The following is a 140,578-nucleotide window of genomic DNA, read 5'->3' on the forward strand; positions in this document are numbered from 1 at the left end:
CCTCTCGGTCCTCGAGGATCTGGGTAGGGCATTCCTCGCTCTGCCTGCTCCTGGGAAACTGGCAGCCCAGACTTCAGGGGCGGGGACTAGTAGGAAGTCAGCTCCGCCCACAGTCCGGGAGGGGCGAGATTGTGAAAGACCCCTCTGGCTTCCAGCCTAGCCCAGCCACCCTCTCCTTCCACCTCCCAGCAGGAGGGAGAGCTGGCAGGAGGGCATCAGGGAGGGACCCAGGACTCTGACCAAGGTGGTTCCTGGAACTCGACCTTGCAGAGGCAAAGGAATTTGCCCTGGGATGGCTCCCCATCCTCCAGGCAGATTCTTTTTTCCCTGGGCAGGAGGAGAACCAGGCTTCGGGGTGCTGTGGATGCCCAGCAGTAGGGGAAGAGGAAACCACACAGCCACTCTCAGGGTGTCATCGTATCCCTCAGTTTGGCTCTGGTTAGGTGGTCCTTGGGAGAAGGCTATGGCACCCCACTCCAGTACTCTTGCCTGGAGAATCCCAGGGACGGGGGAGCCTGGTGGGTTGCCGTCTATGGGGCCGCACAGAGTTGGACACGACTAAAGCGACTTAGCAGCAGCAGCAGCAGGTGGTCCTTGGGGTGCCCTGAGATACTGGGACCCTCCTCTCACCCCACTAATCTCCTGTGCTCTGAATCTAGCTCTCTTGGGCCTCCCCTTGGGTTCCCGGGCCTGGAGCAGGTGCTGGGTTGGGCAGGTGGTGGGTGTGGGGAGTCCCAGCGGCCCTCAGGAGGGGCTGTGTTGGCCTCCTCTCTCCCCGCCCCTTGCTTTAATTTCTCTTTCTCCCAAGACTCCACTGCGGCAGTGGCAGCTCCAGGCCACTGTCCTGCCCTGTGTGGGTGGGTGGGCACAGGATGAGGGGAGGGGTCTGTCTGGGGCTGAGCCAGAGCCCCCACCCCAGGTCTGGCCCTCCCCTCAGAATGCAAGATTGAGCACTGCGAGGCCTGCTTCAGCCACAACTTCTGCACCAAGTGTCAGGAGAGCCTGTACCTGCACAAAGGCCGCTGCTACCCTGCCTGTCCCGAGGGCTCTGCGCCTGCAGACGGCACCATGGAGTGCAGCAGCCCGGGTAAGCCGGCAGGGTCAGGGCCGGAGAAGGGGCGGGCCGCGTGGGTGGGTGCAGGCTCCCACGGAGAGCGTGGGCTGGGCTCCGTGCAGAGAAAGCTCATGACGACCACCCCCTGAGTTTCTCTGGGGACTTTTATGCTCTCTGGACTTTAAGGATGCCTCTGGCCCGGGGCTGAGGCCGAGACCAGGGGGGAGAGGCTCCCTGGGGGGCACCTGGGGCCAGGTGAGGAGCCGTGACCCCTTCCTCCCCTTGCTTTCCTCCCCTCCCACCAGCACAATGTGAAATGAGTGAGTGGTCTCTGTGGGGGCCTTGCTCCAAGAAGAAGAAGCTCTGTGGCTTCCGGAGGGGCTTGGAGGAGCGGACGCGGAGGGTGCTCCATGCCCCGGGAGGAGACCACGCCGTCTGCTCAGACACCAAGGAGACGCGGAGGTGCACAGTGCGGAGGACACCCTGCCCCGAGGGTGAGCTGCGGCCTGGGGGTCAGCGGTCAGCGCAGCTGAGGGAGGTCTGATGACCTCTGTTTCCTACCTGTGACCCAGAAGAGGGCTCAGGCCAGGGCCAGATGGGGCACCCTCCACTCAGGACCCCATGCTGTGCAAACCCGTGCCAGGCAGACAGTGATCCACGCAGCTGCGTGGGATGGCGGGAAGCTTCTGTGGTCCTATCCCTCCCCATTGCTTCTGATTCAGGGGATGCTGGCACTGGGGTCCCTTAGAAGGGGAGCTTGGAAGGGGGGTGCGAAGGCCCAGAGAGGGGCAGTGATTTGGCCAAGGTCACACAGCCCGCAGGTGGCAATGATGTGGCAGTGGTGTGGGATGGAGGAGTGGGGAGCCGTCCTGCCTGTCCCCAGAGCTGCAGTGCCCTGCTGGGAGATGCCCTCGGGCCACTGGGATCCAAGGTCTGAGGAAACGTGAGGAAAGAGGAGGCGGTTTGGTTCAGGTGGAGAGTGAAAAGGCTCATGGGACCCCCTCTCAGTGCCCGTGTTGCAGAGCCCTGTCCGAGGAGGCCTGGAGGGCACCTGGGCCACCTCTGGGCCTCCTCCCCACCCCCGCCCAGCTTCCTGACCACATCCCTCCTCCTGCTCTTGGCCATGCCCAGGGCCTCCTGCTGTGCCAGGACGCCCTTTGTTGACTCTTCCTGCTGTTGGGGTTCCAGGGCAGAAGAGGAGGAAGGGCAGCCAGGGCAGGCGGGAGAACGCCAACAGGAACCCCAGCCGCAAGGAGAGCAAGGAGGCGGGCACCGGCGCTCGGAGACGCAAGGGCCAGCAGCAGCAACAGCAAGGGACAGTGGGGCCGGTCACCTCCGCGGGGCCCACCTAGGGACCCTGTTCAGCCTCCCGGTCCATGCAGAAGGAGCCCAGTGCTGCTCTGTGTGATGAGAGCTTTACTGAACTTGAGCACTGGGGGCAATGCGTACACACCCTCTCCATACATACAGGAACACACAGACACGTGCACACAGACCCCCATGTCCAAACAGGTAACTGACATACGTGCAAACATGTGTGCATGCATGCGCGCATGCACACACACACATCGAAGCTACTGGAAGACACTTCTGTCCCTTGGACATCACTGTGTGAGCAGGGTGGGGAAGCAGAGGGGTCGTCTCTGCCCCTCAGAGGGCCAAGAGGCACACACTTGGTTTGTGATGCAACCAGTGGACACGTCAGAGAGAATGTTGACCAGCGTCCAAGCCCAGACTCTGCAGAGTGGAACCTTCTGGAGGAGTTCATAGGACCAGCCTGCGTGCAGACAGCAGCCAAAGCTTGAGAACTGTTCAGCATCTCCAGCTGTGTGACTTTATCCTTGGAGAGTACTGTTACACATTCATATCAGGGCTTTCCTGACTCTGAAAACTGCTTAAAGGTTTATTTCAAATTAAAAATGAAAACCCACTGACAACAGTAGCCACAGGTACTATGCTTCTTTTCAGGGTACAGGGTTTGGTGGAGTACGCAGGAGAGCAGGAAGAACAGGGCTGAATTTTAAGAGACCCCTGCTGGCCTCCTCTATGGGGCGGGGGTGGGATGGAGGGGTAATATGCGGGGAGGGAACCAGATTCTCTACATCTTTGTTATTCAGAGGGTGGCCTGTGGACCAGCACCAACGTTATAAGCAGGCAGCTTGTTAGAAATGAGAATTTACAGGTTCCATCCCAGACCTGATGAACCAGAGCCTGCATTTTAACAAGGTTCCAGGTGACTGGCATGTACATTCAAGCCTGAGAAGCACTGCTCTCATTCCCTCGAAGGATGGAATAGAGGTCTTGGCCAGCTTGCAGCAGGAAGGATCCTGGTCAGCTCTCAAGGAAGACTTCGCATCTGGGAGAGGTAGAATCTATATCCTGAAGGGTTATCATGGCACTTTAGGGGGAAGGAGTGTCCAGGACCCTGAGATGGCTGGGGACCACTGAACCCCAGTGGTGGGGTAGATGGCAGAAGAGTGGGTGGAATCCTTTCTTGTCATTCTGAAGTGTCCACTGGCAGCCATCTGGTCACCAAGCTCTGGAAGGATGTTTGGTTTCCAGCGGGGAGCCAGACAGGGGCCTTGCTCTCATGGAGCTTAGGGGTTGGTCGGGGGACAGGCATGAATCAAGTAATCCTTCCAATAAATGTGTAATTATAGATGGGTGTAGTTAAAGGCAGACAACCACTGATACACACACATAGCTATGAAAGTAAATAAAAATAAAAGCTATCTCAGGGAAGTTTTTCAGAGGAGGTAACATTTGAGCTAAGCTCTGAAGGATAAAGAGGAATTAACACAAAGACAAGGAAGGGTGTTTAGACCAGTGCTGTCTGATAGAAATACAATGTGAGCCACTTATCTAATTTAATACTTTTCTAGTAGCCACATTTAAAGAGTAAAAAGAAACAGGTGCAGTTCATTTTATCTTATATCTAACCAAATGTATGCAAGCTGTTGTCTTTTTAACATGTAATCAATATAAAAAAATTATTAGTGAGCTCTTTTACGTTCTTTTTTTTTAAACTGTCTTCAACATTCTATGTATATACTTACCCTTTATAGCATATCAATTCAGACACTAAATTTTCTCCAGAAATACTTGATATGTATTTAGGTTTAATAAAAATTCAAATTAAAGAGTAGATTCAGGACTTCCCTGGTTGTCCAGTGGTTGAGAATCTGCCTGCCAAAGCAGGGGATATGGTTTCAATCCCTGCTCCGGGAAGATCCCACGTGCCATGAGGCAACTGAGCCCATGCAACTCCTGAAGCCCTCACACCCTCCACAACAAGAGAAGCCACCATGATGAGAAGCCTGAGCACAGCAACGAAGACCCAACACAGCTGAAATAAAACATTTTTAAACAGATTCACCTACCACGTACCCAAGTTGTTTAAAGAGTAGATTAACATTTTCTGGTAGCTGAATTGAATACATGTAAAATTTTTAATTTAATTGAAATGAACGTACATTATCAATTCCATTCTTCAGTTGTGCTGGCCATGTTTCAAGTGCTCACTAGCCGTATGTTGCTAGTGGCTACTGTATTGGACAGCATAGTCCTATATTGAGGACCCAGAACATGCAAATGCGCTGTGGCAGAAAGGAGCTTGGTGTTCAATGAAATGAAAGAAAACCAATGCAGCTGGGAGGCCTGGAGGGCAAGGGAAGTGAGTTGTTTGCAGAAAGGTCCACCTAGAGTTGGGACTTTATTTTCAGAGCCAAAGGAGGCTGCTGAAGAGTTAAGCAGCAAGCCAGCATGATTAGATGAGAAGCTTTGGAAATTTTAAAAGACTGAGCATGTTGGTTGTAGTATAGAAGACAGATTATCAAGAAGCTGTTTAGGAGTCTGTCGCTGTCATCCAGGGGACACGTGTTGGTGGAAGTGACAGTGGTAATAGAGGAGGACAAAGTCAGAGGTGTTTGGAGAACAAAGTTGGCAGAGTTTGGTGATAAACTGGACATGGATGAGGAGAGAAAGGAGAAGGAGGTGTCAAGGGCAAAGTCCCCATTTCTGGCTCAAACATCCAGACAGAGGATGATGCTGTGTTCTGAGATGGGGAATCCACGAGGAAGACCAGTTCGGGAAGAGAAAAAAGAACAAAACCTTGGTTTTGATCAAGTTGCATTTGACAAACCAATACGATGTCCTGGTGACGGTGGTGGGTAAACACTCAGTTCAATTCAGTTCAGTCACTCAGTCGTGTCCGACTCTTTGTGACCCCATGGACTGCAGCACACCAGGCCTCCCTGTCCATCACCAACTCCCAGAGTTTACTCAGACTCACGTCCATTGATGCCATCCAACCATCTCATCCTCTGTCGTCCCCTTCTCCTCCTGCCTTCAATCTTTCCCAGCGAGGAAATGTCAAGGTAGACATTGCCTTGACACAAAAGCAGGCCTAGAGCCCACAGGGGACATCTGAGCTGGAATGCCAGCTGGTATAGAGAAGATCCTTGGGGCTGTGGGTTGGGAAGCGCCCTGGGTAAAGAGAAGTCTCAGGACCCAGCTCTGCAGCCCTCCGAGGATAAAGGTCAGATAACAGAAGATCAGTAGGCCAAGGAGCCAGAGAAGGAGCAGGCAAAGGGAAACCCAGGGGAGTGGCCTATCCCAAAAGCCAGCAAGCAGGAGGAGAGATCAAGAGGACCAAAAGCTGCTGGAGACAGATGAATGGGGCCTGGAAACTGACCCCTGGACTTGCAACACATACACCAACTGTGGCCTCCTCCAGAGCTTTTTGCAGAAGGTAATGGAGGCAGAATTCAGCACAAATTCTTTCTGGAAGTTTAGCTCAGAAACAGAGAGAAATAAGACAGAGGCTAGAAAGAGATTTTGTGTCGAGAAAGAGTGTTTTGTTTTGTTTTAGATGGGGAAGACTTGACAATGTTTAAAACCTGCTGGGAAGGGTGCAGTTAAAAGGTAGAGGTTGAACACGCAGGAGAGAGAAGGGGGAAATCAGTAGTGGAAGGCTCTGAGTGGGGGATAGTTCCACAGGAGCAAGGAGATGGCAGTGCAGTGTGGGAAGGCTGGAAGGCTTGGAAGATGAGGGTCTCAGATCTGTGCACCTGACTCACTGTGGGGTTCGACCCACTCATTTCTCTGAGCCCCTCTGCTGCTTGTCAGGAGCCTGGGTGACAGTGGCTGGCTCCAGCCTCTACCCAATGCCATTACTTTGCCTTTTCTCTCTGCCCCACCTCTGTCAGTCTCTCTGGCCGTATGCCTCATCCACCTCTCATTTGGTTTCTCTGCTTTTGCCCTTCCCTGTTTCTCTGACTCTGTCCTTTCTCTGTCCTACTTTTTGTTGCCGTGTCTTTTTCTGTTCCCAGCCTCTAGCTCTACGTGTGCGTACCATTGTTTTTCTGTTTTTCTGTCTCTGGGCCTCAGGCTCGTCTTGGCCATCTCTGGCACTGATTTGTCCTTATCTCTTAGAACCTAGGTCCTCGCTACTCAAAGGGTGGCCATGTATCAGCAACATCAGCCTCATCTGGGAGCTCGCTAAAAATGCAGACTCTCAAGCCCCTTCCAGACATAGAAATCAGAGTCTGGCTCGAAACAGATCCCCCAGGTAATTCACACACACGTTAAACACTTCAGAAGCATTGCCTTCAGCTTTCCTCTAAAACATCAAAACCAAAACCCAATTCAAAGAAGGAGCTGGATCCTCCCATATCTCCTGCATCACCTGGGTGATGCTGAGGCATTCTGCTCCTCTTCATCTCTTCTCAAGCCACTCCTGGTGCTCTCGGCAGTTAAAGGAGGGGACTTAATCGGGGCTCCTGGTGGTTCTGAGCTGCCACATCTGTAGAATTACCCATAGGAGCAAATTCTGAGGCCGGTGTGTCCAGGTGCAATTCCAGTGCGTCCTTACCCTGGTCTGTCTCACTCTGTCCTTTCAAGACTAACAATGTGTTTTGAGCTGGAGATAAGGTATGGGTTTCAAGGTGGGGAGTGGTTACCTGCTCACAGCCTTGGAAGCAGCCCACCTGAGGCTGGAGACCGTTAGGATGGATGGGAAGTCACACTTTGTGATTTTCAGAGTGAGGGGGTGCTGGAGAGAGGAGTCAGGTCCAGATTGCTGACCCTACTCCCAGGTTTAGGCAACAACAGCATGGGATGTGTATACGGGTGTTATCTGGTTATGGTGTCATTTGGAAAATGTTAGCTCCTTCCTCTACAGGGTCCCAGACTCTCTCAGACTAACACATTTCTGTCCACCTTACCCAATGCCAGCTCTGGTGTGTTTCAGACCAATTCTCCAGGGAAAGCATTTGTCTTCCATTTCAATATTTTGGGTGATGGGATTGTGCATGCTGAATTTGTTTTTGTTTTTTTAAGTAGGTTTCCCCCCCACCTGCTTCCCTGGTTTGTTTGGTTTGGTTCAGAAGGACAGAGAGAATTTAGGGAAAGGGTCAGCTTCCTGGGCCCCAATTCAAGTCCCTGACACAGGGCCAGGAATCCAGGTGCGGGCATTTTTTTTTTGCTCCTGACTCCTCCAGCTGTGGTCTAGATTAGACTGAAACAGACAACAGGTAGAAAGCCTGGTGAAGGGTGGTAAGAAAGGAGAAAAACCAGCAGAGAGAACAGATTCCATTTTGAAGGATTAGATGGATTTATTGCAAAGGGGCTGGAGTGCTGCCTGGCTAGTAAAAGTGAGCCGGAACAAAAGCCTGGTTACAGGGGACTGGGGAAGATCTGGAGATTAGGTGCCCCAGGTCTGAGACCAGCAGACCTGAGCTGGGCGCACCTGCTTTGGTGCGCCTCCTGGCTCTCCCGAGGGAAAGAGCCAACACAAGGTGAGGGATAAACAGGTTTTGTCTGCAGCCTCGCTTGGCTTCAGCATCAAATAGGCCATGGATCAGCAGCCCTGATGGGGGAGGGTGGAAGGGTTGCTCAACATGGATCCACACCTGTCTCTCCTACCTCTAGCCTACGACATTGGTGGTGAGGAGGAGGAGAGACCCGGCCAGTGGCTGGAGAAGGTGGCTTGGGTCCTACCCTAGAGCCTTCCAGAACTTAAGTAGGAAATTGCGAAACAGGGTTACATTTTGAAAGAGAAAGTATGTGAAATATGGTTCCTCCCTCGCCTGTTCGCTCTCCCGGAGCTTGGTGCAGGGTGGTGGGTGAGATGGATTCCTGGCTGGACTCAGTCCTGTGCAGGGAAGAGGGCAGAGCGAAGCCCACAAGGGCCCCTCAAGCCAGGCCACAGCAGCTGCCAGCCTTTGGTTATTGATTATTGTTATTGGGAGGCACTTTTTCCATCTGCGGAGCATCAGCCTGGCCCATGGAGAAGGCCGGCTCCTTCCTCTGGCTGAGTTTCATCTCCTGAAAGGGCTGGCTTCTGAGGGCTCCCTCTGCAACCCAATATGTACCATGGGCTGCTGATTAAATACTTGGAATGTCTTCAGGTCGATCCAGGCCCGTCCATAAAAATGGGAGGCATTTTGGCAGTTCCAAGGCCCCTGGCACCCCGTCTTGGCACTGGCCCTGCTGTCTTCTTCTAGGAGCTGGGGTGGGCCTCCAGCCAGCATGCTTCCCTGGGAAACATCGAAGTGAGTTAAAGTCAACAATGAGTTCATCTCCAAAAGGAATAAGCCGGCAGCCTTCAGGGCAGGGGAACGGGAGAAGGGGGAACAAGGATTCGGGGGCAGTGGAGGGGGTTAAGTGATGCTGGAACAGCCAGACCAGATCCAAGCCTGTCAAACAAGCTGGCAGCTCAAGGAACAAAGAAAAGTGCTTTCCCAGGCCAGCCCTGGATGGCTCCTTGGCAATGGTGGTGACAATGAGGGTGTCACAATTTCAGGGATCATGAGAAGAGTCCTCTCAAGAGAGCTGGAGCAAGACACTGACTTTGAAAGAGGCTGGGGCAGTTGAGACGGTGGCCCCAAGAGCCCTGGCTCTGCTGGCCCCAGGACTGCCAGGAGGGCGCCTGCAGATGGCCGTGTAGGTCGTCAGACCCACTGTCTCATCTCGGAGGATTCCAAGGGGGAGGACTCAGGTGAAGAGGCCCAGTGAAGAGCAGGCTCGTGATTGCAGAACTCAGCATTTTCACCTGAACATCTCTATCGTTAGAGTAATCTTTGAGGGCTTTGCATTTGGATAAAGGTTTCTGGTTTGGGCCAGTGTCCCTCTTCTGTGCTCTTCACTGCCTCGGGCATGAGGAAACCACATCCTGTAGGGCATGGACTGCACTCTACTCATTTGATCTGATGCGCCATGGGGCTGGGGAGTCGAAGGCAGAGTAAAGTCCAAAGTAAGCCTTACTCTGGGACAGGCCTGAAGGTGGAACCACCAAGTGGAATCCTGGCCTCTTGGGCCACCTTCCAAGGGCTGAGCTCCACATAGAAGGAGGGGAGCAGATAGAAAAGCCTCACGGTGGCCCATTAGCTGCTTGTGCCAGTTGAGATTCGCAGAAAACCCATCCGGTTCAGACTTCGGATCTGCCCCAGGGGCCGGCAGACTGACAGCAACTGCCTTGAATGTATACTTGGCCTGTCTCCCAAGGGTGGAACCACTGCTGAAGACTGTGCTTGATTTCTCTCCTGCCTCACATCCATTCTCACAAGGTATTTTGTTGTATGAGGCATTTGCCGACCATGCATATTTACAATAGTTTCCCTGCCACCAAACCAACAAAATGTCCACAGACATTGCATCTCAGTTTCTCACAAACACATTCTCTTTGCATTCCCATGGTTTCCCCCTCCCTATTTCCCTCATTTTCTGAAAAACCTTCCTCCCTCTTTTGGTCCTTCTGATTCCTCTCCATTGACCAACTGTGACATTTCTGTTCCCCCCAAAGCTCTTCCAGCCCACTCCCACCCCCATCCTGCGTCTTTCTTTCCCTTCTTTGTGGTGCCCCACATTCTTCACACCCAGCCCTTGCTCAGTCCATATGTCCCATGTATTTTCCACCAATTGCATGCGTTTTTTGTTATTGCATGCTAGATGTTTGTGGAATGAATGAAAAAAAAAAGTGAGTGAATGAAAAGGTCTCATTTGAATGTCTTTAGTCTCATGATATTACTGGAGATGGTAGTTATCAATAGGGCTTTCTCCTTTTTCCTTCTGGGAGGAAAAATAAGACCAGCATCAAAGTTCATTAGGGCACTGGATTAAAGACACCAGACCTTGATCTCTTTGTCTTTGGCCACCACTGGTGTGACAACCTAGTTTTCCAGAGTCACCTCCCTTCACTCCCCTCCCCCATCCCATCTTCTCTTCTACCCAGAACTATTTAGTGGTACCGAGTTCAAATGAATTTTCCAAAATGTAAGTGCCTTTGTCCATGCTGTTCCCTCCCCCTAAAATGTGATCCCTGTGCTGTCCTCCGTGGATCTACTCATACGTCATCTTTAATTTGCTTGTGAAGTTGCTCCCCGCCCTCTGTGTTTCCCTATGGACTGTCTATAAACCTTTATGACATCTGAGTGTCCCCAGCCCAATGTCAGCTCCTGAGAGCAGAGACTGTGGGATTCGTTCTTGCGTTCCCCCAAGTCTCACAAAGCTGCGGGTACAGTTGGAGACATACTCAAGATAACAATGGCTAACATTTGTATAGCACTTAGACTATCTTAAGTCCTTTGCTTGCATTGCCTTACTTCATCCTCAGCACAGCCCTGTAACTTGGGTATCTTTATTGTGCCCATTTTACAGATGAGAAAACTGAGCATGAAGAGGTCAAGGGAAGTGAGCAGGGGCACACCGCTAATAGTGGAGCCAAACCCTGAACTCAAGGAGTTTCAGTGCACTGCTGCTGAGCTGTGTGAAAACTCACACCCAGCCCTCACATTTTGCATTTTTGTGCTCCATCCCCCAGCCTGTTCCACGTGTTTATGGAGGAGGGGGATCCAGGGCACAGATTCTATATGCTCACAAGCAATACCACAGGGTCCTCACAGGCATCCACCAGGCCCTGCCTCTCCCAGCCATACCCTCAGCAGTCATTGCTATGCAGCTGCTCAGGGCAGCTTTAAACCACATGACTGGCAGCATGTGCACCAGCCTTGGGCCCCAGGGGGGCTTCCTCAGAATGCTCCTGAAACTGCCCACCCTAGCTGCAGACCTTGAAGACCCCAAAGTACCTAAATCTCGCTGGACAAAGCAGAGATTCTCGCTTCTCTACCTGTGTGGTGGTTGCCTCAAGATCGCTGAAACCAATCTCATAAAGACTCTGGACAAAGGGGCTCTTTGGATCTGTGCCTGAAGCTGCTTTTCCTTTAGACTGACAGACGGCCAGCATCGGCCAGCATCACTCTTCCCAGACTCTGGTTTCACCTCCAAGCAGGCTCCCTCTGCCCCCTCCCCTTGAAATGTAAACCTCTGCAGAGAGCCCCCTGCTGGCCCACTAAAGCATCAGCTACACTCAGATGTGTAGGGAACCCCATCGTTTGAATTCCCAGGGCAGAAAAAAAAGAACTATCTCCATGTTGAGACAGGCAACTTTCACTCTCGGAGGGTAATGGAAACTAACAGTCAGCTCTAGTCAGTTGCATACTTGTTCAATGCACAGAACACACACCAGAGACCAGGACAGAGACGTGGGCAAGCTTTTTCTGTAAAGACCCAGGTGGTAAATATTTTAGGCTTTGCAGGACGGCTCTTCATCTTTGCTGATGTAGTGCTAAAGCAGTTGTAGACGATTAAAAAAAATTTTTTTTTTTGCCATACCGTGTAGCACCCAAGTTCCCTGACCGGGGATCAAACCTTCAGCCCCTGCCGTGGAAGCACAGAATCCCAGCCGCTGGACCACTGGGGAAGTCCCCAGACCATTTTTTTAAAAATGGGGTGGCTGTGTTCCAATAAACCCTTATTAATGAACTCTGAAATTTGCATTTCTTAACAGCTTCACGTGTCACAACATATTATTATTTTTTATTTTTTTCAATCACTGAAAAATATGAAGACCATTCTTAGCTTGTGAGCCCTATGAAAACAGGCATTTGGTGGATTTGACAGGAGATCCCTGCCCTCAGACATAAGCTACTTGGTTTATGCCTAGTGCACTGGTGAGGCGAGGGACGGCTGAGCACAGTAGAAATCTGAGTCCCTAGGTGCTGGGCACAGTAGCCAAGCATCTGAGGGATTTGTCCATCCCTGGCTGGAAGTGAAACTTACATTTCTAAATTCTCTCTAATAGACATGGAAAGCATCTAGAAGACTCCTCCAACCTTGATACAGTGAGTTGGAAGGATCGATTTTTCCTGAAATGAGGAAGTTGGCAGATCTGTCTTTTTCTAATCAAGGTTCTAAAAAATTACATAAATCAAGGTTTTGACCACTTCTTCCTTCGCTGCTTGAGAAAGTATTTGTCCTAACTTTCTTCCATATCTCAGTCTGTGTCTCTCCTTTGGAAGTCAGATTTTGTTCCCAGTCTAGACTAGACAAAGGAGCAAGAGGGATGCAGAATGCCAAGGAAAACCTCAGTGTCTTGCTGAGCAGAACCTTCCCCCAGGGCAAGGCTGACCTGACCGACAGAGGTTCCCCTGACACATCAGCTTCAGAAGTAGATTTCAGATGCTTCAAAGTGACATTATTCTTCTGGAAACAATCTAAGGTACCTGGTTAACATTTTTTAAAACGTGTTTTTCTAAGGAAAAGGGGGGAGGTGGGCAGGAGAGGGGGGGAAGAATTACACAAAGATTTAGTCTAACAGCTTAAAAATCAAAAGGATCATTGGACAGATAGATATCAAGTGTAATAGGAAACACACTGATCCTGGGGAGATGACTTAATATGGGCCCTCCAGCCTCCTTGGAGCTTAAATAATTATCTACAATTTGGAATTATCCTTCAGATTCCCACATCAGTGTGTGTTCTGGATCCACTTCTCAGGATGCAGCCAGCAATCTTGAGTTATCTAAACCCGGCTGCAAACTAGAGGCCATTAATAGCATCTCAAAAAATTGCTTCTCGGATTTTCTTCAGTGGAATATGCTGAGGACCACAGGGACTCACTGATAGGAAGGAGCAAAGTGCTGCTAGTTATTTTTCCAAAGCTTAATCTAGGGATCTTTTTGAAGAGCTCCTTACCGAGTAATGAGATGAATGCCAAGAACAATATAGACTCTGTTTTTCCCACTTAGAAGTGGTGACCAGATACATCACCCATGAAGAGAATTTTCTTGGGGTTCCCAGGGGTGAATCTCTCAGCTTTTAATAGCTTTCCATAGCCACCCAGCTCATCAGCTGGCTATATGCTTATCTAGAACCTCCCTGGAACTCAAGACTGAAAGTGGGGTAAGGGGGCAGTTTGGTCCATAAAGCTCCAGCTGAACACACTTTATTTTTCTTATATTCCCTTGTAAACTGTTGAGGGTGTCTGAAGAAAGACTCTCCCTTTTTGCTTTCAGCAAATGTAACAAAACCCTAAAAATGTAGAGTGCTTCTCTGTTCTTCCAGGGTCCCAGAAACTCTGCGTGGGGTGGGGGGCTGGTAACTCTTTCAGAGTGAGGAGCAGCCACTTCAAGAGCCCAACTCTTGGCCCCACGTGGCCGGAGTCACTTCATCAGGACTTGCCAGAGAGACACGGGAGGCTGAATAGAGAAGCCTCTGCTCTCAGTTCAGCTGGGAAGCCTACACCAGCAAGCTGGCACTAATTAAGAGCTAATGGCCTTAAAATGGAGCATTGCCAGAGGATACCGACCCTCTGGCTGCAGCATAAATATCAAGGCATTTGGGGCAGAGCCAAGACATATATTTTCAGAGTGCAGGAGACATTGCTGCAGCCTTTCTCACCCTGCTCTGCTGAGAAAAAAGGCAGGATTTAAGATAGGTGGGAAAGGAACTAGGTCTTACTTGGACTGGTCTTACCAGTTCCGGTCAGTTCATCAGAAAACCCCAGGGGGACTTTGGGGAAAGACTGCTTTTCAGATCTCAAACTTTTATGTACACAGGGATCATTACAGAAGTTTTTTAAGATATATGTTTCCTGGACTCCGCCTCCAGAGGGTCTGGTTTCAGTAGCTCTTGGGTAAAACTCAAGAGTCTGCGTATTTTAGAGTTGCCATATGATTCAGCAATTCCACTCCTGGGCTTCTATCTGGAGAAAACTATTATTCAAAAAGATATTTGTACTCCTATGTTCATAGCACCACTATTCACAATAGCCAAGACATGAAAACAACTTAAATGTCCATCAGCAAGTGAATGGATAAAAGAAATGTGGTGTAATACACACACACACACACACACACAATGGAATATTACTGAGCCTTAAAAAGAATGAAACAATGGCATTTGCAGCAAGAAATGCGTAGAGATGATCATACTAAGTGAAGTAAATCAGAAAGACAAATACCATATGATATCACTTATATGTGGAATCTGAAATATGACACAAATGAGCTTACATACGAAACAGAAACGGACTCACAGACATAGAGAGCAGATGTGTTGTTACCAAGGGGTTGGTGGGGGGAGGAGTGGGAGTTTGGGTTAGCAGATGCAGACTACTACATGTAGGATGGATAAACAACCAGGTCCTACTGTATAGCACAGGGAACTATATTCAATATCCTGTGATAAGCCAAAATGGGCTTCCAGACGGCTCAGTGGTAGAGAATCCGCATCCCAATGCAGGGGACTCAGGTTCAATCCCAGGGTCAGGAGGATCCCCTGGAGGAGGAAATGGCAACCCCTCCAGCATTCTTGCCTGGATAATCCCATGGACAGAGGAGCCTGGAGGGCTGTAGTCCATGGGGTCCCAAAGAGTCAGACTTGCCTGAGCGACTGGCATATGCACACATGATAAACTATAATGGAAAAGAATATTTTATAAGAACGTGTGTGTGTGTGTGTGTGTGTGTGTGTGTGTATAACCAGATCAGTTATCTGTAGAGTGAAAACTAACACAACATTGTAAATCAACTGTACTTCAATTAAAAAAAAAAGAGTCTGGGGACTGCCCTGGTGGTCCAGTGGCCAAAACTCCATGCTCTCAGTGCAGGGGGGCCTAGGTTCGATCCCTGATCAGGGAACTCGATCCAACATGCCATAGCTAAGAGCTTGCTTGCCTTAACTAAAGATCCCTCATGCTACAACTAAGACCCAGACCAGCCAAATAAATAAGTCAATAAACTTTTTAAAAGTCTGCATTTTTCATCAACTGCAAGTGTTTCTGATGCTGGTGGTCCTCAGATCACGCTTTGAAAAAAACACCTCTTGCAAAGCTGCTGCTACTTGTCCATTAGATCCCAATGGAAAAGTTTTTACAGAATGAAGAAGGAAGTGAGGTTGAGATTCTCTGCTTCCCTGCTGTATATAGCACAGGGAGCTAAGATCGGTGCTCTCTGATGACGGAGAGGGGTGGTATGGGGGGAAGGCTCAAGGGGGGGGGGATTTGTATACATATGCTGATCCACGTTGTTGTACAGCAGAAACTAACACAAAATTGTAAAGCAATTAAACTCCAATAAAAAAAATTAAATGACAAAAGCCAAAAAAGATTCTCTGCTTCCCATGAAAACACCAGTCCATTTCTTCCTGTCAGCACTTGGCACAAAGCTTGATTTTGAACCACCTTCCTACTCAGGTAAACCTGTGCTTACTCGGAGCAAGACTCCAGGGAGGGAGGTGCTCACCGTGGGTCCGGAGGGAAAGAGAAAGCCTCCATCTACACGGCATGTGCTGGGTACAGAATGCTTTCATGTGTTATAATTCATATGATCACACTGCAGTCTTGCTGGGTAGTTAAATGAACATGTCAGTTTTAAAGCTGAGAAATTATAGGCCTGGAGATATGCCTTGCCTCGTCTGGTCACCATGACATCAGGAAGGATGCATGTGAAAAATGCATTACACATGCAGGGAGCAAAGCAGGCACACCAAACCCACAGCTTTAGCCTGACCTTCCTTGGTGAGGCTTTTTATCTGCTGGTAGAACTGCAGTTGGTTGTCAGGATCAGCAAATACTGCTGTAAAAGAATTGATGGATCACATGATAAAAATAGATGGAAAGTTCATATGTTAAACGCAAGCAGAGTATGAGAACAGGAGAGAAACAACCCACCATATCATCTGGGAAAATGAAACTCCTTGGCAAGACTTCACAACAGCCTGATTCAAAATTTCATAATGAAATTATGTCTCTGATCAAAGCCTGAATGAGCTCATGGGCTGATTTTTGCCATTCGTGTTTATTCTGGTTTGAACCAAATTGAGGCATCAGAAACACATTATCCTAGTCTTGTCTCCGGAAGTGGGCTCTTGCCTCTCTGTTTGAGGGACCAAAGGGACAGGGTGAGGCAGATGGGGACACCTTTGGGTCTTCACTGGTGTCAAGTTGCTTCTGACCAGCTTTGAGAGACTTTCTTCAAACACCATGGCAGAGGTAGGAATGTTCTAGTAAAGTTGTGTTTAAGCTCATGATACTTGCCCTGGGGGCAATAAAAGTGAGTCTCAAGGGAGGAGATATTTCCCACTCTTGTCTAGGACATGGCCTGGTTTTCCTCTGGAAAGAATAGTTTGGGGTTTGTTTGTTTCAGACTCAGAGAAATAAAGACTCAATCATCCATCCCACAATGACAGAACCTCGCTTTATACCAAGTTGTTTGTTTTTACAGAAGGAGCTACCCCACAGCCCAGGATCCACTTTCTTCCTGCCTAACCACCTCTTCACAGGTAATCCTCCTGGAAAGGCAGAGTGACGGACACTTCCTGACAACTTGTGGTGCCAAAAAGAGAGGGAGGCTTCTTGGTCACAGCACAGACATCTAGACACTTCCTGACAACTTGTGGTGCCAAAAAGAGAGGGAGGCTTCTTGGTCACAGCACAGACATCTAGAGACTTTATTTTGACTAGTAAAAACAGAAACTGCTGGGTCTTATTGCCCTCATTCTCCCCCAGGAATGAAGAAACATTTCCATCTGCTATTGACTAAATGTTTGTGTCCTCCTAAAACTCACGTCACTGAGATTCTAATCCCCAATGTGATGGTATTTGGAGGAGGAGGGGATGATTATGTCTAGATGAGGTCGTGAGGATGGAGCCCCCATGATGGAATCAGTGCCCTTATAAGAAGAGAAAGATGGGGATCAAGTGGCTAAGACTCCACACTCCCAACGCAGGGGCCCCCAGGTTCCATCCCTGGTCAGCGAACTAGATCCCACATGCCGCAACTAAGGGGTTTGCATGCCACAACTAAGTTCACATGCAGGAGCTAAAGAATGAAGATCCTGCATGCCTCAATTAAGACTTCACGCAGTCAGATAAATAAATAAATATTTTAAAAAAATAAGAAGAGAAAGACACCAGAGCCCTCCTCCTTTCCCCAGCATGTAAGGACACAGTGAGAAGACAGCCGTCTATAAGCCAGGAAGAGAGTTCTCACTCGGAAGGCAACCATATTGTAGCACTCTGACCTTAGGCTTCCCAGCTTCCAGAATTGTGAGAAATGAATGTTTGTGGTTTAAGTCACTCAGTCCATGGTATTTTGCTATAGCAGCCCCAGCTAAGATGCCACTTATTCATTCCTTACTTCAGTGAATATTTATCTAGTCCTTGCTATGTTTCAAATGCCTTTCAAAGTCTTAAAGATACAATGGTGAGCAAATTTTCAAGGTCCCTGCCCTCAAGACGCTTACATTCTAGTTTTGGGGAAGCAACTGATAAACTTGTAAATAAAATAATTTCAGCTAGTAATAAATGCCATGAAGTAAACAAAACAGAATGCCATAATGGAATAACTGCAGAAGAGTGAGAGATTGTGATTTAGACAGATTAGACTGGAAACTTACCTTAGGAGGAAGAGTTGCTGGATAAAATACAGGATACCCAATCATTCGCCATCACCTCATGGCAAATAGATGGGGAAACAATGGAAACAGTGACAGACTTTATTTTCTTGGGCTCCAAAATCAGATGGTAGATGGTAACTGCAGCCATGAAATTAAAAGATGCTTGCTCCTTGGAAGAAAAGCTATGACAAACCCAGACAGCATATTAAAAAGCAGAAACATTACTTTGCTGAAAAAGGTCTGTCTAGTCAAAGCTCTGGTTTTTCCAGTAGTCATATATGGATGTGAGAGTGGGACCACAAAGAAAGCTAAACAACTTCAGTGCTTTTGAAGTGTGGTGTGGAAGAAGACTCTTGAGAGTCCCTTGGACTGCAAGGAGATCAAACCAGTCAATCCGAAAAAAAGTCAATCCTGAAGATTCACTGGGGGGATTGATGTTGAAGCTGAAGCTCCAATATTTCGGCCACCTGATGCAAAGAGCCAGCTCATTGGAAAAGTCCCTGATGCTGGGAAAGATTGAAGGCAGGAGGAGAAGGGGACAACAGAGGATGAGTTGGTTGGATGGCATCACTGACTCAATGAACACGAATTTGAGCACGCTCTGGAAGATGGTGAAAGACAGGGAAGCCTGGCGTGCTGTAGTCCACGGGATCACGAAGAGTCGGACATGACTGAGCAACTAAACAACAACAACCCTATCATATTTTTTAATTAAATCATGCAATGTTTTTTAAAATGTAATTAATTTATTTATTTTTGGTTGCCCTGGGTCTTCATTGCTGCATGTGGGCTTTCTCTAGTTGCTGAGAGGAGGCTTCTCATTGCGGTGGCTTGTTTTGGAGCGTGGGCTGTAGAGTGCAGGCTCAGTAGTTGTGGTATATGGGCTTAGTTGCTCCATAGCATGTGGAATCTTCCCAGACCAGGGCTTGAACCTGTGTCCCCGACATTGGCAGGCGAATTCTTAACCACTGGGACCACCAAGGAAGTCTTCCCAATCACATCTGAATTTCACATAAAGAATGAATTTTTTTAGTACAAGTATGTCCCAAATATTACATGGGACAGATTTATACTAAAATGTATTACTGCATTGCGTGTCTGAAATTCAAATTTAACTAAGCATCCTGTATTTTTATTTGCTAAATCTTGCAACCTTACCTGTACGTGACATTTGAGCTGAGACCTGAATGACCAGAAGGAAGTAGCCATGCAAAGGTTTAGGGAAATAATGATTCAGGCAGAAGGAACATTCAGCGAAAATGACCAGAGGGAGGAAGGTACAAATGAGGTTAAATAAGTAGGCAGGGACAAGATCATTCAAAATTCCGTAGGGATAACAAAGAGTTTGAGTTTCTCTTTCTCTCCTTTAACCCTGAGAGTGATGATACGCTAGTGGAGTTTTCGGAGGGATGACAAGATCTGATTGGTATTTGGCTGTTGGGTAGTCGGCCACTTTTGGAAGGGCTTAGAGGACAAATTCCACTCCAGTACTCTTGCCTGGAAAATCCCAGGGACGGAGGAGCCTGGTGGGCTGCTGTCTATGGGGTCGCACAGAGTCGGACACGACTGAAGCGACTTAGCAGCAGCAGCAGCAGAGGACAAATTCAGAAGATAATTAAACTTAAGCTTGCGTCATTGGTTTAGGAAAGGGCATCTACGTTTTCAGGCAGAACTCCTAAGTTCTGGGCCGCAAGTCTAGGGTAACTGGGTGGTTGCTACGGAGGGCAGCTTGGCGGTTGCTATGGAGTGAGAGGGGCGGGGCTCGACGCTGGGAAATGTCTAAGAGGCGGGGTGGGGCGGAGCTAAGAGTGCGGCGGCGCGCTCCTCGCGATCGCAGGAAGTCGCGCGGGGCAAAGAAGGGGTGCGAGCGGAAGTGACGTCGTCCCGCACACGCGTCCAGCGTGGTTCGCGCGGGTTTCCTCGGTCCGGTTCGGGAAGTTACAAGCTTTTGTACTCCACGGAGGCCGGGCCCAGCGGTCTGGTACCAGTCCTGTCGGCAAGATGGTGAAGCCCAAGTACAAAGGACGGAGCACCATCAACCCCTCTAATGCCAGCACAAATCCCGGTACGGGCGGCTGGGGTTGCGGAGGGTGGGGGCTTTGAGGAAGCTTGGGGTTAGGGACTCCGAGTGGCCTTGCTTGGAGTGACTTCAAGCGCTGTGGCCTTTGGGTATGAGAAGGGAGAAGGTGATTGCTTGTTCAGAGGCACTGAGGAGGGCTGTCTTGCGCGCCTGTTAAGGTTAGATGCCGGGAACCAGGTCTAAAGCCGGGAATCCAGGTGTAAAGCCGGGAAAGGGAACTCTCAGGCCTGGCAGCCTTGGGGAGTCTCCAAGGTGAGACTGGGAAGCTCAGAGTTGGAAGGGGCACTTAAATTTGACCTTCTTGTTTTCCTGTGTGTCGGGTGTTGAAGCCCCTCCCCCAATATAGGTCAGTCTTGTATCAGTCCAGCTCAAGGAATTGCTAAAAGTAAGTTAGATAAAGTCAGATAAAAGTGATGTAGACCGACCCAACTGGCCTTTTATACTTGGCCACAGTTGCCTGCCACCTTAGCTTTGGCCGTTTAAATGAGAAAAGGACTGTAGATTTGGCTCTTGGAGTCGTCCAAGTTCATAGAAAACGTTACAAATAAATAAATATGGTTGTGTCAGTAAAGATGTTTTTGGAGATGTGTATGAATTTTGAGGTTCCACCATGGAGTGAACAAGATAGCCCTTGTGAGAGTCCTTTTCATTTGGGTTTAGTTAATAAAACATATTAAAATATGGCTTAAAGGTTTTGGTTTTAATTCATGTTGAATGTTTCCCCTGGACTGCTGCTAAATTATTCAGTTTGTGCAGACTGGCATCTTACAGTATTAAGCCTGAAAAGGCCCTTAGAGATCAGGATGTTATAGGTGAAGAGACTGAGCCAAAATAGGGGAAGTGGCTTCTCACAGTTGACACCTTAGTGAGCAGTAGAGCCGCCAGTCCTGTGGTTTCAGCCTGTTTTCTCCTGCATGACTTCAGGAGTAGACAGGCGACCTGATGCACAGTTGATAGTCCCGTCCGACTCTGCAACCCTGTGGACTGTAGCCCACCAGGAAAGGCATCCCCAAATGTGAAGCTAGTATTACTATGCTAATTTGTCCTTCTCTTTCTGCCTGAAATGTAAGGCAAAAATTACTGTCTATTTTTCTGTTGAATAAACTAAGATCAAGCATTAGGAAATTAAGAACCTGGTACATTGAGAACACTTGGGTATCAGAATTGTACAGAACCTTTTCCTGGAGCAGGTACTCAGTATTTGTTCAACTGAGACCCAGAGGTAGAGGTAGGCATCTTAGTGGTTAAGAGTAGAGATGGTGATCCAGTGTTTTTGTTCAAATTCTGTCTGTGCCATCTTTGTCTTTGTACAGGATGGCTGCCCACTGTGCCTCAGTTTCTTAACCTGCACGATGGGGATAATGTGTCCCTCTTTATAGGATTATTGTATGGATTACAAGACGATGCCTCTAATATGGATAGCACAGTGCCATAACTAGTACTCAGAAACATTACCTGTTATCATTTTCAAAACAATCCTATGGAGGATTCGAGATTCGGTCAGCTTTGTCATACCATGTAGCTTCCAGGAATGATTCTGTTGGAGCAACACGTGGAGAAAGTGGAGATTTTGTGCTGAGTTGGCAGCTTGCCTACTTTCAATGAACTGGTTGGTGTGCTTAAAGCAATGGCTATAGTTAGACCTGTTGGTTATCAAATAGTGTGCAGACTACTTTTGTGTTTCCTAGATCGAGTGCAGGGAGCAGGAGGCCACAACATGAGGGACCGGGCCACAATTCGACGCCTGAATATGTACAGACAGAAAGAGCGCAGGTGAGCCTGGACGCTGTTATCCCCTCCCCCTTCCCTTCCTGCTCTGGACTTGTAGCTGCACCTGTGAAGCCCTTGATCCTCCCACCCCTACTTTCCCCAGGTAGGCATCCCCAAATGTGACACCAAGCCAGCATTGCTATCCTAATTTGTCCTTCTCTTTCTCTCTGAGATGTAAAGCAAGAATTATTGTCTATTCTGCTGTTGATTAAACTAAGATCAAACATTAAGAGATTAAGAAACTGGTACGTTAGGAACAGTTATGTGTCAGAATCATACAGAACTTTCCTGATGCTTTGCCTGGAGCAGGCACTCAACATTTGTTCAACTGAGCGTGTTTTCAAATACCGTTTATATGATCAACTGTGGATTTTGAGTTAGAGACATGGGTAGTGAGTGGTGAAATAGTGATCGTGTCATAGTCCTTACCCTACAATAGCCCTGTTCCTCACAGCCTTGGCCTCCACGAATCGTGTGTTACATCTCAGTAAATGTCCATCAGATAGAAATCTGCTTTTCTTGAACAAAGCATATAGGGCAGTGTCATGAAAGCAGCAAAAAAAGTTTTTTAAGGCCAGACTTTAGATCACCACACTGTGGCACTTGGACACTCATCACAACTCTGAGTTTTGCTGAGGCAGCTTCGACCACAGGGACTTGCTGAGTATGACATTTTGTGTGAGCTGGTCTTAATTTGTTTGGTAATTGGATTCTTCATCCGTTCTAAAAGATGTGTCTAAAACACAAACGTCAATGAACTTAATCTGCTTTAGTCACCTACTCTGCAGTTTGTTTTAGTATTTTGAGTTCCAGCATTAATCACCCTCTACTTAAAATTCATTTAAACCAGGCTTTAAATAATGATCCCAAAAAGGCTCAAGTATGTGATTTTTTATTTAAAAGCAAACAAACAGTAAACAGATTTTTAAACCCGGGCATTAGTTGTTATTCATCGAGCAAAAATCATTACGTGCTCTGTTGCAAGAGGTTAAATGGCTTGGGGCAATCTGTTTTGAATGTCAAAGGACTTTTTGTTTACCAAAATCTGTATTTCATGATCACTTAAAACCGGGAAAGAGGAGGAAAAAAAAGAGAGGTCCTTTTGATGGAAAGGGTATTCTGTAAACTGAAATTTGCCCTGTCTTTCTTCTGTCCTCAACCCAAATCTTATTATTTCCTTCATTTAGGAACAGCCGTGGTAAAGTGATTAAGCCTCTGCAGTATCAGTCAACGGTGGCTCCTGGCACAGTGGCAAGAGTGGAGCCGAACATTAAGTGGTTTGGTGAGTATGAGCCTCTGCTACTTTTGCCCTAGGAAATGTGCACTGTGTGGGAAAGGGCAGAATGTTCAGGTGTCTAAAAGGTGTTGAGGTTTTGGGAAACTGTCAAGGACAATGTGAGAAAGGAATGAGATAAGAAGCCCCTGCCATGGGAAAAATGCAGAGAAAAGTGGTACGGGTGGCTTTCATAAATGACTTCCTCTTTTGAAAAGAGCTCATCATTGTTCACTGGGAGTGAACCTCTTAGACGAGATCATCCTTAATGACTAGCACTCACAGACCTCGGAGGGCTCCTGTGTTCCTCTTCTAATTTCTGATCGCCTGGAGAGATGACTGTTTGAACGGTGCCTTGAGGCGTGTTCCTGCCTTCAGCCTGAAGTTCCTCTGAAGCCCTGTATCTCAGTGCAGCTGTATTTGGACTGAGTGGCAATGAAAGGACCTCTCGTTAGTCCTTCCCTAGAGCGAGTAGCTGTCTCCAGAGGCAGTGAGGAGGCAGGATTTCTTCCTTTGGAAACCCCACGTTCATCTCCGTTGGGGCTCTCAGCCTTTCCCTCAGCACTGCCAGCTGTGTGGACACGTCAGGTGGCCGGACCCCATTGTTTGCCTGCTGTTTGAACTGTCCTTGAACATCTCGTAACATCTCTGGGTGGGACGGGTATCCTCTAGAAAAGTGCGGTACAGGAAAGTGTCCAAGAGAACTTCTTCAAGAGGCCTTTAGCACGGTGGCAAGGTCCTGTGACTCTAGATCCAGACCTCCTGGGTGTGAGTCCTCATTCTTCCCTGTCTGGGACCATGAGCAAGTTCTTAAGGGTGCTCGTCAGTTTTCCATCTGCAAAATGAAGACAGAAATAGCACCTGTCTGTAGGTCTGCTGTGGTAATTGAATGAGTTAATAGGTGATGTATAAGAGTCTAGAATAGTGTCCAGTAAGTCGTACAGTGGAAGCATTAACTACTGCCACTGTGACCTTCCCCTGGAGTTTGGCATGTGTGCCGCAACGTACCTGTTAGTGAACAGTCTCTCACTTCCAAGGTGTACTCCAGGAGGTGTTACATGGTTTCATTTTGTTTCCTTGCAGGGCTTGGTTGGTTAATGTAACAGTCCCTTCAAGCTTTCCTAATCCTCAAAACAGGAGCTGTGACTCTTAGGAGGTGCTGTGCTTCGGGATTCTCTGCGTACACTACCTGATCAGCTGTGATTGGCTGCAAATTTCTTTGCCATGTCTAGCTGGAAGAGGGGCATCTGTCAAATCTCAGTTCCATTCAGTGATGTTTATTTTTCAGTTTTGTCCAGTCAGGAAATTGGACTTGGAAAACTACTGAAACCCTCTGTGTATCTGGGTTGGTGATTTAGTCCGTTGTGTATGAGTGCAGGAGAGGCAGTTTTTGTGTTTTTTGGCTTTTTCCTTTTAAGTTTGAAAATGGCTTTAGGGTAGATGTGTCAGGCGTTTGGGTAAGTGAGGGCAATTTAAAAATCTTGCCGTTCACTGTGTCACTGGGAAGATGGAGGCGAAAGCAATAAGGAGCAATTTATTAAATGGCAACATTCTTTTGTAAAACAGGAAATACACGTGTGATCAAGCAGTCATCATTACAAAAATTTCAAGAGGAAATGGACACAGTCTTGAAGGATCCATACAAAGTTGTCATGAAGCAAAGCAAGTTACCCATGTCTCTTCTCCATGATCGAATCCGGCCTCATGTAAGACAGAGGGTGTCCCTGGCAGACCACACAGATCCCTCTCTACCATATTTAGCTCTTGTTTTTTCTGTAGAGAATAGTGCTTAATGCAGTACTGATGAGCTTTCTGAGACTTCTTTCGCCGTTATTAAGGATCTCGCCTTTTGCATGAACCGAATTCTGTCAGAGAGGTTCAATAGCATGGTGGACCAGAGTACAGGCCCTACTTTTAACCTTTTTGCTGTGGCCCTTTCTGCGGCCTTAGGTGTCTCTGAGCTTTCACTTTCCTGGGTAATGGGATGCAGATGAAACATCTATTAAGGCTCTTGGCACAAAGCAAGCACTCAGGCCACCACTTAATTACAGCTAAATAGATCATGGCTATCACCAATACCATTTTTAAAAGTTTTTGCAGGCAAACTTGTTTAAGCGGTAATTGCATCAAACTTTGGGGAAACGTAGAATTAGAACTGGGTTGGTAGGAAAGGAGACTTTGGTGTTGAGTACTTTCAGCTTCAGTGAGTTCCTTGAAGAGTCTTGTCCCCTGAAGGAAGGGGTACCTGCCAGATTGGTTGTTAAAACCAATGAAGTTCAAAGTGCAGTAAGGACTGAATCTGGCTTGAGTGGAGTGAGTTTCACAGGGAACCAGAGAAGCGGCCCAAAGCTTGCCGCACTTTTTTACATGAACTGAATAATAATTTCCTCAACTATCCATCAGTTAAAGCACAGAGCTTCGGTTCCAGCATCAGGAGGGGAAGAAAACATTGACATACATACAAGAATTAAAGAGTTCAAGGAGAAGTGTTTACTTGCAGAACAGAATAAAACCCAGGGCCTGGTTATTGCCTCAGGTTTTGTCAATTATGCTTTGTTTTATGATGGACTCGAAGAATGGCACCTGTTAGTGGAGTGACTGTTTTCTGTCAGGGAAGCACATGAGTGTGATTCGTGAAACGCAGACAAGGTGCTCATTTCTCTTGTTCTCTCTGTCTGTTCTCCCTAAAGCCATCTTTTAACACGCTGTTGAATCCTGTTCATGAGAAAAACAGAGAAGCAGCTCTGTTGTGGGTTTATTGCTTTGCTGCACATGCCAGTTGCTCAGTGCTTTTAAAATGCGGTGCTTAAATGTCTGCTAGCGTGGATCGGAGGGCCCACGACTGCAGCGGCCAGCTTGTATTTTGGTGCAGGTACTCAGGGTAACTGGCGAGTTTCCTGCTTTGGCCTTGAAAACCCTTGTGTGTGTGTGTGTGTGTGTGCTCAGTTGCTCAGTCTTGTCTGACTCTCTGGGACCCCATGGACTCTAGCCCTCCAGGCGCCTCTGTCCATGGTGTTTCCCAGGCAAGAATACTGGAGTGGGTTACCATTTCCTTCTCCAGGGAGGGGATCTTCCCACCCCAGGGATCAAACTCAAGTCTTTTGCATCTCCTGCATTGGCAAGTGGATTCTTTGCCCCTGTGCTACTGCTCATTGTAAAATCTGATTCTGAGATGTGCTGCGCGGTGTAGCCAAGTCCCGTGGGCAGAGGAGCCTGGTGGACTAGAGTCCCTGGGGTTGCAGACTGAGCTCATACATGCACGCACACACGTAGTCAAATCAGGTACACTTTTAACTTTTGCACATTCACCTGTATGTGCATAATAATTACTGTGTTTCTATAGCAATGCAACAGTCAAAATACTGTAACTTACTTTGTGTATTTTATTGTACCCTGCATATTACTACGTTGTACTTCCTGAGGTATAGGTTTACAGACACAGATCCAGGTATACTGTATTTTATAGGCTAAGAGATTTTCAAGGATAATCTTGGTCATAATTTTCCCAGTGACTTTAGAACCTAGTTTTCATGTGCAATGTGACTGTTTTGTGTGGGGATGTTCCCCTGTTGGAGTGTAGTGAGTAAAAGTAAACTAAAAGATGGGTTAGAGACTCTGAGAAAATGATAATGTCTTAAGGATCTCTAGGAGTTGGAGGGGATTCTGTTTAGAAGCCATGGGGTTATTCTGTCTTCTGAATTTAGTAGCTGGTGCTTACAGGGGAGCCTGTACTGAGGGCAGAAGGTGATTTTTTTTTTTTTTAACCGAGGATATTCTCTGCTGGCTATTAACAACATACTGTTACGTGATAGATCCTAACTCAGACTGTGACTTTCATCCTGCTTCAAAAATTCCTCTGCTCGTAACTCCTTTATAGGCACATCAAATTCTAGTTAGGATCAGGTTCCTTTTATCACATCTAAACTATTATTTTGGAGTTTTGCTAGATGTTTTTCATCTGAAGACTTTCCATGTGCATTTAATAAAAAACGTTACCTAAATTAGGGAAAATGTTATCTGAAACTAAAATGCATCTTACAAAACAAGCAATTCCTTTTAGCCATGAAAGAAATTAACTTCCAAGAAAAAGTTGGCATTTACAGTTGGTTTAAAAAAAAAACACAAATATGAGTATGATTGTCCTTGACAAAATCTGTGAATTTGGCGAATTTTATGCACTTCTTTGAAAACTTTTAAGAAGAAAAGGGGGTTAGAAAAGAGAAGCTAATTTTCAGTATTGTAGCCTTAATTACATTTGACTAAAAGCTTATGATAAATGAAATAAAGCTGAGTTTTGGCAAGTCTTACACACAGCTATTCATATTTGCTTTGATTATTGGTATTTTGTATTTCTCCAAGGAAGCTTACAGAACTTGAAGAAGAGGGGAACAAGTGTGTCTGCTATTTAAATAAGCATTTCTGATGAGAAGTCAGGCTGTATTCATGTTGCATATTTTGGTATGGGTTGAGCTTTGTAAAAATGAGAGCAGAAAGCCTTTCCTGGGTAGGTTTTGAACTTTCTGCTTTTTCTCTGTGCATTGTTTAGTGTTACCTATAATTCTCCTTTCTCTTTAGAATGCAAAGGTGCACATCCTTGATACTGAAAGCTTCGAAACAACATTTGGCCCCAAAGCGCAGAGGAAGCGGCCAAATTTATTTGCAAGTGATATGCAGTCACTTATAGAAAATGCAGAAACATCCACTGAGAGCTATGACCAGGGCAAGGATCGTGACTTGGTAGCTGAAGACACTGGTGTGAGGTACTGTTTCAAAGTTCATGCACATGTCATCCTTTGATGTTTTGTAAAACAAACATCTTCTGTACAGTTATTTACCTGCAAGAACCTCAATGATTTATCTCGTAGATGGAGTTAGCCTCTTCCTTTATACTAGAAAAATTAGTGAAATTGGTTGGGGCCAGATGGAAGATAATTTAAGGTAGATGATTTACTATTGGCCTCTTAATCCCCCCAAATAAAAATAAGTGACACTTTCTCCATAATAATAGCAGTACATTCTGTCACAGGCAGTTTTTAAAAATACAGTTAAATTGGAAATGCAGTAGAAAGAAAAGAAGAAGACTATCAGGATTTCCTTAACCAGAGTCTCCAGATCACTGAGAGGGGTTCGTGGATGGCCTTTGAGGTTTCTGTGACCCTCTGAAGATAATATGGAAAACTTGTGCATACATAAAAGTAGTGAGGTTTTGTTTTTAGGGAAGAGGAGGGAGAGGAAAAGGATCCATAACTTTCATCATACTTTCATAGGGATTCATACCCAAAAGGAGATCAAGAATCATTCAAGGGTATATGTATATATATGTGTGTGTGTGTGTATATATATGATACACACACCTGCATGCTAAGTTGTGTCTCTGTCCATGGGGATTCTCCAGGCAAGAATACTGGATTGGGTTGCCATGCCCTCCTCCAGGGGCTCTTCCCAGTTCAGGAATTGAACCCATATCTCTTATGTCTCCAGCACTGGCAGTCAGGTTGTTTACCACCAGTGCCACCTGGGAAGCGCGCGTGCGCGCGCACACACACACACACACAATTCTAGATGTTTCTAACGTGGAGTTTTTATTTATAAATGCAATACTTTAAGACTGTATTTTAACTTGCTTTTACTTTAATGTATTTTTCTCAATTATTAAGAATATATTTCCATGTCAGCACTTAGTCAACAGCAGTACAGTGTTTCACGTCAGAGTAGGTTTATGTCGTGGCCAGCTCCACGTTTGGACATTCATACTGTTGAGAGTTTTCCCCTGTGGTAGATGATTGTAGGGTAAAATGTCAGTGTGACTCATTTTTTCTCATCCTGAATTGCTCCCCAAGGATAAATTCTTAGGGGAAAGGACAGTGTCCAAGAGTAGGCAGGCTTTTGATCGGTGGCTGCCCCATTGCCCTCCAGAAAGGGTCTTCCGGTCTGGTGCTCCCGGTCCCCCATCCCGTGTCCCTCAGGCGCCCTGGTGGAAACGTGCTGTCCCTGCATCAGCGCCACTGCCTCGGTGCTGTCCTCAGCCCACCACTAACCCTGGGACTCCTAGAGGTAAAATCGAGCCACTTGAGGCCAAGCAGGAAGAGGCAGCGAGTTCATTTTTTCCTAGAGCTGTTTGAACTTTGTATGTTTCTGCTGATTTGAATTTTTTCCACCTCGAAAAGGTACAGTCAGCAGTGGTGTTAGTTCTGTCATATCTGACTCTTTGCAGCCCCATGGACTGTAGCCCACCAGGCTCCTCTGTCCATGGAATTCTCTAGGCAAAAATACTGGAGTGGATGGCCATTCCCTTCTCCAGGGGGGTCTTCCCCACCCAGGAATTGAACCCGGGTCTCCAGCATTGCAGGCAGATTCTTTACTATCTGAGCCACCAGGGAAGCCCTCAGTCAGCAATAGGGGAGACATAAAACTAGTTTTTTGAGTCAGAGACATTGGGTAGATATCTTTGAGGCTAGTAAACAAATTCTCAACCTTACCAGCAAAGTGTCACTCTCTTTTGGAGCTTTGGCATGCGAATTACATTTCAGGTCCTGCTGATTTCCTTTTCATAAATCTCTGTGACAGACTGCCTAAATTATAGCTGCCTCATAAATTTCATATATATATACTTATTATTCATTTTTGCTGCACTGGGTCTTTGTTGCGGCGCTTGGCCTTTCTCTCGTGTGGCGAGCGGAGGCTTCTCTCTCGTTGCGGAGCGGTGGCTTCTCTTACCGTGGAGAGTGGCCTCTAGGGCATGCCAGCTCCGGGAGCTGCAGCTCACGGGCTCAGTGACCGTGTCACCTGGGCTTAGGTGCCCCACAGCATGTGGGATCTTAGTTCCCCGACCAGGGGTTAAACTCCCATCCCGTGCTTTGCAGGGCAGATGCCTAACCACTGGGCCACCAGGGAAGTCCCACCGCAGAGCTTTGAGTCGAGCTCCCCGTGCTGTGTAGTGGGTCCTCGTGTAGTTACCTGTACTATGCGTAGCGGCACGGATATGTCTGTCCCAGTCTCCCAGTCCACCCCCGCCTTTCCCCACTTGGTAACTGTACGTTTGTTTTCTGCTTCTGTGACTGTCTCTGCTTTGCAAGTAAACTCATCTGTACCGTTTTTCTGGACTCTACACACAAGCAATATGATGCAGGATTGATCTCTTTCTGCCTCACTTCAGTCTGTATGACAGTCTCTGGGTGCACCCACATCTCTGCCTGTGGCGCTGTTTGGCCCCTTCTTCTGGCTGAGGAGTAGGCCGCTGTATACATGTACCACCGCCTCTTTACCTGTTCCTCTGTCAGTGGACGTTTAGGTTGCTTCCACATCCTGGCTCTTGTGGCTGGTGCTGCATTGAGCACTGAGGTTCATCCATCCTTTTGAATTGCGATTCTCTCCAGGTATATGCCTGGGAATGGGATTGCTGGGTCCTGTGGTGGCTCCGTTTTTAATTTTCCACGGAATCCACACACTGTTCTCCATAGTGGCTGTAGCAATTTACATTTCCATGAACAGTGTTGGAGAGGTCCGTTTTCTCAAAACCCTCTCCAGCATTTATTTTTTGGAAACTTGTTGATAATGGCCATTCTGACTGGTGTGAGATATACCTCATTGTAGTTACGATTTACATTTCGCTAATCATTAGCAATGTTGATAACAACTAGTTTTGATACCCTTTTCCCTGAGCACATGATTGATTTTTCCTTAAAATATCCTTTTAATTGTTACAGCGCATCAGTTGCTCACTTTGGTTGCTTTCTTATTTAGAAATGAAGCCCAAGAAGAGATATTTAAAAAAGGACAGTCTAAAAGAATATGGGGTGAGCTGTACAAGGTAGGACTTTAAATTTTCTTTCATTGAGTGGTTCCTTTGGCCTTCATGATCTTATGGGAGACAACAGACTTGGAGCTACTGATGCTCTGTCCATCCATCTGTCTTCTCTCCATGGAGAAAGCAGGATGGATATGGCTTTGCACATACTACTGTTGTTCTAGATGACTGCATTTTTCTTTATTACTCACATGATAGTAACAGCCAAATTACATGGATTCATATATTCTCTGTTTATATTGATATTTCTTTGGATTGCCTGCTAAAATGATATTCCTACTGAGATTTATTACACATGTTAGAGCTGCATGAAAATTTTTGAGTTCCTTAGTCCAGCCCTCTTGTTTTACAGACGAGAATGCAGGTCTAGAAAGCTTGAGTCCCTTCCCCAGCTCACCCAGGTAGTTAGTGCAGGAGCCTTTGTGTCTCCTGAGTCCTGGTCCAGTGCTATTCAGCTGGCTGAGTTGAATTTGAGTAATGTTCTCAGTAACAAAATCTTTCAAGTATAGTCACGTAATTAAACGGTAACATAATAGGAGACTAGTATCATGAAGGCAAACTAAATTTTTTACTTTTTTGGTAAAATACACAACACTTATAACATGGAAACTTAGAGGTTTAAGAAGTAAATGATTCTACTCACTATTGCATGGCAGTCATGAAATAGACTGGTTTCGTCCAAGCCAGTTCTGTTTGAAATTTTGACAAGTTTCAGATACCCACCGGGTGAAGAACACTTTTTAGAATACTGACTGCTGGGTTTTAAGATTGGCTACAACCTGCCCTCCTCATAACACTGTTGAGAGGTTATCCCTGTTATTGCTTTATTTTTCCCAGGTTCCCTTAAATGCCTTCTCTCTCATTTTGCCCTTGTACTACTGTAGCAAATCACTTTTGCCTCTTTGAATTTGCAGGTGATAGATTCGTCAGATGTTGTGGTTCAAGTTCTTGATGCTAGAGATCCAATGGGTACACGTTCCCCTCACATTGAGACTTACTTGAAAAAAGAGAAACCCTGGAAACATCTCATTTTTGTTCTTAACAAATGTGACCTTGTTCCAACCTGGGCAACGGTAAGTACAGCTGCTAATGCAAAACAGATAACCAAGGCCATGAGGCTCGTTATCCATGAATAAGTAGGTGTCGTGATTACTAGTATTTGGGGCAGCAGATAAAGTGTTGCACTGTTGAGGTTGTAGTCACTGAGGTGTCTATACTGAAAGCAAAACCAAAATGGGCTTCAGTGATGATGGGCAGTTACCTTTGATCCCTGATGGTTGGCAGTGGTAGAGCTGCAGTGCCCACAGGAGGACTGGGGTGGGCCCTTTAGAAGGGGCGGCAGCTGCAGCCCCTGGCCCGCTTCACATCATGTTAGGTTAATTGCATTTAGTAACAGTGAAGGCATTTTGGGAATACTGTTTTGTGTTTATAAGGCAAAAAACAGCATCAACCGTCATACTTGAAAAAAATATTTCAAAGAAATGCAGCTAACATTTTCCTTGGACAGCTGTGTATGTGAAGTACTGTCCTGTCATTCACTCTCTGGTTCTTCCTGTGGTGTAAATAAACAACTTCCAATTTACCAGCTTCTTTCTTGTTTCCCTTTAGAAACGATGGGTTGCCATCCTCTCCCAGGATTACCCGACACTTGCTTTCCACGCGAGTCTTACTAACCCCTTTGGCAAAGGAGCGTTTATTCAGCTTCTGCGGCAGTTTGGAAAGGTATCGAAACCTGGCCTGCCCCTCCTGGAGTTGGAAGGCTGTGGGTTGGTGTGAGAATTTCTCTTCCCAGAGTGTGTCTCACCTCCCACATCTTCTCGGTAGTGAGAACGGTGTGTTCCAGAGATGTAAACACTCACGGAGCCTCAGGATTACAGGGGATCCTCAGATGCTCTCTAGCTCAGCCTGTACCCCCTTCCCCGATGAACGTCACTTTGCTTTCTGCCATGTCCCTGGCATCGAATGGTCCACCCTCTGCTCGGGTTGATGACCTGCCCCCTCCCAACACTCTCTCCACTCTGGGCTCCTGGGCCATGCATTCTCTCCCCTCTGCCTAGAAGGGACCCCGCTGGACTCCAGCCTCTGATCCCTGGTCAGACACTAGTTCTCGGGGGGACTCTGAAAGCAGACCTTCTCGAAATTTCCTGTTCTGCACCCGTGACTCTGTATTCGTGAGTTCAGTTCATCTTACCTGGCTTCTATCAAAGGATGCATGACCTCTGTCCTACCCTTCCCTGCTTCCCAGAAGAAATTCATGGCTGTTACTTCTGGCATTTTCTCCCATATTTTTGTACACGCTTATGAGTTTGGTTTTCATTCCCCACCCTGCTCAGTTTTACGTATTTGTTAAGTTCCTGCTGTGGAAAGTGAGAGTTAGATTTCTTACCCCGTCCTCTCGCTCCACTTCCTGTGTCCTTGCATGGCATTTGGTTAAACTACTGTTTGTTCAGTGTTTACCGTATTATGACCAAATCGTCAGTCCCCGCTGACCCACAATGCTGTGATTATAGCTCCTTTCTAACAGGACCTTCAGTTTTATCTGGTGTTAAGTAGCTCCGCTTTCTTTGTCACTGACGTGTCACCAAATCCTCGATAGTGCGGGAACTTTGAGAGTGTCCAGCACCTCCCGTCCAGGTGGGGCCACGTCCCAGACTGCTGCCGGGTCTTCCTGGGGTCTCCTTTCACCATCATCTGAGAATTCATATGGCTGTTCCCTGTGTTGGCTCCCTTGTTCACTGAATCTCTTTCCTTTCTTGGTTTTCTCCTTCCTTTTGATGGAATGTGTTTTCCAAAAGCTTTCTGAAGAAGAGTACTTCGGGGGAACATTTTTTTGAGACCTTGCCTTTGCAAATTTCTTCATTCTACCCTCACACCATTTGTTCTTAGAATGTTGAAGGTACCACATTGAACCTTCTTTGTTTTTAATTTTGCCCTTGCCACGTGGCTTGTGGGGTTTTAGTTCCCCGACCAGGGCGTGAACCCATGTCCCGGGCAGTGGATGCGCAGAGTTCTAGCCTCTGGACTGCCAGGGAAGTCCCAGTTGTTGAATTTTCTTTGCTTCAGTACATTTATGACATTTTGTCCAATTTTCTGGGCAGTTACCTTGATTCGGTCATTTAGCTGTTCTATCACGAAATGTTTTGCCTCTCACTTTTAATGTTTAACTTCCGAAAGCTCTTGTTTAACTCCGAGTCGCCCTACCCCCTTTAACAGCCTGTTTTGTTTCACAGATACACTAGCTTCTGTGTCTGAGGACGATGAGGGTAGTGGTATTTGGGAATTGTCCTCCACATTTTCCTGCATTGACACTGCCTCCAAGTTGCTGTTTTCCTGTCTTTTCTACTAGAGTCACACTTCCAATGTCTGGTTATTCTTGGTTCTCCATTCATTTTTAAGAGTGAGCCACACACACACAAAAGGCTACAGAAACTTTATGCAGGGGGTAGGCTTGTTGAGAGGCTTTACTGTAGGGTGACTGGGAAGAACCCAGAATTTCGTTGGGGGACATTCTAGATGTCGCTGTCTGTAGGTCTGTTCTTATTCTCATTATTTTAGCTTCCCCATGCAGCATGCAGAATCTTAGTTCCCTGACGAGGGATCAGACCTGTGCCCCTGCAGTGGAAGTGCTGAGCCCTAACCACTGACTCATCAGGGAAGGCCCCGTCTGTAGGTCTTACTCCTGGACCTGTGAGTTTCCCTAGAAGGGAGTCTTCCCGTCTCGAGCTCGGGGGTGTGTGGACCTGGTTGCCAGGATCCTAAGAGTGCAGTGGGAGTAGGGGCCTGGAGTTGCCTTATTCAGTATTTAGACGTTGAACACTTGCTTTCAGCAACTGTTATGTCTAAATCTAGGGTCCTTGTCAGGCCTGAAACTTAGGAATATTTTCAGACATACAGGGTTCCAAAACAGTTATTGTCTCCTAAGCCTCCAGGGCAGAGAAGTTGGGATGCCCGTGCTGGGCAGGGGAAGGAGAGGTGTGACTATTTGCAGACAGTCCACTGGTCAGTCCTCTGGATTTCAGTCCCAGCCTTAGAGAGGACTGTACTGCCTATTCCCAAGGCCTGTATTCACTGCGTGTTGCAGTGTATTTGCTGCGTTTTTAGTTTTTCTACCTTTGCAGCCAGGTAGCTTTCATATTTTGTAGTGGGTCAAGTTAGATACTACTTTTTTTTTTTTAGATACTACTTTTTAACTGTAATATTCTGTTAACATCTCACATCAGTTTGTGTTATCTCATCTCTAGCTCATGCTTCCGTTTTATGTGTGTGGCTCTCTGGGGACCAGGCGTGGGGGTGGAGGGGATGTGCATTCACACTGCTGTTGGCTCTGTGGGTGGGGGGGTGTGAATTCTCACTGTTGTGGATCCAGGGGGTTTGTGGAGGGAGGCAGTCGTGGATGTTCAGTCCTCTTCCTCTAGACAGAAGCCCCCATTGATTTGTAGACTCTGCTTGAGCTCTGCCTCCTTGAGACTCTCACCCAGCTATCTAGCTTTTGAGACTGACTTTCTTGTCTTTTGTCGTTGGCAATGAAAATGCAAAATGTGGTGTTCAGAGAAGAGGAGGTGTGGGTCATGGGATTGGTACATCTGCTAAGGTTCTCCCTGAAGACATTGTATCAGTGGACAGCATTCTTCTAAACTGGTGACTAACGAGCTGTTTCTTTCTTTCTTTCTCAACCTACATACTTTCAACCTTAAAACATTCAAGAATAATTTCACATGAGTGACTGAGGCGCTGACTCACCTCTGATTTATTCATGAGGATGTGTATGCAGGCCACTCAGACTAGGCCGGTGATGCGTGTCTGGGCTTTAAATCAAGTCGTAGTGGTAGTTTTGTACTGTATTCTTTATGGCAGCAAAGTAACACAACCTGTTTGTCCCAGGATACTCACTCCAGGTGTGTGTGGTGTGTATTCTTTTTTTTGCACAGTTGCACACTGACAAGAAACAGATCAGCGTGGGGTTCATTGGCTATCCGAATGTTGGCAAGAGCTCTGTGATAAACACACTGCGCTCCAAGAAGGTTTGCAATGTGGCCCCCATCGCAGGTGAAACAAAGGTACGTCTGGCTCGAGGGCTCTTCTCCACTCTGACTTATTTCCCGCGGAGCGCACTAATTCAGGACACGGGGATGGCTGTCTGCCTCCCTTGGATAAAGATTCCCGTTGGGAGCTTAGTCTCCTTGTCGCAGGTGGCAACGTCCTGGAGCTGTTTCTGCCCTTTTGATAAGACTAAGAGTACTTTGTGTGCCACTGCCTGCTTGTGGCATGGTCTGCTGTGTGCCACTTGAGTCTTGTTTTCATGTCAGTCCAACCTTTTGCGTTGATAAAACTAGAGAAAATTTGGTGTCTGGCTTAAGAAAGAAAATTCAAGTTTAAGATAGATTGTGTTGGTTAGGGGGCCTGCCATGGAGCATGGAGTGTGGGGTGCAGCATGGTTCTGCTGAAAGGAACTGGGGCCAAGCAGTATTAAGCTTCCAGAAGCACTTGCAGAGAAGTCAGAGAAAGCTTTACTGGACATGATTGCACAATCCTAGATGAAGAGCCTGCCTCTGCATTATTTTTAGACTCTTAGCTGATGGAAACTATAGTTTATGCCTCATGGAAGTGCCTCGTGCATGGCATATAGAGGAGGGGCTTTGGAGCTTCATTACCTAGCAGGCTGCACCCCTATGACCCCCTCCATACCCGACCCCCAGCCCCAGCTCCCTCTCTCGTTAGGTGAGCATCGGGGCTTTGTGAAACCCCTCTCCGGGACTGACCCGGAGCAGTCAGAAACGGAAGTCTCTGCTTTTAGGTCTGGCAGTACATTACCTTGATGCGTCGGATCTTCCTCATCGACTGTCCGGGTGTGGTTTACCCCTCCGAGGACTCGGAGACGGACATTGTGCTGAAAGGAGTCGTGAGTATTTTGGTCCCGGGAGGCTCTTTGCCTTCGAGGGGAGCGTGCTGTGGGGAGCTCTGGAGACCTCTGCTTTTTACTCGTTCAGCAGGCACTTTGGGGTCAGCCTGTCTGGCCAGGCTGGAGGAACATGACACTGAACAGGGCGGCCTGTCTGTTCCACTTCAGCCTGTTGGAGGAGGCTGAAGGGCATATCTGGTCAACGTCATCCCACAAAAGCGTTTGTCGTTTACGCACGGGATCCTGAGGGAAGCAGGGCCTGTTTATGTTTAACAGTAATTCATCTTCGTGGGTTTATGGGTTGAGTCATTTTGGAACTCGGTCATTTCCTCACTTGTTTCTGAAGACAACCGAGAGCTTTAAATGATTCCACTTAACCTTCACCAGTGTTTCTGGCTATGTGCATCCTGGGCGGTTCCTCCCCACCTTCCTTAAACCATTTATTCCCTTCTCTTTGTGTCCTGGAATCGGCAGACTTTTAACCATTTCTGCAAGTCAGTAGCACAAAGCATTCCAAGTTAAAGGTGCTTGCGGAAGCCGTGCCATCCATTTGTGGTGAGCCGGATTAGAGCCAGATTAGAGCAGGGTTCTGGGTTCCCAGCTGCGGTTGGCTTTCCATGGCGCTCCTTCCAGCCGACCATGTCTCATCACCTCCAGGCCCGCTTGCTTTCAGGCGTTGAAATCTATTTTCAGACATGATTACAAAGAACACTTGGAGCTTCACTGCTTCCATAGTCAAGTTTGTAAGCAGGAGCTTTCCTATCAATATTTAGGTTCAAGTTGAAAAAATTAAGACTCCTGAAGACCACGTTGGTGCTGTACTTGAACGAGCAAAACCAGAATATATCAGCAAGACGTACAAGATTGATTCTTGGGATAATGCTGAGGACTTTCTGGAGAAGCTAGCTTTCCGGACAGGGAAATTATTAAAGGTGAGCCAAGGTTTGTGAGAATTCAGGCTGGGATCTGCTTCAGGCCTGTGTGCGCGGTGTGTGGTGTGGACCTTTTTTGGGGGGACGTGTGTGAGCGGTGTGAAGTATGAACCTTGGCAGGGTGGTGACAGACGGCTGGGACAGCGATGTGCCACCAAAGCGGGGGGCGGCTTTGTTGTTTGAATCGGGCATCTTTCTGCAACGTTTCAGGGTGGAGAGCCCGACCTGCGGACTGTGGGGAAGATGGTCCTCAATGACTGGCAGAGGGGCCGGATTCCTTTCTTTGTCAAGCCACCCAATGCAGAACCCCCAGCAGCCCCTGAGGTAAGACAAGGGTGGACCCACCTCTCTGGAAGTGGGGTTACTGACCCGCATGTCTTTGGACTGCAGTCATCTTCCTTTGGGGTATAACTTTCAGCTGCGGTGTCTCCCATCCCAGGTGCCACTGGCTGTGACCTTGTGGGGGGTGACCTGGAAGTAGAGGTGTGATAGGAGACTGAGTGTAAATGCCAGTCTCCAGGGCTTTGGAAATGGAGAGCTCATTACATGCGAGTGCTCACTTACAGTTTCAGTGTCTTGTCTTCTGCTTGAAGAACAGAGGCATTTCCAAGGTTTGTTTTGTTTCAAACCCAACCAGGTGCTGGGCACTGGGAGCACAGGATTGGATAGTATGGTCCTTGCCCTCAGGAAGCTCGTGATCAGGCGGGAAAGGAGAGTGGTACAGTGGATGCTCAGGGCAAGTCTTAGGTCTGGGGGCTCTGAGCTACCCTGAGAAGCTTCCCAACCGTTGGATGTCTCTCCTGGCAGTGGACTGCACAAGACTCCAACTTGGGCACTTGGCTTTTCTATTTCTAGGGTCTTCTTCAGAGCTCAGCCAAGTCTCTTGAAGAGATGGCTTTAAGTTTTGCTTCATGCTAGTCGTTTCGGTCCATATTTCTCTGATATCCTCTCACCTGGCTCCAGTCCCAGAGTTTCCATTGTCAGCTAGAAATTTCCATTTGAATATTTTCTCCAGCATTTCAAAATCAACATACCTGAAACTGATGTTACTCACCCTTTTCTCCTCTTCCCCTAAAACCACCAGACAACTGGTACTGCAGGACAAGGCCCTGCCCTCCTGTGCATGCACACACACACCCATGTCCATGTGCCAGTGGAGGAGTACCTGGTGTTTTCGGATCTCAGATAAGCTTCATGTTTCTGTACCTGTTACGCAGGCTCCAGACACCCGCTGGGTAACTGCCAGAGTTAGTGCAGACCCCACAGGTCAAGACTGCCCCCACTTCACGTGCCAGAATAGATGGCGTTCTCAGGCTACCCACACATCTGCCCAGCTGACTACGAATTCAGGGCTTCCCATGTGTGATCATTTGCCAAAAGGACTTGCAGAACTCAGGAAAGTGATTTGCTTGTGATTACTGGTTTGTTATAAAAGATATAAGTCAGTAATAGCCAAATGTCAGGGGCATAGGGCACCTATGGGGCGGAAGCTGGCATGGAGTGTCCACACCCTCTCCAGGCAGGCCACCCTCTCAGCATGTCATGGTGCTCACCAGCCTGGAGGCTTCTTTACACAGGTGCAGCTGACAGGCTCATTAGCCGTCAGTGATTGAACTCAATTTCCAGCCTTCTCAGCAGTTGCCTGGGCTCTCAGTGGCCAGCTCCTAATCTGAAGCTGGGTCCCCAGCACAGTCATCTCACTAGCATAAACTGATTTGGGGCAGAGGGACTTACTAAGAATAACAAGAGACACCAAAGGTTTTAGGAGCTCTTGTGCCAGCAACTGGGTGTCAGAGGCCAATTGCATATTTTTATTACACTATTGGAAGACACGTAGTACACAGATAAATATGTGATGTCAGGATGTAGTGATTGCCATGAGGGAAACTAAACCAGGTTGAGGGTTTGTGGGAGACAGGAGTGCTTTGTAAATGAGGTGGTTAGGGACGGCCTCTGGGGAAGTGGCCTTTTAGGGGAGACCTTGGTAACCTGAAGCAGGAGCTCCATGGATGTCACAGGAGAGGTTCCAGGTGTCGGGAGCGGTACCCCCTAACACCTGAGGCAACGGGAGCCTGATGTGCCATGGTTCTGGAGGGAGGCCATGGGGTAGGCAGCACTGTGGCTGGTGGGGCCGAGGCCTCTGGCCCAAGGAGCTGTCTCTGCCCCCATGTGACCCTGTGGGGAAACGGCGGGGTTTTCTCTTAACTCTTTCTCCATGTCTAGCTGTTAAGTTGAGACAGTTTCTCCCGCTCTGTGACTCGCCCTTCCCTCTCTTTGGTGGTGGCAGAAACTCCCTTGAGAATCTCAAAGCTAAAAAACTACCTTAACAGAAAAATGTATGAAAACATATGTAGGAATTTTTTACACTGTTTCCTGAATTTCATGGATTCCTGATGTATTTAGTGCTTTGTTCAGCCACCTCACCTTTGGAAAATTCCGTGGGTTCTTCCAGCCTCAGCTCTGAGTGCCCAGTGGCACTATGTGAGGCCTCACACTGCCAGCCCACGTTTCCCTATGCCCCTTCTCCAGAACGTGCCTGGCATCAGGGCTGGTTCTGAATCTTCCATTTCCTCCCACTCTTCTTGCGCGGCGCTTCCTCGGTGCCTCTCCTCCACCCTCAGCGCTTTCTAAACCAGCACCTCCTTGGCCCTCAGCATTCTGCTGGGCCTCCATCCTTCCCCCAGGGTGTGTGGTCCCTGGGGACGTGCTTTCTCAGCAGCCCCTGTTCTCAGTCCTCAGGGATGGTGCAGGCAGCCTCCTGTGTCTACAGTGTCTGGTGGTTTTGGTTTTGGTGGCTGAGTACTCTGAGTTGGCGCCCCCTTTTGGATCGTAGCTGTATTCCTCTAATCCTTCCACGCTGGGTTCAGGGCTTAATGCACATTGACTAAACGATACGTTAACAACATGACTGAGGTGTGCATGTTTTTGACACTTTCCCTTAGTCCTGAGAATAGGACTGCTTTGTTTGAGAGCATGATGTGTAAGTTCAGAAATTCAGCAGGGACTTCTGCGCAGTATTATAAATTGGGGGAAATGTTTGTAAAAGAAGAGAGACAAGTATATGTGTAACTTAATTACTCAGCTCTACACTTGAAACTAACACAACACCGTTAATCCACTATACGCCAATGTAACAAAATAAAAAAAGAAATTCAGTTTTCATTTTCTGATTCCGTTTCTCTCCCCACCGCCACCCTTCTCTCCCGACTAGCTTCCATCCTCCTCATCTTTGGAGGTTGCTGCAGAAACAACCCAGAACAACCCAGGAGAGAAAGTCGCAGAAACAGTAGGTGAGGAGTCGGAATCCATCCTCGAGAAGGAAAAAGAGGAGCCCCAGCATTGTGGCATCGATTCAGAAATGCAGCAGATTCTGGCGCGGGTCCGGCAGAACTTTGGCAAGATCAACGTTGTGCCTCAGTTTTCTGGGGATGACCTGGTTCCTCTGGAGATGTCCGATATCGATGACGAGCTGGAGAGCCTTTCTGCAGAGAGGGAGGAGGAGGAACAGGAGCACCTAGGAGATGATGAGGACGAGTCTTACACAGAGTCCCAGGAGGAACATACGGGACACACCACTAAGGCCGTTATTCAAGCCCTGGATGAAAAGATCGCCAAGTACCAGAGATTTTTAAACAAAGCCAAAGCTAAGAAGTTTTCAGCAATCAGGTAGTGTCCTCTTGATCTCACAGATTGCTGTGTGCTTATTCGTTTTGCCAGAAACTCGCCATAAGGAGTTTTTTACAGGGTAGGGGAAGGTGTTGCTGTACATTTTTAAAATGTACAGCTGTCTGAACCTTGAGAAGCGTAGTAGTTGGGTCTTTCACAGATATCCAGGGGCTGCAGAGATGGTGTTGCTTCTGCCAGTGGCGTTAACCACGTGAAGAGGAGTAGGTTTCTTTCACCTGGGAGTTTGTCACCGTCCTCACGTTTGTGTGGGCTGTGGTCAGTGGAGGGAAATGTCAGATGGTTTCATTAACCGACTCTTCCCTTTCAGGATATCCAAGGGACTGAGTGAAATGGTTTTTGCAAAATCCGAAGGACAAAAAAAAAGAAAATCTGAAGAAGATGTAGATGATACAGGTACAGTTAAATTCCTGAAATCAGGTAGATGCGATATGCATCTTCAAAACTTTGGGAAATTTAAGTTTCATCTCGGGAATTACCTCTTGTACTGTCATCCTGATATTTATTACATCTGGCATATTACCCTGGTTCCACTTATTATTTATCACACAAATCGTGTTATCTTTTTTTTTAAAAAAAATCTATTTATTTATGGCTGCTCTGGGTCTTCGTTGCTGCTCTTAGGCTTTCTCTAGTTGTGGCGAGCAGTGGCTCCTCTTCATTGCGATGCACAGGTTCTCATTTTGGTGGTTTCTCTTATTGCAGAGCTCCAGCTCAGTAGCTGTGGTGCAAGGCTTAATTGCCCTGTGGCCTGTGGGATCCTCCCATATCAGGGATTGAACCCTTCAACCCAGTCATGTCCAACTCTGTGAACCCATGGACTATTACCATCCATGGAATTCTCCAGGACAGAATACTGGAGAGGGTAGCCTTTCCCTTCTCCAGGGGATCTTCCCAACCCAGGGATCGAACTCAGGTCTCCCGCATTGCAGGCAGATTCTTTACCAGCTGAGCCACAAGGGAAGCCCAGCAGTACTGGAGTGGGTAGCTTATCCCTTCTTCAGAGGATCTTCCTGACCTAGGAATCCAACGGGTCTGGTGTATTGCAGGCGGATTCTTTACCAACTGAGCTCTCAGGGGAGTCCTTATTGTGTTTTTATTCTGCACATTTCTTGGGGTTAAATTGGTAATTGAAGAAAATTCCTCTAAAAAGAATACATTATTAAACTTGGAATCTAAGTGTGGATCCAAAGACAAATTTTTTCAGGCGGGCAGATGGTTCATATATTTATTCTTTATGCAGTCATTCTAATTTCTGCATCCAGTTTTCAAGATAAACTGGAGGCCTGGGAGCACACCCCCACCCCTACCCCTACCCCCAATCTGGCAGCCTCCTGGCCTTGTCCTGATTTTATCTGTGTCTCACACCACACTGTATTCACACTGGCCTTCTGCCTTCCTCCTCTAGCATATCAAGCTCATTCCTACCTTAGGATTCACAGGTACATTTTAAATAAAATTTCCCATTTCTTTTCTGTGTGTGTTCGTGTTTCGTTTCCAGCACCTCCCAAAAAGGGAAAGAAGAGGAAGGCACAGAGGGAAGAGGAGCAGCCAGACAAAACTCGCAGGACGCTTACATCTAAGGAGGCACGTGTTTTGGTCCTCAGCATCACCCAGTTTAGAGTAGAGAGGGGAAGTCCATTTCTTACAACTCACACTTTATGAAATTAATGCTCTAGTGTTTAAGTCAAGGAACCCCAGTCCTAAGTGACCTGGTTGAGGTCAGTGAAATAGGATCAAGAGTTGACCTTGACTGCATGAAGGTCAGCTGAGTGTATGTCTTGTTTCAAGAATGCCAGTTGCTGTCCTCAAACTCGCGGAGTACTGTTGGAAAGAGTGCTGGTTGTATGTGGCCTCAGGGAAATGACACATGACGAGCTGAGCTGTGTAGGCAGACAGATGGCTGCCGTCTGTGAGGCTCAGCTCTGTAACGAGGCTCTCGAGAGCTGGAGGGGTCCCCTTTAGGAGGTGGAGAGCTTATAATGAGTGTCCAGCCTTAGACCAGAGGACCACTCGGCAGGAGTGCAGAGAAAAGGTTCAGGCATTGGCTGAGGGTTGGGCCACGTCGCAGCCTGTCACTTGGACTTGTCACAAGCTGCAGTGGAAGCGCAGGCTTGAGTCTGGTAAAGCCTCTCATCGTGAGTGCTGCCGCCAGTACTTGAGGGAGCCACGTGGGAATGGAGCACAGAGAAACAGAGGGGCCTCTTTATGACTTTAAGCGTTGGTTTGATTGGTTTTTTCCCTCTTGGTGTGTGTGCCATTTTTTACAGAGGAGGCGAGAAGCACGGCAGCAGCGATCTAGAAAAGTTGGCGTACGCTACTATGAAACACACAACGTGAAAAATAGGAACAGAAACAAAAAGAAGACCACCGACTCAGAAGGGCAGAAACACAGACACAAGAAGGCCAAACATAAGCAGTAGCGTGTTAAAAGCTGTCTATTAAATTATACAAAAATAGGCAACTAGAAACTGTTCATTTTCTTCATGCCCAGTTGGCATTTCAAAGGCCATGATGCATCTGTTCTGAGATTGGACAGTTGAAACCACCCACCAGTACTAGTGAAAGTAAAGAGTGCTCCTCACCCCCAAGGATTTCAGTGATGCAGTCCACTCGAACTCTTGACAAATGAGTCAGTCCTCTGAGTTCCTAAGAGTATAACCCTGGCATGAAAGTGTCTGACCGAAACAGGGCTGAGGTCTAGAAAATACGGAGTGTGGTATTTCTTTTGTACTAGCAATGAGCGGTTTAGTTTGGAATAGAACTGTTTTTGTTTTAATACTATGGATGTTGTGTACAGAGCCTAGGCTTTAAAATCAGCTTGCGATGTTCCTCACTGGGTCTGTTGCGAGAACCCGGTTAGGGCATGACTGCTTTACAGTCGAGGAGTTGTGGATCTAGCACTTCTCTGACCACAGCTCTTTCCCAGGAAGATGACAGAGCACAGACTGGCTGTTTTAGTGGAATCTGGGGGCTGATGCCTTGGGACACCTGGATGAGGGTGAAAGCTGTGACTTCAGATTGGAGATGAAAGTATAGAGGGCTTGTTGGATTCAGTGGAACACAACTCTTGGCCTGCAGTTCTCTGAAGGAGCCTGGAAGCCCTCGCCAGACAGGCGTCAGGTCCGAGCACCTCTTCATGGAAGCACTGAGCATCTAACGCCTTCCAGCGAGGGAAGATGTTAGTGCCTTCTTAGTTATGCTACTTGGGAAGTTTGAATGATGGAACTTAGGCATTTTGCTAGTCTGCCCTGAATCAGATTTATGTTGCTAATTTAGTCATCTGGGTCTGTGAAACCAGAAGAGTTCTGAGCCTCCAAACTTTGAGTCTAGCTTATGAGGAAGAGTAAAATGCAGTTGTCCCCTCGCCATGGCCCGGTCACTAATAATGAGAACTGCATGTGAGGTGTGGGCTAGTCAGAGGGCTGTAGGGCTGAGGTTTGATTTTCTGCAGAGTAAGGTGAAAAGATCCAATCAGTGGGGGAGGAGCAAGGTCCAGGCAGCTCACTGTGGACACCTCGACCTGTATTTCTTTCCAGCAGACACTTTTTTTTGAAACTCGTGGGTTTGACTCCCTGCCATTGCCTCTTACCCAGCAGTACGCAGTGGCAGGGAGGAAAGGGCCCAGTGACTTGGTGAGCAGGGATAAGATGAAACGGTATCAACTGAAAACTCCAAAATGAGGTGTTAGAACTTCACTGGAGTAGGAACGATGAAAAGACATCATCAAATAAGGACAAGACAGTCCAGAGGAACCCAGGGCAAGGTTAAGGGACAAGGTGAGCTATTGACCAGAAATGGGGCAGAGAACCAGCTTCCTATGACTGGAAATAAGTGATAGGGTGGAGAGACAATGAGAAAGCAGCCGCTCCACCTGAGACGGTCACAGCCAAGAGGGGTGAGTTCTAAGCCTCACTGTCGGAGTTGGCAAGTGCCGAGGCTGGCCACGTGCAGAGACTGTCTGGGCTGCACTGCCTTCTGTTGTCCAGCCTGGAGCCTGGCTGTCAGACCTGAGGTGCTGCACACACTTGGGGGCAGTGGTGTGACTTCTGACAGGTAGGTGGTGCTGAGGGGCGGGGGTATGGCTTCTTCACTCAAGAAACTAGCTTTTTATTACAAAGGGCTTATGATGGGGTCGTTAGTGCTTGCTGAGACCCACATGGAAATTATCACTTCTTTGGCGCAATAATGCCTTCCAGTTGGGCCTGAAAAACAGAAACAAACTCCCTTAGTATTTGAAACATGCAGCCTTACACAAATAGCCAAGGTGACAAAAGTCTCCTGGAAGAATGATCCAAATGCTGCCACTCCAATTATTTTTTTCCTTCATTCCCAACTCCATGTTTTCTAGATTAGCTGGTTTCTGGCTTGGCATTCAGTCTTGCTGCATTAGGAGAAATCAGAGCTGGCCTGCTTTCCATACAATAGCTGCTCAGTGTATAATATAAGGCATTGAAAAGGAAATTGAATAAAAGTTGTTGAAATAGTGGTTTTTACATGGTTCACATTTCAGGCCTGAATACTTCTGCTAAGTTAAACATTTGGCTCTCTCGTTTGAGAGCCTGGGAGCTCTGTGCTGGGACAAGAGGTTTGGGAAACAGCAGATTTTCAGCCACTGAGACAACTTGACACCCAATTAGAGAAAATTGCTACCGGTGAGTAGGGAGCTGTCCATCTTGTATGTAAAGCTTCAGACACTTGGGAGTTACTTACTCTGCTCCTGTGGCAGCCAGTAAAATAATTCACTATCATGGTGTGTGGACAGACCTTTAAGTACATCTATCCTGGGGACTGCAAACAATGCTTTATTTGGAGTGCAGCTTTGAGCCAATAAAAATAACTCAGTTCTAAAGAGTCCTTCGCCCCGGGGATAACAAGGTTGCTTGTTAGAAAGATGCCAAGGTATTCTGCTTTGCTCTTGCCGCCAGTACCATAGGAGGCACTGGGGAACTTGGGCTTATGATGAAAGAATATGGCAGATAAGGGAGGCAGCCTCAGAGACTGCTAAGTAAACAGATTCACATCTGGCTGCGAAAGTTTGTTTTGTTCAACTTGCCAAGGAGAAAATCTGTCATCCTCCACTAGCAATTAACACAAGCCCTTTATCTCAAAGGCTTGGCCTTCTTGGCTTGTAGCACCCACAAGCCTGCCAATCGCAAGAATGTAAGCTTCTGTGAAACTAGGGAGGAGAGGGAGATAGATCCAGGGGCTCCTCCGAGCCAGGGCCACGGGAGACGGACATTGTACACCAATAGCCATATGTCTACAGCAGTGGTTCTCAAACTTCAGCAAGGATCAGAATCACCTGGAGACCCAGTTAGACTGGCTTGCTGGCCCCCAACCCCAAAGTTTCTGATTGGGCAGCTCTGGACCGGGCCCAGCGATTTGTATTTCTAAAAGCTGTGGTGATGAGGATGATGCTGTCTGGAGCCCAACTTCTGAGAACCTCTGGACCAGACAGACAGCCTGGAGTTTCAGAGGCCTGGCCCCCTGCCCAGCCCTTTTCACTAGTCCCCCTCCCTCCCCATCAGCTCAGTCAGATTAAAGTATACTGTCAGCAAAAGGCTTTGATGAAAAACACCTACAGCTGAGTTCCTCTGATCATGCACCAGGAGAAGTTTCCTGACTTGAACTGGTTCTTCCCTCTCAAAGGGCCTTCCCTTACCCCCCACCCCCACAAATGCAGTGCCTCTTTCTAGGCAACTGCAATAGGAAAGTACACCCCCGAAAGCCCACTGGAGAGACGCAGCCCCCTCTGAGGAGGCTCCAAAATGCCAGCTGCCACAGGACAGAAGTCCCAGAAGATAGGCAACTTTTACCCGAAGGGGAACAAAAATCCACTGGAGAGCCAGGCTGAGGAGTCACGGGGGTTCACAGTTGAGAACAGAACCTGTCTCCAAAACCAGAAGGACAGAGAATCTGCATTCTGATCCCTCACCTCTCCCCAAGAGTCAGCTTCCTTGACTCCTTGGCAGTATTGAAAATCAGTGTAGGACACAGTGCTTGGGCTGCTCTGCTTGGCTGGCAGGGCCTGCAGCTGGGGCTGGGGCTCCTGAGCCGGCGCAACGATTACCTTCAGCTGCTGATTCGTCCGCTTCAGGAACTGTATCTCCTCGTTGTGCTTCTTCTCCTCCACCTGTTTCCTCTCGCTCTCCCGCTTCTCAACGGCCTCGCATTTTGCCTTCTGCTCGTTCACTTGCCTCTCCAGATCTCGCTTTTCCGTTTCTAACTCTGCAATCTGCGGACAGAAACCCCAGTCATCCTGCGACGTCGCCAAGCGGATGGGGCGGTGTGAGTCCCTGGATGGAGGGGACTCGGGACACAGCTGCCCGACCCAAGGCATTGCCAGAGTCTGTGCTGCCACCCAGTGGGAGGCCGGTGCCTGGCAGGGCTTGTCCAAGGGGAGCCAGTTCCGTCACCTCAGGACTGGCCATGACACTGAGGTGACGGGCGAGCACCCTCGGAGGCCGGAGTTGGATGCTGGCGTGACAGGCTGTGGCCCTAAGGTGGACAGGAGAGGCTCGGAGGCTCCTGGTGAACCCACTCACTTTCCTCTCCATGTCTGACTTCCCCTGCTCGGCCTGCAGTGCCTTCCTCATGCCAAAAGCCACACTGCTCTCGTACAGGGTCTGGTAGGCGGCGATGGTCATGCGGATCTCGTCCCGCACCCGCAGCAGCAGCAGCCCTCGCTCCGCACAGTTGATGGTGACCTCGCGGATCAGCTCATCTGCCAAGGTGCACACAGCGAGGTCGGAGAAAGCAGGAGGGAGGGGAAATGCCAACCGTCCTACTACAAACCGCCTTCCTACTGGGAAGGGCAGGAGGGTGTGTCCTCCTCACTTGGAGACAGGCAAGTCTCGGGGGCCCTGTCAGGACTTCTCTTCGGCACTTGGGAGTACAGGCCATCAGCAAGCCTGGCTTGGCCAGGGCAAACGGAGACAAGAGCTTGGTGTGTCTACAGCCTGGGGGCTCTTCTGGTCCACTGTTAGGCAGAAACTGGGTGCTATTCAAAGCAATCTGACTTTTTCAATATAAAGATGGTGGCTGTTTTAAAGCAGCCGGGAAATCCTCTGTGCCCCCGTGGCTGGACTGGTTTGGGGCTGGAAACATCTCCTCTGTAAATGGTGACAGAGAGCACAAGCCAGAATTGCCCTCAAGCTGAAGGGACCCTGCCAGCCCCTGGACAGCAGCTGCCACAGGGTTTGGATGCGTTTGCACCTGCGTCCATGTGGGCCAGTGAGACTAGACTGAGGGCCAGTCGTCTGACACCAGCACCCAAGGAGGGAGATCTCAAGTCCCTGGGTCTGGGGACTTCCCTGGTGGTCCAGTGGTTAAGACTCCATGCTCCCAACGCAGAGAGCCTGGGTTCGATCCTTGGTTGGGGAACTAAGATCCCACATGCCAAATGGTATGGGCTATAAGAAACAAAACAAAAAGGCCCTGTGTCTGTTGAGTCACAACAAATCACCCTGAAATACTTTTCTGGACCAAGGCCTGATGTTGATAGATGGATAGAAATATAGAACATGACATTTTTCTGATTGAAAAATTAATCTATGTTTATTATAGAAACCTTTGAAAAGAACCAAATGGAAGGGGTCCCATGGAGGTGGGAAGTTCTCATCTTACTCTAAGCAGCTGCTGAGGGGTGAGGAAGCAAGTCATCAGGAACACGGTGACTGACAAAGTGGGGACCGGTAGGAGAGATGGGCAGGAGGGGGAAGACGGTGCAGTTAGCAGTTCCTGGATGGGGTAGGTGCGGGGAGACAGACATTCCAGTATGGGATGGGCTCAGCTCGGGGGGACTCAGGGCCTGGGTCTCTACTGAAGGGAAGGGGATGGAGGCAGTAGATGGTGGAGAAGCCTCCCTCTCGGACCACTCACCAAAACACTGTGAGTACAGCTCCCGGCGCACTGGGCAGATGCCGGTCTCCCGGGCCTGCCGCTGCTGCAGCTTCAGGTCCAGCTGCTCCTGGAGGTGCACCACGTCCATCCTGGTGCTGGGTGTGCTGGACACCTGCTGGATCCATAGCTGCGTGTCCTCCACCCACTCCCTGTGGGACACACACAGCCAGGCCTAGCCAGCCCCTCCACCACACAAGGTCCTCAGGACCTGAGCAGAGGTGGCCCTTGGCACTCTCTGCGTGAGAGGAGGGAGGAGCGGCTCTGTCCCCGACCCACCAGAATCCCCCATCTCTCTCTTCCTGGAAGAGGGTGTGGCTCCAAAGCCACACCCACGGTGCCACCTCCATAGGGCCCCTTCCTTGAGGCTGGGCAGTCTTCATTCTCCCACGGTCCTCTGTGAAGTCATCACCCACGTTCCAGAGCTCCCACTCCTAACATGCTGAGCACAGATTTATGGTGGATGTTGCTTGATCTGAATGGGAGGCCCAGTGACAATACCCACTGACTTGGGGGGTAGGAGACACAGGAGACGTAAGCCTTGTGCCAACAAAAAGAGGTGAAGATATGTACTGGCGGGGGGAGTGTCCCTATATGGACGCCCATAGTGAACCTCATGTCAGAGACACAGCCAGGTTCTGGAATTACAAGGGGCAGTCTGAGGGCAGAGCCACCTTGACAGAGAGGATTCCATGCGTCGTTGAGAGGGAAGCAAGTGAAAATCACCCTCAAAACTTCTATCACCTTATTACATAAAAATAGTTGAAAAGGATGTTAGTGATCAACGTGGCTGTGGAACAAGGCAGCAGGGTAAGAAGAAGGGAGCTCTCCTTTTATAAAGGAGTCTGCAGAAGGTTTCCTTGAGGAGAGGACATTTGAGCAAGATTTGACTGCGGTGTTGGAGAATATTCTTAAGAGTCCCTTTGACTGCAAGGAGATCCAACCAGTCTGTCCTAAACGAGATCAGTCCTGGGTGTTCATTGGAAGGTCTGATGTTGAAGCTGAAACTCCAATACTTTGGCCACCTGATGTGAAGAGCTGACTCATTTGAAAAGACCCTGATGCTGGGAAAGACGGAAGGCAGGAGGAGAAGGGGATGACAGAGGATGAGATGGTTGGATGGCATCACCGACTCAATGGACATGAGTTTGGGTGGGCTCCGGGAGTTGGTGATGGCTCCTGGCGTGCTGCAGCTCATGGGGTCGCAAAGAGTCAGACATGACTGAGCGACTGAACTGAACTGAGTGAAGGAACAAGGGAATCGGGAGGATATCAGGGGAAGAGGATCCCTGGTGGTGAGAAGGTCCTATGGTGGGCAAGTCATTGATGTGTTTCAGAAACGGCAAGCAGAGGCCCTCGTGGCAGTAGCCCCGTGAACTAGGAAGAGAATAACCAGAGAGAAGATTCCGGATACCTCAGGGGCCAGGTCCTGCCAGGTCTTCTGGGCTGTTGTAAGGACTTGAATTTTAGTCTGAGCGAGATGGGATGCCATTAGAGTTTCTATAAGAAGAGCTGCACGATCTGACGTGTGATTTGGGGGCTGTGTGGGAAATAGACTGTAGGGGCACAGAGTGGAAGCAGAGTTTTCAGGTGGAAGGCCATCACAGTAGTGCAGGTGACAGTGACTAGGAATAAGACGGTGGAAGCAGCGTGAAGAGCAGTCAGACTTGGAAAGTAATTTTGAAGGCAGAGGCAAAAGGAGAAAGGGGTGGCAGAAGATAAGATGGTTAGATAGCATCACTGACTCAATGGACATGAATCTGAGCAAACTCTGGGAGATAGTGGAGGACAGAGGAGCCTGGCATGCTATAGTCCATGAGGTTACAAAGAATCAGATACGACTTAGTAATGAAAAAAAAGAACAATGGAAACAAGAGAATGTGAGCATTCCCAGACATGTGACGGGAGAGATCAAAGGGAATGAAAAGTGGCCTGAGCCCCTAGTGGAAAGGAGAAGACTGAGAATGAGCTGGTTAGGAGAAGAAAGACATTGTGATTTAATTTGAATTAAATTAAATGTGAATTGTGAGATGTTCCTTGGACATCTTCATGAAGGTAATGATTAAGTGGTAGAATATATACGTTTGGAGTTTAGAGGAGAGGACAGGGCTGCAAAAAGACCCATGGGAACCATCAGTATACAGATGATATTTAAAGCCACGAACGAGCCTGGGTGAGAGCACTCAGGAAATGATGGCAAATAGAGAAGAGGTCTCCCTGGACCCTCCCAGGATCTAGCCATCTGCAAGTTCTAGAAACTCTGGGATGCTGGGAAGAAATCTCAGTCAGAGAGTCAGGGTGCCTCCTCTCACATTCCCAAGTTCCAGGAAGCAAAAACCTGAGCCTCCTCCTAGCCACTGCTTGTTTACCTTGGGGGCAGGATGGCATTCAAGATTTCTTCTGCTTGCTTTGTAGGATCTGGGACACAGGAAGTTGAGGGGAGCTTGGTCTTGGGTGGCTGTGGGACAGGACCCGAGGGTCCAGGCTGCTGGGGGCTGACTTTCAGTGGCCGAGCCTGAGAAGGAGGGACAAGTTGGGGCAGGAGGTGACTCAGACACTCAGCTCCACACTCCCTGGGCCCCTGGATTGCTCTAGGTTTCCTGCACATCCCTCCCCTATCCCAGCTCACTTTTCCCATCTGTCCTCTCAGCAGAAGTTATGTTTCAGAGCTGAAGGAGGCCATGTAGCATCTCTGGTTCCACCCCAACCCAATGCTTGCATCTCCTTGAACAGATGTTTCTGGCCCAGCTGCTCAGGCCTCTACTCTAGTGATGGGGCATCACTATCAGATCTATTCTGGGACCCTGCGACCCTAAAAAGACTTGTCCCATCGCCCTGTTACTTTCTTCCCCATGCTAATCTGCCCTTTGGGATCACCCAGCATTTGGTTTTCTTCTGCCTTTCTCCTCAGGTCCCAGTTCCCATTACTCCCAGTGACTGCAGCCTCTGTCCCTCGGGACTCCCGACCTTCAGGGCAGCCCCTGTCTTGCCCCAACGGAGCTTCGTGCTCCCCCACGCTCTGAGACTCGTCCTTACTTTGGGGCTCCGTTTCTCAGTGTTCCGGCTCACCAACACCGGGGTGTCATACTTAAGCAGAGAGTCCGCTGGGGGAATCATGGTGGCGGCGGGAGAAGCAGCCCAGCAGCCGCCCTCCAGTCAGGGCCTTGTTTGCCGTCGCCATGGAAACCTCTGCTCCGCCCTCATGGCCTGGGCGGGGCTTCGGGGTGGGGCCAACAGCGCGCGAGTTCAAACTCAGCTTTCTCAGAAAGTTTTCCAGTGCTTATCAGACCACCGGCTCAACAGGTCGCCTCGGTACTCTTGGAAGCAGGGAGAAAAACATCAGTTCTGAATCCCTGTGCTGCGTCTAGCTCGCAATTTGAATTAGATGCTTACCGCCTTCGTTGACCCTCCATTTTGTCATCTGCAAAATAGGGAGTCGTCTGACTTCTTAGCGAAGGGTTGGGAAAGATTCCCAGTGGAAGGCATCTAAAGTTCCCACGTTTTAAAAGGTATTTGTTTTTAATTAAATGGAGAAATGACAACATATCAGACAGTGGAGGAACAGAGGGGAAATGCTAATGATTTGCCCACGGGCTGCCTTTTCTTCCTCTTTCCTTGGTGTCTCCAAACGTAAATGTAATCACAATCTGTACAATTTCGTTTAACAAGTCAGGTTTTTTTTTTTCCCATTTGTCATATAATTTGTAAATAGCAAAAAAAAATTCAAATGGGCTTCCCTGGTGGCGGCGGTAAAGAAGCTTCCTGCCGTGTCGGACATTTTCACTTTTCTTGTAAATAGCATCGCGAATGGCGACAGAACATCCCTAAACATCCTTGAAAGTGAGTGAAGTGAAAGTCGCTGAGTCGTGTATCCGGGTCAGGCTCCTCTGTCCATGGAATTCTCCAGGATACTGGCTGGAGTATACAGAATACTGGAGTGGGTAGCCGTTCCCTTCTCCAGAGGACCTTCCCAACCCAGGCATCGAACCCAGGCCTTCCGCATTGCAGGCGGATTCTTTACCATCTGAGCCACCAGGGAGGCAGTCCTTGAAAGTAGCTTTCCCTAAGTTTGCTTTTGAAACTTGAATCTCCCGCCTCTCGAGTCGGGTCACTAAGGCCCCGCCCACTCCGGAATCTTGTCGCGTTATCTCCGCTGCAAGGGCTTCTGGGAGAGCGCGTAGCCGGAAGCGGAAGTCCTGGAGGCAAGTTCGTCATTTCCTTTGGGACAGGAGGGCAACGGACCTATTTTTCTTGGCTCCGCAGATCTCTCGGCATGAAGGAGGTGAAGAGCGAGCGGGAGCGGGGGAGCCGGCGAAGGCATCGGGAAGGGGACATGGTGGGGATCGCGCCGGCGGTAGTGGTGAAGCAGGAGCGGCTCAGCCCGGAGTCCGCGCCTCCCGTCCACCGCCGTCCGGATTCCTCCGGCGGTAGCCCGTCCCCACCGGCCGGCGAGTCGGGCCGCCCAAGTCACCGCGGGAACCGAGCCCGAGGAGGTAGCCGGTAAGTGGGAAGCATCCCGGGGTGGGTCTTAGATAGGGCTCGTTGAGAAGAGAGGACAGGGCTAGCGCCAGAAACACATCTTGAACGAGGAACGCGGCAGTTTGGACTTAAAACTAAAGCGATAGAAGTGACCAGTTGTGCTTATGTGGAAGAATGTTTACTCCGGTACCTAACACTTGGATTGCAGCTGGATGTTAAGCGCTCAATGCCTGCTGCGCAGTCTCTTGCCCCTTCATTTCTGTGTACCCAACATTTCACCGAATATAGTTCGGTTGATAGCAGTGATAATTTAAGTTGAAAGATTTTCCCCATCTGCTTGCAAATGGAGTGCAGGCGTTATCTTTTCAATTATCTGTCCCAAGAAGTTTACATATCGAGGGCCTAGGCAATCTACCTGATACTCTTGCGGGGAGAGAATGTCTCTTGATAGACACCTTCATTTATTCATTCATTCGACGTAGTTTTCAGTGCAGTCGCTCAGTCGTGTCCAGCTGTTTGCGACCCCGTGAACCGCAGCACGCCAGGCCTCCCTGTCCATCACCAACTCCTGGAGTCCACCCAAACCCATGTCCATCGAGTCGATGATGTCATCCAACCATCTCATCCTCTGTCATCCCCTTCTCCCGCCTTCAATCTTTCCCAGCATCAGGGTCTTTTCCAATGAGTCAATTCTTCGCATGAGGTGGCCAAAGTATTGGAGTTTCAGCCTCAGCATCAGTCTTTCCAATGAACACCCAGGACTGATCTCCTTTAGGATGGACAGGTTGGATTTCCCTGCAGTCGAAGGGACTCTCAAGAGTCTTCTCCAACACCGCAGTTCAAAAGCATCAATTCTTTGGCACTCAGCTTTCTTTATAGTCCAACTCTCATATCCATACATGACCACTGGAAAAACCATAGCCTTGACTAGACAGACCTTTGTTGGTAAAGTAATGTCTCTGCTTTTGAATATGCTATCTAGGTTGGGCATAACTTTCCTTCCAAGGAGTAAGCGTCTTTTAATTTCATTGCTGCAATTGCCATCTGCAGTGATTTTGGACTGAGTACCTATTATGTGCTAAAGACCATTCTAGGTTATAAAATAATGTGGGAAAATATGCAACGTTAAAAAAATACAAACAAATGTATATGTGGAATTTGACTTAAAATAGTGTAGAATTATATGCAGATAAAATTGAAAATGGTGGAGGGTTGGGGAAGAAGAGCATCCTAGGTTCTGGGGCTGCAAGGGTGAACTTAGATGGTCTGCCTCTAGATGGTGCTCCAGCCCTGAGACAAAATAACAAGCAAATTTGGAAAAGTAGTCTCAGTTAGTAACAAGTATTTGAGGGTAGGTTAATGTGATAGTGAGAGAGTTGAGGGAGGTGGTTTTCCCTGAGCTGCTGTCTGAAATGTCTACTATTTGACCTAAGACCTGAATGATAGGAATAATCTGCCTTGTTGAAGATCTAGGCAGAGGGAACAATCCATACACAGAACCTGAAGTGAAATTAATTGTGTTCTTCTAGAAATGGGGGTGAGAAGGGAAGTCCAGTATAGTAATCAAGGAGAGTGGTAAGAATGACATTGGAGAGCGAGGAGATAGAGCCAGAGACTTTGCTGATAGATCGTGATTGTGTGGGGAAGGAGCATGGAGGGCTGTTGGTCGAGGGGAGAAAAAGAATCAGGGTGACTTCTAGGTTTTTTGCCTGAGGAACAGGGTGGATGGTGGCACTAGTTATCCAGCTGGCAGAAAACAGAGGAAAGTGTCTTGGGTGGTTGGGAATCTAGAGTTGTTATCTAAGTGAGAAGTTCTAGTAGGCAGTTACGTATGTGGAAGACATAGGACCAGAAAAGTGAAGTTCCTGATTCTTTTAGTGTGATCAGCAAAGACATAGTGTTTGTGTTAGTTGGGTATGCCTGATGCTTGGAGCTGTTTTGTATGAGGGAATGAAAGTTGAGATAAATGTGTGTACCATTTTCTGAACAGGTCCCCAGCCAAAAAGAAAAACAAATCCTCAGGGCGAAGAAGCAAGTCCCCCCGGAGTAAGAGAAGCCGAAGTCCTCACCACTCAGCAATCAAAGTAAAGCAGGTAAGTGGACTGAGATGTTTTCGTACTGGCTCCAAACCTAGAGCCTCTCCATCATAGCTAAAGTGGTGTGTGTGTGTTTTCCTGTACCTGCAGTGGGCTTCTCCAAAAACTGGGCTTTTTTTTTCTTTTTTCTTCTTTCTTTGTTAAACTTTTTATTTTGAGAAAATTGTTGATTCACATGCAGTTGTAAAAGGTAATACAAAAGCCACAGTTTGTCCCAATAGTACCATCTTGCAGAATTATAGAACAATATCCCAACCAAAATGTTGACATCAGTTCTGTCAAGATACAAAACATTTCCATCACCACAGGATTCCTCAAGTAGTTCTTTTATATCACACCCAGTTCCCGCCTACCCTTACCCCTCCAACTCCTGGCAGCTTCTAGTCACTTCTCCATTTCTGTTATTTTGTTTCCTCAAGAATGCTATGTAAATAGAATCACACAGTATGTAGCCTTTCTGGATTGGCTTTTTCCACTCAGCTAAGTTCTTTTGGAATTCATTTATATTGTTGCTTTTGTCTGTAGTTCCTTCATTTTTATTGCTGAACGGTATTCAATGATATGGATTTAGCCATTTGTCCATTAAAGTATATCTGAGTTGTTAGCAGTTTTTGGCTATTAGACATAAGACTGCTGTGTATACATTTCTGTACAGGTTTTTGTGTGAACATAGGTTTTCGTTTCTCTGGGATAGATGCCCAGGAGTGCAGTTTGTAGATGGTATGGTAGTTGCTTTTTTTTTTCCTAAGAAATTACTGAATTGTTTTCCAGAGTGCTGTGTTAGTTTGCCAGGTCTTCCATAACAAAATACCATAGACTGGTTGCCTTAAACAATGGAAACTAAGAGGCTAGAAGTCAGAGATCAAAGTTTCAGCGGTTTGGTTTCTCCTGAGGCCTTTCTCCTTGGCTTGCCTTCTTTGTTGGGTCCTCATAGTCTTTCCCTCTGTGCGCTCCCATCTCTGACTCACATCTTCTTTAACCACATCAGCCATATTGGATTAGGGGCTTACTCATTTTAACTCAGTCAGTTCTTCAGAGACCTTACCTGCAAAAAATCTGGTTACAGTCTGAGGTGTGGGGGTTGAGACTTCAGTATGTAAATTTGGAGGGGGCACAATTCAGTCCTTACAGTGGCTGTCCCTTTTTATAATGTGAGTGATCCAGCATTTGGTATTGTGACCATTTTGACCATTCTGATAAGTGATAGTGATACTGTGATTTTAATTTGCATGTCCCTGGTGGCTAACGATGTTGGGCATCTTTTCATGTGTTTATTTGCCATCTGTGTTTCCTCTTAGGTAAAATGTCTCTTCAGATCTTTTGCCTATTTTCTAGTTGGATTGTTTTGGGTTTTTTTACTACTGAATTTTAAGAGGTTTTTTTTTTTTGGTAATATATTCTTAGATACCAGGCGTTTTTGGAGTGAGAGGTTTTCCAGTATTTTCTTTCCATCTGTATCTTGTCTGTTCATTCTCTTAAAAGAGTTTTCCTCAGAGCAAAAGTTTTTGATTTGTTTGGAGTCCAGCTTGTCTGTTTTTCCTTTTACAGATTATGCTTTTGGTGTTATGTCTAAGAACTTCCCTGACCCTAGAACCTGAAGATATGTTTTTCTTTAATATTCATTTAAGTCCCTGATCTGTTTTGAGTTTGTTTTAATCTAAGGAAGGAGCCTTAAATCAAATTTCCTTTTTTGCCCGTGGATATCCATTTACTCCAGCACTAGGTGTGGAAAGACGATTTTTCCTCCCTTTAATTGCTTTTGCTTTGTCAGAAATCAAAAGTGTGTGTGTGCCTTTATTTCTGGGTCCTCTGTTCTGTGCCATTGATCTGTCATTCTGCCAGTACCACAGTCTTGATTACTGGAGCTATATATATCAGTCTTAAAATTGAACAGACTGGTTCTTTCACTTTCTTCTTTTTAAAAATTGCTGGGACTTCCCTGGTAGGCCAGTGGTTAAGACTCTGAGGCATAGGTTTGGTCCCTGGCTGGGCGGAACTAAGGAGGCACATGCCACAGGACACGGCCAAATAAATAAATAATTGTTTTAGGAATTCTCGTGCCTTTATCTTTCCACATACATTTTAGAACAATCTTGTTTATATCTATTAAAAAAACTTGCTAGGATTTTGATTGAAATTGTGTTAAACTTGTACTTTTTGAGAATTTTTTAAAAAATTATGTAGCGTCTTCCAGTCTTTGAATATAGGTGTATCTCTGTTTATTTAGATCTTTGATTTCTTTTATCAGTGTTTCAGTGTACAAGTCCTGTATGTGTTTTGTTAGATTTGCACTTAAGTAATTTTTTTTAAGTTATCATTAAATGATGGCTCTAGTCCATGGGGTCGCTAAGAGTCGGACACAACTGAGCAACTTCACTTTCACTTTCATGCATTGGAGAAGGAAATGGCAACCCACTCCAGTGTTCTTGCCTGGAGAATCCCAGGGACGAGGGAGCCTGGTGGGCTGCCGTCTATGGGGTTGCACAGAGTCGGGCACGACTGAAGTGACTTAGCAGCAACAGCAAGTGATATTTTGAATTTCAGTATTTATTTGTTCATTGCTAGTACATAGAAATATGATCCATTTTTGTATGTTTATCTTACATCCTGTGGCCTTACTGAACTCATTTATTTTGTCTAAGTAAATCCCAACCTAAAACTTGGGATTTTCTACATAGATAGTCGTGTCTGCACAGGGCAGTTCTGTCTGTCTTCCTTTCCAGTGCATGTTCATTTTATTGCCCCTTGCTGCATGGCTGGGACTCTTGCACTGAGTGGAGCAAGAGCAGTCAGAGCAGGCTCTCCTGCCCTGTCCTCAGTCCTGAGGGACAGGCGTTCAGTCATCGTCTTGTGCTCTTTCCTCTAAGTTTTATTTAATTTTTGACAGTGCTGGGTCTTTGTTGCTGTTGTGGACTGGAGAATCCCAGGGACGCAGGAGCCTGGTGGGCTGCTGTCTATGGGGTCACACAGAGTCGGACACGACTGAAGCAACTCAGCAGCATCAGCAGTGGACTTTGTCTAGTTGCAGTGAGCAGAGGCTACACTCTTGTGGTATGCAGGCTTAGTTGCCCTTGTGGCATGTGGAATCTTCCCGGACCAGGGATCAAACCCATGTTCCCTACATTGCCAGGCAGACTCTTAACCACTGGACCACCAGGGAAGTCCTCAGTCCTCTTTTTAAAGAGCCTCTGGGTTACAACGTGCAAATAGAGACACTGGCATTAAGGAAATGGATTTTCCTATGAATTTGAGCCAACTTCTGCTACCTAAAAAGATTCAAAGCCAGTCCTAATGATCTTTTGTATGAGTTGGTCAGCCATCACCTTCATTATCTCAGAATTCAGCCACTGGAACCACAATACCCAGATCAGACCTCTCAAACCACTTGTAGCTTTGTGTGTGTGTTTGTACAACTTGCCACGGTTATGATTTAATAATTTTGGCATGTTAACATTTTGCAGATTTAAAAGGTACAGTATACATAGCCTGTTATTTGGATGCATTCATATATTGTGATACGACTGCCATGGAAGCGGCATTTGCCAAGTCACATCATTATAGAGTAGTGTCACTGTCTGTATGCATTTGTCTGGGCATTAAATCTCTATCTATGGCTTATTTACTATTTATTACTGTTGGTACCCTTAAATACCATCAGTCTTACCCTCCCACCTCCCATCTCCCAGTGACTACTGTTTTACTCCCTGATTGTTTATATATATATAGGAGAGATAGATAAAGGAGCTTCCCTGGTGGCTCAGACAGCAAAACTTTGCCTGCAGTGTAGGAGACCTAGGTTTTATCCCTGGGTCAGGAAGATCCCCTGGAGAAAGGTGCGTGTGTTACACTCTTTTTTTCAGCTTGCAGTTTTTTACCTCTGGTTTCTAAATCAGCAACTTATAGTAAATCCTGGGGCCTATCACATGGAACTGTTTTGTAATTATTGTTACTTTGAAGAGTCTTAGTTTGCTTATCTATGTTAACTTCCCTTCTGACCTCAAATCTCTTAAAAGGCTGATTTTCTTTGTATCAGCTAGAAACTTGGAAATGGTTCTCATGCAGAGGGGATTGAGGACTTGATAGGCAGTTGAAAATCACTGACTTTCACCTGGATTATAAGAGTACACACAGCCTCTGACTTGTACTTAGAGATATTCTTTTCTGCACTACTCAGCCACCATTAAAAAAAAAAAGTTCAACACAGAGTTATATTCAACATAATTTAATAACCTAATATGGAAAAAAAATTGAAAAAGAATGTGTCTTTGTGTATAACGGAATTCCTTTGTATATGCCTGAAATGAATACAACATTGTAAATCAACTATATTTTGATTTTTTTTTTTTTTTTTTTGTTAAAGGGAGTGGGGGACAGGATTGTGGAAACCTGAGGAAAAAATTTGTCAATTGTTTATTTATCATCATAACACAGAAGTCTGTAAAATAAAAAGTGAGAGTATGGTTTATTTCTGTCATTAGCCCCAGAATCATAGCCCTCCCCATGAACAAAAAAAACCACCTCAATCCCCAGAGGTCACCATTTTAATAGTTTGGTATTTATACTTCAGCATTCTATAATGCTTATGTTCTCCTCTTTTCCTTTATATTTTGGTGTGTGTGTATTCTGTGCAAAGATGCTAATTAACAAAAAGAATCATATTATATCTGTTATCCTACTTGACTTATCAATAGTTGAGAGTGTATGTTGAAATGTTATTTTGTGTTGTCTGGTTATGTAATTTGTCATATTCTCTCCAGAGCTTCTACTGATTTTGCCAAGTATACATACATGTACTAGAAACGAAGACAGAATTGCCCATTGGATTTAGCAACATGTAGGTCATTGGTGACCTTGACCAGCAATTTTAGTGGAGTAGTAAGGGTGAAGCCTAATTGGAGAATTCAAAAAAGATGGAAAAAGAATTGGGGACTGATTAACACCAGACTCTTTTAAGGAATTTTACTCAGAGAGTGAAGAAATAGAGTGGAAGCCAACATGGGAAAGGGGCTTTGGAAAACAGCAGATGACTGTGCTGACAGGAATGGTTCAGTGCAGATCAGGGAAGTAGATTGTGTGCAAGAGAGGCAGGGATCACTGCAGAGATATTCCAGATGAGAGGGAAGCTGCCAGGTGTGGAAACTGGCTTTGGATAGAAGCACAGATAGTTTCCTTACGGGCATCGGAAGGGATAACAGTAAATGGGTGTAGATGCTGGCAGGTGGGCAGACATGGAAAACCCCTTCTGAGTAAGTAAGAGGTGGAGAGGGCTGTGTAGGAAGAGAGGGAAGGGGTGAAACAGCCATCTTGGAGGAGCAATAGATCAAGAAAATGTAGGATGGTTGCTGGCATCATTAAGGAGGCTTGGGTCATGCTCCTAAGGTGGGACCAAGGTGGGACCCGTCCAAATGGCTTATGCTTTTCTCTTGCCACTCGATGTGCTTGATGCTGGTTGTGGTTTTGCCAGGACAGTGCAACATGAATGGCATGGGACAGGGGATTGAGGGAGTGATCACACTGCTTGACCCTGGAATTTCAGTAGAGGGGAAGGGAAGAGAGTGCATCAAGAGAGTGAGGGAAAGGATCGAAGGCATGGATGCGTCTTACTGGGATGATTGTTAGAGTTGGGTAAAATATGAGCTGCAAAGATGGTCAGAAAGAGGACTGCTTGAAAGTGAAATTATGGAGGGGCTGCAGTTATTAGAAGTGAAAAGGTCTGTATAACCATGAGGTGAGTGGCTGAGGAGAAATGAGGTGACATAAGACAATGGGAAGAGAGAAACACAAAGAGTGGAGAGGTCAGCATGGTATTGAAATCAGCAAGGGTACTGCTGGCGAGAATGATGAGCTAGAAGTAAAACTGGTATGAAGTGAAGGGATGTGATTTAGGGTTAGTAAATGACAGCAACGGTGAGAGTAATGGGTCTTACATGAGATTCGCTGCTGCATCTTTTCAGGGAAAAAGAAAAAGATGGGGAATGTTTTAGGATTGGCAGTGAGAAGAAAGGGCAATGCCTGCCATATGTGCAGGCCTGAAGATGGTGGGAGTTGAGGGGAGGTCAGAAGGAGAAAACCAGCTTCTTTGAGAGAGCTATGGGGGAACAGTGTGCTCAGGCAAAGTGAACTTGAGACAGGAACTATCTGAAAAGACCTGGAGGATGTAGGTTGGTTTTGCCAAGCTTTCCATTTCCAGAGGAAATAGAAAGTACAGTGGCTTTAGGAGTTGAAAAAGGGTGGAATTTGGGGGCAGAATCCATCATATACAGAGACTTATGGGAATTAGACTACCAAGGGAGGTGGAGGTGATGGCCCGGAGTCTGTGACTTCTTACAGTGACTCATTTAATCAGAGATAAAGGGGGTAATTCCATGAATCAAGGCAGGTTGGAAGTGGTCAAACAGGAGATGGCAAGAGTGAACGTTGACATTCTAGGAATCTGAACTAAAATGGACTGGAATGGGTGGATTTAACTCAGATGACCATTATATCTACTACTGTGGGCAGGAATCCCTTAGAAGAAATGGAGTAGCCATCATGGTCAACAAGAGTCCAAAATGCAGTACTTAAAAACGGCAAAATGATCTCTGTTCGTTTTCAAGGCAAACCATTCAATATCAGAGTAATCCAAGCCTATGCCCCAACCAGTAACACTGAAGAAGCTGAAGTTGAAAGGTTCTATGAAGACCTACAAGACCTTTTAGAACACCCAAAAAAGATGTCCTTTTCATTATAGGGGACTGGAATGCAAAAGTAGGAAGTCAAGAAACACCTGGGGTAACAGACAAATTTAGCCTTGGAATACAGAATGGAGCAGGGCAAAGGCTAGTAGAGTTTTGCCAAGAGAACGCACTGGTCATAGCAGACACCCTCTTCCAACAACACAAGAGAAGACTCTACACATGGACATCACTAGATGGTCAACACTGAAATCAGATTGATTATATTCTTTGCAGCCAAAGATGGAGTTCTATATAGTCAGCAAAAAACAAGACCGGGAGCTGACTGTGGCTCAGACCATGAATCCTTATTGTCAAATTCAGACTCAAATTGAAGAAAGTAGGGAAACCACCAGGCTATTCAGGTATGACCTAAGTCAGATCCCTTATGATTATACAGTGGAAGTGAGAAATAGATTTAAGGGACTAGATATGATAGAGTGCCTGATGAACTATGGACTGAGGTTCATGACATTGTACAGGAGACAGGGATCAAGACCATCCCCATGGAAAAAAAAATGCAAAAAAGCAAAATGGCTGTCTGGGGAGGCCTTACAAATAGCTGTGAAAAGAAGAGAGGTGAAAAGCAAAGGAGAAAAGGAAAGATATAAGCATCTGAATGCAGAGTTCCAAAGAATAGCAAGAAGAGATAAGAAAGCCTTCCTCCGAGATAAATGCAAAGAAATAGAGGATAACAACAGAATGGGAAAGACTAGAGATCTCTTCAAGAAAATTAAGAGATACTAAGGGAACATTTCATGCAAAGATGGGCTCGATAAAGGACAGAAATGGTATGGACCTAACAGAAGCAGAAGATATTAAGAGGGAGGGCAGGAATACACAGAAGAACTGTACAAAAAAGATCTTCATGACCAAGATAATCACGATGGTGTGATCATTCACCTAGAGCCAGACATCCTGGAATGTGAAGCCAAGTGGGCCTTAGAAAGCATCACTACAAACAAAGCTAGTGGAGGTGATGGAATTCCAGTTGAGCTATTTCAAACCCTAAAAGATGATGCTGTGAAAGTGCTGCACTCAATATGCCAGCAAATTTGGACAACTCAGCAGTGGCCACAGGACTGGAAAAGGTCAGTTTTCGTTCCAATCACAAAGAAAGGCAATGCCAAAGAATGCTCAAACTACCGCACAGTTGCACTCATCTCACACGCTAGTAAAGTGATGCTTAAAATTCTCCAAGCCAGGCTTCAGCAATATGTGAACTGTGAACTTCCAGATGTTCAAGCTGGTTTTAGAAAAGGCAGAGGAACCAGAGATCAAATTGCCAACATCCGCTGAATCATGGAAAAAGCAAGAGAGTTCCAGAAAAACATCTACTTCTGCTTTATTCACTATGCCAAAGCCTTTGACTGTGTGGGTCACAATCAACTGTGGAAAATTCTGAAAGAGATGGGAATACCAGACCACCTGACCTGCCTCTTGAGAAACCTATATGCAGGTCAGGAAGCAACAGTTAGAACTGGACATGGAACAACAGACTGGTTCCAAATAGGAAAAGGAGTATGTCAAGGCTGTATATTGTCACCCTGCTTATTTAACTTCTATGCAGAGTACATCATGAGAAACGCTGGGCTGGAAGATGCACAAGCTGGAATCAAGATTGCCAGGAGGAATATCAATAACCTCACATATGCAGATGACACCACCCTTATGGCAGAAAGTGAAGAGGAACGAAAAGCTTCTTGATGAAAGTGAAAGAGGAGAGTGAAAAAGTTGGCTTAAAGCTCAACATTCAGAAAACAAAGATCATGGCATCTGGTCCCATCACTTCATGGGAAATAGATGGGGAAACAGTGGAAACAGTGTCAGACTTTATTTTTGGGGGCTCCAAAATCACTGCAGATGGTGATTGCAGCCATGGAATTAAAAGACGCTTACTCCTTGGAAGGAAAATTATGACTAGCCTAGACAGCATATTAAAAAGCAGAGACATTACTTTGCCAACAAAGGTCTGTCTAGTCAAGGCTGTGGTTTTTCCAGTGATCATGTATGGATGTGAGTTGGACTGTGAAGAAAGCTGAGCACCGAGGAATTGATGGTTTTGAACTGTGGTGTTGGAGAAGACTCTTGAGAGTCCCTTGGACTGCAAGAAGATCCAACCAGTCCATTCTAAAGGAGATCAGTCCTGGCTGTTCATTGGAAGGACTGATGCTGAAGCTGAAACTCCAATACTTCGGCCACCTCCTGTGAAATGTTGACTCATTGGAAAAGACCCTGATGCTGGGAGGGATTGCGGGCAGGAGAAGGGGACGACAGAGGATGAGATGACTGGATGGCATCACCGGCTCGATGGCATCACCGACTCGATGGACATGAGTTTGAGTAAATTCTGGGAGTTGATTATGGACAGGGAGGCCTGGCGTGCTGCAATTCATGGGGTTGCAAAGAGTCGGACCTGACTGAGCGACTGAACTGAAGTGAACTGAAAGGGGATAATGATATTAGTTCTGGTGAAGTCAAGGCAGATGATGGTGGCAAGCTTGTGAATGTCTTGCGGTAGGAGGGATGGGTGTCTGAGGCTCCCTCCCTCTTGGTACTTGTCTTTGGAGGTTAGGAAGTCTAGGAAAACTGGATCTGGCTCTGAGCAAGCAGACCCCTACTTGACCTCTATGGATGGTAGGGAGAAGGCCTTGAGGCAAGGGCTAGGGATGAGGGTTGGCAAGGAAGTGGGGACAAGGTCCCAGTCCTGATGCTTGGGATTTCCTCTCTACCCCTTCCCAGGAGGGGAGCCTCACTTCATAGTGGCAGGTCCCCCTCTTGAACTCTGATACTTTAGCTATAAGATTAGTAAGGATAAACCTATCTTCATGTGTTCATTAGGTATTTATTAATACTTCTTTTGAAAATTTCTTATTACTATCCTTTGCCCATTATCCTCGGAGAAGGCAATGGCAACCCACTCCAGTACTCTTGCCTGGAAAATCCCATGGACGGAGGAGCCTGGAAGGCTGCAGTCCATGAGGTTGCTAAGAGTTGGACACGACTGAGTGACTTCACTTTCACTTTTCACTTTCATGCATTGAAGAAGGAAATGGCAACCCACTCCAGTGTTCTTGCCTTGAGAATCCCAGAGACGGGGGAGCCTGGTGGGCTGCCGTCTTTGGGGTCGCACAGAGTCGGACACGACTGAAGCGACTTAGCAGTAGCAGCCCATTATCCTACTAGGCTGATTTTCAGTACTGTTTTTAAAGAAGCCTTGGTATGTTTCTTCATTTCTTCAAATCTTTAAAAAATATATCTGTTACAGTTGACCCTTGGACAACATGGGTTTGAGTTGCACTGGTCCACGTATACGCAGATTGTTTTCAATAGTAGAGGCTGTAGTACTCCGTGTCCTGAGTTGGTTGAATTTGCAGGTGCAGACCCTCAAATACAGAGGGACCACGTGTATAGAGAAACCGCCTATACAGAGGGGCGACTACAGCTGCCTGGAGGGTTGGTTCCCCTGTGCCCCAGCCCCCTCATTGTTCAAGGGTCAGCTGCAGTAAATTTTTATAGGTTTCTTCTTATATAATTCTTAATTTTATTCCTAGGTATTGAGTAATCTTTGTTATTGTTGAAATAAGATCTTTCAAAATTACTATTAATACATTTTCATTTTTGGCATAAGAGAAAGGTAGCTTTTTTCTTTATGTAATTATTTTGGACTGCAAGGAAATCCAACCGGTCCATCCTAAAGGAAATCAGTCCTGAATGTTCATTGGAAGGACTGATGTTGAAGCTGAAACTCCAATCCTTTGACCACCTGATGCGAAGAGTGGACTCATTTGAAAAGACCCTGATGCTGGGAAAGATTGAGGGCAGGAGGAGAAGGGGACGACAGAGGATGAGATGGCTGGATGGCATCACTGACTCAATGGACATGAGTTTGAGTAAACTCCGGGAGTTGGTGATGGACAGGGAGGCCTGGCATGCTGCAGTCCAAGGGGTCGCAAAGAGTTGGACATGACTGAGCAACCGAACTGAGCTGAATTATCTTGTATGTGACTACTTAATTCTCTCTGGGAGTTGTGTTTTCCCTGAGTTTGCCTGTAGGTATTGTTTCTCAGGCTCTGAACCTGGGCGTGTACAGTTAGAGCTATATTTGGGCAGCAGCCTGGGATACCTTGGAGAAGGAGATGGCACCCCACTCCAGTATTGTTGGCTGGGAAATTTCATGGACAGAGGAACCTGGCAGGCTACAGTCTGTGGGGTCGCAAAGAGTGGGACACGACTGAGCGGCTAACACTTTCACTGGGTGGTAGCCTTGCAAGCGAACATGACCACCACTGGTAACCTTATTTCTGTGGGACATTTTGCTCTGAACGCCAAATCACAAATGACTTCTCGAATGCAGCTCTCTTTAGAGACCATGAACTGGCTTTACTTTTCCTGAATCTGTTTGAATTTCAGGAACGTGAGGACCATCCTCGGAGAGGCCGGGAAGATCGGCCACACCGAGAACCCTCAGGACAGGAACACAAGCGAGCTCGGAACAGTGACCGAGACAGGCACCGCGGCCATTCCCACCAGAGGAGAAGCTCAGGCGAGAGGCCTGGCAGCGGGCAGCCTCAGGGATGTGATCGAGATGCTCAGAACCTGCAGGCTCAGGAAGCCGAGCGGGAGTTCCACAACACCCGGCGCCGCGAGCACCGCCAGAAGAACGACGTTAGCGCTGGCAGTAACGCGTCTCAGGATGCGCAGCCTCGGCCTGGACCTGGAGGCAACAACAAGGACAGAGTGGTGCCTGTTAAAGAGAAGCCAAGCTTCGAACTTTCTGGGGCACTTCTTGAGGACACTAACACCTTCCGGGGTGTAGTTATTAAATACAGTGAGCCCCCGGAAGCACGTATCCCCAAAAAACGGTGGCGTCTCTACCCCTTTAAAAATGATGAAGTGCTTCCAGTGATGTACATCCACCGGCAGAGCGCTTATCTCCTGGGCCGGCACCGCCGCATCGCAGACATTCCCATCGATCACCCCTCCTGTTCAAAGCAGCACGCCGTCTTTCAGTACCGGTAAGTGTCCATCTGTGGAGGAAACCAAGGTGTCAGCAGAAGCCCGACGTCTCAGCTGGTTAGGATTACTGAGATCTTGTGTGTGCACAAGAGAAGCCCATATCCCTCATAGCTAAGAGTATTTTTTTTTTTTTGGCTGAACCTGCATGGTTTATGGGATTTTTAGTTCCCCATCCCAGGATCGAACCCAAGTCCTTGTCAGTGAGAGCGTGGAGTCCTAACCCCTGGACCATCAGGGAATTCCTTCTAATTTAAGGAGTATTATTCCTCTAATGTATAATCACTTTATATATATAATTGCCAACACTTGTGTAAGAGGATGGACGTTGGTGTCCGAAATCCAGATTTTGAGTCCTGCCAGTGCCACTTACCTGGGGCCGGCTGCTCTTCTGGGCCTCAGTTTCTACGTCCCTCGCAGGGCTGTTACGATAGGTAAATGGAAGTAAAGCCGAGAATGAAAATAAAGCTGAGAATGCCTGGTATATCTTGTATCTTGGCAATTTCTGTAGTACCTCTGTTACTGTTGGATGCTCACAACAATCCTGTGGGGAGGCGAGGACTAGTCTTAATACCCCATTTAACAGATGAGCCCATGAAGCTCAGCAAAGCCAGGTGGCCTGCCTAATAAATAATCACTGAGGTAGCATGCTGGCTCAAATTAGTTTTGATTTGAATAATTTTGATCATCTTACCTGTTCCCTTGACTCCGAAGTCCAAATATACTGGTTTATTCCTATTGGAACAGAAGCTAAAATATGTTGAAATATAGGTAAAAAGCATTATGTTGATTATTAACAATACAAAAAATGTAAATTTTTTTAAAAATACCCCCAAAAAATGTATTTCTTAACCATGGCAAGAGGCCTTGCTTTCTGCATTTTAAGCTATGATCTACCATGAACCCCTCTTTCCCAGTGACCAGTTCTCATCGATTTAACTTGCTCCCGATTTCGAAATCCATAACTGTGCCTTCCCATTGATTTCTACAGTTTGCACTTGAACTGAGTCTGAGCCAGGTATTTACATGGTCCAGACTGTTAGCACAGAGCTGGAGGCTCTGGGGCTGGATTCGGCTCACAGCTTTCTCTCCTTTGCCTCCGCTAGGCTTGTGGAGCACACCCGCGCTGATGGGACAGTTGGCCGCAGGGTGAAGCCCTACATCATTGACCTTGGCTCAGGCAACGGAACATTCCTGAACAACAAGCGAATTGAGCCACAGAGATACTATGAACTGAAGGAAAAGGATGTCCTTAAGTTTGGGTTCAGCAGCAGAGAGTATGTTCTGCTCCACGAGTCCTCTGACACCTCTGAAGTAGACAGGAAAGAAGACGAGGACGACGAGGAAGAGGAGGAGGTGTCTGACAGCTAGCAGACTGAAGACAGCCCAGGCTCTCGAGAGACCTTTTCTTTGTGCGAAGGCTTTGGGACTGACTCACGGGGCACCACTGTGCTCTCTGTAATGCCTCTTACTGCCTTAAGTCTTTCTTCTGTTGCTGACCAGCTTATGTTTCAGTGTAAAAAAAAATGACTCATGTTTGGTTGAACTTCTTTCTGTGACACGTTGGCCACATGCCTGTGGGCATTTATTTTCTGAACAGTCCCACCGACACATCGTGTTTTAGTAGAAGCATCATGGCTTGAGTTGGTGCTTTCAGAACTGCTGCCTAGGAAACTATCAACCCTTGGTTAACGGGGAATTGTGGCTTGTTTTCTTTGTACAGTTACCCTATTTATATAGTTGTTAAGCTTTGTGGACCGGGTTTGTTTTTATCTCGGGGGCAAACCCCTGAACAGAGAATCTTACTAAGCTTTGGTTATCACCAAAATAGCCTCCAGAATATACCAAAGCTTTGACCTGGTTGAGCTCTTGAGTCATAGAAATTGATTTTGCACTTGGTTGGTTTGGGTGGGTGGGTGGGTGGGATTTACCACATGACCTCATTATTGACTGTTGGACTCAAACAGATGCTCTATGGAGCCTGCTTCAGCTCACGACTGTACAGGAGGACCATGGCTGGTGCCAGCGGGTGCTGGCTGCATGTCACAGGAGGCCGGAATGGGTTGTGGATCTGTTTCCTGGAAGAGAACTCTGATTCCTCCACGGAACAGGAACAGTTTTGACTGTAGCTGTTCTTCAACTTCACATTTTTATTTAGAGGTTATCTCCATTCTTTCTTCCTTGAGAGAAACAGTCATTTATGTAGCAGGGTCTTTGCTTTATCCTAACAACATATACATGTCAAAAGACGGTTGTGTGGTTTACATGTTTCATCTTTTTAAAACAACATTCAGAGAGGTTGTATTTACCTTCCCAAGGCTGGAATGGGAATTGCCCAATTTTCTAATTTTCCACCAGAGGACTATGTGTAAGTAGAAAAGTCACAACTGCTTACATCTGTTGTGTGTATGTATATATGTACATATTTAAAAAATTGTGTGTGAAAGAGCCGCATACTGATTTTCCTATGAGAATGTTTTGTGACGTAAATGTAATACAATATTATAGGCAAAGGCCTCCCTGCGTTTGAGGAGCAGGTTTTCATTTATATGTATTTTTGGAATAAAAAATAATAAAATTGTAAATATAGCCCCCTTTCAAAATGTACTTCTTTGCTAGCACAGAAGACCTTGTGTTCACAGGTATATTTTGGTGCTAAGGAAATCTTTGAATCAGTATTGTGGGAGTAGAAGTCGACAGTTGTGGAGGGCGTCGAGGGAATGGGAGTGATAGGGCCCACACCTGCCCTGGAATCCAGATGTTCACATCTCAGTGACTTGAGTGGCGGTCCTGATGAAGCGGCAGTGCTTTCTGAGTTGGCAGTGGAGGGGCTTTTCTTCCCAGAAGAGTCAGAGTTGGGGCAGGTTATCCGTTGTGGGCCTCATACCTGTCCCTGCTTCCTCACCCTCAGGTGGTGATGAGGGTGTGAGATGGAAAGGAGAGATGATGCAAGTCAGTCAGTGCTGCTGCTAGCTGGTCCCCTTGGGTGGAAACCAATGATATTATTGGGCTTCTCTGGTGGCTCAGTGGTAAAAGAATCTACCTGCCAATGCAGGAAACTCGGATTCCATCTCTGGGTTGAGAAGATCACCTGTAGACGGACATGGCAACCCACTCAAGTATTCTTGCCTAGAAAATCCCATGGACAGAGGAGCCTGGCAGGCTATAGAGTCCATGGGGTTGCAAAAGAAAGAGTCAGGACACAAGTGACTTAGTGACTAGACAACATTAACGTTAGCTGATCTTGCTTACCATTGTATTTCCATTGAGGTCTCATACCTGTATGTACTCAGCATGAAATGTTGACTAGTACCTAGTGTGAGGAGGAGCAGCTGACTAATTTTATTCAAAAGAAATGAAAAGATGCCCTCTGGGGACTTCCCTGGCAGTCCAGTGGTTAGGACTCTCCTGTCCACTACAGGGAGTATCCCTGGTGGGGGAACTAAGATCCCGCATTGTCGTTCAGTCACCATGTCGTGTCCAATTATTTGCAACCCCATGGACTGCAGCACTGCAGGCCTCCCTGTCCCTCAATATCTCCCGGCGTTTGCCCAAGTTCATGCCCATTGAATTGGTGATGCCGTCCAATCATTTTATCCTCTGTCTCCGTCGTCTTCTGCCTTCAGTCTTTCTCAGCATCAGGGTCTTTTCCAATGAGTCAGCTCTACACATCAGGTAGATGAAGTATCGGAGCTTCAGCCTCCGCCATCAGTCCCTCCAGTTAATATTCAGGATTGACTTTCTTTCGGATTGACTGGTTTGATCTCCTTGTAGCCCAAGGGACTCTCAAAGAGTTCTCCAGCACCGCAGTTCAAAAGCATCAATTCTTTGGCACTCTGCCTTCTTTATGGTTCAACTTTCACATCTGTACATGACTACTGGAAAGACCATAGCCTTGACTATATGGACCTTTGTCAGCAAAGTGATGTCTTTGCTTTTAAAATACGCTGTCTAGGTTTGTTATAACTTTTCTTCTGAGAAGCAATCATCTTCTAATTTCATGGCTGCAATCACCATCGGCAGTGATTTTAGAGCTCAAGAAAAAATCTGTCACTGCTTCCACCTTTTCCCCTTTTAATTGCCATGAAGTCATGGGATTGAATGCTGTGATCTTAGTTTTTCTAATATTGAGCTTTAAGCCCGCTTTTTCACTCTTCTCTTTCACCCTCATCAAGAGGCTCTTTAGTTCCTCTTCGCTTTCTGCCATTAAAGTGTATCTGCATATCTGAGGTTGTTGATATTTCTCCCAGAAACTTTGATTCTAGCTTGTAACTCATCCAGCCTGGCATTTTGCATGACACACTCTGCATATAAGTTAAATAAACAGGGTGACAAATAAACCTTGTCCTTCTTTCTCAATTTTGAAACAGTTGGTTGTTCCATATAAGGTTCTAACTGTTGCTTCCTGACCCGCATACAGGTTTCTCAGGAGACAGGTAAGATGATCTGGTATTCTCATCTTTTAAGAGTTTTCCACAGTTTGTTATGATCCACACAGTCAAAGACGTTAGTGTAGTCAATGAAACGGATGTTTTTCTGGAATTCCCTTGCTTTCTGTATGATCCAGTGAATGTTGGCAACTTGATCTCTGGTTTCTTTGCCTTTTCTAAAACCGGCTTGGACGTCTAGAAGTTCTCGGTTCACATAGTGCTAAAACCTAGCTTGAAGGATTTTGAGCATCACCTTACTAGAATGGGAAGTGAGTGCAACTAACTGTCCAGTAGTTTGAACATTCTTTAGTACCGCCCTTCTTGGGAATTGGGATGAAGATTGATCTTTTCCTGTGGCCACTGCAATCTCCAAATTTCCAGTCCAAATTTGCTGACCTTGAGTGCAGCACTTTAACAGAATCATCTTTGAGGATTTTAAATAGCTCTGCTGGAATTTCATTGCCTCCATTAGCTTTATTGGCAGCAGTCCTTCCTAAGGCCCACTTGACTTCACACTCCTGGATGTGACTAGGTGAGTGACCACACCACTGTGGTTATCAGGGTCATTAAGATCTTTTTTGTACAGTTCCTCTGTGTATTTTGCTATCTCTTCTTGATCTCTTCTGCTTCTGTTAGATTTTCACCCTTTCTGTCCTTTATTGTGCCCATCTTTGCATGAAATGTTGCTTTGAGTGCAAAGCAACATTTCATGCAAAGATGGGCACAATAAAGATCTCACATGCCTTGAGGCAAAAACTAAAAAAAAAAGAAAAAAGATCCCCTTTGAAGAGTGAATACTTAAGGGTTAATTGGGTAGAAGCTTACCTGAGGGAAGAAACAATGTAAGAGCAATTAGCATCCTCACCCAAAGTGCTCTAATTTGGCCCGTGGAGGTGCATAGTATATACGTGCACGTCTAAAAGGTTACATTTGGATGAGTTTTTCTCTTGATCCAGATGAATGGTTTTCTCTTCCTGGAATGAGGTACTTACCTGGCATCTCATGCCAGGGCCTCCTTGTTTAGTTTGTGCAGCTACTCCTGCTCCCTGGCAGCTTTTGGCTTGACTTCATGCACCATCCTGGTGGACACTGATAGATGACCACTTTGCCTATGTTTTTCTATTAGAGGTGCCAGTTGTATAGTTAAGTTTTGGTTCCTGGATTAAGAGATTTTTCGTGCCAAATGTATGGGATGGTGTTTCCCGCCCACACTCACATTTTTTTAAGAGAGTCAAAGACAAAAACTACTCATCTCTGAGGCCAGGCCAGGTATCACCAAGTAGACTTCTCACCTGAAGTTGATGAGTTAATCCTAAAGGTTTCTTTAAAAAAAGAAAAAAACACACAACTTGGTTTTGGCTGGGTCTTAGTTTTGGCACATGGGATTTTCATTGCAGTGCCAGGCTTCTAGTGTGAGCTCAGTAACTGAGGTGTAGCATTGTGGGATCTTAGTTCCCTGACCAGGGATGGAACCCGTCACCCCTGCATTGGAGGATGGACCACCAGGGAGGTCCCAATTCTGAAGCTTTCGTCTTGAATTAATTCATTGCTTAGAAACTCATGTTCATTTTAGCTGTTTACAGTTGCTTTACTCCCCACCCTTTCTCCACCCTGGCTGACTTGTCTGCAAGTCATAGCTGTCAAAATCGAGCCATCTGCAGAACAGCTCTGTGCTTCTGAGCCCCTCCCTCAAGTCCTCTGTGGTCCATAGTTCTGTCGAGGTATGGGACAGAATCTTCCGATTTCCCCCATAAGCCTCCTTCCAGTCATCTTCTAGTTTCCTCTTTCTGAGGCTGATAAAGGATAGCTCATTAAGTGTAACCAGTGATGTAACTTTTCCCCCACCGTGCAGCACAGCATGGGGGATCTTAGTTCCCTGACCAGAGAGAGAACCTGTGCCCTCTGCATTGGAAGGGCAGAGTCCTAACCACTGGACTGCTAGGGAATTCTCTTATTGTATTTTTAAGTACTCTTTTACTTATTTAAAAGTTTAAAAGTATTTAAATTTTAAATACTCTTATTGTATCCTGATAAGGGAAAGCAGAGTAATCAATTCAGATAACTGGGGAAAATTTTTTTAACTTTTTACTTTATTTTGGAGTATAGATGGTTAACAATGTTGTGATCATTTCAGGTGTACAGCAAAGTGATTCAGTGACACATATGCGTGTATCTAAAAAATTAAAGAAATTTTTTTGTATTATTGTATTGAGGTGCCACACTATAGCTTGGTTTTTAAAGGCTTAGAAGTTATATATATATTCTTATATATAATTATGATTTTATATGGCACACACATGGTTATATTTTTTTAGTATTTTATTTATTTACTTTTAATTAATTTATTTTAATTGGAGGCTAATTACTTTATAATATTGTGGTGGGTTTTGCCATACATTGACATGAATCAGCCATGGGTGTACGTGTGTCCCCCATCCTGAACCCCCCTCCCACCTCCCTCTGCATCGCATCCGTCAGGGTCATCCCAGCGCACCAGCCCTGAGCACCCTGTCTCATGCATTGAACCTGGACTGGCGATCTGTTTCACATATGATAATATACATGTTTCAGTGCTATTCTCTCAAATCATCCCACCCTTGCCTTCTCCCACAGAGTCCAAAAGTCTGTCCTTTACATCTGTGTCTCTTTTGCTGTCTCGCATATAGGGTCATCATTACCATCTTTCTAAATCCCATGTATATGCGTTAGTATACTGTATTGGTGTTTTTCTATCTGACTTACTTCACTCTGTATAATAGGCTCCAGTTTCATCCACCTCATTATAACTGATTCAAATGTATTCTTTTTAATGGCTGAGTAATACTCCATTGTGTATATGTACCAAAGCTTTCTTATCTGCTCATCTGCTGATGAACATCTAGGTTGCTTCCATGTCCTGGCTATTATAAACAGTGCTCCGATGAACATTGGGGTACACGTGTCTCTTTCAATTATGGTTTCCTCGGTGTGTATGCCCAGCAGTGGGATTGCTGGGTCATAAGGCAGTTTTCTATTTCCAGTTTTTTAAGGAATCTCCACCCTGTTCTCCATAGGGGCCGTACTAGTTTGCATTCCCACCAACAGTGTAAGAAGGTTCCCTTTTCTCCACACCCTCTCCAGCATTTATTGCTTGTAGACTTTTGGATCGCAGCCATTCTGACTGGCGTGAGATGGTACCTCATTGTGGTTTTGATTTGCATTTCTCTCATAATCAGTGATGTTGAGCATCTTTTCATGTGTTTGCTAGCCATCTGTATATCTTCTTTGGAGAAATGTCTGTTTAGTTCTTTGGCCCATTTTTTGATTGGGTTGTTTATTTTTCTGGAATTGAACTGCAGGAGCTGCTTGTATATTTTTGAGATTAATTGTCAGTTGCTTCATTTGCTATTTTCTCCCATTCTGAAGGCTGTCTTTTCACCTTGCTTATAATTTCCTTCATTGTGCAAAAGCTTTTAAACTTAATTAGGTCCCATTTGTTTATTTTTGCTTTTATTTCCATTACTCTGGGAAGTGGGTCATAGAGGATCCTGCTGTGATTTATGTCAGAGAGTGTTTTGCCTATGTTTTCCTCTAGGAGTTTTATAGTTTCTGGTCTTACGTTTAGATCTTTAATCCATTTTGAGTTTATTTTAGTATACACACATGGTTATATTTGTTAACACCCTTCCATTTGTGGAAATTAGTAGTTGATGAGAGGAATAAAATGATGCTACATTAATCAGAGTCTAAGTGTGACATAAACATAACATGCCAGTAATGCCTACTTGTGAGAGAATGTTCTGGACCCTCAAGGTTCCTGGATGTGTGTTTGTATCAGGTAAAAGGGCTACTTGATTTAAATCAAAGGTTTGGAATTTAAAGCTTCATTCAATCTCCTGGGTCAGCTTTCTAGTATATTTATCAAATGGGAGACAGTTTTAAAAGACAGTTGATTTGTTTATATTACTCTAAAGTTGCGGCTTCCCTGGTGGCTGCAGTGCAGGAAACGTGGGTTTGATTCCTGGATTGGGAAAATCCCATGGAGAAGGCAATGGCTACCCACTACAGTATTCTTGTCTGGAGAATTGCATGCATAGAGGAGCCTGGTGGGCTACAGTCTATGGGGTCACAAAGAGTTGGACACTACTAAGTGAGAGTGATGTGATTCATGGGGTCTCAAAGAGTCGGACACGACTGAGTAACTGAACTGAACTGAACTGAACTGAAGTGACTAACACTTTCACATTTATACACTAAAGTTAAAGTAAATTAATCCAATCAATGATTGTATAAAATTACTATGCTAGTAATTGGTGTACAGCTGTGTTAGAAACGGAGCAGTAATTTGGGGGTGCCTTGCAGCTTGTACAAGAGATGGTATTTGTTTTTAGTTTTTATTTGGTTGAAGTGTATTTGATTTACAATGTTAGTTTCAGGTGTACAGCACAGTGATTCACTTGTACACACACATATAAAATAGGTAATCAGCAGGGACCTGCTGTACAGCATAGGTAACTATACTCCAATATTTTCTAATAACTTATAAGGGAAAATAATCTGAAAAGATGATATATATATGTGTGTGTATATGTATATATTTGTGTGTGTTGTTGCTGTTCAGCCTCTCAGTTGTGTCTCAGTCGCTACCCCATGGACTGCAGCATGCCAAGCTTCCCTGTCCTTCACAATCTCCTGCTGCTGCTACTGCTAAGTCGCTTCAGTCGTGTCCGACTCTGTGCGACCCCATAGATGGCAGCCCACCAGGCTCCCCCACCCCTGGGATTCTCCAGGCAAGAATACTGGAGTGGGTTGCCATTTCCTTCTCCAATGCATGAACATGAAAAGTGAAAGTGAAGTCACTCAGTCGTGTCCGACTCTTAGCGACCCCATGGACTACAGCCTACCAGGCTCCTTCGTCCATGGGAGTTTCCAGGCAAGAGTACTGGAGTGGGTTGCCATTGCCTTTTCCATCACAATCTCCTGGAGTTTGTTCAGATTCATGTCCATTGAGCCGATGATGCCATCCAACCACCTTATCCTCTGTTGCTGCCTTCTCCTGCCTTCAATCTATCCCAGCATCAGGGTCTTTTCCAATGAGCTGGCTCTTTGCATCAGGTGGCCAAAGTATTGAAGCTTCAGCTTCAGCATCAGTCCCTCCAATGAATATTCAGGGTTGATTTCCTTTCGGATTGACTGGTTTGATCTCTTTGCAGTCCAAGGGATTCTCAAGATTCTTCTCCAACACCACAGTTCGAAAGCATCAGTTCTTTGGTGCCTTCTTTATAGTCCAGCTCTCACATCTATACATGACTACTGGAAAAACCAAAGCTTTGACTAGATGGAGCATTTAACATGTGAACAACAAGCACATACATTAACTCATTTCATCCACATAACCTTATCAGTGGCGCTTCTATTATTATATTTTGCAGATGCCAAAACAGGAAAATAATTTCTAGACTTGATGTGAAAATCTGACTCATTGGAAAAGACTCTGATGGGAAAGACTGAAGGCAGGAGGCGAAGGGGGCAACAGAGGATGAGATGGTTGGATGGCATCACTGACTAAATGGACACGAGTTTGAGCAAACTCTAGGAGATAGTGAAGCCTGGCATGCTGCAGTGCATGGGGATGGAAAGTGTCGGACATGACTGAACACCTCCAGCAATTTCTAGACAGAGACTAGCACTCAGAAACGCCTAAGGTGTTCAGTGAGGCTTTGGAAGCACATGAAGTTCAGTAGGGGAAAGAAGGTGACTGAGACTTTTGGCTTCTATTAATGACTGCCAAAGAATTGATGCTTTTGAACTGTGGTGTTGGAGAAGACTCTTGAGAGTACCTTGGACTGCAGGGAGATCCAACCAGTCCATCCTAAAGGAGATCAGTCCTGGGTGTTCATTGGAAGGACTGATGTTAAAGCTGAAACTCCAGTATTTTGGCCACCTGATGAGAAGAGCTGACTCATTTGAAGAGACCCTGATGCTGGGAAAGATTGAGGGCAGGAGGAGAAGGGGACGACAGAGGATGAGATGGTTGGATGGCATCACCAACTCAATGGACATGAGTTTGGGTGGACTCTGGGAGTTGGTGATGGACAGGGAGTCCTGGCATGCTGTGGTTCATGGGGTCACAAAGAGTTGGACACGACTGAGCAACTGGACTGAACTGAAGTTATTTTTATGAATCTTCCTGCTGAAAACAGCTAAAATTTCTGAATAAAAGATAAATTTTTAAAATCTCTTGGGCTTCCCTTGTAGTCTAGCAGTTAGGAATCCGCCAGCCAATGCAGGGGATGGGAAGATCCAACATACCAAGGGGCAACTACGCCCAAGGACATAACTACTGAGTCAGTGCTCTAGAGCGGAGAAGCCACCACACTTACAAGCCCACGCACTGCAAGTAGAGAGTATGCCCTGCTCACAGCTAGAGAAATCCTGTGCACAGCCACAAAGACCCAGTGCAGCCAAAAACTCAAAAAACTTAAAAAATAATAAAAAAAATTTAAAATGAATAAATAATAATAAAACTCTAAGGCATCCAGGAACTGACAAGTAGAGTTTTCAAGCCCAAAGTGAAGATAATAATCCAGAGAGAAATGGAGCACAGATACCTGGAAACCAGTTTCATTATAAAGGCAAACCATATTCCATTCTAGCATATCGAATATGCTGGATTGAATGGGACAAAAACCAAAACCCAGAGCACACATACGATGAGTCTAATAGAACATCTTTCCAACAAAAAGCTTGGCACACCAAAGGGCTATATCTTTCAGAATAAAAGAGTGGGTCAGAAATTGAATCCTCCCAGGGATTTTCAGGCTGGGAGCTCAGAAAACCTCAAGTCTTGAACTTGGCTTAAGATGACCCTGTGCTAAATAGAAAGGGAAAAAAGAAGAAAAGAAAACGACCCTGTACTATTCGTGCCTCCAGATGTCTGATATAAATAAATAAATTAGTCTTTGGAGGAAGAAATATTTTATCTCCCCTCCAGTTATTTCCACATCCTATTCTGCAAAGAACAAATTATTTTTTAAAGTATACAAGTAAAGATTATTGCCAACAGAAATAATGGATAAAATAAACTGATTGTCAAAGGCTTCAGATACTTGAACTCAAGGTAATATATATAAAATGTTCATGGTTGCTATTTTCAAAGAAATACATGACAAACTTAAAACTACCCACAGGGAACAAGAAATGGCAAGGAGTGAAATGAGAGTTATTCAAAAGACCAACTAGAACCTTTTTTAGAAATGAAAAATATAATAACTAAATCCATCAATGAACTCCTTTAACAGAAGCTTCAGGGAGAATTAGTGAACTGGAAGATAGGTCAAAAGAAATTATTTAACAACTATTTATTAACACATAAATTTAACACCTTAGAGAAAATGGATCAATTCCTCAAAACCCATAAAATACCAAAATTCACCTGATATGAAATAGATCATCTGAATAATCCTATAACTATTTTAAAAATTAAATTTGTAATTAAAACCTTAAAATAATATCCAGGCCCAGTTGGTGATAGTTTCATTGAAGTGTTCTACCAATCATTACAAGAGGAATTAGCACCATTCTGTACAATCTGCAGAAATTAGAAAAGTAGGGAATACCTCTCAGCTCACTTTATAATGCCATTACTGTTTTCACTTTATAATGCCATTATTATTTTGATATGAAAACCAGACTGGACAGTAAAAACAAAAAGCTACAGACCAATATCCCATGAACTTAGCTAGTAAAATCTTCCGTAAAATATTAGCAAATTGAATCTAGCAATACATAATAAGAATTATGCAAGATGGCCAAGGGGTTTATTCCAGACATGTAAGGCTGGTTCAACATGTGAAAGTGAATTGATTTAACATTTGAAAATATACTGATGCAGTAATCCACTGTATCAAGAAGCTAAAGATAAATAAAAATAATATAATCATGTCAATTAATTTTGAGTAACAAAATTCAACACCCATTCTTTGGCTGCCCTGGGTTTTCATTGCTGTGCGTGGGCTGTTTTGTTGTGGAACAAGGGTTTCTCTTGTGTGTGGCATGGGTTCTAGAGTATGCAGGCTCAGTAGTTGTGGGGCATGGGCTTAGTTACCCCTTGACAAGTGGAATCATCCTGGACCAGAGATCAAACCTGTGTTCCCTGCATTGGTAGGTGGATTCTTAGCTACTGGACCACCAGAAAAGTACCTCAACACCCATTTATGATAATAATAAAAAAAAAACAAACTATCAGTAAACCAGAAATACAGGGGAACTTCCTCAACTTGATAAGACTGAATACCTTCCTTTTAAGGAACAAATCAAGGATATCCACTCTGGCCATTCTTAGTCAACAGAGTACTGGAAGTCTAGCCAATGCAGTAAGACAAGAAAAGGAAATAGAGAGCACATAGATTGGAAAGGGAAAAAAAGAAAACAAACTTCCCTATTTGCAGATGCAATGACTGTCTATTTTAAAAAGTCCCAATGGAGGATTTGAACATTGCCGCAGAGCAACTAAGCCCGTGTGCCACAAGTACTGAGCCCGTGCTTTAGAGCCTGTGAGCCCAAACTATGAAGCCCGTGCTCGGCAACAAAGAGAAGCCACCGCAGTGAGAAGTCTGTGTACCGCAAGGAAGAGTCGCTGCCACTCACTGCAACTAGAGAAAGCCCTCTGCAGCAGCAAAAGACCCAGTGCAACCAAACATAAATAGAGGCTTCCCTGGTGGCTCGATGATAAAGAACCTGCCTGCCAATGCAGTGTTGAGTCCTGCCCCCAAGGCCACAGAAGTGGAGCCCAGAGCCAAGGCCACCTCTGAAGCTGACTGAGCGCCTTTGTAACTGAGCCCCTTTTGTTTTCAGAAGACTCCCTGACTCCCTGACTCCCAGTTAGGCAAAGATGCCCACTTCAGCAAACACCTTATAGCACCCCAAACAATCACCTAACACCAACCTTCCAGCAGGCATTTTCTTTGGCTTGAGGCTATAAAAATTGGCTATTAACCCACAAAAGCCGTCAACTCTCCCTGGTCTCTTAGGAGGTTGGCCCACTGCGCTCTCGGTGCCTACTTTATCTCTGCTCTTTGTTCTTAATATACTCGCTCCCTGCTGGAATGCTGTGTGTCTGGAAATTCTTTACCAACCTATGCTCAAACTGCTTAACATGCAGGAGATATGGGTTCGATCCCTAGTCCACGGAGATTTCACATGCTGCAGGACAGCTAAGCCCGGGTTCTGCTGAGCCTGTGTCCTGGAGCCTGGGAGCCACAGCTGCTGAGCCCACGTGCCGTAACTACTGGAACTTGAACTCTCTAGAGCCTGTGCTCCGCAGCAAGTGGAGCCACCGCAAGGAGAAGCCTTAGCACCACCATTAGAGGGTAGTTTTGAAGTATTGTTATAAAACCCTTCACCACATCCTCCCAGGGTGGAACACATAGTTTTTCGAGACAGAAGCCCAGTTTGTCTCCCTTTGCCTGGCAAAGTGGTAGAGCCGTCCTTTTCTACTTCACTCAAAACTTTGTTTCTAAGATTTGATTTGGCATTAGTGTACGGAGAGGCCAAGCTTTCCATAACAACATTAGACTTACAGCAATTGTGTTAACTATGCACTATTATTACCTCCATTATACAGATGAGGAAATTGAGACAAGTAAAATTTAGCTACCTGCTCAAAGTGGCCCAGCCTCATCAATGGTAGAGGTAGGGTTTTTTAAATTTTTAATTTTTTATTGAAGTATTGTTGATTCACAATGTTGTATTACTTTCAAGTGTACAGAAAAGCGATTCACATATATGGAATCTTTTTTCAGATTATTTTCCTTTATAAGTTATTACAATACAATGAGTATAGTTTCCTGTGCTATAGAGTAGGTCCTTGTTGGTTATTTATATTATATGTAGTAGTGCCTGCATGTTAATCCTAGACTTCTAATTTATTCCTTGCCCTCTTTCCCCTTTGGCAATGGTGAATTTGTTTTCTGTGTTTGAAAACACACAGAATCATCATCTTCCAGACCTCAACTTTGTTCCTCCTCCTCCATTTCTGCCATCAGCCAGGTGTCTGTTCCGGCTCGTTTGTGCCCTTAACCACCGCACATACTTGTCTCTCTAAAGGGCAATAGGGAGCCACTGAAAGGTTTTTACCCAGAAGGTGACACATTTGTTTTCTAAAAACAAACCATCCTGGCACCACTTTGGATAATGGATTAAATGGAGCTAAGGATAGAAACAGGAGGCTGTTGGAATGTCTCCAAAAATGAGAGCCTGGATGAATGAGGGAGGTGGCAGACAAAAGAAAACAGATTTACGAGCTCTGCTCGAGTCAAGTCCAGAGGACTTGGTTTTGGATCGGATTAAGGGGGTGAAGAAGGGTGAGGCCGGTACAAAGGTTTCTGACCCGAATAATTCCGCGGACACTAAAAGTCATTCACTGATGAGACTTCCGAGAAGTCTTATTATGGACACGGTGAGTCTGCAGTGCAGAAATGCGGCCGGGACCTAGGGCAGAGGCCACCCCTGGGGTCCTGCGAGCCCACTGGCGGGAGCTCTGGGGGGCGCCCAGCGCGCCTCCGGAAGCCGCGCGCGCAGGCGCAGTGTGGCGGCGGGCGCCCCCTGGCGGGCGGTGGCGCGAAGGGACCGCCCCCAGCCTAGCGCTGCCGCCGCCGCCGCCGCCCGCCTCAGCCCAACATGGCGATGCACAACAAGGCGGCGCCGCCACAAATCCCCGACACCCGGCGGGAGCTGGCGGAGCTCGTGAAGCGGAAGCAGGAGCTGGCGGTGAGGGCCGGCACCGCGGGTGCCCGGGTGAAACCCCCGCGCTTGCCCCCGTCTCCGGGCCCAGGCCCAGTCGCTCCGGGCCGTTCGTTACTCCCCGGGCGCAGCGCGGCGGCTGGGAGTCCGCCGGCCTGAGGACGGCTGCGCATTGCGCGGCCCGCCGGCGCCTCGGCTTCCCGGCCGGGCGGATCTGGCGCCGGGAGCCGGGGGCGGGGCGCGGAGCGGGGGAGGGGGAGGGAGGCTAGGCCGGCGGAGGCGTGGAGGGAGGTTGGCGCCCGCGGGTGGGGGCTTCCGTGTGGGAGCCTGCGGCGGCGAGGGTCCGCGAGCCCCGCGGGCTGGATGAGGGCGGGCGGCTCTGAGCTCTTGGAGCGATTGGGCGGCAAGCGTGCCGGCAGGGTGGAGGAGATCGGCTCCGGCTTGGCTGTGGGCTCTGGGGAGGTGGGGTAGGAGACGGATGTGGGAGGGGAGACCCACACATCATCCATTCTGACCTTTGGAGGATGGAGGGGCGTTAATGTCTTTGCGGGGAATAGGATTAGATCCGTTGGATGAGGCTTTTGATGGGCAGGCGTGGGATGTGTTCGGGGACTTCTTAGAAGATGACAGGTGAGGGGGAGCGGACTCAGCCTAGGGAATTAGAAATTGTGATACGCGCCTGGGGCCCCTTGCTCCCTGGTGGCTAAGCCCTCCCTCCCCTTGCGTTTTTGGCTGGAGCACCGGGAGGCGCATCTTACCTGAGGCTGCCCTTCCAGGTTTCCATAGCAACCGGCCGCCCGGTGCAGGCGGCCTTTCGGAGCTTGCAGGGAGGCGAGCGAGTTGGCGCTGGAAGGCTGCTCACCCTTCCCTCTCTGGTAGCGGTGTCTTTTATGCGTGGGAGTGGAGACTGCTCACCTTCTTCCTCCGCGGAGTTTCTTGACAGCTGGGTTTCCACGAAGCCTCTGAGTATATGCAGACTTTTGCCTGGGTGTACATTTTTCTAGGGACAGAGTCTATTTCATTTTATTCTTAAAGGCACCCAGCAAGACAGGTCTAGACTGTCTTGTCTGAAACAGCCTGCCCCTGCCCATGTCATCCCTCTCTCCACAAGGCTGACTCGGTGTCGTTGAACTTGAATTTCTAGGCCTGATACCAGGATGTCAGTTTGGTCCGACTTAACGCTTGCATGTAAAAGGCATCAACTGCTTCCTTGTCTTTCACCTCAGGAAACACTGGCAAACTTGGAGAGACAGATCTATGCTTTTGAAGGAAGCTACCTGGAAGACACGCAGATGTACGGCAACATTATTCGTGGCTGGGATCGGTATCTGACCAACCAAAAGTGAGTGACAGAGACCTGTAGTGTTGCTTTGGGCCCTAGTAATGTTTGCATTTGGGGCTTCCCTGGGGCTTAATGGTCAAGAACCCTCCTGCCAGTGCAGGAAGAGTGGGTTCCTTCCCTGGGTTAGGAGGATTCCCTGGAGAAGGAAGTGCCAACCCACTCTAGTATTCTTGCCTGGAAAATCCCACGGACAGAGGAGCCTGGTGTGCTGCAGTCCGTGGGGTCTCAAAGCATCTGACACGACTTGTGACTAAATAGCAACAACTGTATTTGTGATCAGGACTATGTATGTCCTTGGTGGTAGCTTTGGAGGGAAGCAGTAGTAAGGTGGGGTGGACAGAGGTCTGCATTCGAGCTTGGTCTCTGGTTCAACCGCTGCCTCACTGAGTAACCCTGGACAAATCCTACATAGTAGGGGAAGTCTGGCCAATGGCACAGGGTTGTGTGAGGCTTAAATGGAATACAGCATATAATACTTTATATACCAGCATGCCTCTTGCTATTTTGTACATTTTAATCAGTCAAGACTTCCACCCTCACAGGATTTGCCCTACCTATATGCCAACTGTGCCATGGTTTATTTAGTAATATTATTCTTAAAAATGTTCTAATTTTTTTTGAAAATTTTCAAATCTAGAGAAAAATTGAAAGAATAGTTCATCATCTCTTGATCTCCTTCACCGATCACCAGTTGTTAGCTTGCTGTCACGTTTGCTTTCTCTCTCTTCCCTTTCTGTAATTTATAAGCGCACACTCTATGCGGGCATGCCTGCTTAGTCACTCAGTGGTGTCCAACTCTTTTTGACCCCACGGACTGTAGCCTGCCAGGCTCTTCTGTCCATGGGATTCTCCAGGCAAGAATACTAGAGTAGGTAGTCATTATCTTCTCCAGGGGATCTTCCTGACCCCGGGATCGAACCTTGGTCTCCTGCATTGCAGGCAGATGCTTTACTATCTGAGCCACCAGGGAAGCCCATACATCCCCATATCTATATTTAAAATTAAAAAAAAAATTTTTTTTTAAAAATAATTATAGATACATAGGCAAAAAACAATACAGAGAGGTTCCATATATCCTTCACTCAGTCTTCCGCAGTGGTTGGGTTTTATGTAACCATTTAGTACAATGGTAAAAGGAGGAACCTGACCTTGGACAATGTGTAAGTTTAGTTCTATCATTTTATCAAGTGGGTAGCTTCCTGTAACCACCACTGCAGTCAAGATATAGAACTGTTCTGTCACCACAAAGATCTCCCTCCTGCCACCCCTCTGTAGTTGTATCTCTCCTTTCTTCCATATATGTGTATATATACTTTCTGCTAAACCATTCAAAAGTTAAAAGCAGATCTTGGACACTTCGTCCCTAATTGTGTCAGCAGATACCTCCTAAGAATAAGAGCATCTTTCTTAACGTAACCACAATTATGCCTAGAAAATTAGCACTACATTAATAGTATTATCTAATATACAGTCTTTATTCATATTTTCCCTAATGGCCCCCAAAATGCATTGCTGGCTCATTTTCAACCAGGTAGTGTTTGTGCATTGCATTTGGCTGTTATGTGTCTTTAGTCTCTTTAATTTAGGATCTTCCCAACCTTTTCACGGAGAAGGCAATGGCACCCCACTCCAGTCCTCATGCCTGGAAAATCCCATGGACGGAGGAGCCTGGTGGGCTGCAGTCAGTGGGATCGCTAAGAGTCGGACACGACTGAGCGACTCCACTTTCACTTTTCACTTTCCTGCATTGGAGAAGGAAATGGCAACCCACTCCAGTGTTCTTGCCTGGAGAGTCCCAGCGACGGGGGAGCCTGGTGGGCTGCCGTCTTTGGGGTCGCAGAGTCGGACACGACTGAAGTGACTTAGCAGCAGCAGCAACATTTTCAGTGGTGAGCTTGTTTATGACATTATCTAGTAGAATGTACAAATTGTAGGTTTTTCTTGTTGTGACTTCATGAGGGATCCTTTAAATACTTTTGGCAAAAATGTTGCATTACTGATTGTGTACCTCTTGTTTACCTCCAAGTTGTTTTTTCTTTTTTTGACTGCCCCGTGCCATATGTCGGATCTTAGTTCCCTGACCAGGGATCGAACCTGTGCTCCTGCAGTGGAAGCATGCAGTTTTAACCACTGGATCACCAGGGAAGTCCTTGTTTACCTTTCTGTTATCAGATAGCTCAAAATGACAGATTGGCCCATTGTTGGTGCTGCTAAGTTTGATTATGTAATTTCACAATTGCAAAAGTTATTTTTTTCTCTTCATAATTAACAATTAATTTCAGAGGTTATACTTTTTTAGAAGTGTGAATATGCTCCTCCCCCAATTTGTGTCACTGGGTTTAGTGTCCATTGTTGATTCTTACCTGAATCAGTTATTATAAGGGAGGTTGCAAAATGATGATTCTAATTTCACTGTTCCTTCTGCATTTGTTACTAGCATTCCGAAAGCAGAGTTGTCCCTTTTTATCTTCTTTCCCTTTCATTCTGTCTCTCTCTCTCTCTCTTTAGAATCCTTGTAGATGCATGGACTTAAAAACAAAACAAAACCCAAAAAACCCCCAGTGTATTGGGGTCTAGTACTGTCATTTTTTTATGCTAGAGGTTTATTTTATTATTTAGTATAAATTCATTTATTGAAATCTATACAAAGAAGTACATAAATCCTGAATTTACAACCCACTGACTTTTCACACCCCAACACACCCATCATTATTGTTTTTGATGCTTGTTAGTCACTCAGTTGTGTTCAGCTCTGCGACTCTAGGGACTGTCACCCGCCAGGCTCCTCTGTCCACGGAATTCTCCAGGCAACAGTACTAGAGTGGGTTGCCATTCCTTTCTACAGGGGATCTTCTGGACCCAGGGATCGAACCCCGGTCTCCCACATTGCAGGTAGATTCTTTACCAGCTGAGCCACCAGGAAAGCCTCATTTGTCCCAAACGTGGCCAGAGGGAGCCTCCCCAGCTGATCCTTTGACGTCACCCTCTGATCTGAGCACCTGGCTGTTTGCTGTCCTTTTGTGCTTTTCTTGTCCCAGGCCTGGCAGCAGTCATTTCTCTGAGGAGTCCTGGTTCTTTCGTTAAATCTTTTAAACTCAGGTTATTAAACAGAGATACTTCATAGCACTAGTTTGTGCTAGATGTTTTTAATAATAGACATTAAAATAAATACATATTAAATACATGAAAATGACTCTGAACCTAAAGCTAAAGTAATCCCATGTGTCACAGTGGATCACATACCATACATTGGAAAACACTGCTATGTATGCAGGCATTCAGCATGAATGTCATTTTGGTCAAGGCAAGTGGTGTGGAGGTGTTTCCATAATGAACTTCATAATTAAAAAAAGACTTCCTTATATTTGTCCTGGGGCATCCTCAGCTTGAGCCATAGGAGTAGCTTGGTGCTTACAATGAGTTTCTTGTGTGTGTTTTAGAAACTCCAATAGCAAAAACGATAGAAGGAACCGGAAGTTTAAGGAAGCAGAGCGGCTCTTCAGTAAATCCTCAGTTACTTCAGCAGCTGTAAGTGAGATGGGGGTGGGGGGCAGGATCTTTCTGTGGCCCATTGTTAAGGAAGCCCTCAGTTAAATTTCTGTGAGTTTTCCCTTTCCCGTCTGTCTGTGAGTAGGGTGTCTCTTTCCTTTCTGTCTGTGAGTGCTCTCCTGAGACCTGTAATAATTTTTTTGGTAACTGGTAGTTTTTTCTTTTAGGCAGTGAGTGCTTTGGCAGGAGTTCAGGACCAGCTCATTGAAAAGAGTAAGTTTATTTATTTATTTATTTTTTAACTTTTTCATCAATTTATATTTGAGCTACCATCACTCCTATATTTAACTTCTGTCCAACTGTGTATCTGAAGACTGCATATCTTTTTCTTGCCTCTTTCTGGAAGTTAGGAGCCCTTTTGGATATCCTTAATCATGTCTTTCTCTGGTGGAAGAAACTACCATGTCCTTCCTGCCTTTTCAGTCACATGAAGATTGACTTCAGCTGCTCAAAGACACAGAAATGTGTTTTCACTCCTGTTAAGTCTTAGGAAATTTTTTTTTAGTTAAAAATAACCCTTTTATCATGGAACATTTCAGACATATCTAATAAATCCCCGTGTACCCAATTTGATCATTCTTAGGAAATTCTGATGCTATGACAGGAATGTACCTGTGTGTTCTTAAATTTAAAATGGAGAGCAGATTGTATTTACTTTGTAGAGAAATTGTATCGTTCTGTGTACTTAAGCCATACAGCCTGACTCCTTTCTGACTTCTCGTAATGAGACTTAGAGCTGCAGGTTTGCCTTTCTGCATCAGACTCTAGGTAGACGGACTGGATGCTCTCTGTGCGGGTCGGGTCACTCTGAAGCTCACCCTGCGTTTTGCACTGTGGCTGGGTACTTTCCCATGGCATATCTTGTCGTGGGGTCCAGTTGTTTTGTTTGCATTAGGGCAGTGGTTTGAGGAAAATGGATTTTGGTAGTTTGGGAATTAGAACTACTCAGTGACTTCTGTTATTATCTCTGTATACAGATTTCTGAGTTTTTAGCCTCGTCTCTAACTCATTTCCCTGAGCTTTAGTCATGCATTTCTAGAAAATTCTAGAAAATGTCTTCTAGATATTTCCACTCAGTCAGACTCATTTTGTCTAAAACTGAGCTGTGCTGTTTTCTTCAAAGTGTGTCTGCCCAATTATTTTGTTAGAGTACTCTATTCTCCCACTTTCAAAACTTGGTAGGTGGCTTTGACTCCTTTCTACCAACGTGATCAGTTGGACTAAGTCCTTTTTTTTTTCCCTTTACTATGATTGTCAGAATGGTTTGCTTTGCCTTTCACTCTTTTTTCCTTGGTACAAAATCTTTCCCTTGTCCCCACATTTTTGTATAACACATTCTATGGAATGACCCCTGTGTTCTTGATCTTTGGTCAATGGAGGAAACAACCTTTTCTCTTAGAATTTGTACTTTTATGTCTTCATATCTCAAGGATTTTGGAGTTTTATATTTTGGGCATTTATTTTTAAACTGTTTTGAAAATTTTCCTCAAACATGCATTGCTTTTGTTTCTTTTGGCTTCTTATGTACCTGCACTAGGACGAGAATGGATTAGCATAGTCCCAAAGGGGAATTGTTTGCTAATTAGTGAAGCATTGTATATTTTTGTTAAAAGAGTTAAGTAAGAAAATAATGAAAAACAAAACAGGCAGATTTTATCCAGTTCTCCTGTAAAAGGATCAGCAATCTCCCCTTTCTGTTTTACTGGGCTTCTCTGAAGCTTTCATCACAGCAAACCCCTCCGGCATCCACATCATTGCGCAGGTAAGTGACGCTTGAGTGTGGTTCTCCGTGTCTTCCTTTCTGCTCTGCCTTTTAACCTTTCATGTTGATCTGAAGTCACTGCCTCAGACTGTTCAGTAGCTAGTCCTTTAAGTGGAGTGTCTCATTTGTAGATTTATGTAACTTAAAGTCTGACGTTACTTGCTCTAAGAGTGAGTTGCTCAGTTTTATGTCAGTGACAGGCAAACTCATGTGTCTTTTCATGGTGGCAGCATGAGTCGACTGCCCACCTCACTATTGTACCCTGAGAGATGGTAACTCAGTTCTCTCGCTGTCACTTGCCTTCTGCTTCCATGAGCTGAGGGAGAAAACGACGATTACTTTGTGGTCTCATTCTGTACCTTAACCGTGGTTAATCTAGTCTCCCTAGCTCCAGTCCCTCTTACAAACTGCTTCTAGCCTAAAAATCCTAAAACATAGGTTTGCACAGAGAATGCAATATATATTAGTTGTTTGGTGTTACTTCCCTGTTCTGAAATTCAGGATGACTTCCTCTCGTTATCGCCTTTTAGCAGCTCTTTTACTGCTCATAACCTTGACTGATTGTTTGGAATTTGACTTGTGTGTTTGTAGATCTCAGACATGTTGACATTTGAACACTTACTTGTGTTCTGGACACGAAGGAAACACTTTACTTTTCATTATCTCATTTAATCAAAAGCTACTCTTTGAGGATACACATAGATTATAAGTTCCTTGAAAGTAGGGAACAGGCTGTAGCCCCCAGTGTCTAGCTCAATATCTTAATCATAAGAGATACTCAACACATGAGAGATAGAATTCCTGTTTTACAGATGAGAAGACAGGCTCAGAAAGGTTAAGCGACAAATCAGTTCTCTTAACATCAGCTTGCATCATCCCCTTAGATCAGATCTCCTAGCCTGACAGTTATGACTCCTCTCAACTGTCACTTCTCAGGCTCTGTTTAAGAGGTGTTATTTGATTTATTTGTTCCAAGTACACCTTGTGTTTTCTCACCTCTGTGCTTTTGCTTGTGCTATTTTTTGTACTTATTTTGCCCTCTCATTTCTTTCAAGGTCCAGTGTAAATTCCACCTGCAGTGAAACTTCTCCGGAATAATCCACTCTTTCTTCTCTGACTCCCATAATACTTAGTATCCATATCAGCCATTTAGAATATCACTTACTGCCTGGGTTCTCAATTCTTAGGGCTTTGATTTGATGAAGGCAGCTTTGTATGTGTTTGCACATGCGTGGAGGTACATGTGTACCGGCCTTTATAGAATATGACCAGCTCATGCATCCACTGATTCAGAACTCCCATAGCAACTGCCCCCAAATGAGTCAGCAGTTGATTTTGCTCCCGAATGTATTTGAATAGAACTGCAACATAGATAAAATTTGCCATATCATATTTGCCTTTTTCTTACTTGTCTCCCACCTTTTTAGTTAAACCTTCTCTCCCCTGTGCCCAGCCCCTCCTCTGTTAGTCCCATATCCCTTCTTTCATACTGGGATCCAAAGTTTTCCTTTTTTTTTTAAATTTTATTTTTAATTGGAGGATAATTATTTTACAGTGTTGCGATGGTTTCTGCCATCCATCACTACAGACCAGCCGTAGGTATGCCACGTCCTCCCCCACTCACCTCCCTCCCCGTCCCACCCCTCTAGGTCATCGCAGAGCGCTGGATCCGAAATGCTTTTGCGACCGCACGCCCTGTTAGCCTGTTCCCTCCCCAGCCGGCACCATTTGCGTGCTCTGCGATGACGATTTACTGTTGCTAACTGTGGCTGCGCTGGGGCTTCGCTTCGGAGAGTGGGCTTCTCTTGTCCTGGTACTCGGGCTCTCGAGGGCGTGGGCTCAGTAGTTGTGGTGTGTGGGCTTTCCTAGTTGCTGCGCGCTGGCTTAGTTGACCCACTGCATAGACAAGTATGAATTAACAACTAGACCTCCAGGGAAGTCCCGGGAGATGATAAATTTTTACTTGAATAAATAGAAATGGGTAATGGAGAGAAAGACTGTCCTGACCATACTTCTCCATCTTACACTCATCTTTTTATATTTCATTAGATTTTTTTTTTTTTGGACTTCCCTGGTGGCTCAGACGGTAAGGAATCTGCCTACAATGCAGGAGACCTGGGTTTGATCCCTGGGTTGGGAAGATCCCCTGGAGAAGGAAATGGCCACCCACTCCAGTATTCTTGCCTGGAGAATTCCGTGGACAGAGGAGTCTGGCAGGTTACAGTGGGGTCGCTAAGAGTTGGATAAATAACATGTTCTCATTATAAGTCAGGCTATTCAGAGGTGAATGTGGAAAAGGTTATTTATTTCCTGAGGTAGCCAGCATTAACAGCTTGGTTTTAATCTAACATCTATTTCTGGACATAATCACACATGCAGAGCTGGAGTTTTTGTTTTTTTTTAATAGAGATCAGTGCATCCTGTCTGCTTTTTACTGTTTTGTCACACATGGCCCTGCCAGCTCAGTACACACACTGAGAACAGTGTTGAGTGTGATTAAAGAATGTGATTTGGACTCCAGCCATCTGGTTTGAATCCCAGCTCTGCAGCGTCTGAGCTGTGTGACTCTAGGCAGGTCCCTTAACCTCTCCAGGCCTCCATTCCTTTCTCTGTGAAATGGATATCGTAACCGCAGAGCTGTTGTGAGGGTTCCATGTATTAATATATTTAAAGTGTGTGCAACAGTACCTGGCTTACGGTAAGGACTGTCCTGTCAGCTATTGTTAGTGTCTTTTATTCTCTGTCTTTTTTTTTTCTGGCCATGCCATGTGGCATGTGGGATCTTAGTTCCCTGACCAGGGGCAGCTAGGGAAGTCCCATAAGATTTTTTTTTTGGCTGTACTGCTCGACATGTGGAACATCCCCAACCAAGGATTGAACCCATGCTGTCTGCAATGTAAGCATGGAGTCTTAACCACTGGACCGCCAGGGAGGTCCTAGCATCTTGCATTCTTTTTAAAAGCTCAAAAATACCTGCCAGTCTGGTTTTGCCTCCTCTGTTGATGAATATTCCCATCATCTCTGTTTTCCCCAATGTGAATGGTGTCAAGTAGACATCCTTGTACCCATATGCTTTTTTATAATGCAGTTTTAATTTCTGTATGACAGTATCCCAGAAGTGGCATTACTGTGTTAGAGTGATATTCATAAATATAGTCCAGTTACTGTCCGTGGCATAAAGGGCAAGGTGTATGTGGTCTTTGTCCCCTTTCCTGGCACAGAGCTCCTAAAACTCTTGGATGCTCCAGAATATAAAGAATGACTAGTATGCGAAAGAGCAGTCAGAGAGCTTCAGATGGGGGCTTTTTCCCTGAAAGACCAATCCTTGATTAGAAGCTTGGAACTTTGAACCGTACCCCTGAAACCTCTAGGGAGGGCTGAGTTTGAGATTGGAGACTGAGTTAATTAATCACACCTGTATAGTGAATGGAAAAGGAAATGGCAACCCACTCCAGTATTCTTACCTAGAAAATCCCATGAACAGAGGAGCCTAATGGGCTGCAGTCCATGGGGTCACAAAGAGTTTAACATGACTGAGCGACTGACCACGCATAGTGAAACCTCTATGAAAACCCCTAAACGATGAAGTTACCGTTGGTGAACATGATGCGGCGCTGAAAAGATTCCCAAGCCAGATAAGGCAAGGAACTCTGTGCCCCTTCCCATGTCTGGTCCTGTGTGCCTCGTCCTGTTTCTGACTTGTATCCTTTATAATTAACCAGGGACAGGAAGTAGTGTTCCTGAGTTTTGTGAGCTATTCTAGCAAATCATCGACCTCTGATTTATAGCTGGTCTGTTGGAGGTATGGGAGGCCCAGGACTTGTGTCCAAAGTAGGGAACACTCCTATGGGACTGAACCCTGAAGCTGTCGGTCTGCCCTGACTTCAGTAGTTAGGGTCAGAATTAAGTTGAATTGTTGGCGTCTGGGGAATCAAAGAATTGGTGGTTGGTCTTGGGAAACAACCCTGGACTCACTAAAAAAAATCGTGCCTTTCCCATTCTTAAAGGCGTACCTTGGGAGAAATCATTGGGATAAAATAGGAGAGAAAAAGATCATTTTATTATTACTCTTTATTAGAGTAAATTTTCAGTCTACACAAATAGAGACAAAATAATGAATCCCTGTGTACCCGTCACACTGCCTCCCAACCATCACACCATGGCTCGTCCTGTCTCATCCACGCCCTACCTGCCCTCAGCTCCACCCCCTGTTTCATGTTGAAAGTCTCAGAAATCTGTGCCTATTTCTTGTGTACACCATGTGTCTCCTAATGATCGTTTTTAAATTGTGGTGAGAACACTAAACATAAGATCCACAGATTTTTTAAGTGCACAGCGTGCTCTTGTTAACTGTGCAGAGCTGCAGTGCAGCTCTCTCATCAAAGAACAATAGCACACTCACCGCCTCCCCCAGCCACCAGTGCCCACCGGTCTGCTCTCTGCCTCTGTGGGTTTGACTGTTTTAGATTCCTCATAAAAGTGAATCGTGCAGTATTCGTTTTCCTGTGGCTGGCTTATTTCACTTCGTGATTCCTCCAGGTTCATCCATGTCGTGGCATATGACAGGATTTCCTTCTTTTTAAGGCTGAATACTGTATTCCATTGTTATGACTTTACCCAGTCATCTGTTGATGGACATTTAAGTTGTATCCACATCTGGGCTATTGAATGATGCTGCAGTGAACACAATGAGAGTGAAGAAGCTGTTAAAACTCAACATTCAGAAAACTAAGATAATGGCACCCGGTTCCATTACTTCATGGCAAATAGATAGGGAAACAATGGAAACAGTGACAGACTTTATTTTTTTGGGCTCCAAAATCACTGCAGATGGTGACTACAGCCATGAAATTAAAAGACACTTGCTCCTTGGAAGATAAACTATGACCAACGTAGATGGCATATTAAAAAGCAAAGATATTACTTTGCCAACAAAGGTCTATTGTTTTTCCACTAGTCGTGTATGGATGTGAGAGTTGTACTATGAAGAAAGCTGAGCGCCAAAGAATTGATGCTTTTGAATGGTAGTGTTGGAGAAGACTCTTAAGAGTCCCTTGGACTGCAAGGAGGTCCAACCAGTCAATCCTAAAGGAGATCAGTCCTAAATATTCATTGGAAGGACTGATGCTGAAGCTGAAACTCCAATACTTTTTCCACCTGATGTGAAGAACTGACTCATTTGAAAAGACCCTGATGCTGGGAAAGATTGAAGGTGGGAGGAGAAGGGGACGACAGAGGAAGAGATGGTTGGATGGTATCACCGATTCGATGGACATGAGTTTGAGCAAGTTCCAGAAGTTGGTGATAGACAGGGAAGCCTTGTGTGCTGCAGTCCATGGGGTGGCAAAGAGTTGGACACGACTGAGTGACTGAACTGAACTGCAGTGAACACGGGAGCACAGATACCTCTTCAAGATCCTGATTTAGTTCTTTTGGATAAATACTCATAAGTAGGATTACTGGATTGTATGATACTTATATAAACGGTAGTCTCTTTCTACTGTAATTACACTTTAAAAACCCTAAACACAGCATGTATTCATTTCAGTTCAGTCGCTCAGTTGTGTCTGACTCTTTGCGACGTCCCTGTCCATCACCAACTCTTGGAGTTCACTCAAACTTGTGTCCATCGAGTCAGTGATGCCATCCAGCCATCTCATCCTCTGTCATCCCCGTCTCCTCCTGCCCCCAATCCCTCCCAGCATTGGGGTCTTTTCCAGTGAGTCAGCTCTTTGCATCAGGTGGCCAAAGTATTAGAGTTTCAGCTTCAGCATCAGTCCTTCCAATGAACACCCAGGACCGATCTCCTTTAGGATGGACTGGTTGGATCTCCTTGCAGTCCAAGGGACTCTCAAGACTCTTCTCCAATGCTACAGTTCAAAAGCATCAATTCTTCGGCGCTCAGCTTTCTTCACAGTCCAACTCTCACATCCATACATGACTACTGGAAAAACCATAGCCTTGACTGAGTGAGTGAGTCAAGTTGCTCAGTCATGTCCGACTCTTTGCAACCCCATGGGCGTAGCCTACCAGGCTTCTCTGTCCATGGGATTTTCCAGGCAAGAATACTGGAATGGGTTACCATTTCCTTCTCCAGGAGATCTTCCTGACCCAGGGATTGAAGCCAGGTCTTCCACATTGTAGGCAGACGCTTTACCATCTGAGCCACCAGGGAAGTAGTAGGACCTTTGTTGGCAAAGTAATATCTCTGCTTTTCAATATGCTATCTAGGTTGGTCATAACTTTCCTCGTACTGCATGTATTTATTTGTTCAGTCTGGGCTGCGTTGGGTCTTTGTTGTTTGCACGGGCTTCGTCTAGTTGCAGTGAGCAGGGGCTGCTCTTCATTGCGGTGCACAGGTTTCTCACTGGGGTGGCTTCTCTTGTTGCGGAACGCTGGCTCTAGACTCTTGGGTTCAGTATGGTACCAGCATGGGCTTCCTTGTCCTATGGCATGTGGAATCTTCCCGGACCAGGGGTCCAACCTGTGCCCCCCTGTGTTGGCAGATGGATTCTTAATCAACCAGGAAGTCCTACCTCTCTTTAATGATGAATAATACAGGCATACTTTGTTTTATTGCACTTTGCAGATACTACACTTTTTACAAATTGAACATTTGTGGCAACCCTGTGTGGTCAGATGGTGGTTTAACATTGTTTAGCAGTAAAATATCAAATTGCCAACATCTGCTGGATCATGGAAAAAGCAAGAGAGTTCCAGAAAAACATCTACTTTTGCTTTATTGACTACACGAAAGCCTTGGACTGTGTGGATCACAACAAACTGAAAAATTCTTCAAGAGATGGAAATACCAGACTACCTGACCTGCCTCCTGAGAAATCTTTATGCAGGTCAGGAAGCAACAGTTAGAACTGGACATGGGAAAACAGACTGGTTCCAAATCGAGAAAGGAGTATGTCAAGGCTATATATTGTCACCCTGCTTATTTAACTTACATGCAGAGTACATCATGCGAAATGCTGGGCTGGATGAAGCACAAGCTGGAATCAGGATTGCTGGAAGAAATATCAGTAACCTCAGATACACAGATGACACCACCCTTATGGCAGAAAGCAAAGAAGAACTAAAGAGCCTCTTGATGAAAGTGAAAGAGGAGAGTGAAAATGTTGGCTTAAAACTCAACATTCAGCAAACTGAGATCATGGCATCTGGTCCCATCACTTCATGGCAAATAGATGGGGAAACAATGGAAACAGTGATAGACTATTTTTCTGGGCTCCAAAATCCCTGCAGATGGTGACTGCAGCCGTGAAATTAAAAGACGCTTGCTCCTTGGAACAAAAGCTATGACCAACCTAGACGGCATATTAAAAGCAGAAATATTACTTTACCAAGAGAGGTCCATCTAGTCAAAGCTATGGTTCTTCCGGTAGTCATGTATGGAGTTGGACTATGTAGTGAGAGCTGGACTATAAAGAAAGCTGAGTGACAAAGAATTTATGCTTTTGAACTGTGCTGTTGGAGAAGAGTCTTGAGAGTCCCTTGGACTGCAAGGAGATCCAACCAGTCCATCCTAAAGGAAATCATTCCTGAATTTTCATTGGAAGGACTGATGCTGAAGCTGAAGCTCCAATACTTTGGCCACCTGATGTGAAGAACTGACTCACTGGAAAAGACTCTGATGCTGGGAAAGATGGAAGGCGGGAGGAAAAGGGGACCACAGAGGATGAGATGGTTGGATGGCATCACCGAGTCGATGGACATGAGTTTGAGTGAACTCTGGGAGTTGGTGATCGACAGGGAAGCCTGGCGTGCTGCAGTCCATGGGGTTGCAGAGTTGGACATGGCTGAGCGACTGAACTGAACTGATTTTTAAATTAAGATATGTACATTTCTTTAGACATAATGCTGTTGCACACTTAGTAGACTACAGTGTGGTATAAATATAACTTGTATGTACTGGGAAACCAAGGAATTTGTGTAACTCTCATCATTTTGATGCTTGCTCTGTTGTGGTGGTCTGGAACCGAATCCACGAGGTGTGCCTGTGTTCCTTTGCATGGATATACCATTTTTAATTATTTATGCATTCATCAGTTGACAGACTGTTGTGTGCTTAGTTGCTCGGTCATGTCCAACTCTGTGATCCCATAGACTGTAGCCCACCAGGCTCCTTTGTCCGTGGAATTTCCCAGGCAAGAATACTGGAGTGGGTTGCCATTTCCTTCTCCAGAGGAGCTTCCCAACCCAGGGATCAAACCCATGTCTCCTGTGCCTCCTGCATTGCAGGTGGCTTCTTTACCCACTGAGCCATCAGGGACGCCCACGGTGAATAATGCCTCGGTGAACATTGATGACCAGTTTTGTGTGAACATGTTCACCATTTCTGTTGGATATGTACTCAGGTGTAAACTTGCTGGTGGTTTGTTAACTCAGTGTTTAACCTTTTGAGGTGCTTTCCAAGGTGACAGTACAAGTTTACATTCCCATCGGCCGCAGTGAAAGGTTCCAGTTTCTCCACATCCTCACCAACACTTGTTACTGTTTTTGTGTTATAGCCACCCTAGTGTTAGGAAGGGTTATCTCCTTGTAGTTTTGTTTTGCATCCGGTCCCATCGCTTCATGGGAAATAGATGGGGAAACAGTGGAAACAGTGTCAGGCTTTATTTTTGGGGCTCCAAAATCACTGCAGATGGTGACTGCAGCCATGAAATTAAAAGACACTTACTCCTCGGAAGGGAAGTTATGACCAACCTAGATAGCATATTCAAAAGCAGAGACGTTACTTTGCCGACTAAGGTCCGTCTAGTCAAGGCTATGGTTTTTCCTGTGGTCATGTATGGATGTGAGAGTTGGACTGTGAAGAAGGCTGAGCGCCGAAGAATTGATGCTTTTGACTTGTGGTGTTGGAGAAGACTCTTGGGAGTCCCTTGGACTGCAAGGAGATCCAACCAGTCCATTCTGAAGGAGATCAGCCCTGGGATTTCTTTGGAAGGAATGATGCTAAAGCTGAAACTCCAGTACTTTGGCCACCTCATGCGAAGTGTTGACTCATTGGAAAAGACTTTGATGTTGGGAGGGATTGGGGGCAGGAGGAGAAGGGGACGACGGAGGATGAGATGGCTGGATGGCATCGCTGACTCGATGGACATGAGTCTGAGTGAACTCCGGGAGTTGGTGATGGACAGGGAGGCCTGGCGTGCTGCGATTCATGGGGTCGCAAAGAGTCGGACACGACTGAGCGACTGAACTGAATGACTAATGATGTTGAGCGTCTTTTCCTGTGGACCTTGGCCATTTGTATATCTTCTTTTGAGAGCTGTCTATTCAAATCCATTGCTCATGTTTTTAATTTTTTTTGTCTTCTTGAGTTCTAAGAATTCTTTAATATATATTCTAGATACAGGTCTTTATCAGATATATGATTTGCAAATATATTTTCTCCCATTCTGTGGGTTGTGTGTTTTTTTTTTTTAGGTAGCATTGATTTATAAGTGTGATATGTACAACATTATATTTTGACTTCTGTGTATACTGCAGCGTGCTCACTACCAAAAAGTTTAGTTTCCATATGTGACCATATACTTGACCCTATTTGCCCATTTTGCCCCTGCCTCACTCCTGTGGGTTGTGTTTTTACTTTTTGGGTGTAATTTGCAGTTCAAGCATTGTATATAAATGATACATAGTTCACTGTACTTATTTTTTCTTTTGTTATGCTTGGTTTTGTGGTCTTATCTAAGAAACCATTGCCTAATCCAGTGAATTCTAAGAGTTTTACAGCTTCTACATTTGACTCTCTGGTCCAGTCTGAGTTAATTTTTATATATGCTGTGAGATAGTGTTCCAACATCATTCTTTTGCGTGTGAATATCCAGTTATCTCAACACCATTTGTCAAAAAGACTGTTCTTTTTTCATTGACTTGTCTTGCCATCCTTGTTGAAAATCAGTTGACCACAAATGTAAGGATTTATATCTGGACTCTGAATTCTGTTCTCTTGACCTATATGTCTGGTCTTAGGCCAGTACCACACAGTCTTGGTTACTGTAGCTTTGTGTCGTAAGCTTTGAAGTTCTTGTGCTGATTTTTCATGAATTCCACTTTGATTTCAGGACAGGATTGGTTAGTATACTTTTTCTAGCTTCATAGTGTTAGAGCTCCCTCTTCTGTTTTCATTAAGTGTTCAAAGGCAGGGATTCGTCACTGCTGAGATCTGCTTCTATTTTCTCCTTTCTGCTCTTTTGGGGTCTACCTCTTTGTTTCAGCTCTAATATCCTTGTGCTACTCAATTTGAAATCTCTTCCTAGAAGTTTGTATTACAAAGACGTTACAAGAAGAAAGTTAATCCTTGGTTCTGCTGTTCACCTAACTCCTTTTGAAAATTTTTAGAAACAGGTAATATACACATATTTGGGATTCTTCATCAGTTCAGTAAAGTGATAGTCTTCTCCTCCCCCATCCTTTTATATTAAGAGTTTCAAGGAATTCCTTTCAGGAAGAAAAAGTGTACCTTTACCAAACTATGTGTAGTTTTTCTTAAAAACATGTATTTATACAAATTCTTGTTAAATTTACTTATTTAATGTATCTGAGGGATATTTTACAATCGGGAATATGTGTCAACTGAAAGGTGTTATTACCACTTTTAAAATAATATACTTAAGGCTTCTCAGAGTAACTTAGGTGGTGGAGCTCTTCTCTTCCTTGGCCCTTTTTCTTGATGGAAAGTCAAGATTCCTGTGTAGTTTGGCAAGGAACCAGAGCCAGCTGTAGGATCTTTTCCCAAGGTCATCTCTCACCTCCTGAAGACTTATATAATGTTTTTGATAATGCTTCTTGTGTAACTATTAATCCCATTAGTGTATTCTGTGTTTCAATAACCCCTGTGTAGCGAGGCTGTTTTGTGTGGTCCAGTCTCTCAGCTGTCCTTAGACCTGTTGCCTCTGGTTACACTGTTTCAGATTACAAGGTTTTCACCACTCTGATAACTTTGATGCTTTGACTAGATGTGTCTTCCTGTCAGTTGGAATATGTGGTCCTTGAGGGTAGTACCATGTGTTTCAGTGCTTGAAAATTCTTTTCCAGACTGATGGACAGACTGCCTGAGGAGTACTGATGATGCTTTGGGGCCTTGTGTTTCTTCACTCCAGGGGAGCCAGGAAGTGGGACGGAAAGTGACACTTCTCCAGACTTCCACAATCAGGAAAACGAGCCCAACCAGGAGGACCCCGAGGATCTGGATGGATCTGTGCAGGGAGTGAAACCTCAGAAGGCTGCTTCTTCCACCTCCACAGGGAGTCATCACAGCAGCCATAAAAAGCGAAAGAATAAAAACCGGCACAGGTCAGTGGCAGGGACCACACTTCCCCAAGCCCTGCACGTCTGCCCTGTCCCCAGCCACTTAGAGCTTCCACTGACCATGGCCGTGAAGGGTCTGTACTGGAATAAACGTTCTTCAGGATTGGTGTGGTCTTTCTGTTGCTGATGGGAAGAAACTCATTTGGTCTGAATGAAGCAGGCTAGTTTTTCTCTAAGGAAGGAGTTGGTGGGCATTAGAGTAACTGTGGGGGCAGACATCCTGCTTACTGCTTCCAGTGTGAAAAGTGAAAGTCACTCAGTCATGTCCAACTCTTTGCAACCCCATGGACTGTAGCCTGCCAGGCTGCTCTGTCCATGGAGTTCTCCAGGCGAGAATACTGGAGTGGGTTGCCGTTTCCTCCTCCAGGGGATCTTCCCGACCCAGGGCTTGAACCTGTGTCTCTTATGTCTCCTGCATTGGTAGACGGGTTCTTTACCACTAGCGCCACCTGGGAAGCCTGTTGGGAAGCTGCAGAATGGGCTAAGCCTTTTGCCTCCTAGTCCTGATCCCTGCCTACCCTTATTCCCTGAAGAATGGAGAGAATGAGCTGATGTGCCTTTTTACTTTTTGAATACAAGGTTTGTGACTGCTTATGATTTCTCTATATATCTTCACAAATTGCTGATTTGAGTGTCAGAGGAACAATATAAAGGCTGTAATTTACAAGAGCGCCTTCCTAGATAATGTTTGTTCACTGTGTTTTTTGTAGTGCCTAATGAGCTAGGAATCACACCAGTGGACAGAGAGGTTAGGTGTTACCCAGACAGGATTTCAGCATTCACTCTGCTTAGGGTTTGTATGATAGTGCCGGGGCCTCTTAGCTTAGGTAATTTAAAGCCATCCAGTTGCACTCAGAGAGGGAAATTCTTAGTTTTTCCAGGAAGGAATCTTGTCCTGGCCTCAAACCTTCTTCTGGGAGGTATGAAAACCAGACATGCAACTGGCTGGCTTTTGTCCTGCTCCTCTTAGGAGCCTGCATGCTGAGGAGATGGAAGGGGGTGTGCAAGGAATGGGTGGGGTCCCCTGTCTTTCAGTTTGCCTCTGGGCTGTGCTCTCCTGTAGAACATGCCCTCATGCACCCAGGGCATTACAGTTGTTAGCTTGATGGATGTGGCAAGTAGGGATAATATAGAATTAACTCTTAACAGGTTTAAGCCTCCTTGGCATCAACTGATTCTTTAATTCTTTTAAGAGTTTTTCTTGTCATTGGGGTTGGTGGTTTTTAGATGCAGGAGCAGTATATACTCCAGAGAGTGACTGAGGACTGCAACTTAACATTTTTCTGCAAACCAAAAATCACCAGGCCAGTCTTATAAGCATAGTAAGAGAGGGCAAAAATTGCATCTCTTTGTCTCCCCTTTTTTTTTTCTTAAGTAAGGCTACAGGTTATTTGATTACTATGATAAGACTGATGCTAGTTTATCATGAATAGCAGAGAACCATACTCTTTAAAGTATTTTTTTTTAATTGTCAAGATAAAAAGGTTATGCTCTGTGTTGCTTTTTTAAAGTTTACTCCAGGGTAATTTTAAATATAATAATTTATTTTCCTATTCCAGAGTATCTAGAGGGGAGGATAAATTCCTTGAAAGTTTCTGGTACATTTTTTTTTTCCCATTCCTGGTATGACACACTCTCTATAGCTGTTGTGTATTTCAGGTTATACCTTATTTTCCTTAATGATACAAACAGCTGATAAAAAGGAATTAGACATTGAACTTAACTTTCTCCTTACAGATTGCTAGTAGATTTCCATAGGAACAGCTTTTCCTGCCTTTCTTCTCCTGGCCTTAGGAGCTAAGTCCTTCCAGAAAATACTAGGATTTAAAAAGATCTTTGGTGGTAGTTATTGCCTTCACAGTGGGGCTTTTTGTTTGGAAAGCAGAATCGTTTTGTCATCCCCCTGGTTTGGTATCTGGCTGGATTTCTCTGGGGGCCTTAGGGATGACTCATCTGCCCCAAGGGAAGAGAATGGAATTGATTTCCCTTCTTTCTGGAGAAAACACGTTTAGCACACTTTCTCAGATTCCTGCCACCTTTAGTCTGGAATTGTGTCTGGCCCAAACCCCTCATCCCTGACCAGTGTCTTAGTTGGTCCTGCAGGTTGGGGGGGTGGGGGTAGGGGGAACACTTTGTCTACGCATGTTTGTGATTTTGCTCCCAGTACAGTATTGTTTCTCCTCCAGTGTTCCACACTCCATATCGTCAGATAAAAGTCAATGGTAAATTATTTCGATAAAGGTATGAATACCCACCATGTGCAAGGCATTGTTTAGTGATGAGTAAACTAAGTGGAAATAAATAGGTACCTTAGCAAAAGAAATAACTTTTATTTGACCTTTTCAAGAATATGAAAATCTATCAAATAATCTTTAGCATTCATAAATTGATCACGGGATTCTAAATTCTTATGCTTTACATGATATCAGAACAGTAAATCCCAGTGTGTTTAAAGAAGAAAGTTGAAATTACAACCTATAGCTGGTCTGACAGGTTTTTACTACTATACCAAGCTCTAGAATTCTAGGTAGTTTATGAAGTTTTCATTAAGTAGGTACAGTCTACTTCTTTAGTTTCTGATCAAAGTCAGACTGAAAGTTAAATTTCTGACAGTTCCTGGTGTGTACACTCACTGTATGCTTTTCCCAAATGTCTTAAGTGAAACTGTTGCATAAAGGATGTTGAAGTTAAGCTTTATTCCAGCTTTGCTCCTGCAAACATTAGCTAGGAGGAAATAACAGCCATTTTGCATATTGCTTTACCATCTGTCTATAGCCTGAAAGGTTCTGGAGCCAACTAAGGATGGGTGTCATGCCCCTGGTTAATGTCTTCTTTAGAGGTCTGCCCCAGCCCATGGTCCTTTAGCAGAGATGGCCCAAAGTGGCTCCTCTGGGCTTCTGCCAGCTAGACTCTTGTGGCTTGGGTGCTTGTAGATGTTAGCTTCCCTGCAGACTTTGGTGTTCCATAATAGTGCTGACATAAACAGTTACCTTGCCTTCCACCATTTCAGGGGCAGGGTAATATGGCTCTATGATTTATGGGATAAGACTCTGATTCGACCCTTGGCTTCTAGCATGAATGCTGGGAAAAGAAATACCGTATTTGGGCACAAATATAAAACCTGAGTTAGAAATTGCGAAATGTTTTTTATCTCCAAAAATTTACGATGTTTTAATCTTTCATTTGAGCAAAAGTACATTATGCTGAGTTGTTGGTACTGTCTTCAAAGCACCTTTCATTATGTGACTAAACCCTTCTTTCTCTGTTTCTTCTAATCCTCTGTTTATTTTTCATTACAATTAAAAATTTTAAAAGTCCTAACCCTCAATCTAGCAGCTAATAGAAGGCCTGCAGGTATCTATAGTTTTCTAATGAAATAACTTTTCTTATTATCGTCTTTTCTTTTGATATGAAATCCACTGAAGGAAGGGAGTCTCCCAACCCCAGAATCTTTGGTGCTTTGATGTTTGAAACTTTGTGGCTTAAGATTCTTAAAACTGGTATTGTTTCTACCAACTTGCTAGGGTGGCTAATCAACTAATTTATTCAATTAGCATATTATTAACATCTGTTGCTTTCTTCCTTTCAAATGCTGCCCCTCAGCCCGTCTGGCATGTTTGATTATGACTTTGAGTAAGTGTGATTTGAACTAGTCTTTGTGCTGTGTTGTCTAGTGTGTAGAGACCAGTATGCCTCTTTGAGACCTTGCTAACCCATCGTTGATCTGTTTAATTTTAGGTATGTATATTAGGTTAGGCTGGGAAGTTTTTTTAAAAACAAAAACATGATGGAGGTAACATTTTTTTTAATAAGTTAAGCAAAATTAAGTAAACTTCACTTTTATGCATTTCGCTTTCTTGAAAAAATAAGATAACCTTTACTTTAATTCATATTTAAATTGATGTCCCGGCTTTGCTTCCTAAGGAGGTTAATAGTTGAAGATCTTGATATTTTGCTGTGGGAAGATTTAAAAATTGAAATTTGTTTCATTTCTTTTGTGTTTCATGTCCAGAAATACGAACTCCTAGTCTCTCTTCTGTTCTTAATTACTCTGTGTCTCAGACAGCGATGTCGTTGCAGAACTAGTATATTAACATAGAGCGTGACCTCTTAATCCAAGCCCTTTAACCTGTCATTTTGGGATAATTTCTAAAAATTGTATGGCTTTCATAACTGCTGTTGTATATTTCTTTTTGAGTCATCTAAGTTTACCTTGTGGCAAGAGTAGCTGCTCATGTTTTTAATAAATACTTGCTCAGTAATATCTGGGTAAACAACTAAATATGACTTAGTCTAATGAAGAATGTGGGTTTTACTTAACCAAATAGTCTTTGTTATAGCTTGTGCCCTATGCAGTAGCTGGTTCTTGGACCCTTTTTCTGTAAATTAAAATGCAAATATCTTTTATCTTTCCCATCACAGGATTGATCTGAAGTTAAACAAAAAACCACGAGCTGTAAGTATCAGCCAGACCATTTCAGAGAGGCTGGTAAATTTTGAAAATGGTTAGAAAGATGTATTTGCCTTCAGAGCTTGAGTGTTCCTAATCTGGGGTCACAGTTCTTGTTTTAACAAGTCTGGGGTGTCCATCTGGACAGAGTTCAACTTTTAGATTGATGTTCTTTTGTTACGTTTTGAAGAGAGAAAGGGTCACATATTTTTAACTGAAGAAAAACTCCCATTTGATTAAATAAACATACTACTCTTTCTCACATCCTCATCCTCCCCGCCTGCCACCATGCCTCTGACTGGTGAGTTCTCAGGTCTAATAAGGAAGACTTGATGCTTCTGTCCCTTTGTGGGACTCAGAAGACAGGCCACTGTCAGATGTGAAATGTCCATTGCATTTGAAACATTACAGAACAGTCGCCTGGCAGGGTTGTTGATGAGAATTTATCACTGTTCTGCTGAGGGTAAGTTGGGACTTTTGTTTTTCTCTCTTCAGGACTATTAGAAGACTCATTAGTGCAGATGCTTCCAGGCTGTAGAGTCCTGCTTCCCTCCTCCGACCTCACAAAGATGAGCATCCTTCACCTGAGTGCGTGGCCATCCACCTCTGCTTTCCCAGACCCCAGTGCCTGTGACTCAGAGTCATTTGTTCTGAAATGTGGTGACAAACAAGTCATTTCCATAAGACCACATTGGATCATTTACTTTGTGTCATTTTTAGTAACAGAACTGCAGGAAGACACACGACACAGTTATACTCCCAACAAGTTGCTAACTGCATTCCTCCCTTCTCGGAAGGAATGTCTCCGCCCGGCCGCCCCCCCCTTCCCCCCACCCCGAACTGGCTGGCACCAGCTTCATCCGTCATGCGCACGGAGAAATGTTCTCTGGGTTTGTTTTATGCTGAATATAGAACACAGGTCACATTTCAGAGGGAGGCTGTAAATATCTGATGTTTTCTTATTTTGTTTGTGTTTTATCATTTTTCTATTATTGTTTTTACCATCTTATTTTCTTTGGGGACTTTTTGTAATGCCATTGTACAGCTCATACCTTCCTGCTGACATATCTGATAATCTGTTTTGTGCAGTTGCCAATATTCTTAACTGAATATAATCTGGTTTACCATAAATAGAATGGGACTTGGCTTTTTGTTTTTCTGCAGAGGGAAGGTAAAGAGTGTTTATTTAATAATTACCTACCTTAAATCTTTCTGAGTTGAAAGCAGTTTCATGTTCAAGGAACAAGAAAAACTGGAAAACATAAGTTTAAATCAACCCTTTTAAAATATTTTTATTCTTTTGTATAAATAAAATTTCACAGGCTTTGACTTCTCATGCTTTACTTTTTAAAAAAATTTTTTAATTGAAGGATAATTGCTTTACAGAATTTTGTGTCATGCTTTACTTTTAAACCTGAGATTGTTTTTTGTTTTTTCACTTATTTATTCGTATCATGCCTTACGGAAATTTCTCTTTTTCCAACTTTTCTCTCTTTGATGATATTTGCCTGGTTCAATATTGCTGTAAAAATCACTAAGGCAAATGGAAGGGCTCCAAATTGTACGCAAAACTGGTAATGCCTGGAGTTCAAGAGAGTAAATGACAGGTTCACAGACAGGCTGCACCAGCAGACGCCCCTTCCTAATGGAGTGGACGGGCTTAGGAACCTGCTGATGGTCGTTACCTGCCTCTGGAGCAGTGGCCACCCACCTTGGCTGCACATTGGAATTACCTGGGATGCTTAAAAAAACACTGATGCCTGGGTCCTACCCACCCCGTAAAGACTCTTACTTGGGTGTAGTCTAATAGTGGAGATATTCTTTCCAAGAGTCCCTGGCATTCTGATGAGAAGCCAAGTTGAGACCACTGCATTAGGAGACTGGATTGTTTGATTTAAGTCTTGTGTCCAAGGGATAAGCTGTGGGGCCTCACCTTTCCTTTGACTCAATTTAGTCATAGCCCTTTACATACTTCCAAATCTTTGTTAGAAAAAATATGTCCCATTTGTGGTAATATTGGTAGAGTTAAAATATGGATGGCGGCTATTACCAAGACACATCTACCTTGTCAAATGTTTGCAGATGCTTTCACTCTTGTTCTCAAATAAACTTTCCTTTTTTGACTCTGTGGCTATTTAGATGTCTTTGCTTATGTCTTTGGTAGTAGAACTTCAGGGATTTTTTTTAAGGAAATCGTTTCTTATATATAGACTTTTCCAAAAGACACAGACAAACCCCACTAAGCTAAACACAGTAGAAACCAGAAACTTTCTGTATCCTTTTTTTTTTTTTTTCCTGTTTCTCCTTTCCCAGGAGGAAAAGATGGGATCGCTGTGGTTTCCTTAACCCGGAGGACAGCATGCAGAAAGCCTGAAGATAGTTTTGACTCTCATAATTTTACATTTGCTAGAGACAGAATAAGTGAAAGTCACTCAATCCTGTCCGACTCTTTGCAACACCATGGACTAGAGCCTGCCAGGCTCCTCTGTCCATGGAATTCTCCAGGCCGGAATACCGGAGTGGGTAGCGTTCCCTTCTCCAGAGGATCTTCCCACTCCAGCTCTCCCGCGCTGCAGGCAGATTCTTTACCATCTGAGCCACCAGGGGAGCCAGAGCTAGAATGCCTGCTTTTAAAAAGGTGTATTATTAAGAGCATATCTATGTATATGAATACCTCTGTATATATATAAAGTCGTGATTAGAGACATGGGTAGCTTCATACCTATCTTCTCTGAAGTTTCATCATTGATTAGGAGACCTCCGAACTTTTCTGTAAGTTGGCCAGGTGTACTAAAGATACAAGAGCCTGAGAGTTTGTCTAGGTTCCCTGGTTCAGGAAAAAAACCATCAGGAGGTCTCTGTCTCCTGGGCCTGTGATATTTGTAACTTTGGTTACTGGCTACGTTTAAGTTGGCTTGACTTTATAGAAAAAGAGGATAAGGTCATGACTTTGATCTCAGCGACCATGCTAGTGGAGGAACATGCCTATTGAGGTGGCGGTTGCCTTCGAAAGCTCCCCTGTGCAACGCTTGGTGAGCTGGTCTGCTGGGTGGCCTGCATCCTCCCATCCCAGCAACTCCCACCGGCGACCCCTGCCCTGGAATGGCTGCTAGGACCACCGAAAAGGGGCTCCCTTCACCAGGTTGGTTACGTTTGGAGTACTGCTTGGTTTCCTGTCTTTAACCTTCTCCTCTCTAAGATGGGAATAGGATGTCGTTTGCTCCTTACAGTAGTTATAAAATGTGGAAAAGCCCAAGCACTTTATGCCTTATTCTGGGAGGATGGTGCCTGTACAAAGCTTCCGAGGGAGTCTCAAGTGCATATCTTTCAGGAGCTCAGGACTAGCTCACAGTGTTGTAAATACCATCAGACCCTCAAAGTTGAACACGGAGAGTGGGAACAACCCACAAAGTAGAAGCTGAGAAGCTATTTGGGGCCTGGGGAGAGACCAAGGGAAGTGTCATGAGGGCCAGTGAGGGTGGAGCACCCGGCCTGTCCAAGCTGCTGTCCCCATCTTGGGGGCCTTCGGAGTGCTATAGGAAATTGATCTAGAAATAGGTGAAATGTTTTCATGATAATGGAGTTTATTCTCTTTACTTAGAAGAAAATCCCTTATTATGAAAGAGGAGGAAGCAGGCATTAGCATTACTTCTGATTCCCAGACTGGTCTTTGGGTGCTGGGGTAATGTGGGTACCCTGTGAGTATGTATTCTAAAGAGGCATTGTTGGCATCTTGAGCTATGTGGTAAGTAAGGGAACTGAAGCCAGGATTACAGGGCCTAAGCTCGATGCCGTTTTGAAACACTGTGACTTAGTTTTTGCTTATATTCTGACTCCTCTGCCCCTTAGCCTTATTCCAAATTACTGAGGCATCATTACACTTAAAAACTCACATCGGGGGGACTTTCCTGGTGGTCCAGTGGCTAACACTCCGAGCTCCCAATGCAGGGGCCCAGGTTCAATTCCTGGTCAGGGAACTGGATCCCACATGCCACAATTAAAGATCCTGCACGCTGCAGCTAAGACCCAGTGCGGACAATTACATAAACAAAAACTAAGGCCTCACATCGGAAGCCTGACTCAGGGTGCTGCTCTGGTTTGGCTGTGGTGTGGAGAGGGAGTTGGATTGTACTCTGTACACATTTACTTCTCCCGGGCTGGGCTCCTGTTCAGTGCCTGCAAGGGCCATGTGCATTAGAGATGCAGAGATAAGAAGGGGTTGGGGTCCTTATTCCTGTGTTAATCTAAATTAATGTTATCAAGCCTGAATTAATTAGTAAGTGGCAAGCTCCATAATTTGAAACAATTTTCCCTTTGAAAAACTACCTCTGTGGAGTAACTATTTTCTCCCACTGAGATGAGCTGTAACAAAGTTGATTCTGATCCGTACTTCAAAGGGTGTGGTCCCCAAGGAGGGTGGTGGGGGCTGGGAAGAACACAGGAACCTTTGGTTTATGTTACTTTCAGGCTCAGTCTTATTTAGTTCTTCACTTTGTGTTATAGAATATATGGAAATATTCATTTATTAGTACTTGTAAGAGAATTTATAAGTATTAGGGTTGAACCACAAGCAATCAATCATTTTGATCTTCCAAAATGGCCATTATGATTTAACAACATACATGTGTTGGGGGTAAGTGTGCACCAAGTTTTTACTGATCGTGCACAAAAGTAAACAATAGCTGGGAATTCCCTGGCGGTCCAGTGGTTAAGACTTTGAGCTTTCATTGCTGTGGGCCCGGGTTCAATCCCTGATTGGGGAACTAAGATCCAATAAGCTACACAGTGACAGGAAGAAAAAAAAAAGAGAGACCTCTGGCCAATACAGCTCTCCTCAGACTTTCATCCCCACGCCCATAACTTATTTCTCTACCCAAGGATGTACTTAGTCACTCAGTTATGTCTTACTCTGTGACTTCTTGGACAGTAGCCCACCAGGCTCCTCTGTCCATGGGGATTCTCCAGGCAAAAATACTGGAGTGGGTTACCATGCCCTCCTCCAGGGGATCTTCCCAACACAGGGGATGAACCCAGGTCTCCCACATTGCAGGTGGATTCTTTACCATCTGAGTTACAAGGGAAGCCCCTACCCAAGGATACTTTAAAATATGTAATTTGAATAAGTAATACATTCAAATGACGTGTATTCAAATGGTACTGAAGTCAATGGAAAGTTGGGCCACCTGCTCTCTGCTCCCAGTTGTCCTTCCAGAAGAACTTTGTACTTATATGAGCAACATTCACATGTATAACAGAAGTGGTAGCATACTCTTTTTAAAATTAAATTATTTATTGTTGGCAGTGCTGGGTCTTTGTCGCTGCCTGTGGGCTTTCTCTAGTTGGGGGGTCCCTTGCTCCCCAGACTGTCATACCGGGAGGCGCCAGCAGGTGGCAGGCAGAGCACCCCAGCGCGCCTGGCCTTAGCGAGGCGCTTCCCTGGAGAGGAGCCAGGATAGGAGCCTTTGGACCTGTCCCAGTGACCTGCCTCCCAGCAGCAAGCCTAACTGTGTGGTGGGTGGGTTGCCAATTCTCCCCCGCTCCCTACCTAGTTTTACAGCCGTTTCTTAAATGAGTGAGCCGTTTAAGATCACCAGCAGCGACCTTGAGCTGGGCTTTGAGGCCGCACCCGAAAATGACAGCCGGGTCCTCCTCCCCCTTCAGGAACTAGCCGGAAGGGTTTACATACCGTGGCCTGGCAGGGCTCCAGTTTCCTTAATTGTAGGGCTCTACTTCCTGTCCCTTTTTAGCCAAATCTCCCACACCCTTCCATGAACTAGGAGGTCCCCAGAACAGGCTCTTACTCACCACCCTTTACCCACTCTACTATGTATATGGCCTATGGAGAAATAAATTGATAAACCAGAGGTTTGAGGATCCCTGAGGCAAGAGTGCTAGGACCCTGGGACCGCTTTCTTGAGGGCTGGGGTCCCGGTGACCATCTGGGCCCAGGGCTTGGGCTATTGGCCCTCCCCCTCCCCCCAACTCTAGACTTTTGACGCTGAATCCCAGTTTCTCTGTGGCTTGCTCTTTCTGTCTGAGATAGAGACCCGCCCAGCAGCTCCTTCGGGGCAGGCAGGGGAGACACACACTCTGGCTTTTCCAGGAGACTTGAGGGGAGAAGGGAGGGCTCAGAATATCACTGGTGGGAGGGGAGGGCTGGCAGCTGCGATGGCGGCTGGCGGCCTCTCCCAGCCGTGGCCCATGCCACCCTGTAGGAGAACAGCATTGTTTGGGGGGAGTTAGCAGCCCTGGGGGTTGGGGACCGGAGTTGTACCTAGTTTAGGTCCCCGGATCTTTAGGGACTGCTGGATTCTTTCCCGCGGGGTCAGTGGGATTGGGGACAAGAGTGGGCAGGGACATCCATCCAGGCGGGGAATTTCATCCAGTTCTCTGCCAGGGGTGCGCTCCCGGAGTGTGGTTAACCCGTGCACGGGACAGAACTTGCAAGAAGACTCAGGGTCAGGCCCCAGCTGGTGAGAGCCCCAGGGTGGGGTCGGGTGGGGTGGGGGGCCTGTAGGGTTCCGGGAAGGGCTGGCGGGAGGCCATCCTCCCCCAGGATCATTTCCCAATGCAGGGATTTGCATACACTCTGTTTTCCCCATTGGCTTCTCAGTGTCTGGAACCAGGAAAACAAAAGGAGGAACGAGGAGGCTGGGCAGTGCCCGAAGCTTGATCCCTCCAGCACCTCAGTGACTTGAGCTCCTGTCTCAGGGTCACGTTCTGGGCCTACCGCCCTCCACTTCACACCTTTCCTCCCCAAGTGTTTATTTTTTAACATTTTTATTGGAGTATAGTTGATTTACAATGTGGTGGTTTCAGGTGTACAGCAAAATGACTCAGTTATACATGTACACCCACTCTTTTTTAGATTCTCTTCCCATGCAGGTCATTCAGAGTACTGAGCAGTGTTGCCTGTGCTTCACAGCAGCTCCTTACTAGTTATCCATTTTATATATCATAGTGTGCATGTCACTCCCATCTCCCAATTTACCCCTCCCCCCCTTCCCCCCCCCCCCGCTAACCATTAAGCTTGTTGTCTACATCTGTGACTCAAACTTCTGTTTTCTAAATCAGTGCGTCTGTACTTTTTTAAGATTCCACATGCAAGTGACATCATATGGTCTTTGTCTTTCTTTCACACTTCACAACCACATAGTGTGTGCCCCAGAAAAGCCAGGCTGTGAGAAAGGTGAGTGAGGTGGCCAGAGCCACAGAGCCGGTGGCGGGGACCTGGACTCAGGGCCACTTCATTCCGAGCTGCTGCCACTCGGACCAAGGTGTCTGCTTGCCAGTTCCAGGGAGAAGCAGGGACCCTCATGTCCCTGCCATGGGAGGGGACGCTGAAGCCTTGTGAGCAAAGATGTTTCAGCGGGTGGGGCGGGAGTTGGTGGGGAGAACTTCACAGTTAAAAATCCACCTCGTGGGAAAGAAACATGCTGGGCATTGGGTCTGGCAGCCTCTAAGCAGCTCTGCCTGGAAGCCAGATTGAGAAAGAGGCCTGGAGGGGAGGCTCCGAACCCCGGATGGCCCCAGCCAGGTCGAGGCTGCCGGGAAAGTCCAGATGACAGGGCACTAAACTGACTCAGTCCTCCTGAGAGCCCTGCCCCAGCTGGCACTGGCTGTTCAGGCTCTGCTGCCCTTGTCTGTGCCTGCCAAAGAGACAGCAAGGCCAGACATGGCCCCTAGACAGTCCACCAGCACCCAGGCCTGCTGCCCCCTGCCCCCTGCCCACTTGCCTGTGAGATCTGCTTCCCCCACCCCCTCCTTACAGAGCAGAAGCTGTGAATGGTCAGAGTTTAGCTCTGTGCCAAGGACTCAGCGTGCACCTTCAAGGCTATGGACGCAGGCTGGTGGGATTGGCAGAGGGGTGAAGGCAACCTACTTCTTCCAGACCTCCCTTGGGGCCTCAGGGCCGTCACACTTCCCCCACCCCACCGTGTGGTATGCAGAGGGCTGGGGGGGCTGGGTGGGTGGAGCTGCTGGGCAGGGAGGGTGTCAGGTCAGCTCTCACATTAGAGGTTACCACGTAGATGTAAGGGCTTCCCTCATAGCTCAGCTGGTAAAGAACCTGCAATGCAGGAGACCCCGGTTTGATTCTCGGGTTGGGAGGTCCCCTGGAGAAAGGATAGACTATCCACTGCAGTATTCTTGAGCTTCCCTGGTGGCTCAGACAGTCAAGAATCCACCTGCAATATGGGAGACCTGGGTTTGATCCCTGCGTTGGGAAGGTCCCCTGGAGGAGGGCATGGCAACCCACTCTAGCATTCTTGCTGCCATGGACAGAGGAGCCTGGTGGGCTACATACAGTCCATGGGGCTGTAAAGAGGTGGACACGACTGAGCGACTAAGCCCAGCACATGCAGACGTAAACCTGTGTGGCTGTGAGGCGCAAGGCTGAGGGCACCCCCCACCTCCATCCTTCTTGGGGTCTGAGAGTCGCTGCGAACTATTGTCTGGAGCACCCTCCCTTCCTCAGGTCTGTGGGGCCAGGGGAGCCCAAGCTGAGGCCCTGCCCCGGTTTGTCTTCCTCCATGGGACCTTGGGCAAGTCACAGCTTTGTCACTGGCTGATAATGAACTGGACAGTCCGGTATTTTAGCTTCCCATTTTTAAACACAAAGGCCCATAAAGGGCCTTTAATCTGGAATGCAGTTCTTGACTGGGAAAGCTATTTTATAAATAAGGCAACAACCCTTCTTGGTTGCAGATATAGCCTCCCGAGGTGGCTGGATGTCACAGGCACAGGGCACCTATCTGGACAAGCACTGTGTGGGGGCTTGGAAGTCATGTTTGCTGAAGTCATTCCCATGTCATGCCTGCATTCTCGCCTCAAGAGCAGGCTTCTACAGGGTGTTCAGGGCCAAGTACAACGGGGTGGGGTGGGAGGGCTAACAAGCAGAGAGATGGCCAGCATCGCCTTTCCTGTTGTAACAGGCTGCATGGTTGTTCTGTGGAAAAGCTATTTCTAGGGAAGAAAAAAAAAAGTATAAAAGCTTCACAGGGCTTTTCTGGTGGTCCAGTGATTAAGCCTGCCAAAGCAAGGGGACACGGGTTTGATCCCTGGTCCAGGAAGATCCCGCACACCAAGAAGCAACTACACCTGTGAGCCACAGCTACTGAGTCCACGGTGCTGCAACTACTGAGGCCTGTGCACCCAGAGCTCGCTTCCCCAACACGAGGAGCCACTGCAACGAGATGCTCGTGCCCGGCAACAAGGAGCAGCCCCCGCTCGCTGCAGCTGGACAAAGCCTGCACACAGCACGAAGACCCAGCACGGCCAAAATAAATAAATCAATCTCTGCAAAAGAGAAAGTTTCACAAATTCTGAGTACAAATTTGTGAGATGTTCGAAGGTATGATTACTAATTGCTGGTAGTGTTTAGGGCTCATCTGACAAGTGTAGCTTTTCACTTAAAATATTTAACATTTATACCTCCTTTTTAAAACACGTTTTGTTTATTTGGCTGTGCTGGGTCTTAGTTGCGGCATGCTTGACCTTTGATCTTCATTTCGGCATGTGGGATCTTTAGCTGTGGCATGTGAGCTCTTAGATGTGGCCTGTGGGATCTAGTTCCCTGCCCAGGGATAGGACCTAGGCCACCTGCACTTGGGAGCGTGGCGTCTTAGCCACCGGATCACCAGGGATGTCCCTATACCTCGTTTATCTGGAAAAACGAACAAACAAACAAAACCCCCAAAACCAAAAGATGAAAAACAAACTCCTGCCTGGCCTCCTTCCTTGCAGGGGCAGATGGGAAAGTTGAGATGATGGCAGGAGGTGAGCACAACGGGAAGCCCTTTAGTGAGCACCAACGTGCATGGGCTCACGTCCTCTCTGTAAGGTACAAGCCTGGAAGGCAGGTATCACCATCCCCACTTCACAGATGTGGAAACTCAGACCCAGGGGACATACACGGTGGCAAAGCCTATTCTTGGGTTTGGGGCCAGAACCCCTAACCTCCTGCTAGGGGTTACCCTGGCAGGGCCTCTTAAGGACGGTTCTGCCCCAGGGCCTCCTACTTGGCTCCTCGCCTGGAGCAGCGCAACATCTGGGAGGACAGGGCAGAGCTGAGCCCCAGAGCCACTCCCCAGGCTCTCCTGGAACGCTTGGCCTGGTCGCAGGGCAGAGGAAAGGGGACAGCCTGGCCCACCTCCCAGTTCCCCCAGTAGCACCTCTTCCCCACGCTGTAGCCTCAGGACTCCAAGCTCTACGCTGCTGCTTCCTGACTCCCTGCCCATGTGTCCACAGCCACCTCCTCCCAGGGCCTGAGCCAAGCCTCGGGAAGGATACTTCTGCCCCACGGGACAGAGCGCTTTCCGTGGAGCTCAGCAACCTTCCTTCAGAGAAGGGTCAGAGAGCGGGTGTGGAGGCAGATCCGGGGTGCCCACCTGCTGACATTCTGTCACCCGGAAGCCAGCTCCATCCCCGAGCAACAAAGACCGTCACCTCTTAGAGCACTCACACTGTACTTTATTGAAGTGTGAAGAGAGGCAAGGGCTTTCCGTGTAAAATATTTAAAGTTTTACACCTGTACACACATGTATACGTGTCCCCCCGCTCTTGGGAAAGGGCGAGACGGCTCTGAATACAGAGGAAGGTGGGGTGGAGAGGGTAGGACAGACTGCCCTAGACCCCCAGAGGCACAGGGGACAGGCGCAGAGTGGGACGGAGGTGGGTTATTAAGAAGCATCTTGCTTACTAACATGAAGCCGCGTACCGCACGGAGAGCGCGGATGAGGCCTCATTGGCTTAAGAGGAGAGCCCACGGAGGGCGGGCACACGGTGCCCAACGAGCCAGCCAAAGCCGGCGTCCCAGGGGCGGGGCGGAGGTGGGGGGGCCGTGCACAGGGCCCCCAGCCCAGGCCTCTGCTCCCCCCTGCCTCCCTCCCCGCCCTCTGAGAGAAAGGAGGGTTTGGGCCTCAGCCACGGACTGACAGCCGTTACTGGCAGCGTCTCCTGAAACTACAGATACAATGTGTATCAACAGGCTGATCACTCCTGAGCCCTTGGGCCGGGGGCGGCTGGAGGGGCCAGAAGCAATTCTACAGGATCTTTGGTTTGGGGTTCCTTCCCTACTTGAGTCCTCCCTCTGTCCAGCCTCTTGTGGTAGGCCTCAGTGCCAGGCTGCTCAAGGGCCCACGGCCCAGGCCTGGCAGCTCTCGGAGGTGCTGCCCCCGAGGCGGCTGGGCCAGCTTTATTCACTGAGGTGCTGGGACTTGTAGGAGAGGATCTCGGCGGCCAGCTGCTGGGGGTCCAGGAGCTGCGGGAAGCGCGCCATCACAGCCTCCACCAGGTGTGGGGGGAAGACGCCACACAGCTTAGTGTACACGCTGGCTCGCTCCTTCGCCAGCCTGCCTGCCCCGCCCCAGGGGCCCCTGTCAGCTCCTGGGCCGGGCGCCCGGGGCTCCTGCAGGCCTGGGGTGGGCGGGGGCAGCTGGTATGGCTCAGACCAGTATTCCCGAGGTGGAAAGGTGGCCGGCGGGGGTGCATAGTCAGCGGGGACGCTGAAGTGGCCGGCACCCAGGGCCCGGCTGAAGGCCGGGAAGGCCGGGGTGGCGGGGAGCTCTGCCCCATAGGTGCGGTAGCCGGCATAAGGGCCCCGGGGTGGGCCCGGCTCGCCAGGGCCCCCTCCTCGAACCCCCCAGAGTTCTGACATCTGGCTCTCCAGGGAGCCGATGCCTGAGTCCAGGCAGTCCTGGGAGGCATAGGGGAGAGAGTCCAGGGTTTGTGAGAACCAGTCCGAGGGCCCGAAGCTGCCGCCACTGCTCCCGCTAGGAGGGAGGCTCCTGCCTGTCGGAGCGAAGGTCTGCATCAGGCCCTCCCGGGGGGTTCCTGGGGACGCCTGGGCCCCCAGCTTCTTTCCCTCTGGGCTGCACTGCTCCTGCTCTGTTGGCAGAGAGCCGGGCTGAGAGGAGGGTGAAGGCCGCCGGCCGCTTTTGTCCTTGCTCGAGGCCCTGGAGGGCGGCAGCAGGGCGTTGGCGCGGAGCTCGTCAGCCACGGAGCGCTGGGGCCGGCTCGGCCGCTCAGGGTGGAAGAATCGGCACTTGATCCCGTAGGTGCATTTCCTCCCTGGGAGAGAATTCAGGGGGGATCTAGAACCAGGGCTTCCCTGGCGGCTCAGACGGTAAAGCGTCTGCCTGCAATGCAGGAGACCCGGGTTCGGTCCCTGGGTCAGGAAGATCTCCTGGAGAAGGAAATGGCAACCCACTCCAGTACTCTTGCCTGAAAAATTCCATGGACCGAGGAGCCTGGTAGGCTACAGTCCATGGGGTCGCAAAGAGTCGGACACGACTGAGCAACTTCAGCTTCACCTTCACCTAGAACCACGGGGTGGGAGACCGAAGGGCCAGTCCAAGAAACGTGGGGTGGGGGTAGGGGATCCCTGAGAGAAAGAACACAGGTGCAGGCTGATTTGGGCGAGAGATCAGGGGATGCTGTGAGGATGGCCCGGGAGGCTGGGGCCCAGGCTCTTACCATAGGGACACGGCTGCTTCCTGTGCTCTGCTGTGAGTGGCTTCTTACGCAGGAAGTTGTCCAGGCTCGGCCCGTGACGGCCCAAAGGGTCATCAGGGGGCATGAACCTGCAGAGGACGGGGGAGAGGTGATGGGGGACTTCCCAGTGCTGGGGAGGGGCTGGATAGGGAGCCTCACCCGGACGAAGAGGGGGCAGCTCCGAAAACTAGTGTCCACCCAGTAGGGTCCCCCAGGCTCTGGGGGGATTGTCCCGAGGCAGGGAGGAGGTCCCAGTCCAGAGGGCCACAGTCAGGGGTGACTCTCTCGCTGGGAGCTCGCTGAGGCCTGAAGTCTGGATCTAAGGCTGCATCCACTGGCCTCTGGTCAGAGCCTCAGGGCTGGGAACTGGAGAGACTGTCTTGAAGCACTGACCACATCCTGTCCCAAAGGCTTCTGACCCAGCCCCTAAGCCAGAAAGCCTAGCCCTCTCCCAGCCTGGCTGCTCCCCTGTGGGGTCCTGCCAATCTTGCGCTTGGAGCTGCCCAGGCCCAAGGCCACACGGCTCAGCCACAGAGCCGCCCTGGCCTGGTGCCTCCCCTGAGCCCCTCCGGCAGTGGGGGGACATACTTGTCGTTGACGAAGGAGTACATGAGCAGCCGCTCCTCGATGAAGCGCTTCCACTCCTGCCGCTCGCCCTGCAGGTCCCGGTACGTGTCGTTGGAGACCACGATGCCGTCCGACTCAAAGGCCAGCTTCACGATGAAGCGGTCATCGTAGCAGACCACCCGCTTGCCACCCACCCGCCGTGACGGCGTGAACACCAAGATCTTCTTCTTTTCCAGGTCCCGCAGGATGTGCTGGTCTGGGAGGCAGCAGAGGTGCACGCAGGTCAGGGCCCAGCCTGGACTCGCAGCCAGCCCGCATGGCTCCCTGAGCCCAGTAGCCAGGCTCTCAACCCCAGGGTCATGGGAGCAGGAAGGGGCTCTGTGGACGCCAACAACCCCCGCAGCTTGCTGGGCCTGGCGCCTCGTTTCAAACCCCCAAGAACAGGCTGGCCAGAGAAGCTGGGCTGCCTCCTCCCCCATGGACGCCAGCCCTGGTCATGCCCAGCCTGTCCTAGGGGTATCTGGCAACGAGTTCTGGCTTGCGCTGAGGCCTGATGAGTGTCTCAGCCAGGACTGATGGACCCACCCAGAAGGGGCCTCTTTTCCTGGAACAGGCGACCCTAGCCAGCCTGCCCCCACATCAAGACGTCCAGAGAAACAAACCTGGGCTCTCCCCACAAAGGTCAGGAGCTCGTGTAGGAGCAATGGTAGCAGCCGGAATCCGTTACGTGCCAGCAGCTGGCATCCGCTATGTGCCAGGCGCTCTGCTGAGCACTTAGGCAGATTAACTGCTGTGATGCTGATACCCACCCCGCAAAGTTATCTAGCCCTCACCCCATCCCGTGTCTCAGACGAGGGGCAAGTGGCCTAGCCAGAAGGGACTGAGCCGGGATTACAGAGGCCAGGGACTTGGCCGCTATATCACCCGACCCTGTGCCACGGGGGATATGGCGCGAGCCGGCCACCATGAGGTGAGGGAGGTGCCCGCTACCCAAAGGTAGAGGCTGCCCAGGGTGACCGCCAAGGACCACTGTTCAGAGCAGGGATGCTGAAGACAGCAAAAGCCAGGGAAAGAACTGCTGGTTCCTGCCTGGGGCCTGGAAGCTGTTGCTCACACCTAAAGGGTCTCTCTGGAGGAGAACCGCAGCAGTGAGACCGCGCCCCATCCGAGGTGCCACTCACCAGTGATGGGCACATCTGGGCGAGGCTGCTCTTTCCTCCAGGATGGCACAAACACGGTGATATCTGTGTGGCCCCGCTCCAGGAACCAATTCACCGCCAGGAGGATCCCCCGGCAGGAGAAGACCTCCTTGTTCCCATGGCTGGGGAGGAGAGGAGGGCAGGGTCAGCCTGCTGTTGCTTTGGCCTGCACAGGAGGGAGGCGGGCTGCCCTCCAGCCCCCGTCCTGGCTGGTGGAGCTGCTGGGCTTGGCCCCCCGCCCTCTGGCTGGAGCTCCAGCGCCTGTATTCACTGCTGGTTCCCACACAGGCTGTGATGACCAGACCTGGGGCTTTTTTTTTCCCCCGAGGTTCCTCTCCCAACAGACAGCAAGGAGACGCCCAGGAATCTGGCAGCACCTGCTCCCCACGTGGGGCAGGGTCAGGCCACTTACAACACACCTGGGGGTGGGGGAAAGGCACTGGGACCACAGGGACCCAGATGTCCACAGGCGGACTGAGTCACCACCCCTCCCCTGCCGGCTCGCAGGGCTGTGGGTGGGAGCTGGGGAGGAGAAGCCAGGTTGCTCTGGATTAAAGCTGGATTAGAGTTCAGGCCTGCTCAAACGGCCGGGAGTGCGACTGAGGAGGGTGAGGGGGGAGCCTCGAGTCAACCTTCAGTTCGGGGCAGGAGGCGGCCACAGGGCCCTTCAGTGTGAAAGTGAAGGGAGAATGCTTTCCCTCCCACTGCCCTGATTCCCTAGACCGAGCGCCTCACCCCTCCCAGGAGGGCGTGACCCGAGGCCAAAAGACGGGTCTGGAAGCCTCTGGGGACTCTGCCAGCAGCCGAGCTGGGAGAGGGGACACCCCCGCCGCCCCCTGCCATGGGCTGTGGACCAGACCTCAGCCCGTCCAAACGCGGCTGGATCCAGAAGCAAGCCCTGAGGTGGCCCTGGCTCAGTTTCTCTGCCTGAAAAATGGGCCTGAGGGACCGCAGCCTCCTTCAGAAGGGCCTTCTGTCAGTGGGACAGTGGTCCTGTCTGCTTGAGGCCAAAGACAGTCCAACAAAGTGGAGGTTCCATCTGGCTTCACAGGAAGGGACGGGGCCTCCCAGGTAATACCGGGTGTCATGGCAGGGCTCCAGGACCAGGCGAGGGGATGGGAAGGGGCCAGATGGGCCTCCCTCCCCAACAGCCCCTGCCCCTCAATGAACAACTCAGACTCATATTTGGCAAATAAAACAGAATAAGCATTACGCAAAAGAGGCAACTCCATGGCCGACCACATCCTGTGGGTGGGTTTGGGGGGGGGGCGTGGCGGCGGGCGATAGCTAGAGCCCCAAGAGAAACAGAAAGGGAGGTGGGGTGGGCATGGAGACTGCCGAGGAGTGAGGCTGGGGCTCCCAGGGCTGAAGGCCTCTGTAAATTGTGAGTGAGGCAAAGTCCAACCTGAAGGCAGAGCTCATCCCTGCCAGGTGGGGCCTCCTCACTGCCATCCGCCGGCCCACTTATAATAATAAAAGTTAACATTTACTGAGAGCTGTGAGCCAGGCCCTGATCCCTGTACTCAGTACTGAATCATCAGTAAGCCTCTGAGGAGGGGACTGTCATGAGAGGACCTTTGCCCTTTTATTCAGGTGAGGAAACTGGTCCACAGAGGGCAACCAGTTGCCAGCATCACAAGTAGCGATGGTCAAACAGGGATGCACACCCAGAGGCTGTGCTCTTAACCCCTACGGGTGCTGATGCCCGATCGTACAAAGACAAGTGACGGCCCCCACAGCAGGCCTGAATGCATAGGCACCGAGCCCAGGTGCATGGCATGGCTCCTTGGCTTCATCCTTACAAGGCTCTGAGATGCATCTAAAGTTCCCTGGCTACTGGTAAGAGGTCGAACTGGAACCCACGTCGGACTGCCTTCTGATCCCTAACAGGAGAGCTAAGGTTCTTTAGGAGAGGAAAAAAAAAAAACCCAACAACTTCCAAACTTGAGTTTGAACAAAAGGGTTCAGTGGGTGGGGCAGGCTGGGAACAGGGAAAATCATGCATCTGGCAAACTCCTGCTCCTCTGTCAGGACCCCAGGTGGGGTGTCCTGACAGCTCCCCATCTACCTGCCACCTTCTGTGCACATGTGTGTACCTGCACATGCCCCCTCCCAGGCCAGCACCCACAAGCCCTGGGACTTCGGGGTCCCCTGGGGCTTCCAGGACAGAGCACTGCTTCTGGGAATCAGAAACCTTAGCTGGGGACAAGTCTGCTCTCAGTCGTCCCAGCCCCCAGGATATTCCTTAAGCAGGCAAACAGAGCCTTACTCTTGGCAGAAGTCGAGCACATGTGGCGGTCCCTCGAGTCAAGCCCAGATCCTGCCTTCCCAAGCCAGGAGCACCTGTCTGCAGCTAACCTCAGTCCTTCTCACTGCCCGGGAGGAAGCTCTGCTGGCAGAGGAGAACCAGACATCCTCTCACCCTCACCACAGTCCTGCTGGCCCAGAAAGTCAGGGCCCCTCAGCCTAAGGAGACACTGGACGACATGTGCTTCTGCTGGAGACTCCAGACTCCCACCCTGGGTAGAGGGCAGGGCTACCCAGGTGAAAAGATCTGCCTGGGCTGGGCCCAGCAAGTGGAGAAAAATTCCCTTAGAAGGAAACAAGAGGTGAATTTCCCCACGATTTGCATATGGTAGGGGCTGGCCCGCCTGCCCTGGGGCGGGAGGGGGCAGGAGGGTAGGAACCCAGCAGCAGCTGAGACAGGAAGCTAGAGGCTGGAATTCCCCTTTTGCTACTGCCCCAGCTCAGAAAACCCCAAGCAGCTCGGCCTCTGGCCAGGCCCTCCACCACCTGCCCCTCCCCCTGCCCGGCTCCTCCTCCCCCGGCCAGGATACAAACACACACTGCACATGGCTGCCCCCGGGGCTCAGCCTTCCGGCCCACGCCCCCCAGAGGAGGGAGTCGCTAAGGGATCCCAACTCCTGACCCAGTCAACTGCTACTGCAGCCCGAGAGGGGTCCCCCAACTCTCAAAGCACGTAGGGTGACCAGCTGCCGTGGGCTTGTGGATGCCAGCTTGCCTCAGTTTCCACCTAGGCTCAAACCATTTCAGAGATGGGAAAACAGACCCAGAAGTGGCTGGAGGAGGGCCACCTGCATATCTACTGAGCTAGGCCGGGCCCAGGCAGACAGCTGAGCTCGGCCAGGTATGGGAGGGGCAGATGGGGGGCAGGCAGAGGACAGAGGCCTCATGAAGCCCACCTGGGAGAGCCCTCAGGGAGGCGGGGGAAGGAGTCCTTCCCACTCCACACCCGTGTCTGGGGTCTCCCCATCCACACCCGCAGGAACTTTTCCTTATGAGCTAGACACCCAGCCCTGACTCACCAGCCTGCCTTGAAAGGACAGGGAGAAAGTGAGGCCAGAGGGCAGGGATGAATGGAAGGGAGGTCTGGGTTCTCTGGAGTCAGCAGCAGCGCCCCCCCCAACCCCCCCCCCCCACCATGAGAGCCTGCATAGCGGAAGAGGTGGGGATGGCTACCGGGGCCCAGGCCTAGCTCTGGTCCCTGGGGGACCCTGAGAGCCCAGTCTAGCCTAGGTGGCTCCAGCAGAAGCAGAGGTGACCCAAGTCATCAAGCCCCTGGAGCCAAAGCATCAAGCCACCCGCCCACACCCCTGATGTGGCCAGATCCTCAAGGTTACTCTTGGTCACAGCTGCAAAGGCCTCAGTAGCTGGGCCGGCTTCCACGCGAGCCCAGGTCTGAGACAACAAGGCCCCAGCAGTCCCAGACCCTGAATAACAGTAACGATAACAACAACTACCAATGATGAACAAGCCCTTCTCTCCAGGTTCCAGGCATTCATTCCTCACAAGCACCACCTGAAGGGTGGTGAGCCCCATCTCATAGAGGAGGAAGAAGGCTCCTATGTGAATAAGCTGGAGCCCACAGTCTGATCCCTCATGGAGAGCATAAGGCAGCTCTGGAGTCAGAGGATCTGAGTTCGAATCCTTGCTCCGGCACTTACGAGAAGTGGGCCCCAGAGTAACTCTTTGAGCCCCCTCAAACAGCCCTAAAACCCACTTCCAAGAAGCTGTGAGGATTAAGGGAGACTCCTGGCACACAGTAGGACCTCCATAAAGGGCTTTCCCTTCCTCTAGACCAGTCTAGAGAAGAGACCAAACTCCTTCCTGAAGTCCTCTCTACAAGAGGTGTAGAGACATGGCCACCAATCCCGGCCAGAGGCCATGGTCTTGGACACAGAAGTGACATGTACCTCATGGCCACGTTGCTCCCATCGATGACTATGGGTCTCAGGTCACTGCCCTCTTTGTCTTCCTCGGGTGGAGAAGTCTCCACGGAGGGAGCCTTGGGGGTGCCCCCACCCCGGGGGACCAGAGGCAGCTGAGGGCAGGGATCCGGCGATGCCTGGCGCTCCCGCTCGGCCGCTGACCCATGTTTCACCAGCTCCCCCAGCACTGTGTTGGTGTCTGCCTGGACGCCCAGCTTCTGCAGGACACTGTGGATCTCAGCAGATGAGTAGCCCAGCTTCCGGAAGAAGTCAACCTTCATCTGCAGCTCTGCAGTCGTTGCCTCCTCGGCCGTGGGCTCCTGGGCGGGCCTGGGGGTCCCCTGGCAGCTGCGGCGGTCTTCAAGTTCCCACAGGCTCATGGTGGGGCTGGCTTCCTGCCTGGGCCTGTCTTCACTGGCCACTCACAGCTCAGATTGGTGGAAGGCACTTTTCACAGCTCCTGTAGGACAACCAGGAGGGTTAGGGATGGGACTGGATTTCCTGCTCACCTCCTTTCCTGTCCCTCCCTCTCCATCCAACAATATGGGTGGCAGTATGCAAAGCCATCTTGGCCTTTTACCTCTATTATCCTCTCAAAAGCCTTCCCAGCTATAGAGCATCACTCCCATCTTATGAAGGAGGAAAGTTCAGCTACAGACATTAAGAACATACTCAAGGTCATCCAGCTGTTAGCTGGTGACGCAAGGATTTGAACTTGGGCAGTCTTACCCCTCCTCCCACCCCATCCCCAGCACCCACCCCCGACACCCGCCAACCAGGGGACCCAGAAATCGTGGGAGGCCTCCGAGGACCTGACCGCGCCCCCACGGCAAACGGGGCGGGGCTCTCATGTGGAAACCCGCTGGGCTGGAAGTGCGCTGGAAGGGGGTGGCGGGGGCTTCCCCGTTGAAGCCATCGCCTCCTCGCGTCCGTCTGCCCACTGCTCGAAGCCCAGGCCGGGAGGCGCGGGGCCCGTGGCCGGACTCCCGGGCCGGGGGAGGGGAAGTTTCCAGGGCGACCCACCAGCGAGAAAAGTTGCTGGGAAACTCTGGTTGGCCTCCGGGCTCGGTGACGCGGAGGGCGTCCCGGCCCAGAACCTCGCTCTCGCCCGATTCCCACTCCGGACCTCGGTCTCCCAGGATCCTCCGACTTGGGCAAAGTTGGAGGAAGGCCCGGGGATCGGCAAGGCCGGAGTGGACTGGCCCCACGTCCCTCCCGCTCCGGTCGGTCTCAGCTCGAGCCCTTCCCACCCCCTCCTTCCCCCGCCCCGGAGGCCTGCTCCCCCTCCCAGCCGCGAGCGCCTCACCCTGCCGTGCGCCAGCCGCGGCCGGCGGCGTCTCCATGGGGCCGAGTCCCGGGGGCCAGGCCGCCAGCGACTTTATACGGGGCGAGTGGGCGGGCAGGTGGCGCCCGGGACCGTGACGCGGAAGCCGGGCAGGGGAGGCGAGAGCCGAGAGCCGGCTCGGGCGGCGAGGGGCGGAGCGGCCACCGCCCCTTCCTGCTCCGCCCCCGCGCCGCTCCGCCCCGCCCCGCCCTGGCCTCCGGCCCCGCCCCCGCTGCCCCAGAGCAGCCGGCCCGGGCTGGAATGGGGGCGGGGGCGTGGGCCGCAGCCCGTTCCTCTGAACCTCTGGGCCCTGGCTGTGGGGAGATCTGCAGGGCAGGAGTGCACGGCTCGCAAGGCGTGAGGTAAGGCCGGGCTAAAGCAGGTACGCACATCGAGTCAGTCACGGGCGGACCAAGTGTACGGCTACACAGGCACAGGTCCGCGTACGTTCAGACCTAAGTGTGCAGCAGGTACAGTCCGGGACGATGGAGTGAACTGGGTATACAGTTTGGTTCACACACGGTTGGAGGCAGAGCCATAGTTATCAAGACAGGTACACCCAGGCAAGTAACTTTTCACACTGAGAATCAGGAACACTCAACAGGTACAGCGTGACTGGAACAGGTACACACAGAACTGGGGCCCCACCCAGGGCCAGGTACAGTTTTTTTCTGAAATCAGGACCTTGTCAGAATAGAAAGGCAGGTACAACCTGCCTTGTTCCAGCTGAAAAGACTTGCATCCAGGGCCAGGAGCTCCTATTCCAGGGCTCCAGGTGACACATTTGTCGCTTTTGAAACCCCCAATGACTCCACCTAGCCAAGTCCCTGCTTTGTTGACTGGTCATCTTTAAATCCGCCCCCCCCAATACCTCTTCTTCTGTGCCTCTCAGGCACAGCAACCCCAGGGGCTGGCCTCCAAGAGAGGGAGAAAATGAAGCCGCCTCCGATGTTGCTCACCGCCACTCCTGCCCAGTGCTGTGTGCGCCGTAGACCTAATCTTCACAATAGCCCCTTTTATAGTTGAGAAAAGTTCAGTGAAAAGTGCAGTATAGTTAGACATTTATTCATTGTAGTAACTCCTTTATGGTAGTAAAAATATTAAGTAATGAGTCCAGGTTAATAACCATAATGAAGATAAACCAACCACAGCGATAATGCCTGGCATTTATGGAGTACTCACTGGGTGGTGGGCACTGTGCCAACGCTGTGCAGACACTTCCGTGCCTTTGCATCTCCTATCTTGGCCAGGAGTGCCCTCCCCTTCTTCCCTCCCTGCTGCTGCCTGACCAATTCTATTCCTCTTTTTGATGATGTCACCTCCTCTGTGAGGCCTGCCCAGACTCCTTTGGTGCTGAGTTGCTTCCTCCTCAGTGCCCCCACAGCATCCTGCCTCTGTCCCTACGTGCTGGATTGTAATCGCTGGCCAGGGACCGCCTTCTGGGCCAGGACTGGGATGGGACTCCGCCTGTACTCCTGGGCCCCGTGCTCCCCAGCACTGTGCCAGAGGGAGCCGGCAGTACTGGGCGGCAATGAGTCACACAGCTCTGTGTCCTCCCAGAGTGAGCCGCAGTCTCGCTCTCTTCCGGCTCATGAAGGCAGCTCTTTCCCAAGAAGCTGACTCTGTTCTGCAGAACCCAGGGCTGCTCCTGGGGAAACCCTGCTCCAGTTGTAGCTGGAATGGCCTCAATCCCCAGGAGCCCTCTGGATCTAATGTGCCCAGCCTTTCTCCCTCCCCCAACCATTCTTTGCACACCTATCTTGCCAACTTCCTTCCTGGAGCCTTCTTGCTCTCCTGCCACCTGGCCAGCCTGGGTGGGGTCTGCAGAGGTTCAGGACTGGTCACCCATGGGTGGGGGACGAGGAGAGGCTAGAGAGGGAAAGGTCCCAGGAATTACCTTGGCCTTTGGAAACTTTCCCCCACAATGGCTCAGCGGGTAAAGAACCTGCCTGCAGTGCGGGAGACACAGGAGTCTGAGGTTTGGATCCCTGGTTTGGGAAGATCCCCTGAAGGAGGAAATGGCAACCCACTCCAATATTCTTTCCTGGGAAATCCCATGGACAGAGGGGCCTGGTGGGCTACAGTCCATGAGGTCACGAGGAGTTGGACACGACTGAGCAACTGAGCCTACCCGAGATGAAGAAGAGAGGCTGGCAAATATGATTTTTTTTTTCTTGGAAGCTCACTGGGCAGCTCAGTCTGGGAATGACACAGGAGCTAGATCAATGCTCTAGGAAGGGTGGGCAGGCTGCTGCGAAGCCTTGGCAGTGGGCTGCAGAGGTTCAGTTCCACAGGGCCTCCTGGAAATGCAGAAAGGGCCAGTTCCCTCCAGTGTTTTGAGGCTCCTAATATACTTTAAAAAGACTTGTCACACTCGAGCTATAAAAACTGAAGTATGTTTTAACATTTAATTGAGCAAATTAACTCTTTCATCACCTGCAAATTCAGTGCAATGTATTTGGACGACTGACAAGACAATTGGAGGATTTGTCTTTAAAAATGTATTATTTCCTTGGAGAAATGGCTGATTTTCAGGCTGGGACAGGGAAAAAAGTGAGCTTGGAGCATCCTGTGGTGCCAGAGTTAGGAAGTGGTCCAAACTCAAAAGGATAAGGGTGTGTCACAGGGCCTCGGGAGCTTGAAGCTCCCAATGGCCAAAGCTGCAACAATTAGAGCAATAAAGTGGGTAACTGAGTGTTTGGTTGTAACCCAGAGTATAAAAATCCATATCTCTGAGTTAGCACTGATAAAAATAAATTATTGGATAAATAATTAACTGGAGGAGGAGAGACAAATCTTCCAAATAACATGTGGAGGTTCTCACTCCTCCAGGTTAGTTATCCCTTCCTCTTCGCTTGAATGTACACTGGGCTTGCACGCGTGTGTGCTAAGTCACTTCAGTCATGTCTGACTCTTGGCGACCCTATGGACTGTAGCCCACTGGGTTCCTCTGTCCAAGGGATTCTCCAGGCTAGAATACTGGAGTGGGTTGCCATGCCCTCCTCCAGGGAATCTTCCCAAAGCAGGGATCAAACCTGCATCTCTTACGTCTCCTGCATTGACAGGGTGCTTTACCACTAGCGCCGCCTGGGAAGCCCCACACTGGGCTTGGTGACTTCTAAATAATAGGGTAGGGAGAGGAAACAGTAGTAAGTTTACAGTGGAGACACCTGGCAGATACCACCTCGACCAAGGGATGGAAGTTACCCCCCATCATGTGCCCCCGTCAGCAGGTGATGAGGTGCGTGTGAGCTCAGTTGCTTCGGTCATGTCCCACTCTTGGCAACTCTATGGACTGTAGCCTGCCAGGCTCCTCTGTCCATGGGATTCTCCAGGCAAGAATACTGGAGTGGGTTGCCATGCCCTTCTCCAGGGGATCTTCCCAATCCAGGGGTTGAACCTGTGTCTCCTATGCCTCCTGCACTGGCAGGCAGATTCTTAACCACTGTGCCAACAAGGAAGTCCTCAAACGCTGATTGAAGGACATTATGCAAAATACTTGACCAGGACTCCTCAAAACTGGAAAAGATCTCAAAAAAGCACGGAGAGACAGAAGCAGGCACAGGTCAGAGAACACAAGGAGACACCCCAGATGGATGCAGGGTGGCTCCTGGTTGGATCCTGGAACAGGGAGTGCATTAATGGAAAAGCTGGTAAAATCCAAGTAAGGTCTGGACATTTTTGGTTTTGTTCTGGCTGTACCACATGGGATACAGCATCTCGTTTCCTTGACTAGGGATTGAACTCATAGCCCTCGCACTGGAAGTGTGGAGTGTCAACCACTGGACCACAAGGGAAGTCCCAGGGTCTGGATTTTAGTTAATAGAGATGTACCGATGTTGGTTTTTTGTTCTGGCTTTGACAAATGTACCACAGTGGTGTCAGATGAGGGAACTCTGTGTACTATCTTTGCAGTTCTTCTGTAAATTGAAAATTAAATCTGAAATTAAAAATTTATTAAAAAAAAAACAACCCCTAATTTCACGGGTATTGTAGGTGGTCTGTTTTGGTAAGAAGTTCGGAAGGGTTTGTTCACGTCTGTTGGTGTCTGTTTGTCTGTCTGTCTGTCTATCTATCTCTCCTGTGGTTGAGTATTATCGTTTGGAGATAGCCTCCAAAGTCTAAACATAGAGCCCTTTGGTCCATGAGGCCCTGGCCAGACCGTCCCCTGCCACCCCTCTTCCCCCACTTCAGCCACGTCCTGCTCCCTCTTTTCTGACCCTTGAATGCTCACATTCTGGACTGTTAGAGCTGGAAAGCCCCAAAGAGACTGGTTAGCCCAGAATCTTGGTTTTATAGATGGAAAGACAAAGCAGGAAAGAGATTGGCATCTGGCTACATGGCAGGTTAATTTCGGCAAAGCTGAGAAAGGCTGCCAGGCTTTCTCCATTCCAGGCATCCCTTGGCCTCTTTGCCAGACACAATGGAGGTCACAGGTCACAGCACCTTCTACACAGGTGCTCAGAAGTACTGGTGACTTACTTAAGGACCCGATAAGGGCAACGTCTTGTTCAAAGGAGTGGTCTTGTTCAGGTGTCTGTTGGAGGGACCTGTTGCAGGGGACTCCTTTGGCCTCATTATGTGCTCGCTTAACCAGTGAATCCTCCCTGGTTTTGAAGTTCCAGAAAGAGACCGAGCTGAAGGTAGGCAAAAAGCGTGATCTGGCTTGTCCCCCCTCCCCGCTGCCCACTCCTCCCCGAAACCAGAGCCATTGCAGGGAAAGGGCGAGAGAGAATCCTGTAAGGCCCTGACGGTGTGCAGAGGCTTGGGTCTCCAGTCCTGTGGTTGAACCCTCCCCAGTCTTTTCTGAGGGGCACCGCATTGGTGGTATTCTTGAAGATACCAGAACTAGCTTCCCTCAGGCCAGGAGAGTCCGGGCTAGGCTGAGGGGTCCTGGTGCTTACCCTGCTGTGTGGACGTTCATGCCCTGTGGCCCGGGCTGGGGAGGGCCTGTTCCTGTCCTTTGCTGTCCACCTCACTGCGTTTGCATACCGAACCGTAATACTCTGGGGCGTCACTGCCTCCCACCCCACCGACAGGTCCCTGGGACAGATCCTGGCACAGATGTTGGTAAACCTGTGGTGAGTCAGCGAGCCAGGCAACTGGGGTACTTCTGGGCGTATTTTGCTGTGGGCATCACTGTTTCATCATCTTTGTCAAGTCCAGCTCATGGATGTCCCCTTGTATCTGAAAAAAGCAGGCATAGACTGGGAACTGGGGAATCTGGGGTTCACCTGGGCCTCTAGCTGAGCCATCTCTGAAGGTCTGGGTGGGAGTAGAGAACTAGAAGTTTCAGAGATGAATTTGCATTTGGGCCAGGTCTAACCACAGCTAGGTTGACGTCTGTTCACGTGGCCAGTGTGGGCACCCACTTATGGGGTTGTCGTTGAGACCAGTTCACAAGGCCCTGGAGGTCACTAATGCGCAGCTCACATGCTGGTCAGAAGTTCTGATGGGCTGTTTGAGATATTGCTGGTTTATAAACTTGCCACGGGAAACTGGGGCTGGTGTCTCTCCAGCACACTTTGCCCGATTCCCCCTTCCTAATAGTGCTGGGAATTTCCCAGCCATGTGATCTGGTTAGAAATGACCCCATTCCAGATAACTAACAAAGACCTACTATATAACACAGCAAACTCTGATCAATGTTATGTGGCAGCCTAGATGGGAGGGCAGTTTGGGAGAGAATGGAGACATGTACATGTGTGGCTGAATCCTTTTGCTGTCCACCTGAAACTATCACAACATTGTTAATTGACCATACTCCAAAACAAAATAAAAAGCTGAATAAAAAATTATTAAAAACAAACAAACAAAAGGCCCCATTCCAGCAGCAGGTCCTAACTGGCTTAAGCAAATCAATGTATCTTATCCTCTAGACTATGGTAATTGGTCAGGAAAGGTCACGTGACCCAAATCAGGCCAACCAGGATAATGAATTTCAATCCTGTGTCTTTCCTTTGTGTTAACTGGGCAGCAGGCTCTCTGTTTCTTACTGGTCACACATGATAAAAGCAAGTAGTCCCAAGAGTTTCTGAAAGCCACCTTGTGACACTTCAGAGGAGGCAGAGACAAGAGACTGGAAGAACCTGGTCCTTAGTAACAGCTGCTGGATCAAGCCTTGCCTGAAGCTATTCCAAGTTCTAGACTTTTTATCTGTATAAGTCCATAAATTCTGTCAATCACAACCAAAAATATCCTTTATGATGGTAACAATAATTGCTTAATAGCTCTTAAGTATGTAATAATTATCTAAATACAGCTTGGGGTTTCCCTGATAGCTCAGTTGGCAAAGAATCTGCCTGGAATGCAGGAGATCTCTGTTCAATTCTTGAGTCGGGAAGATCCCCTGGAGAAGGGACAGGCTACCCACTCCAGTATTCTTGGGCTTTCCTTGTGGCTCAGCTGGTAAAGAATCCACCTGCAATGCGGGAGACCTGGGTTCGATCCCTGGGTTGGGAAGATCCCCTGTAGAAGGGAAAGGCTATCCACTCCAGTATTCCATCCATGGACTGTATAGTCAATGGGATTGCAAAGAGTCGGACAGGACTGTGTGACTCACTTCACTTCACTTCAAATATAGCTTAGGGGATAAAATCTTACAAAGTATGAGGTCTGTGGGGGTGGTTTGGAAATAATAAAACGGTGGTGCAAAGGTCAGCAAACTGCTGATCCAATTCAACCTCTGCTATTCGTTGTTCAGTTGCTCAGTTGTGTCTGCCTCTTTGTGACCCCATGAACTGCAGCACGTGTGCCAGGCTTCCCTGTCCTTCACCGTCTCCTGGAGTTTGCTCAAACTCATGTCTGTTGAATCAGTGATGCCATCCAACCATCTCATCCTTTGGTATCCCCTTCTCATCTTACCATCAATCTTTCCCACCATCAGGGTCTTTTCTAATGAGTCAGCCCTTTGAGTCAGGTGGCCAAAGTATTGGGACTTCAGCTTCAGCATCAGTCCTTCCAGTGAATATTCAGGGTTGATTTCCTTGGCACATGGTAAAACGAAGGCCCAGGGAGGTCATGAGATTTGCTTGAGGTTTTATAGCTGCTTGGTAGAGCCTCCAGACTCATTCTTGATGTTTAATGATAATAATTGGAATGCTTGAATTTCTGTGCATTTCCTGTGAAATCATGACTTTATGTTTTTCCTTTTTTTCTGTTTTTCCAAAAGGCAGAGAAAGAATGGCAGTGGTCCTCTTCATTCTGTAAATAAGAAGGCAGAAGCCCAGAAGCTTAAAGATTTGCCAAGATCACACAGAAAGGCAGGGGTAGAACTAGTCCCAGAAGCCAAATGTCCTGAATGTCACTCAGGGTCAGCTGCCTCCATCTGTCCCCTTGTGCTAGTCGCCTCTGCCTCCTTTAGGGTAGGAGTGAAATGAAGGGCATGAAGGGGCCCCTTTTTCTAGCCTTGCTTCTAAACTGCAAAGTGATTAAAGAGGACTTTGAGTTGTATATTTGAAGGAGGTGATTCTCAACCCAGGCAGATGGTCCTCCCCACCCAACCTTAGGAAAACCAAGGCTCTGAGGCTCAGAGAAAACTTCGGTTATTTCTGTTGCCAGAGCTTCCAAAAGGGAGGCTAGTCTGGAGAAATGGGAGGTTGCATGCCTGAGTTTCTGGCCTCCCAATCTATGTGACCACAGTTCTGACACCTGCAATTCCTTCCTGGAAAGCCTTCCATGGTCCCCATCGTTTTCAGTAGCCACAGGATTGATATGCCCAGTTGCACAGGCAGTGCACTGCACAATTTGAATTATGATCTGAATGGCATCTCCTGGAGTTGTACAGTTCGCAGCTTACACAGCCATACACAATGAACCCAGGTTACATTTCTCAACATTTTTGAAAACTCAAATTGTTTTCATAGTGATCAGTGACTTCACAAACCCTTTTTTGAATAAAAAGGATAATTACATTTTTCTGCAAGATGAAGAGATATTTTGAGAAAATTTATTTTAGATCAATCTGATTCTAAAGATTGTATTAGAAAGTTTATATTTAACAAGATTTGTTATTTTAAAGGCTACTTTGGATCCTTTCCTATTTAATAAATGATGCCAACTTTAATAGAATTTAAATTAATTTTGTGGGGAAAAATTGAGATTTACAGACAAATGAATTGAAAATATCTTGTTAGTCTTGGTTTGGAGACTGAATGTATACTGAAATTGTCATTATATATTGAAATTTAACTACATGCTATGAATTAAAAAATATATTTGTTTTCAATACAGAGGAGTTTAGATTTTTGCATCTTGTGCTTCAGTTTTTGTGATCTGTTTGGTTATTTTCAAAACACATTTTATGCCTTGTTTCCAAATGAAGAGATAAGAGAGAAGATATCATCTCCTCCAATAAACCATTTCAGGTATGAATAGCTGTCATTTTGAAAGATGAAAAGCTAAAACGGCTATATTTTCTCTTTTTCCTGTGGTTTTTGAAGTACTAGAGGCATCTTGATGTTGTACATAGATTATTTTGTTTGTTTGTTTGAACAGGTGTTACATAAACAGTGTAAAAGATTCAAAACGTACAGGTGTGCTTTTTTTTTAATGAGACATTTTACTTTTAAAAAATAACATGTTTATCTATTTATTTTGGTTGTGCTGGGTCTTAGTTGTGGCATGCAGAATCTCTCATTGCTCATGTGGGATCTAGTTCCCTAGCCAGGGATCAAACCCTTCCCCCCTGCATTGGGAGCTTGGAGTCTTTACCACTGGACCACCAGGGAAATCCTGGTACAGGTGTGTTTTGAGTAGAACCCAAATCTCCTTTCCATGGTCCTTAAAGTGATTCCATTCTTTGGAACAGCTGAAGTTAGCAATTCCTTATGTATCTTTCCAGATAGAATCTGTGTAGTTACAAGCATATATTTGCTCACATACCTTCTACTTTGTTTCTCTTTATTTTTATACAGAAGAGGCCCTCTCTATAACCAACTGCACCTTGTTTTGTTTTTTTTTTTCACTTCCTAATAGACCTTTGAGATAATTCCAATCAGTATGTGTTATGCTGCCTCATTACTAAAATATTTTCAGCTGAAGAAGCTTCCATTGTAAGAATGTGCCATCCTTTATTTGGCTATACGTGACTGATAGACATTTAGGTTGTTTCTGACCTTTAGCTATACAAACAGCACAGCAAGTAGACAGCCATCTGCTCACCACGTTGCAACTGTGCAAATACAAAGCAGGATGAATTCATCTTATTGGGTCAAACAATGTCTTAGGGACTTCCCTGGTATCCCAGTGGTTAAGAATCTGCCTGCGAGTGCAGGGTACACGGGTTTGACCTCTGGTCTGGGTGGCTCCCAACTACCTTATAGCTCAGACGTTAAAGCGCCTGCCTGCAATGAGGGAGACGCAGGTTCGATCCCTGGGTCGGGAAGATCCCCTGGAGAAGGAAATGGCAACCCGCTCCAGTCCTCTTGCCTGGAAAATTCTATGGATGGCGGAGCCTGGTAGGCTACAGTCCATGGGTCACAAAGAGTTGGACACGACTGAGCAACTTCATTTTCACTTTCACTGGGAAGCTTCCAAATGCCTCAGGACAACTAGGCCCGAGAGACACGACTAGCGAAGCCCTCCTGCCCGAGAACGGTGCTCCACAAGAAGAGAAGCCACCGCAATGAGAAGCTGGAGCGCTGAAACTACAGCGTAGCCTCCACTTTCCGCAACTAGAAAGCCCGCACACAGCAACGAAGACCCAGGGGAGCCAAACATAAGTAGATAAAATAAAATAAAATAAAATGAGTGCTTTAGTGTGCTAGGCTCCTGCAACAAAGTACTACAAACTGAGTAGTCAAGCAGGAGAAATGTATTTCACAGTTCGGGAGGCAGGATGTTTGCGATCAGATAGGGGCGGGGTGGCTCCTGAGAGCTGTCGGGGAACTTCTGTTCCAGGTCACTCCTGTGGTTCCTGGTGGCTTGCTGACCCTTTTTGGTGTCCCTCGGCTTGCAGCTGCATCACCTCATTCCTGCCTTGATGTTCACATGGCATTCTTCTTGTGTGCGTATGTCTGTGTCCAAATCTCTCCTTTTTATAAGAGGAACAGTCATATTGGATGAGAAGCCTCCTCCACCTGGTATGATCTCATCTTAATTCCATCTGTAATGTTCCAGTTTCCAAATAGTGTCATATTCTGAGGTCCTGAGGATTAGGACTTCAGCATGTAAATTTGGTGGTGGGGGACACAATTCAGCCCATAACAAAGGGTGTGTGAGCACTGACCTTTAGAAAAATATTGCTAAATTGCTCTTCATATATATTGTACCATTGCCCTCCCACTGGCAAGGATGAAAATGGCCCATGTCACCATATCCTTGCCCCAGCGTGGTCACCAGACATTTGATCTTTGCTAGCCTAGTAGATGCAAAATAGTACCTCATTGTGTTTCACTTATTTGTAAGTGAAGACGAAGGTTCTCTTTTCTTACATTTAAGGCGGATTTGGACTTTGAGGGGTGGCCAATTGTTTACATCCTTTGCCTATTTTTCTATTCAATTATTGGTCTTTTATCCTTATTGATTCATAGGAGCACTTTACATACAGATAAGGAAAATTAGCTCTTTGTAATAGATTTCAAATATTTTCCTTTCCCATTAGTCAGTTGTCATTTGACTTTGTATATGTGTTTCTTTTTTCCTTAACTCAGGAAAACTTTTTCAATTTTGTGTAGAGAAACAGATCATTTTCTTTTATGGTTTAGGGGTTTTCTGTGATACCTAAGAAGGCCTTTTCCACTCTATGACACAAATTTGCCCATTTTTCTAACACATGTGTGTGTGTATACATACATATATATATATATATATATACACATATACTTTTATTTAAATTTTTTATTTTTTAAAATTTATTTTGGCCAAGTGGTACTTCTTGCAGGATCTTATTTCCCTAACCAGAGATCGAACTTGGACCTCCATCAGAAGAAGTGTGGAGTTCTACCCACTAGACTGCCAGGAAATTCCCACATATATAGATTTTAAAAAATGTTTTGGAATTAGTTTTGGTGCAGGTGTAAGGTAGGGGCCCAATTTAGTTATCATGATGGATACTTAGTGGTCCCAACAGTGTTTATCAAATAACAGTTGAGAATTGTGATCAGACGTAAGCATTGTGTAGACAAGAGGAATTTGTAGAAATATTTTCTTTTTTATTTATTTATCTTTTATGCCAGGGTCTTTAGCTGCAGGCATGTGGGATCTAGTTCCTTGACCAGGGAACCCATGCTCCCCGCATTGGGAGCTGGAATGTTAACCACTGGTCCCAGAAATATTTCATTAATAGTTTTTCCCTATTAACTTTTATTTCTATTTAAGCATCAAATTTTGTTTTTTAGGATTTTTGTCTTTAACCAGTGATTTCTTTTATGGGTATGGTCTATAAATTTTTTGTTGTAATAAAAACAATTTAAAATTGTTTCATAGGTAAAGCTACACCAGGAGCTGTCTGTGTTCAGCCAAGTGATAAGAGGACTGAATAACTGCAAGTCACTATTTGACAAGCCCTCTTGTCTCTCAAGCCATTCCCTTTAAACAATACAAACTTTCTTTCTTTCTTTTAATGTTTATTTGGCTGCACCAGGCCTTAGTTTCGGCATGCAGGATCTAGTTCCCTGACCAGAGGTTGAACCTGGACCCCTGCATTGGAAGCATGATGTCTTAGCCACTGAGCTAGTGGAAGTCCCTACAAACGATTCCTTAGTCGATTAAAATATAAAACCTGAAACAGAAGCTAGTATTGCATTTAAAGACACGAATCCCCTGGGAAAACTCAAGCCCTGGTTGATTCATCTGAGGGGGTTAAGAGTTTAAATCCTGACTCACTGACTTCCGGCCCTGACACCCTGGGTAACTTGCTTGACATCTCTCTGCCACATTTTTCTTCATCTACAAAATGGGGAAAACAAAAAGAGAAGGTTTGGTAGGGCCTGAAGTTTCTGCAGTTTAGGCGAGGGCACCTCTTAAAAACTACAAATGTGAAGTGAAGCACTGTCCCTGTAGGTTCTGGGGGGAGCCTCTCACTTGCAGATTAAAACCTTTTAGCTTCACAGCAGACCTCTGAAAATAGCATCTTTTTCAAGGGCTGTTGGGAATATGGAATGAAGCCATGTAGCTCTGGTTCTGGGGCATGGTGGGCCTGACTCCGAGACTAACTCAGGTGTGTAAGAAACATCACTTTATTTACTTACAAAAACCTGCCTGAAGTTCTGATGCCAAGCGTCCCGATTCCACCAAGCTGGCAAACACCTTCATTTCAGTTAGTCATTCTTGAAGCTTTTACTCCACCTCACTCTGAAGGCATATTGAAAAAGGAGGGGCAGGGGACTATTTTTCTGTGACCATCATTTGTCTTTGATCATCAGTACCCACACAGATACCTCCACAGACACCCTTACAGACTCATAGACACACACATGTCCTAACTGAAGCATCTGCTATTCCTTGCTGAATTCCCCTTCAACTTTCAACTCTATATTGCTTCTGATCCATGCGTGGGACTTGGGGATCTTGGAGGGGTGCCCTAGGAGTGCTGTTTAATAACTTATAAGAAGACTGTTGTTGGGGGCCCAAATGGCTCTATTCTGCATCATATCAAAGGTCCAGCTCTCTGAAGAGGCAATGCACCATTGGGGCTGAGAGCACTGGACTGGGTCCCAGACAGAACCAGGTTCAAATCCGGCAAAGCCTTGTTTTTCTCATCTGCAGAATGGGGAGGATGATAATGTTTCCCTCACAGAATTGGTGAGTCATCAACATCGAGGTTAATTAAGGGTAAAGGCTTGGCATAGCATCTCCCACACTGTACACAAACTCTAGTGCTAGAGATCGCCTCTTCACTTTTCATTAGTAGATGAGGTAACTCAGTCCCAGAGCCACTGGCTGGCTGGGTGAGGTCACCATGCAGCATTCTGTAAACAGTGCGGGTAATGGTGCAGAAAGCTTGCTTATTCGATTTGCAAATGACTTAAAACTAGGTCCGGGAGCTGTTTTTTTTTTTTTTTTTTTAACATTTATTTATTTGAGCTGGATCTTAGTTGTGGCACATGGGACCCAGTTCCCTGACAGAGATAGAAAGTGGGCCCCCTGTATTGGGAGTGCAGAGTCTTAGCCACTGGGTCACCAAAGAAGTTCCAGTGGCTGGTATTTTAAATGACCATACTAGGGTTCAAATGGAGCAGGCAATAACACCCCAGTTCAGTACTCTTGCCTGGAGAATCCCACGGATGGAGGAGCCTGGTAGGCTGCAGTCCTTGGGGTCTCGAAGAGTCGGACACCACTGAGTGACTTCCCTTTCACTTTTCACTTTCATGCAGTGGAGAAGAAAATGGAAACCCACTCCAGTGTTCTTGCCTGGAGAATCCCAGGGATGGAGGAGCCTGGTAGGCTGCCGTCTATGGGGTCGCACAGAGTCAAACACGACTGAAGCGACTTAGCAGCAGCAGCAGGGTTCAAAAGCACCTAAAGCAGGTGAAAGGATAGACTAAGCCCCCTGAAGTAAAACAGAATAGGGGTGGATGTAAAATGAAAAGATTTTGCATGAAAAAGGTTTTGGCTGAAGTTTCAGTACAATCCCATGTTAAGATGGCTGCGCCCAATCTAATGTGACCTCAGGCAGCATCTCTGGTGGTATAGATTGAGGATGAGAGAGGTGACAACTGGAAGGTTGGGTTCAATTCTGGTTGCCGTACTTTCGAGGGTACAGGAGAGACCAGAGTGCAGTTTGTGGAGGGGCAAAGCATAGTGAGAGGCTTGCCAGGTAGCTCAGTGGTAAAGAGTCTGCCTGCGAGTATGGGAGACATGGATTTGATCCCTGGATCGGGAAGAGCCCATGGAGAAGGAAATGGCAACCCGTTCCAATATTCTTGCCTGAGAAATCCCATGGACAGAAGAGCCTGGTGGGCTACAGTTCATAGAGTCACAAAAGTGTTGGACATGACTTAGCGACCGGACAACAAGAGCAAAGGACAGTGAGGAATGGGAGATAATGGCTTCGAAAAAGAGACTCAGAGGGGCAGAGGTGGGAGCAATAGTAACCCTGCCTGGCTCCAAGGGCAGAACGTGGAGATGACAAAGCACTGAGAACCAACTCCCACAGTGAAAGTGATTGTGTTCGGAGGCAGTGAGCACCCCATCACTGGTAGTATGCAAGTGGAGTGAGGAAAGGATTCCTGCTTTGAGCTCCTAGTTTCAGCAAAAATACTAGGCCGTACTGATAAAACCACCCTTTGTTGGCTATATATATACATATTATAGTCAACAAATATGTAATCCATATTTTCCCTATTTTAAGGTGTACTTTATAAAATGAATATTTCTGAAACTGGGACTGTCTTAAGTCAGTGTGTACGCTTCATGCACAATGCATCCTTCTTTTTGAAAAGTTGTTATTTAAGCTTTTTTGAATCAGCAAAATGAAGTGTGCACTTTGGGAAGTTGTTCTGACAATCTGTATTTCATCTTACATTTGCCCTATTAGAATGCATGTCTTGACTTTACAGAAATCTATCTAAATAAATGATGTGTATGAAAAAAAAATCCAACTTTCTTAGTGAAGCCATACTCAAATCTATTGAATCCAGCAGCAGGTGACATTCTACCTTGTTGCTGCCATCCTGGCATCAGAAATGGAAGCGAGACAGGCTATTAAATCGGCTTTTAACAGATTCGGAACAGAAGATTCTTGGCTAGGGGAAAAAAATTCCACTTATCAAGAGATGTTATCCCTTCAAAGGATGAGAAACTATTTCATCATAAAGGGAGTTTGGAGGGAGCTTTTTGTTCTGCGAGGACAACATCTGGATTTGAATATGTCCATCCTCAAAAGGAGATTTTTCTCATAATGGATCGGACTCAAAACACTCAGAGCATAAGGATCGGTGCTTTTTCAAAAGGAGACACTTGCGGGGGCGCGCGGGGGGCCCTCGTGTCTCCGCAGCGCCAGCTCTGGAGGTCCAGGAGGGCCCCCGCGCCCTTGACTAACTTTCACACTGAAAGCCTCTCCATCATCTTCTACCTCCCCACCCTACTCCGGGAATTTGGGACCTGAATTCATTTAAAAACATTTGTGGTTTCAGGAGGCTCTCTTAAAAAAAAAAAAAAAATCTGCCAAGGATATATTACCATGAAAGACCATTTGAGAGGCTAGAAAGAAGGAAGTCAGGTCAAGGCCGGCGCGGGCTGTGCTGTAAGTTTGGGAACGATGCTACGCGGAGCCGGGCCACCTGTGGACCACCCAGGCGGACACATGCCGGCCGACGCGGGTTTGAATCCCGGCTCTGCGGCTCCCTTCCACAGCGGCCTTGGGGGAAGTTGTGTAACCTTGCGCCCTGCGACGCTTCTTCCTGGAGCCTAGAACTGGAAAGAAGCCCCTGGAAGCCCTGAGATCAGAGATGACGCGAGCCTTCGCAGGCGATGACTAGGCAGAAGCCGTCGCCACTCCCTTTCCCGCGTCCCGGCCGCTCGGCGCGGGGGTGTCGCCTCCGACCAGGTGGTTCCGGCTCCCGCAGCAGCTCTCTCTAGGTCCGCGCGCCCCAGAGCCCCCCGGGGCCCTCCAGACCCTCGGGGCTCCTCGGCTAACACAGCCCGATTTCTAATCACAAGGCCCTTGGGCCGGGCTGTGGCGCCCCCTCCCGGTAACGGCAGGGAGGCGGTGCACGGAAGACGTCATTGCCACATTTCAACCAAAGGAAGTCCTTTCTGGGGTCCAGCCTCAACCTCTCCCGGGGGCGGGGCGGGGGGGAGGCGT

At 47.2% G+C, this 140,578-nt stretch overlaps 6 protein-coding genes across 9 annotated transcripts in view; 4 read left to right on the forward strand and 2 right to left on the reverse strand.

Annotated features, from left to right (window-relative positions):
* RSPO1 (R-spondin 1) overlaps window positions 1-2,406 on the forward strand; it is a 14,570-nt gene extending 12,164 nt beyond the window's left edge. The window contains exons 3-5 of the mRNA XM_068966462.1: window positions 938-1,087; window positions 1,360-1,548; window positions 2,243-2,406. Coding sequence (XP_068822563.1) covers window positions 938-1,087; window positions 1,360-1,548; window positions 2,243-2,406 — 503 coding nt within the window. The remainder of the gene's footprint in view (window positions 1-937; window positions 1,088-1,359; window positions 1,549-2,242) is intronic.
* Window positions 2,407-19,707: 17,301 nt separating this feature from the next.
* Window positions 19,708-43,780, forward strand: GNL2 (G protein nucleolar 2). 2 transcript variants are annotated; one of them, XM_068964725.1, is made up of 16 exons: window positions 19,708-19,856; window positions 21,560-21,644; window positions 22,829-22,923; window positions 24,481-24,620; window positions 27,490-27,674; window positions 30,658-30,724; window positions 31,636-31,794; window positions 32,330-32,443; window positions 35,650-35,778; window positions 36,516-36,620; window positions 37,394-37,552; window positions 37,763-37,876; window positions 40,764-41,218; window positions 41,547-41,632; window positions 42,738-42,823; window positions 43,507-43,780. In XM_068964725.1, exons 1-16 carry the CDS (start codon window positions 19,793-19,795, stop codon window positions 43,657-43,659), a joined length of 2,196 nt encoding a protein of 731 aa, XP_068820826.1. In that variant the 5' UTR covers window positions 19,708-19,792; the 3' UTR covers window positions 43,660-43,780. The 2 variants fall into 2 exon arrangements, with proteins under 2 accessions (XP_068820826.1, XP_068820827.1); XM_068964726.1 differs by lacking the exons at window positions 19,708-19,856; window positions 21,560-21,644; window positions 22,829-22,923; window positions 27,490-27,674 and having other exon boundaries at window positions 24,494-24,620.
* A 1,625-nt stretch (window positions 43,781-45,405) lies between these two features.
* On the reverse strand, window positions 45,406-52,255 carry DNALI1 (dynein axonemal light intermediate chain 1). The gene is made up of 6 exons (XM_068966506.1): window positions 52,175-52,255; window positions 51,508-51,653; window positions 49,121-49,290; window positions 47,785-47,963; window positions 47,310-47,474; window positions 45,406-45,441 (listed from the first exon to the last, which is right to left on the reverse strand). The coding sequence occupies exons 1-6, from the start codon at window positions 52,253-52,255 to the stop codon at window positions 45,406-45,408; spliced, it is 777 nt and encodes a 258-aa protein (XP_068822607.1).
* A 1,129-nt stretch (window positions 52,256-53,384) lies between these two features.
* On the forward strand, window positions 53,385-69,265 carry SNIP1 (Smad nuclear interacting protein 1). Its single transcript, XM_068964058.1, has 4 exons — window positions 53,385-53,638; window positions 55,608-55,710; window positions 66,840-67,444; window positions 68,549-69,265. The coding sequence occupies exons 1-4, from the start codon at window positions 53,412-53,414 to the stop codon at window positions 68,811-68,813; spliced, it is 1,200 nt and encodes a 399-aa protein (XP_068820159.1). The 5' UTR covers window positions 53,385-53,411; the 3' UTR covers window positions 68,814-69,265.
* Window positions 69,266-82,514: 13,249 nt separating this feature from the next.
* MEAF6 (MYST/Esa1 associated factor 6) lies at window positions 82,515-107,062 on the forward strand. 3 transcript variants are annotated; one of them, XM_068964061.1, is made up of 8 exons: window positions 82,515-82,621; window positions 83,821-83,936; window positions 87,377-87,464; window positions 87,653-87,698; window positions 100,362-100,554; window positions 104,173-104,202; window positions 104,992-105,025; window positions 105,515-105,955. In XM_068964061.1, the coding sequence occupies exons 1-8, from the start codon at window positions 82,532-82,534 to the stop codon at window positions 105,521-105,523; spliced, it is 606 nt and encodes a 201-aa protein (XP_068820162.1). In that variant the 5' UTR covers window positions 82,515-82,531; the 3' UTR covers window positions 105,524-105,955. The 3 variants fall into 3 exon arrangements, with proteins under 3 accessions (XP_068820162.1, XP_068820160.1, XP_068820161.1); XM_068964059.1 differs by lacking the exons at window positions 104,173-104,202; window positions 104,992-105,025 and adding an exon at window positions 100,822-100,831 and having other exon boundaries at window positions 100,362-100,558; window positions 105,854-107,062; XM_068964060.1 differs by lacking the exon at window positions 104,173-104,202.
* Window positions 107,063-115,544: 8,482 nt separating this feature from the next.
* ZC3H12A (zinc finger CCCH-type containing 12A) lies at window positions 115,545-124,916 on the reverse strand. Its single transcript, XM_068964402.1, has 6 exons — window positions 124,813-124,916; window positions 123,492-123,966; window positions 119,260-119,399; window positions 118,100-118,334; window positions 117,494-117,600; window positions 115,545-117,088 (listed from the first exon to the last, which is right to left on the reverse strand). The coding sequence occupies exons 2-6, from the start codon at window positions 123,884-123,886 to the stop codon at window positions 116,214-116,216; spliced, it is 1,752 nt and encodes a 583-aa protein (XP_068820503.1). The 5' UTR covers window positions 123,887-123,966; window positions 124,813-124,916; the 3' UTR covers window positions 115,545-116,213.
* Window positions 124,917-140,578: the final 15,662 nt, after the last annotated feature.

Source organism: Capricornis sumatraensis, chromosome 2, assembly GCF_032405125.1.
Source record: "Capricornis sumatraensis isolate serow.1 chromosome 2, serow.2, whole genome shotgun sequence".
NCBI lineage: Eukaryota > Metazoa > Chordata > Mammalia > Artiodactyla > Bovidae > Capricornis > Capricornis sumatraensis.

Coding starts and splice junctions, on each gene's coding strand:
- DNALI1 (XM_068966506.1), bottom strand. CDS start 52,255: ATGATTCCCCCAGCGGACTCTCTGCTTAAGTATGACACCCCGGTGTTG. Junction 51,654..52,174: donor CTGAGAAACGGAGCCCCAAA/GTAAGGACGAGT, acceptor CCTCCTTCTCAG/GCTCGGCCACTGAAAGTCAG. Junction 45,442..47,309: donor GGACGAATCAGCAGCTGAAG/GTAATCGTTGCG, acceptor TCTGTTTTTCAG/GCCCAACTGGAAGGCATTAT.
- SNIP1 (XM_068964058.1), top strand. CDS start 53,412: ATGAAGGAGGTGAAGAGCGAGCGGGAGCGGGGGAGCCGGCGAAGGCAT. Junction 53,639..55,607: donor CGAGCCCGAGGAGGTAGCCG/GTAAGTGGGAAG, acceptor TTTTCTGAACAG/GTCCCCAGCCAAAAAGAAAA. Junction 55,711..66,839: donor CAGCAATCAAAGTAAAGCAG/GTAAGTGGACTG, acceptor TTTGAATTTCAG/GAACGTGAGGACCATCCTCG.
- ZC3H12A (XM_068964402.1), bottom strand. CDS start 123,886: ATGAGCCTGTGGGAACTTGAAGACCGCCGCAGCTGCCAGGGGACCCCC. Junction 119,400..123,491: donor GGGAGCAACGTGGCCATGAG/GTACATGTCACT, acceptor TCTCCTCCCCAG/CCATGGGAACAAGGAGGTCT. Junction 117,089..117,493: donor GAAGCAGCCGTGTCCCTATG/GTAAGAGCCTGG, acceptor ATTCTCTCCCAG/GGAGGAAATGCACCTACGGG.
- GNL2 (XM_068964725.1), top strand. CDS start 19,793: ATGGTGAAGCCCAAGTACAAAGGACGGAGCACCATCAACCCCTCTAAT. Junction 19,857..21,559: donor TAATGCCAGCACAAATCCCG/GTACGGGCGGCT, acceptor TGTGTTTCCTAG/ATCGAGTGCAGGGAGCAGGA. Junction 30,725..31,635: donor TATGGGGTGAGCTGTACAAG/GTAGGACTTTAA, acceptor TTGAATTTGCAG/GTGATAGATTCGTCAGATGT.
- MEAF6 (XM_068964059.1), top strand. CDS start 82,532: ATGGCGATGCACAACAAGGCGGCGCCGCCACAAATCCCCGACACCCGG. Junction 82,622..83,820: donor AGCGGAAGCAGGAGCTGGCG/GTGAGGGCCGGC, acceptor CTTTCACCTCAG/GAAACACTGGCAAACTTGGA. Junction 87,699..100,361: donor GGACCAGCTCATTGAAAAGA/GTAAGTTTATTT, acceptor TCTTCACTCCAG/GGGAGCCAGGAAGTGGGACG.